The sequence below is a fragment of the Schistocerca cancellata genome, chromosome 4 (assembly GCF_023864275.1).
Source record: "Schistocerca cancellata isolate TAMUIC-IGC-003103 chromosome 4, iqSchCanc2.1, whole genome shotgun sequence".
In the NCBI taxonomy this organism is placed as follows: domain Eukaryota; kingdom Metazoa; phylum Arthropoda; class Insecta; order Orthoptera; family Acrididae; genus Schistocerca; species Schistocerca cancellata.
In genome coordinates this window covers 580,966,646-581,088,541 of record NC_064629.1, presented here as the reverse complement: position 1 = coordinate 581,088,541, position 121,896 = coordinate 580,966,646, and the positions used below count along the sequence as shown (strand labels likewise).

The 121,896-nt window shown below is 39.5% G+C and overlaps 1 protein-coding gene across 1 annotated transcript; it reads left to right on the top strand.

The window, feature by feature from the left end:
- The first annotated feature begins 5,302 nt into the window (after positions 1-5,302).
- LOC126184594 (ATP-binding cassette sub-family D member) lies at positions 5,303-90,509 on the top strand. Its single transcript, XM_049927036.1, has 11 exons — positions 5,303-6,306; positions 12,109-12,347; positions 18,742-18,914; positions 24,669-24,843; positions 29,676-29,791; positions 53,034-53,211; positions 55,364-55,607; positions 73,503-73,733; positions 78,506-78,631; positions 89,383-89,533; positions 90,203-90,509. The coding sequence occupies exons 1-11, from the start codon at positions 5,723-5,725 to the stop codon at positions 90,239-90,241; spliced, it is 2,256 nt and encodes a 751-aa protein (XP_049782993.1). The 5' UTR covers positions 5,303-5,722; the 3' UTR covers positions 90,242-90,509.
- The last annotated feature ends 31,387 nt before the right edge of the window (positions 90,510-121,896 follow it).

Below are 121,896 nucleotides of genomic sequence, written 5' to 3'. Positions count from 1 at the left end.
ACAGTAATGTACTGATGCACGAAAATCAAATGCAGGTCCAAAAACACCTTTCACTCATTCTTCCATAAAGAAGTCCACGGAAGAAAACACGGAACTTGATGCATGTGATCCACGTCTTCTTGCATATGAGTGGGAGGAGTATTGTGATCACTCTCACTCATACCTTCATACTTATGCTGGTCCATATTATTCATTGCATCACACAATCAGTGGAGGAAAAAGGTATCAGTAGCCTTTGATGAATATCACGATTCATTGTATGGCAGGAAGGTAATGCTGCACATTACCTGAGTCCCTAGAAACTGTATGGTTGTCACAGGTCACCAGTGTGAGTTTTCCGACGTGGTGAGTAAGTGGAATAAGATGCGCATATTGATTCCACAAAATGTAACCACTTTATTAAACAGGAATAATCATATGACATGAGACACATTCACTAACACAAACAGTTCAAGATGAATCAGGCAAATACCCAGAATAATACTTAAGACATTACACTCATACAACGTTCTTAGGGCTCGATTTTGCTTGTCCATGTCGACATCTGCAGGTCAGTATCACTACATATGTTTGGATTGATTACAATACTAGTGCCATCTGCAAAAAGATCTGCTTGTTGTATTTTAGATGGAAGGTGGCAGACACTGTCTCCAGATTAACAGTTGTGGCAGTTTACAGGGCACCATCTGGTAATTTTAAAGTGTTTGTTAAACAATTAGATACTCTTTTGTTGTACTTAAGTAGAAAAAATAGGGGCATGGTAGTTGTTGGGGATTTTAACATAGATTTCTTGGTTAATTCTCCCTGCAAGGTGGAGTTTGAAAATCTCATGTGCACGTACAACCTTGTTCCCGTGGTTAGCTCGCCCACCAGAACCACAACCTCTTCCAGTACTCTCATTGATAACGTTTTTGTTGGTCAGAGTAAAGTCAACCATATTAATATTGAAATGGTTATAAATGGTCTGTCTGACTATGATGGACAACGAGTTACTTTCAACAGCTTGGGAATTCCTCTGAGTGACACCTCACTTAGATGGAAAACAGTAAGGAAAATAAGTGAGGAAGCTATTCAAACGTTCAGATCATGTCTTCAGCATACTGACAGGATACCTGTTTATCTAGCAGAAACTGCTAATTCAAAATACAATTTATTCACAAATGAGATAGCAGGTACCTTTGAAAGTGTATTTCCAAAAAAGTCATACAGAGTCCAACCTGCTAGGTCTGCAAAAAAACCATGGCTCACTAAGGGCATCATAGCTTCCTGTCAGAGAAAAAGACAACTCTACGTAGCATCAAAGACTTCTAACAACCCTGCTCAGCTAAAACATTATAAACTCTACTGTAAAATTCTTGCCAAAGTAATTAAAAACTCTAAAAGTATGTGTATAGCATCTGAAATTACTAATCCTGAAAATAAAATTAAAACAATCTGGAATGTGATAAAGAGAGAAACAGGGACTGTTAACTACACCAAAGACAAAAATATTGTTTTAACTGTTGACAACTCAGAGATAACTAATAGTGAGGAAATTGCTGAAATCTTTAACCAACATTTTTTAACTGTCCCAACACAGATAGGTTGCCATGGTGCTATAGATAAAGCTGCCTGTATAATGAAAAATAATTTTCCAGAACCTTTCAGTCAAATAAGTGTGCTTCCCATTACTGCCAATGAAATCAAAAAAATCATACAGTCTTTGAAAAGAAACATTCTGCTGGTATCGACGATATTTCAAGCAAGCTGTTGAAGGCTTGCTGTAGTGAAGTGACCGAAGTTTTGTCTCACATCTGCAACACATCCATGCAACAAGGAGTGTTTCCAGACAGAATGAAATACTCTGTTGTCAGGCCCCTGTACAAAGCAGGGGATGCTACAAATGTGTCAAACTATCGCCCTGTCTCTCTATTAACAACATTTTCAAAAATCCTAGAAAAAGCTCTGTACAACAGGATTGTGGCACACCTTGGTGACCTGAACATCATTAACAGTCAGCAGTTTGGTTTTCAAAAGGGAGTTTCAATAGATAACGCAATTTTCTCATTCACAAATGATGTCCTAGAGTCTATAAACAGCAAGAGGCTGCCAATTGGTGTCTTATGCGACCTATCAAAGGTAGATCACCAGATACTCCTCAAGAAGGCCTGTCATTATGGAATTACAGGACCTATAGGGAACTGGTTAAAATCGTACCTCGAAAATAGGAAGCAGAAGATTATTCTAGATGTTTCAGATAGTGTATCACAATATATAGTGGACTCTGAGTGGGGAATTGTGCAGCATGGAGTGCCACAAGGATCAGTGCTTGGGCCCTTGCTGTTCCTCATGTATGTTAATGACCTGCCTTTATCCATCAATAAGCAGTGTAAATTTACAATGTTCGCTGATGATACGAGCATCGTGGTGGATAATGTGTCAACTACTGACTTAGAATCCGAGGTCAATGACATCCTTAAAGAAGTTCTGGGTTGGTTTAGTATTAACTCCCTTTCAATAAACCTGAAAAAAAACCAATTTTATCCAGTTCCAGACAACCCACAAAAACCCAAAAGAAATAGTTATCACACAGAATGATCAGATGATAAAGCAAGTGTACTTATCAAAATTCCTAGGCGTATATGTGGACAGTAGGCTGAACTGGGAACATCACGTTCTACAAGCACTAAAACGGCTGACATCGGCAACATTTGCTTTACGAATTTTGTCACGCTTCAATGACATTACCATCTCAAAGTCAGCTTACTTTGGCTATTTTCATTCAGTCATGTGTTATGGCATCATCTTCTGGGGCAATACACCTGCCACAAAAAAAAATCCTCACAGCACAAAAAAGAGCAATAAGAACCATTTGTGGTGTACCCCCACGAACATCATGTCGAAATCTTTTTAAACGACTTGAAATACTGACAGAAACATCTCAGTACATATATTCACTGATGTGCTTCATAATAAATAACCCCCCCCCCCTGTATGAAACGAATTGCCTACATCATGAACATAACACCAGAAGAAAAGAGGATTTCCACTGTGAGTTAAAGAACTTGACACTTATTCAGAAAGGGGTAAAGTACGCTGGAACGAAAATTTTCAATTCCCTACCCAACAGCATCAAAAGTATAAGGAGTAGTACATCAGTATTTAAACGTAGCTTGAAAAATTATTTACTTGAGACCTCACTTTATTCACTAGAGGAATTCTTTCAGAGAAATAAGTAAAACCCAGATTGGAAAGATGTTTTTAAATTTTTTGACATTGTTTACTGTTAAACTAATGTAATAATGCCCTAATGTAAAAATTCCTGTTTTTCTCATTTCCATTTTTGGGTCACTTTTAAACCCAAAGTGGGAAGTTTTGATTACTGTTCAAGGTTAAAATAGATGCAATAATGCCCTAAATATGAAACTGCTATCTTCACATTTATGTTGACTAGTTTTTAAGCTAATAAGTATGACTTTTGTGCACTGTTATTAATACTATAATAATGTCTTTATTCTATGTATTTTATTATGTACATTGACACATTCCACATCTGAGTGACTTGCTCACATGTACAGATCTATGGAACAAGTATATAAATATATAATATAAATATACATATTTGGGAAACAATAGAGGACCTAAATGTGAGCCCTGTGGAACCTCCAAAGTGGTTTCTCCTCGATCAGAAGAATCTCCCTTTCTTATATTTATTGAATGCTCTAAGTACAACATTCTGTTTTCTTCTTGTTAGTATGGCATTTGTTAGCTACACCATCAATTCCATGAAAGCTTAATTTGTCTAGGAAAGTATTGTGAGTCACATAGTCAAATGCATTAGATATTATTTTGTTATCTAGTGCCTGTAGAATCTGGTGAGTGAACATACAAATCACATTATCAATGACCAACTCTTCTGATATCCGAACTGTGATTTACTGACATTATTCTTCCTCAGATAGGATACTGTCCCAGAGTACACGACCGTCTCAAAAATGTTGTAAAAGGATGTCAGTAATGAAACGTATCGGTAGTTATTGACGTATGTCCCACCACATTTTTTATAGAGGGGTTTACCAACGGCATATTTCACTCTGACTGCATTTCACAGTGGCTTGCAAAGTGTAGCTGTAGATGTAAAGCCCATATATGATGTGGTGAATGCTTCCAGAAAGCGCCCAGTTCAGTACCATCCACATTAAAGTCAGGCAAAGAAGATCGTTCACTCGAGAAAATTTCAATCATTCGTCTCCCGTCTCCGTCTAATAAACCTAATCTTGAAGATACAAGTTCGTAAATATGCTCCTGTCAGTGCGACATTTCATTTCATCTACTCAGACGAATGTTTGCAAAACTTTTATTCTAACTATAATGAATTATTACGCGCCTGTATGGAATCGAATCTCTGTTTTGAGAACGCCACCTGGTGAAGTTCAGAATGGGGGATATCGAACTTGTTCACGCAAGGGCAGCGTAGATTATCACGTGAGTGCGTTGTAGATTTGCCGAACTGAGTTGGTAGACGGCCGAGAAAAATACGTATTAAACAATAAAAATATGCTGTTTAACATTTAATGAATGAGTTTCTGGCAGAAATCTCACAATTTCAGTAACCCCTGCATAAGGTTAAGATGAAATTAGTACCGTAACACTGTAATGTTATTATGCCGACTTTCGGTTTGCCTTATACTTTTCAGTGAGTTGCAGAGTATGAATGTAGATGTTCATTCTAATTTACTAAGTTAATTGCAACCATTTTCCCTGTATCTCATCGAAAAACATTAACGCGCCCACAAGAAACAAATGAATAGCTGTGCTCGCGATATTGCGCGCTGCGTCGTAGAATGATTATGTTCATGTCAGTAAAAAAATTAGAAATTCCATTAGCCCTCTGACAGAGGTCTTTACGCATTGTTTCAATACCTTCCTTTTTGTCGTGATTAATTTGTCTAAGCATGCTTAGTACTTAAATGTTAGTAAGGGATTCGATTATTTTTTCAAAACTGGCATTTGCTTTAATAAGGAAGAAGCTATGTTAGCAAAAAAAGAAGCAAAGCGTTTTATTTAGTTATTAAAATATTAAGGAGCATATAACGAACTTTTCTAAGCACCTTTATTGCGTGCGACCTGATGGGTTTTAGGTGTGGAGCGTTTAACGTAACAGAAGTTGACAAAGTTGTGCAGTATTTTATTGTTGGTTTTTTAAGGAATGTTATTTTAAAAACATTTTATTTTCCTGTGCAGGAAAGGAGATTGTCATAATATTTTTTCTTCTGCTTTTTTTAACTTCGGTAATCCGTCGTGCGACACGCAAGGAGTTTCAGTTTTGACAACTGGTTATGTATTACGTCTGAACCAAGGACGGCCGAGATAGCAGAAGTCCGCATTTGTTACGATGGTTTATGTTGTTAATACATGTAATATTTCAGTCATGTGAAAGACATATTGGAAAATGTGAAGCAAATGTTGCGCTGGATCGTTTAATCGGAAGAAGACACCATTAATTAACGAGAACAGTGTATAAAACTGTACTTATGTCATTCAGTGTCTGTAAGCGGCCATTGTGAATTGTGACGTTTTGTTCGTAAATTGAACATTGACCGACTTGAACAATTGCTGCCTGATGAGAGATCTGGTTTATCATATCAGTATTAGTTTCTTCCCGTGGATGGGTTGCAGATATTCTAATTTCGTAGTTCGACAGGCTAGAAGGTGGTTGCTTCATTAGCGTCTGCTTCGAAAGATGCCTGTTGTTCTGTCGAAATACATTGATGCCACAGCTGTTCGATATAATGTTAAAAGAGAAAACGTTACCAGGAGCCTTGTTGCGTTGACCATTTTTGTGTATGGCTTAAGATTAGGTTATCCATACTTACAGTCGCTGTGTAAAATTAGAAGACATGGAACAGAACAGTGCGTTATCAATGGTAAGGATTCAGATGCTGTTGCACAGGCCAAGAAGGACGAGACGGCTGAAGACGATACATCAGCTGACAAGAAAAGGAAGGCCTCCAAGAGTAATGACAGACATCCATCAGTAAATCTTAAATTCCTTTTGCAATTACACAGACTTGTAAAATTAATGGTCCCAGGTATATGGACAGCTGAAACTGGATTGTTGGTTGTGCATTCGCTAGCTCTAGCAGCAAGGACTTTTTTGTCAATTTACGTGGCATCATTAGAGGGCCAGATTGTGAAATATATTGTCCGACGAGATGTGAGAAGCTTCGCGTTTATGCTATTGAAATGGCTGGGCGTTGCTGTTCCTGCAACATTCATAAATTCGATGATCCGCTATTTGGAAAGCAAACTTGCCTTGGCATTCAGGTATGATATACTTTGTCGTTGGTTGATTTAGTTTATATTCCATGCTTAGAGTTATGTTGTGTGGCTTTTGTGCCAGCTGACATATTATCAATGAAGAATGTGACAAAAGTATTCCATGTTAAAAAATTAGTTTAACGTGCTTGCAATGTTTAAAGGTTCAGTTTGAATTTTAACTCCTGCCTTGTAACCAGATTGCTGCAGTAACTATAGTACTTGCCTAGCCCTTTGTATAAGGCTTCCCCCCATAATTGATTTTGGAGCTTTTTGCTTGGTTTGTTGTAGAAAATCTATACACCAATTTAAATTTTTTTGTGCTTGAAATGGAAAATTTTCATTTAAGACAGGTATACTATTCAACATACTTGGCACTCAAGGCTGATGGGGAACATTTATTTTTTTGTGGCACACAACTTTCTTCTTCTACTTCTTCTTCTTCTTTTTTTTTTTAAGCAAGCATTAATTCTGTGTGAAGTGCAAAGTTTTGCTTGGTATCCTGCTCTTCTTTAGAGGTAATTAAATTTGTATTTGCAAGCAATAATTTGTGAAAACCCCATGTACTGGAAAATGTGTAAAACAGAATTAGTCCCATGAATGGCTCACAGTAGGCCTACATTCTCACTGAAATGTCTGTTGTCTTTGCAAAATATTTTGAGTCCAAGCATAGCAAAAAATTGCACATTTATGGGCATGTACATTATTCATTTGTAATGATCTCCTACTACCTAACTGTAAACATACTGACTGATAAGCACACCCTTTCATATTCTAGGGGTTCATTGCAATGCTGTCATAGTTTTGGTAATTGTCTTCCTGATGATTATATGCATTATCACCACAGTATCCTGCATCTATTGCATTAGCAGCAAGATGTTTGACAGTATTTGTTTCAAAACTTTTAAAATACTGTAATTATTTGGTGAGATGCCCCAGATAATTATCAGGGAATAACCATTGAGACATCTGTAATATTTATATTTGTTACATGAAGGAAAGCAATATTCTGCCAATATTGTGTGGCAGATTAAAATAACCTGAAAGACCAGTTTAGTTCTCAAGTAAACACAAGTAACAATCAATACTAAAACAGCTTTTGGTGGTTAACAAAGCTTTGATAGAGTTTGCTTTACCTGTGGAAAACACATTTAATGAATATGTGGTCTAGTACCTCTTCTCAGTTAAACTACTTAGCACAGAAACCAACACAATAGAAATAGAAGGCCCGAGGGATTTAGGTGGATGGAACAGAGCTGGAAGAAGTATAATTCACTAGATTCTTAGGAATAAGCGTGATTAATCAGCTAGGGTGGAAGCAGCATACTAATGCTGTCTGTAGGAAACTTAGTTGCATCACATTCATTATGAAGCAGCTACCACAACATGCAGATAGAAGCTTCTGTGCTGAGTATTACTGTAGACTGTTTGAACAATACCTACAAAATAATAATAATAATAATAATAATAATAATATATATTTCAGAGAGTATTGCAAATGCTAGTGTACACACCCACAACACTTGGGCTAAGAATGAGGTACAAAGCCTACCACATTGACTGACAATCCTTGAAAAAGACCTTAGCACTTGTGATATCAAGTTACGTAGTAGTCCACCCAAAAATGTACATGATAGTATAAATGATGCCAACTTCCCAAAGAAACACAACAACTATCTGACGTAAAAGCAGTTTTGCAGTGTTAAACAGTACCTTTCTACTAAAATTTACTTATCTTGCACACAAAAGACAACGGTCTCAGTTTTGAGTCCCAATCTGGTGCACAGTTTTAACTTACCTTTAAGTTTCATCTATATTGTTCTTTATAATCATTGGTGTTCGAAAGTGCAATCAAAATGCTTGCTCCTTAGGAAAAATGTCGTACTAAATGTTTGACGTGTGCTGTATGACACATTTCCTTGCTGTACACAATGCAGTCTTACAGAATCCAATAAAATTTGATTCAGTTCAGGAGAAAGAGCAGTGGCTGCAGTAGGTTGGACATATTGTAGCTGCAAATGAACTGTACACTTATTACATTTGGATTGTAAATGGAAGCAGCTGGTAATATAAAATTGTTCGTGTAGTTGAAAGCTGTCGAGTTTGAACCACAAATAATCTGTATGTTAAGTTGTAACTGTCTTGGTGAGTTCATTTACATGTTAGAGGCCCTATCAGATAAGCTGGTGCGAAGTTCTAAGAAACACCTGATATGGTGATCACCTTACTTTACTACAAACAAAAGGGACTAAAACATTGGTAATGCTGTGGAATTTTGAGTTTGCTTGTACATAGATTACCATAATAGTGCTGGGATGCTTAAAATGAGGAAGGCTAAAATCAGACATCTATTTTTTTGGAAATGGGAAAAACCAAATATCTCTCTTGAAGTTGTTTCATTCTGAACACAAAGAAATTGCCATATGTGAAAGTAACTTCATTTGTACAACAAGGATATGTTACTGTTCACAGTATGTGTAAATGACCTGGTGAATACTTTGGAAGCTCCATTAGGCTGTTTATTAATTAAGTTGTTGTGTATGGGGAAGTTTTAAGACTGCAAAATTGTAATGAAATGCACAAAGACCTTACGAGTACCCACACTTGGTGCAGGGACTGACAGTTGTCCCTCATCATAAACAAATGTAACATATGGTGAATCAGTTGGCAGGAAGACCCATTATTATTCAGTTTCACATTTATCAATGAAACGTTTGCAGTAGTGAAATATCTAGGAGTATGTTTTTATTTGAAGTGGAATGCCCTCATAAGAAAGGGAAAGGAAGATGAAGGAATAATTCAAAAGCTAAGATCGCTTAAATACTGTTATCCAGTAAACAGTATTTAAGCGATCTTGGCTTTTGAATTATTTCTACAACAGAGTGATCGCCCCACTGTGCACTGTGTGTTCACTGCAACGAAGATGAAGGACTGACATTTATTGTGGGAATGCTAAGGCAATATAATTCCCACAGAAAGAGGTAGCTTTTAAAATACTTATTGGTTCAAATATTGAGCAAAGTTCTTTAATCTGGGATCATCACCAGGTACTCTTAGTGCAGCAGATAATGATCCAAAGAAGAGCAATACATTTTGTCATTCAGCATGCATAAGAGCGGCATGGGAAGGAAAAAACAAAACATCCGTGGCCAGGTCCCTGAAAACCACGTGATGAGAACCAGCTGCCATGTGATTTGCTGTGATGTCGTGTCATGTGGATGAAGTTTGGAGGGGCACAGGATCAGCACACCACTCTCCCAGTCATTGTCAGCTTTCAGACCATGGAGCCACTATTTCTCACTCAATTAGAGCCTCACTAGGCAACATGAGCCTGAGTGCACTCCATTCCAGTCCTCCCGCCAATGAAAAATTCCTGACAGTATCAGGAAATGATCCCGGATCCTCCACACGAGGGTCAGACATGCTGACCATCTGACTACAGATATGGACCTCAGAGAGGTTTACTGTTTACATTTTGAGAACCTGTTTTTCAAGGAAAAGTCAGGCAACGTATTACTCCCACTATATATATGTCTTGACAACTTGCCATTATAGTAAAGCCAGGAAAAATTACGAACTCATTGTACCTGCTCAATCTTAATGTATGGAACAGGAAAAAGGGGGGTGGGGAAGAATGATCGTGGTATCCTGTTTCAATTAAACCCCACCATTCACGCCATAAGAGAGCTTGTTGCATTTGTAGGTGTAGGCCCTATATATACTAGCTGATCAAAAGTATCCAGACACCTGTTAGTGGACTTTAATATGGAGTGTTTCCTCTGTTTGCCTTTATGACGACTTGAACACTACTGGAAACACTCCCAATGAGGTGTCTGAAAGTATGCGGAGGAATGGCAGCCCAATCTTCCTCAAAAGATAAAACCGAAGGAGGTAGTGATGTTGAAGCTGTAGTCTGGAGTAAACTGTAAATTCCAACTCATCCACAAGGTGTTCCATTGGGTTCAGGTCAGAACTCTGGGCAAGCCAGTCTATTTCAGGAATGGTATTCTCTGCAGACCATTACCTCACACATGTAGCTTCCTGACAGGATTAATTGTCATGCTGATACAATCATCATCTCTAAACTGCTCCTCTATACTGTACTCAGTACACAATGCTATACAAAACCTGTTCATATCCTTCTGCATTTAGCATTTTCTTAAGCACAAAAGGGGTCCACACCCTAACCACGAAAAACACCTCTGTATCGTAACACCTCTTCCTCCGTACTTCACTGATGGCACTGCACATGATAACAGAAACATTCTCTAGGCATTTGTAGAAGCCAAACCCTTCCATCAGATTGCCACAGTGTACAGCATGATTAATCACTCCAAATCACTCATTTCCAGTTATCCACTGTCCAATGACAGTGCTCTTTACACGGCCTCAGGCATCGCTGATTACAGAAAAGAGTAGCTTATGGAACTGCCCTACCATTGTACCCCATTTTTTTTTAAACTCCCTATGCACAGTCATTGTCTAGCTGGATAGCTGGTAGCACTTTGGAACTCATGAGTGATTCCTTCCATTGCTTCAATGCTAATTTTTAAAACCACCCTCCACAATACTCAGTGGTCCCTGTCCGTCAGTGCATTAGGTCTGCCTGGTCTTTGTTAAGCTGTGGTTGTTCCTTCACATTTTGAGTTCACAATTGCAATCACCAACAGTCTATTTTAGCTCCTTTAGAAGGGTTGAAGTGTCCATGGTTGATTTGTTACTCAAGTGACATCTAATGACTAATCCACATTTGAGGTCACTGAGCTCTCCTGACCAACCCATTCTGCTGTTAGTGCTTCTCCACTAATAACGTAATACTCCCTGCATCCTTTTAAATTGGTGGAGCCACCTCTCATGTCATTAACTTGTCAATTCAGCATTACATGGGGTGTCTGAATACTACTGAACATATAGTGCAGATGTATGAGAGTGAGAAACATCTTATAGAAAAAGCTTTGCAGACACATTTTCAAGCTTCTACTGCTCAGAAATGCATAATTGTTCAGCTCTTTGATGTGTTCTCCCCAAAACATGTCACTAATAGGTCAGCAATGGCAACTGCAGTACATAAAAAAAATAATACGAGCTTTCAATAAATTATCTTTGATCATACATGTTTAATAAGTCTGCCAGTTACTGTAAACGTGATGTTGATGGCTGCCTTATTACTGTAGTGCAAACGATGACACTCGTAAGTGATAGTTGCTAGGTGTGGAATTCCTCCCATAAGTGCATTTTGTAATCATGGTACACCTGTAACCTCTTTTAATCCTTTTAAAAACATGCCATTAGCATGATCTTCCTCCATACTCCCTCATTTTAGACACTCTGCACCTGACCTCCCCAACCATTCTGTTGCATTTTTGCCTCTGCTCTCCTCCTACTCCCACTTCCCTGAACTCAGTTCTGCCTTCATAAAGTTCTCTCTGTTGCATGATTCACTTCATTGTTCTGTTCTCTCAGTCAGACAATATCTTCTGCTTTTATACTTTCCTTTGCACCTGCTCTCCCTCTCCACACTGTTCCCAACAAGAGTCTGTCATACTGTGTCGCCTACTTAAAAATGGAAATTATGAGCCATTGACATGTAGTGCTTTTTTAAAGTGTAACAGCTAATGAATTTTTAATGTTGGATATTACTTGTTCACTAAAGATGAATTGTAGGTCTAATTGAAACACCTTATCCGTTGGACTAAAAAAGAACTGCAATAAGCTTTGTAATTCATGTCCTGTGAATTGTTGTTGTTGTTATTGAAAGTAATGATTTCCTTGCATTATTGATCACCACAGAGATTATTCTTGCTGTTGCAGATCCCGGCTGGTTGAATATACATACCGTATGTACTTCAAAAATCAGACATACTACCGTACTGGCAACTTGGACTGTCGAATAGAAAATGCAGATCACCGCTTAACAGATGAAATTACAGCATTCACATCCTCAGTTGCACATCTGTACTCTCATATTACAAAACCTCTTTTTGATTGCCTTTTGATAGTAATGGCTTTAGCCAGAACAAGCAAGAAGATGGGAGCTGCTGTTATCCCAGGTACACTACCTTCGTATAAGATTTATTAGAATTAAGAAATACTTACTCCTGTACTTAATTTTTATTCACTGGTTTTGCTGTAGCTGTTATGTAATTTTATTTTGACATTTGTGTTGTAACTGAGCACGAGACGCTGCAGACTCATTTTTTCTGTTAAACATCCAATTTCATTAACCATGTCTTTCCATTCCGTAGTGTGTTTATGAGTGGGGAGATAAGTGCTAATGTAGTATAGTCGTTATGTACTCTTAGCCCAAATTTTGAAATTCATGAATCGATCTTTTGCACTAACTGAAGTTGACTGTAAGCTTTTTTGTAGAGAGAATACTGCAGTGAAAAGATTTCTGCAGTTGAAATGTGATTTTGCTGGTGTTGCCACTTATCCCTCCTTATATACACATTGCAAGCAAAAGATTTATCAGGTAAAATAGACAGGGACATAAAAATGGACACTCTAAACAATAAATATTTGGCTTGAGAATTTGAGTCTGAGGCCTAGAATGTGTTGATATCCCAGGAATTTGCCAAAATAAAGCCTGTTCTGTGACACAGGATAATGCCTACATGAATTACATATGGTTTATAAATTGTAGGATATAACATAACTAAGAAGAAAACTGCAAAGAAACTTGAAGAGATGATGTTATTGCTTTTATGCACAATAGTTTAAACATTCTGCCAGCACTCCCGTAAGTACATAATTAGTTTTTCAAGCAAATTTTATTATGAGTCTGAAAGTATGATCCCAAAACAAGAAATACTGACATCATTTGCTGACTGACATTATACAAATACTGAGAAATCTCTGTGACAGACATAGAGTATTTTAGACTTTTCTTACTTTCAATTCTTCACCTAACTTTGCTAAAACGCTGAGATAGTAAATTCTATTAATTGTAATTCTGTGATTGTAGCACACAATATAAACTTGTCATTTCTGCAACAAGTACAGTATCACTTTAGCAGCTGGTCTTTGTACCACTTGTATTTTGGGAGATTTCAGTGAAGTTGTGTTACCAGTATTTGTTAATTTCTTTCATTTTTTCTTGGCAATAAAGATTAACAAAGTTTACACAAACTACTGCCAGTGATCTGAGTAGGATGGAGAAAAAAGTTCCATTCAGCTCTCAGCAGCTTCACATTCCTTGTATTGTGCTGCTTCTGAAATTCTTTCAAAGAAATTGATGAACATTGGTGATATTGTTCACATCCACACTTTCTGACAGATTGGTGTGTTGTGAAAGGTGATACAAATGGTGTTATAACTAGTAACAATTACAGTTTTGAAACTTCCAGTGGTTATCCATGTATCTTGCAATACTGTTAGCTTTTTGTTCATCATTTTTGATTGCAAGTTTCTCTGACGTAGGAAAATTGGAAGAGTATGTTGTTACAGTTTTCATTTTAAGTGTCACCACATAAATTGGACTTTCCTCCAGCTGTCCTCTTGCTCTGTATTTGTTTTACTGATTTACCTTGAAAATGCACAGACCTGATGTCAACCATAAAACCATCATTTCTTCTACTATTATACATATAACATACTTAATACTGGCTCTGTGTATCTGTTCTATAAAAGATAGTGTTTTAGTGTGGGAAGAGAGTAGTTTTATACTGAACTAGAGTCAGGAAGTGTTCCAAAATGTCCTTTGATCTCATAATTTACAAATTATGTGAGAAAATGCTGAATTTACAGAAAGTCATATAAAATGTAGAGGTGACTGCTTAGGCCTTTAAAGCCATTGTTGGCCAGCAGGGGGATACACCCATTTAGTTCTTAACCCATGATCTATGTTGATGGAATGTTAAACCCTGAAAAATATTTGAAACTTCAGATTCTTTTTTGTAAGTTAGACAATTTAAACTTGTAAAAGTACCACATACATTGTTTACTGTGTTGTGAATGTGGTTAAGATAGAAATTATATCAACACAAGTAACTTACAAGTAGGTATCCTCAGAGCAGTGAAGCAACTTAGGAGGAGCTTGTGGGCTCTCAGCACCAAGGTTATCTGCATGAAGCAACGTGAATCACTTAATAAAAGCAGCTCTTCTAGTCCAGATTGTATATCAGTTACGTTCCTTTCAGAGTATGCTGGTGCAATGCTTAAAAATCATATACAACCTCTCACTCAATGAAAGATCCGCATTGTAAAGATTGGAAAGTTACATAGGTCAACCAATATTCAAGAAAGGCAATAGGAGTAATCCACTAAATTACAGCCCATATCTTTAATGTCGATATGCAGCAGGATTTTGGAACACCTCAAAGAGAATGGTCTGTTAATGCATAGTCAATAGGGATTTAGAAAAGATCATTCTTGTGAAACACAACTGGCTCTTTACTCACACAAAGTGTTGAGTGCAATTGACAAGAAAGCTCAAATTGATTCCATACTTATAGCTTTCCAGATGGCTGTTGACACCATAGCTCACAAGTGGTTTGTAATCAGATTGCATGCTTATGGAATATTGTCTCAGTTATGTGAGTGGATTCATGATATCCTGTCTGAAGGGTTACAGTTCGCAGTAATTGATGGTGGGATTTCTAGCGTTCCTCGAGGTGTGTTATAGGTCCTCTGCTGTTCCTTATCTATATAAACAATTTAGGATACAATCTGGGCAGCCATCTTAGGTGGTTTGCAGATGCTGCTGCTGTTTATCATCTAGTAAAGTTATCAGAAGCTCAAAAACAATTGCAAAACAATTTAGATATGGTATCTGGATGGTGCGAAAATTGGCAGTTGACCCTAAAGAATAGAAAGTGTGAGGTCATCCACATGAGTGCTAAAAGAAATCTGTTAAACTTCAATCGCATGATAAATCAATCAAATCTAAAGGCCATAAATTCAACTAAATACCTAGGAAGTACAATTATAAACAATTTACATTGGAAAGAACATATAGAAAATGTTGTGGGGAAGGCAAACCAAAGATTTTGTTTTATTGGCAGAACACTTAGAAGATGCAACAAATCTAATAAAGAGACTGCCAACACTGTGCTTATCCATCCTCTTTTGGAGCACTGCTGTGTGTTGTGTGATCCTTACCAGACAGGATTAACAGGTACATCGAGAAAATTCGAAGAAGAACAGCACTTTTTGTATTATTGAGAAGTAGGGAGAGAGTATCATGGACATGATACAGGATTTGGGGTGGAAATCATTAAAACAAGGCATTATTCACTGTTGCAGAAACTCCTCACAAAATTTCAATCACCAACTTTCTCTTCTGAATGTGAAAATATTTTGTTGATGCTGACCTACATAGGGAGAAACGATCATCATAGTAAAATAAGGGAAATCAGAGCTCACACAAAAGGTATAGGTGTTAGTTTTTTCCACTTGCTGTTCAAGAATGGAATAATAGAGAATTAGTGTGAAGGTGGGTGGATGAACTCTCTAATAGGCACTTGCATGTGATTTTCAGAGTAGCTATGTAGATGGAGATGAATATTTTGAGAAGGCTCCACAATCTGTTTAGTAAAAAATAAATAAATAAAAAAAAACCACACCACTTTCAGAGATTCTACAGCAAACTGGAAGAAGCAGAGAATGAAACCCCACTGGTAAAACTGGAGACAAGTGCTACAGAAGGAAATAGTCATGTCATTCACAAACACAAAAATATTTAACAGTGTCATCCATAATTACTTAAGCAATAGAAGTAAACAGTGGGAGTGCACATGCTTTCTAAGAGTGCCTCACCTTCAAGATGTGCAATAGATAGCTTTCCAACTGACAAGCAGAAATGCTTTTATCACAGACCTCTAATTGGCTAAAAGGAAAAAAGAAATATGTTTCTTCATAATATTTTTATTAATGGGATCCTCTAATAGATACTAAAATCCAAACAACTGAGTAAGGAATGATGAAGGGAAAACTGCACTGAAATTGATGTATCCACATTACTTACTGGCAGTCTCCCTGAGTTAAGTGTGGTGAGCTATTTAGTTTCAAAACATACTTACTGCGGAGTCCCCAAGTTAAGTGTGATAAGCTACTTAGTTTTGAAACATTGTAACTATGACTAAAAATGTAAATCTAACCAATTAATTATTGAACTGCAGTGTTGGACTGTAAGATACAAAGGAAAGAATTTTTTAACAAAATATTTTTCTTAAAATTATTTAATAAAGATTGCATGGTGAAGAAAATATGTGAATCCCAATTAACAGTTTTTAATTTTTTATAAAGGAAGGAAAACATTTACCAACAAGAACCATATCTGGAGATCATTGTAACTTTGCTTTATTTCCATATGTCTCGTTCCTATCGCTCGACTCATTGAGATGTCAGTCACAATGTTACTTCACTAAACATGTTTTACTATTTGTTTATATTAACAATTTGAAATGATTTGTTTATATTAACAATTTGAAATGACAGGTGCTACTCACCGGAAAAGTCCTTCATCGATTGTAGACAATGGAACATTCATACACTCATACAAGTACAACTGACACACACACACACACACACACACACACACACACACACACACACACACAGCTACTGTTGTCTCTGAGTGCTAAGGCCCAATTGTAACTGCATCTGAGGTGAACAGCTATTTTTTCTGGGGTGGGTAATGGGGTTTCAGAAGAGTGTGGGGCAGCAAGGGATGCAGGGTAGAGGTTGGGGAAGATGCCAGTGCTGCCTGTGGTAGCATGCAGGTATGTGCGGCATCGGGATGCTTTGCTGGTGTTGCAGCATCAGGATGCTTTGCTGGTGTGGGTTTGGGGGAGGGGGGGGGGGGGGGCACAACAGTGCAGAGAAGAGAGAAGTACAGAAGGTGAACGGATTATGTAGGTGAGCTGGTGGCACTGGTGTATGTAGGGCTATGGTAGGAGCAGTTTTTGAGACCAGGGTTACATGCAAGAAGGATATGTGGCAACTCTTGCTGCAACACAGCCTTCATTCCAGTAATGACCTTGGCCTCAGCCTTCACTAGTTCCTGTCCTCAACCTGCATCTGCCCTTTCCTGCTTCCACTAGCCCTACCTACACTTTCTATTATAGCAGTGAAGTTGGGTAGTCCTCTCTCCCCTGTATTTCTGTCTTCATCCCAGTAAAGCATCTCGATGCTATACCTAGTGGCCCATTATGCTGTCTCCTTCTTCATACATGCACTGCAAAATACCATATGGTGCATGGTGGAGGTTACTTTATACCTCTACTAGTCATTTCCTTTCCTGTCCCACTCGTGAATAGAATGAGGAAAAAATGTCTTTGTGAGACCTAATTTCTTTAATCTTATCTTCATGGGCATTATGTTGGCGACAGTAGAATAATTCTGCAGTCAGTTTCAGATGCTGATTCTCTAAATTTTCTCACTAGCGTTTTGGGAAAAGAACGTCATCCACCCTCTGGGGATCCCAATTTGAGTTCATGAAGCCTCTCTATAATACTCACATGTTGGTTGAACCTACTAGTAACAAGTCTAGTGGCTCGCCTCTGAATTGCTTACTCAAACAGTACTCAGCAGTGTGTTGCACTAGTGTTCTATTCACAGTCTCCTTTATAGATGAGTTACACTTCCCTAAAATTCTCCTAATAAACCAAAGTCAACCATTTGCCTTCCCTATTCCCAGCTGTATATGCTAATTCCATTTCAGACTGCTTTACAGTTTTACACTTAAATATTTAACTAATGAGAGTGTTTCAAGCAGGACACTACCAATGCTGTATTCAAACATTATGTTATTGTTTTTTGTATTCATCTGCATTAATTTATATTTTTCTACATTTAGAACAAGTTTACATTCATCACGCCAACTAGAAATTTTGTGCATGTCATCCCTGCACACTCTTACAGGCAGCTCTGGCAAGTTCCCCACCTTTACCCTGACATTACTCTCTCTTCTGTATCCCCATTACCCAGCCCAGCAAAGATTGCTGCTCATCCCAGATGCAGTTGCAGTTGGGCTTAAGTTCCCTGAAATGATAGTGACCATAGTTGTGTGCTTAAATTGAATGTGTGTGAATCTGTGTGTGTTTTGTTGCCTCTGTCTGATGAAGAACTTGGTCCGATAGCTGAATATCATGTAGCAGTCATTCTCATAGAGCCTGTCTGCCACTCAGTGCCTCCTTGCATAATTTGGTTATTCCATACAGGATTTTCCATTTTTTTCATTTCTTTATATTAGTTAAAGGTGGTTGGGAGAGCAGCGGTGTATTGGTTACAAAGCAGTTGAAGCATTTGCATATAACAGAATGTGACCATTCTTTCTATCAAAAGAGTATAAAAAAATAAAAATAATGGGTATTTAATAGAAAGGATAGAACATAAGTTAATACAACTAAAAATATTCACAGTATCTAAACAACAGATGTTAGCACAAATAATTTTACATAATATTCTTAAATCTTTCATACAAGTGTTACTGTTGAATTTCAGGTCCACTTCTGGCAGCTATTGTTATTGGGGTAACAGGTCAGATCCTAAAAATGGTGTCACCAAAATTTGGAAGTCTTGTTGCTGAGGAAGCAAACAGAAAAGGTTACCTTCGTTACATACATTCGAGAATTATAACAAATGCAGAAGAAATAGCATTTTATGGTGGTGAAAAGGTAAGTTTTTAAGGAATTACAATTGTATTTATGAAATGTTATGATTATGTGAACTAATTTATCTATGTATGAAATGTCATTTACATGATTTGTGTACAAATAAAGCCATATTTTATACAGACATCTTGTAGGAGAGTTGTAAACGTTTTAGTGTAGTGAATTTCCACTTTGTCCAGAGATGAATTGGAACATTACATGTTGATAACCATTAACGTATAGCTGTTATAGTTTTTTTAGAGTTCAAACTTAGCCTGTTGAGGAAACAAATATAAATAATTCTGTGACCAGAAAATTTGGTTGTCCTTAGAAACTAAGATATTTAGAAGTTAAAAATTGCTGTTTATTGGTAAGTAATTAAAATTTTAGAGACAATTGAGGAGCCCAATGGAAAAGGGGCACATGCCACCAGAGTATGCTGTGCCAGGAAATGGGAATTAAGGAAATACGATTTTGTATAGTAGTGTGAACTCCTGCTGTGATACCAACAGTTGTTACAGTAACTATATGGTGTTTTGCAAATACTATCAACTATTAGGCCACTTTATTACAAGTTAAAGTACAGAAAATGAAATCCTTGACATGTAGACACATTACATAGCACGTCATTAATAGTCAAACTCCTCATCAATGTTTTCCTGTTCAACTGTATTGTCACTACCATCACTTATCAATGACTGATAAAAACTTGAATATATTGGAGGCACAAAGTGCAGTAAGCTTTGAAGATCCTTGAATTTTGCTGCCTTATTTGACTTCTGTAAACTAACTCACATAGGTTTCTCAGTTTGATTGTGTGACTATTTTATAGGTACAGAATGTTCACTGCTCACTAATTTAAACAACATTGTGTTTATGATGTCTGCAGGCTTTTTGTCAACAATAACATTACGTTTGACGATACTGCTCATAATAGACGACAAAGACAGGAAATTGTCTTTCTTCATTTCAACCACAATGAATGGGTTCTTTTGCTTGCTCTTTCTTATAAGTTCAACCCATTTTGCTGGAGTGTACACAGTCCGTGTCTTTCCTTTCAGCATCTCAATAACTACAAAATCCCCGTCACATGGCAGGAACATGTGACCAGGGAGGAGAAATTTGTGCTCAACAACATCAACACATTTTTTATTTAGGAGATACAACCACAGGCTTAGGATAATATAGTTTTTATTTTGCCCAACACACGAATCAGAATAAATGATAAGCCTTCAATGACGTTCTTCCTTCAACATGTCTAAAGCCTTTAAAACACAGCTAGCTACTTCATCGGCCCCTCTAGATGCAACATTCTCAGACCAGACACACATCTCTGCTTTCTCATCACTACAACAGTGAATACAGAAATTATATGTCCAAAGTTGTCTCTTATAAAAAATCGTTTTTTTGGCAGTGCTTTTTGTAAGCCCATGCACAAAATGAGTGCATAACTGCCATCCTGTTTTGACTCATTTGAGTCACTTTTCAGAGCATTATATGTAGCTTCAGCTTTCTCAGGATGTAGTTTGATGTCTATGGATTCTGTGTTATTACGTGCCTTAGCAGAATCACAAATACGATATGTATCACTCGACAATATTGTATTCCATGTTGAAAATGGTTTCATACACATGTTGTTTCGCTGGCACTTCTTAAAAATACAGATGATCTTCACAGTACAAATGATACATTCCAGCAATCAAGTGAACAGAGGTTATGTAGGAGTCATTCGGATTCTGTGTTCTGCTACAATGTGATGTGTACCTGGAAAACATTTCAATGTGATTTGTAACCTTATTTTTTCTGTTGTTATCAATGGCATGAGGTCTGCTTGACTCTTCTATTCTGTCTAGGTGTATGTACAGATACATCTGTTGTAGATTCAAGACTCTCAAATGTTTAACAGAAATGGCATGAACAGCTAAAAATGCAGTCCTACACACTTCATTATATAATGGTAAGACAGAGATTTAGGAACCAGGTTTTAAATTGTAAGACATTTCCAGGGGCAGATGTGGACTCTGACCACAATCTATTGGTTATGACCTGTAGATTAAAACTGAAGAAACTGCAAAAAGGTGGGAATTTAAGGAGATGGGACCTGGATAAACTGAAAGAACCAGAGGTTGTACAGAGTTTCAGGGAGAGCATAAGGGAACAATTGACAGGAATGGGGGAAAGAAATACACTAGAAGAGGAATGGGTAGCTTTGAGGGATGAAGTAGTCAAGGCAGCAGAGGATCAAGTAGGTAAAAAGACGAGGGCTAGTAGAAATCCTTGGGTAACAGAAGAAATATTGAATTTAATTGATGAAAGGAGAAAATATAAAAATGCAGTAAATGAAGCAGGCAAAAAGGAATACAAACGTCTCAAAAATGAGATCGACAGGAAGTGCAAAATGGCTAAGCAGGCATGGCTAGAGGACAAATGCAAGGGTGTAGAGGCTTATCTCACTAGGGGTAAGATAGATACTGCCTACAGGAAAATTAAAGAGACCTTTGGAGATAAGAGAACCACTTGTATGAACATCAAGAGCTCAGATGGAAACACAGTTCTAAGCAAAGAAGGGAAAGCAGAAAGGTGGAAGGAGTATATAGAGGGTCTATACAAGGGCGATGTACTTGAGGACAATATTATGGAAATGGATGAGGGTGTAGATGAAGATGAAATGGGAGATACGATACTGCGTGAAGAGTTTGACAGAGCACTGAAAGACCTGAGTCGAAACAAGGCCCCCGGAGTAGACAACATTCCACTGGAACTTCTGACGGCCTTGGGAGAGCCAGTCCTGACAAAACTCTACCATCTGGTGAGCAAGATGTATGAGACAGGTGAAATACCCTCAGACTTCAAGAAGAATATAATAATTCCAATCCCAAAGAAAGCAGGTGTTGACAGATGTGAAAATTACCGAACAATCAGTTTAATAAGCCACAGCTGCAAAATACTAACACGAATTCTTTACAGACGAATGGAAAAACTAGTAGAAGCCGACCTCAGGGAAGATCAGTTTGGATTCCGTAGAAATACTGGAACACGTGAGGCAATACTGACCTTTCGACTTATCTTAGAAGAAAGATTAAGGAAAGGCAAACCTACGTTTCTAGCATTTGTAGACTTAGAGAAAGCTTTTGACAATGTTGACTGGAATACTCTCTTTCAAATTCTAAAGGTCGCAGGGGTAAAATACAGGGAGCGAAAGGCTATTTACAATTTGTGCAGAAACCAGATGGCAGTTATAAGAGTCGAGGGACATGAAAGGGAAGCAGCGGTGGGGAAGGGAGTAAGACAGGGTTGTAGCCTCTCCCCGATGTTATTCAATCTGTATATTGAGCAAGCAGTAAAGGAAACAAAAGAAAACTTCGGAGTAGGTATTAAAATCCATGGAGAAGAAATAAAAACTTTGAGGTTCGCAGATGACATTGTAATTCTGTCAGAGACAGCAAACGACCTGGAAGAGCAGTTGAACGGAATGGATGGTATCTTGAAGGGAGGATATAAGATGAACATCAACAAAAGCAAAATGAGGATAGTGGAATGTAGTCTAATTAAGTCGGGTGATGCTGAGGGAATTAGATTAGGAAATGAGACACTTGAAGTAGTAAAGGAGTTTTGCTATTTGGGGAGCAAAATAACTGATGATGGTCGAAGTAGAGAGGATATAAAATGTAGACTGGCAATGGCAAGGAAAGCGTTTCTGAAGAAGAAAAATTTGTTAACATCGAGTATGGATTTAAGTATCAGGAAGTCATTTCTGAAAGTATTTGTATGGAGTGTAGCCATGTATGGAAGTGAAACATGGACGGTAAATAGTTTGGACAAGAAGAGAATAGAAGCTTTCGAAATGTGGTGCTACAGAAGAATGCTGAAGATTAGATGGGTAGATCACATAACTAATGAGGAAGTATTGAATAGGATTGGGGAGAAGAGAAGTTTGTGGCACACCTTGACCAGAAGAAGGGATCGGTTGGTAGGACATGTTCTGAGGCATCAAGGGATCACCAATTTAGTATTGGAGGGCAGCGTGGAGGGTAAAAATCGTAGGGGGAGACCAAGAGATGAATACACTAAGCAGATTCTGAAGGATGTAGGTTGCAGTAGGTACTGGGAGATGAAGAAGCTTGCACAGGATAGAGTAGCATGGAGAGCTGCATCAAACCAGTCTCAGGACTGAAGACCACAACAACAACAACACACTTCAGCCTCAGTAACTGGTGTGTCACGAATAAAATACCTGCAAGAAACCTTCCTCTGGCTTACTGTTGGAACCTTCCTCTTCTTTGGATCCACTTTTTTGCACTTATTAGGCCACACTAATCCATATAAATAAGCATTTTGCTTATTATAACCTCCCAACCGATGAAACTCAATAAATATCGCCTCCTTCTGTTCTCCATTCAGAGTTGAGTATTTGCAGAAATTAATGTTACAGCATGGATCACTGGCACTATGAAACACTTTCTCGGGCACAATCTTATTTTTTTGGGATTTATATTTTTTACCATTGTTTCTTAACCTCTTCCTTTCATTATCTTTCCACTCATTTTCTTTGCGAATTCCTTTTTTTTACATGTACTGTTGCATTTCTTCATGAGTAACATTAATAGCAACACCTATTGCTGCCATCTTGGAAACATATGAACAACATTTGAGAAACGCTTTCTGCTTGGCTTTCCAAAACCAAGTCAACCAATGAGACGAATCAACTCATGATATGCAGAGATACTATTGGCATGGGCCTCTTTTGCACTGGGAATGTGTTAGTCCTTAATAACAGCAAATATAATATGCTCTCTTTAAAGGAACAGGCATATGCCACTGTGTTGGAAGTTCCCTCCTACAATACTAGATGGCATCGGCTGTCTTCCTGTACCAAAATCACAAAATCACTGCGCAGGTGGCATGTGCCCCTTTTCCACTGGGCCCCTCAATTTGCAAAGCATTTATTGTTAGCTTTTTGGGATGAGGAGCAATAAACAGAGGGAGAGACATAATGTACTTGTTAGTGTAATTAATGTCTGTATAGAAGTAACATACTATGTCTGTACTAACTGAAATGCTACACATCATATCTAGAAATCACAATTATGATTAATGGATCATGCAGCTAAATAACTATGAGAAGTATATAAATGGGATCAGCTGATTAATATTGTAAATGTCACATTAAATGCTTGTTTTTCTTGTGGTCTTTATGTTCCATTGAAGAATATGGTAGATGTGAGCACCTTATATTGCTTTTTTTTAACTCATTTGATTATTTTTTGAAAACATATAATAATTAGCCAAAATGTACGAAAATACTTAGGATAGTACTGAATAGCTATTTCTCTTATCACCTGTCAGCTGATAATGCACCCCCCCCCCCCTCCCCCTGGCTTATCCTGTTTTATTTAATGGATAGTTAGTCCATTAAAATGATGATGCTTTCCGTATTTGACAAGGATTGGCAAAATAAACAATTGTGGCTGTTCAAAATTTCATCAGTCATGCACGTGGAATGCTTTAGGAAAACTGTGAGAACTTATAAAGACTGGGGCATTTACTTCATATTCTAACTTTGCCACCTCAGAATATGGTCAAGACATTATGTTATTTATATATAGGTGATGCTACACATCATGATGATACAACTTTATAGAGCAAGACTTCTCTCTCTCTCTCTCTCTCTCTCTCTCTCTCTCTCTGTGTGTGTGTGTGTGTGTGTGTGTGTGTGTGTGTGTTATTATTTTCAAAATAATAATGCAATGTAATCAAAAAACTAATTCTTAATTTTAGGTTGAGTTGCACCATCTACAAAAAGCTTTTGCATCTTTGAAGAAACAAATGAATGTTATATTCTCTCAGCGTCTGTGGTATATTATGTTGGAGCAGTTTCTGATGAAATATGTGTGGAGTGGTACTGGAATGATCATGGTTTCTCTGCCAATATTAACAGGATCAAAGAAGGAGGGTAAGGGATCGTTTGAAATTATTTGTGTATTCATGGATAATTTTGTAGACTGAAAGCATCTGCAGTGAAAAATTGCACAAATCTTTTTGTTGTATTCATAATCCGTGCAAAATATAAATCTTGCACGAAAGGAACCTAAATTTACAATTTACATACAGTTACTTTTTCACATCTATTGCTTTTGTTAATTGACACTGTTATGAAAAGGATAGATTGCTACGCACATATAGTGTGCTCAAAAACTACAAAATCGCGTTTACTGTGTCCCTCTAGATTGTTTGGATTTGGAGATGACTTGCGTAGTGTGTTAGTAAATATCAGAGAGTAAAATGACAATTTAAGAAGTAGAGTATTATAAAATCTTGTAGTATATTACAAAAAAAACTAAAAAATCAGGAACATCAAATGACATCTAACATGAAACAAATTCAAACAAAAAATCAGAACTAGTAGAGAAATTTTATTTTTCTGGCACTGAAACAATTCTGAGTAATGTGATCCAGTGACTGCTCCCTCCCTGGGAAAAACTGCATTTGCAGATGTTTATTTATTTATTTTTTCTTGTCTTTACAGATGTCATAATGTTACTGAAAAGAATGTGCCAAACATCAAAGTACTCAATTCAAAGTATAAAACTCCAGTTAAAATTAAAAACAGATATCTAGTGATCAAATACCATAATTTTTTGGAGCATACTGATGCACTGAGTTAAGGTATTAAAATGTGTGCACACTTACTCAGTCATCCTCTCTGTTATTTTTGTAATAAGTTAGAGGAAAGAAAGTTTCCATTTTCTGATGGACTTAAATGTACTTTGGTAACATCAGTCTACGGAAACTATTTCCCAAAAGGATTTAAATGGACTGTTTGTGATTAGGTGTATGATCACATTATACAAAAAAGGCTTGCTGGAATTTGTTAAAATTCTCAATGGAGAAAGCAAGATTCAAGATTATTAATGAATGTTATTGTAATCTAAGTGATACAAGTTTTCCAATAAGAATTTTCTGCAAAGGTTTGAAAGTACTTGACAGTGTAAAATAGAAATTGCTACTCTAGAAATTTATGTACAACAACAGGAAACCCAGTCAGTGAAACAATATCTGCAGTTGATGTAATTCTAAATATGTATTTTACCATACCTTTTGCTAATGAAGGTTAATATGAGTATGTAGTCCCTCAAGATTTGATGTTGTTGTTGTTGTGGTCTTCAGTCCTGAGACTGGTTTGATGCAGCTCTCCATGCTACTCTATCCTGTGCAAGCTTCTTCACCTCCCAGTACCAACTGCAACCTACATCCTTCTGAATCTGCTTGGTGTATTCATCTCTTGGTCTTCCTCTATGATTTTTACCCTCCACGCTGCCCTCCAATACTAAATTGGTGATCCCTTGATGCCTCAGAACATGTCCTACCAACCGATCCCTTCTTCTAGTCAAGTTGTGCCCCAAACTTCTCTGCTCCCCAATCCTATTCAACACCTCCTCATTAGTTATGAGATCTACCCATCTATTGATATTTGAACCATTTTTAAATATGTATTTTCATTGAGGTTTTTTTTTATTTTAAAAAATCTGTATCAGCCAAATTAGAAATACAAAATGAGTATAAGGAAGACAGTAACAGAGTGGTTCACAATAAATTGTTTCAATCTGATGGATGCACCTCTTCTTCCATGGTTTGCGAGGTATTAAGTTGCTTTTAGAATCTGCCTCAACCTTCTGTGCATGGTAGATTTAATTGTACCATATGAAGACTGGTGTTGATGATGAAACATGGATGAACTAATTTTATACAGCAGCACAATGACAACCTGAATGTATCTTTTTGATGATGCTTCTCAAACAAGAGTGGAGAGAATAGTGAGTTTTGGTGAAAGACTTAAATGCCCTTGATTTGCTGCAAGTGAGCATGCCGCCACAGTCACTCTGAAAGAAGATAGGATAGAGACAGACTGATAGACAGAGGTATACATTTCTGACATATGAGTTATGTGGATTCTTGTTCTGCAGCAACAGTTTGCCTGCTCACTGCATTGGCCACCACAGACATTCATGGAGAAGTCCCAATCCCACATAATGGTGCATCTCCTTGATACCAGAGACCCATCTAACGTCTTTCTGTCCCCAACAGTGGAGGAAACCATCCATGGGCATCTTTAGCCGTTCTAGAGGTGTGCTTATGTGGTTATGAAGTGTACAAAACCAATCTTCTCAAGGAGACCCTGCAATTAATATTTTGAGAGGATGCAACAGTGACTGAAACTCGTAACAACTTCTCATTCTTTTAACTTATTCAGACTCTGTCTATAATGTGCCACCTTTCTGCGATTTCTTCAGTCTCTTTCACATATGCAGCCTATTTTCATTATTTTTAAACCAAGTGTTAGCAATGATTAAATTGTGCTCAGTGCAAAATTGTGCCAGGTGGCTTCCCTTTTGATTCCTCATCTGCCCCTCTGTGTTTCCCTGCAATTTTTCCTTCTTGTCCTTTCTCTGCTATCGAATTCCAGTCCCCCAACACTATTAAATTTTTGTCTCCCAGAACTATCTCAATAATTCCGCCTATCTCATCATACAGTCTCTCAATTTCTTCATCATGTGTAAAACTAGTAGGTGTATAAACTTGTACTGCTGTGGTGGGCATTAGCTTCATGTCTATCTTGGCTACTGTAATGCATACACTGTGCTGTTCATAGTAGAGTACCCACATTCCTGTTTTTTATTCATTATTAGATCTACTCCTGCATTATCCACATTTGATTTTGCATTGATAACCCTATACCAATCTGACCAGAAGTTCTGTTATTGCTGCCACCACATTTCGCTATTATATCCAACTTCAAGCTATTCATTTCCCTTTTTAAATTCTCTAACCACCTTACTCAATTAATGGATCAAACATGCTACACTCCAACCCGTAGAATGCTGTTTTTTTTTCTCCTGATGACAACATCGTCCTGAGTAACCACCACCTGGACATGCAAATGGGGGACTATTTTGCCTTTGGAATATTTTATTCAAGAGGATGCATCATCATTAAGCCATACAATAAATAGACTTGCATACCCTCGGGGGAATGTAATGACTGGAGTTTCCCCTTGCTTTCAGCCATGTGCAGTACCAATATAGCAACACCATGTTGGCTAACATTACCAGGCCAAATCAGTCTATCATCCACATCCTCAGAAACCACTTGTTTGTCTGGCCTCTCCAGTCTCTCCGCAGATGCCCCTCTCCCCCCACTCCCCTCCCCTATCTGTATCATAGTGACACACAACCTGGGGAGGGGGGGGGGGGGGGTTGTTAATTGTCAAGGAAAACTGACTTAACATTTTTCTGAAGCTACAGTTCTGGATTGCTGGGAAATACAGAGAGTTTATGATTTATAGAAAAATTGTTGTAGAACATGGTTTATGAATTTTCTCTCATACAGTCAACAGTAGCATCTGCACACAAATTTTATATATAGTGTTAACTGCAACTCACCTTTAATGTTTCCCTAAGGTATTTCTGATATTGGGATTGATTATGATCATATTTTCGATGTATGGCAACATATTGGACACTACCTTTCAAGAAATCTTCATTTGACTCACATATTTGATAGAACATTGTGTAATTACATTCATCAGTTGATTTAATGGTAGTATGGAGGCATGAGAAAATTTTAAGCTAAGAAACATGACCTCTACATGTCCAGTATAGTTGTCTAGACTTCGCTGAAAAAGGGTGAAAATCAGTACACACATTTGGCAGATTTTAAAGGGGAAGGGGGCTTAATTAGCCCAAACAAAAGTGACAATACTGATTTATAAAATGTGTTCCAAAAATAAACTGTAATCTCACCTCGTTGGTGTAAGTCTGAAGCTATGCAGGCTAGTCTTGCAAGCCGTTATGAAAACCACATGGAAGATTGGAAGACATCACTACTTGAATACAAAACTAGTGATTTTTGTTGCTTTTCATTTTGATATATGAATACCCTTGTGTATACCTTACTCAGATGCATGCAGGGGAACCAGAGTGGGATAGTCTTCAGCGAAAAATTCTGAAAAATGCCCTTTGAGTGCCTGGATTTGCTTTGATGTTACAGATTTTGGAATTAGTTTTACCTATGAGCAAGTGAACAGAAAATTTTCTTCTCTTGACTGATTCCACATATGACTGAGACTTTTCCCCTTGATATAATTTTGCATTTGTATTAGTTGGCAACTTTTCACACAAGTTTTTATGATAATTTTCTTTTCAGTTAACTTCTACTCATCTTTTATGACTTAATTTTAACTAAGAGCACAGTGCCCATTGTTTCCTTAACAGCATTATAATGTTCATATGAAACCATAGAAGATTTTTCCAACAGTTCACTACCTTTCTCAGTACATACTTGTTGAGTGTGTGTCAGATACTACTCTTCAATTTGAGCCAAACATCCTGTATAGTTTCTCAATGTTAAGAGCTAATTGCACAGGCATTTTTGATTGCAGTTTTTTTAACATATGAGAGAGTGTACAGTTTTCTCTCTTTCAAGATTGTCAGGAGACTTATCTCACCATTGCTGTTTCTAAAGATTGAGTGTAGAAGGATAACTCCTGCCAACTATGAATGAATTTTAAAATGTGCACACTTTTACAATGCTTTATTTAGTAAAAAAATAATTTATTTTGGTTTCAGTACTTAAGTTTACATGACATTGAATGACAGAAATTATGATTGTGGTTGTGGTACAAGTGGTAGTGGTGGTGGTGGTGGTACTACTGTTGTTGTTTTTAAAAATAATATAAATTACCCCTATTGTTATGCTCATGTGGTATTTTGAATCCCTGTCTTACAGGTCAGAACAGTTCTCCAGATGGGGGAGTTAGTGAGAGAACTCAGTATTTTACGACTGCAAGGAATTTGCTTGGTTCTGGAGCAGATGCTGTTGAAAGACTCATGTCATCATACAAGGTATGTATTTTTGTGTTATTTGTTTGCTGCCATGTGTTCTAACTTCTAATATTGTTCTGGTCTTCAATCCAAAGGATGGTTTGATGCACCTCACACTCGTTTATCCTGTGTAAGCCACTTCATCTCTGCATAAGTACTGCAACCTACATACACTTGAACCAGCTTACTGTACTCAAGCCTTGGTGTGCCTCTGCAGTTTTTATCCCCCACCCTTTCCTCCATTATTAAACTGACTATTCCTCTATGCACTGGGATGTGTCCAATCAACCAATCCGGTCTTTTAACCAAGATTTGCCATATACTTTAATTCTCCCCAATTTGATGAAATGTTTCTTCATTAGTTAACCAATTGACCCATCTAATATTCATCATTCTTCTGCAACACCATATTTCAAGAGCAACGTCTACTCTTTGTTTGTCTGTACTATTTTTTTCACTTATTTTGCTGCCAAAATAGCAGAACATGTCTACTTTTAGTGCTTCATTTCCTAATCTATTTATTTCAGCATTGTCTGATTTAATTTGAATACATTCCATTACTCTTGTTTTGCTTTTGTTGATATTTGTGTTATAACCTCTTTTCAACACACTGTTTGCTATTTCTGACAAAACTGCAAAGTCATCAATAAATGTCAAAGTTTTTATTCCTTTAATTCCCTTTCCAAATTTCTCATTGGTTTCCTTCACTGTTTGCTCACTGTACATATTGAATAGCATAAGGGAGTGGTGACAATCTTGTCTCACTTCATTCTCAGCCACTGCTCTCCTTAAATATCCTTCGACACTTAAAAACAGTACAAGTTGTAAAAAAACCCTTTGTTTCCTGTATTTTATCCTTCCTACCTCCAGAATTTCAGCACTGGTGTTCCAGTCAACATTGTCAAAACTTTCTGTAAATCCACAAATGGTCTCAACATAACTGTACCTCTCTTCAGCCTTTCTTCTAAGATAAGGCATAGGGTTAGTATTGCCGTGCATGGAATCCATACTGATCTTTCCCAAGGTTGGCTTCTACCAGCTTTTCCATTCTTCTGTCAATAATTTGTGTCAGTATTTTGCATCCCTGGCTTGTTAGGCCGACAGTTTATTAACATTCACACTTGTCAAATGTGCTTTCTGTGGAATAGGAATTCTTCTTGAAACCTGAGGGTATTTCATCTATCTCTCATATCTTAAATACAAGATAGAACCATTTTCTCGTGTCATGTTCTCACAAGAATCTCAACAATTCGGAAAAGGATCTGAATAATTCTGAGGAAACATCATGTGTACTCCAGGGGACTCGTGCTCATTTACATCTTTCAGTGATCTCTCAAATTCTTCTCACAGTATCACATCTCCCTCATCTACTTCCTCTTCTCTTTCTATAGAACTGTATTTGAATTCATTTCCCTTGTATAACTTTTCTACATATTCCTCCCATCTTTCCATTTTCTATTCTTTGCTTAATACTAGCTGGCCATCTCGGCTAATACTCATTTTCTCTGAAAATCACTTTAATTTTCTTATAGTTGGCATCTCTTTTTTCCAGTTGTCCTGAGTGCTTCTTCAATCTATCATTTCTCCTTTAGCCATTCCTGCTTTGTCTTTTGCAGATTCTGTCAATCTAATTTTTTTAGGTTCATTCTTTATTCTGTTCTTTTTAAATTCTGTATCTCTTGTGTCATCCAAGGATCTCTACTGGACCATGTCGTTTTGCCTAATTGATTCTGCGCTTCCATCACTATTTCATCCCACAAAACTACCTGTTCGTTTTCTTTTGCCTTTTCCCTTTGTCAGTCAGTTTTTATCAATAATTCACCAGCTTCTTATACCATATCCTTTTAAATAGGCTGGAGATCTGCCTTGGCAGGCAGATGTTTATTGAATGCAAGAACTGTGATGAGAGTTGAGCACCAGCACACATACAACCCCACTGAATAGATTCGATAGCCAGTGTTCTAATTTAACAAAGACCATAATGAGACGATACAGCTACATGTTTGGCAGTAGTAACATAGGTCTATACCAAGAGTGAAGTGAAGAGAAGAAATGGTTTGGCAACCTTTGTGTCACAACCATGGCTAATGGCACAATCTGCATCACTCATTCACAAGATTGTCAGATGTGGTGTACGTGGTTCAGCAGTGCCACCTGAACGTTTGCAGCTTTCAGTGATTCCTTTGTGTCATCATGATCAATACCATCATATATTACACCCTGTCTCACTGGAATAGGCGCATAAGGGTGGTAGTTTTCATGTTTGTGTCATCTCTATAGCATTGGAGGGTGGATGACTGAAGCCAATGTTTGTGTGCTTATTGTGGAAAATCTGATGGCACAGTCTGATGATGCTTTGAATCCATTTTGTCAGGGTCATCTGAATTTGCACTGGCAAGTCAGGGTGGGTTGCTGGCGGGCTGTGTCAGGCATTTCATGGTGATTGGCTGTGTGCCTCCTTATCACAATGGCAGTAGGCCACTGAAAACTACCATTCTTGGTGATGAACATATACATGAAACTGCCATGCCTAGCCTCCATCATGGCAGCATAACGGAGAGACCATACCCAGACTAAGACACTTGTGCAAATATATGTACAAGACAGGCGAATAAAGAAGTAAGAGCAGAGTCATGGGTTGCTTATCATACAGTGATTCTGCAGGGCTTCTGTTATTCATGATTATGTACTCTAGGAGGACAGCATAAATGATGATTTTCACCATGCACCCTAGGGATCCATTTGCCAGTTACTGTGTTGGTGGCAGGGACTGAAACCAAATGGTAGATGCTGCTCTAAACATGGAATGAATTGTCCAGGTGCAACAGCACATGAACCAGTGATGGATCCCTAAGCGTAGCATGTCTGTTTACATGTGAAGTGATGGTGAAACCTTCCAATATAGTTTAAAGGTACTTTTCCAGATTAAAACAGATGATTGTCTGCTCATTGAATTTTGAATCCAAGTCCATTGTTAGGTGTGAGAGTATGTTACTATTGTCATGTTGTCATGTCACTTTGTGATGTATTTTGTGATAGTACGAAGTCAAAATATTCATCCAGATTACTTTTGTACCACGGCCTTCAAATTGTATCATAGACACACTGAACTGTTTGCTTTCCTTACTAAAACTAACAGTGTAGCACAATTGCTTTGTGCTTCCAGACTGTGATGTTCCAGTTTGAGATTAGGTTTAACCATGAAAGGGTTTGGCTGAGCATGAGAGATCCTGGTAGTTGCTGCAGGATTGTAGCATGATGTGCGCCTGAAGCCTGATACAGCCAAAAGCTGGTAAAAAGTATCGGTGAGAGAGAATCTCATGTCAGGGCTTTACTTCAAGAGATGAAAGGAGGATATGCTCTGGAAATTTGTTTGTTGATAATATCTGTGAGGTAGTTGTAGGTGAGGGAAGACTTGGTGAAGTTGCTGGTGTAAGTGTTGAGGGATTCTGTAATGGAACAGATGTGTTTGCCAAGGATGTCTAGGCCACAGGGAAGGGAGTGTTTGTTGTGCCAGGGGTGGCAGCTGCCTAAGTGCACTTGTATTTGCTTTTTGTCAGTTTTTATGGGCTGAGGTTTGGAGGTAAGCCTCACAAATGCAAAGTGAAAGCACTATAGAGTGCCGATATTTTATTTTATTTATTTTTTATTTTTTTTATTTTTATTTTTTTAAGAAAGTGAGTGTTGAACCTTATGAGTATGCTTTGTTAATACAAGTTGTTGCACAAAGCGTATTGGACTTGGGTCGAAACTAGATATTCTGACAGATTGGCATATGATATCACTGCAACAGCTACACTGTTGCAACACAAATAATTGATCAGGTGCAGCTGAGTTAAATTAGGACACCAGCCAATGCTAATGCAAGGGGCTGTATAAATGGGCCAGTCTGAAGTTGACTGAACATTATTAAAACCAGAGCTGAAATATCACCAGTTCAGCAAGATGGCAAAGCCATTGCAGCATTGGTGGCACAGTTACTTCACATCCGACCCACAGACTCCTTGGGCTTATGTGATCAAAACCAATGCTGTAGCAAAACAAGTATGGGCCAAGACTATATAAACACACATCATTTTAAGTCAAATGTGTCATAGTCTGCCAGCCACCAGTCATGAGGGGAGACCTACACCTGTCCACAAGTCTACATGGCACAGTCACCTTCTCCAGGCTCTGCCAATGCTAGCTGCAGCACTGTTGCTGGTGTCAAGTCTGATGCTGTGGAATTAACACCCTCTAAATGATGGGCCACCTGGAGACCAACTTGAGCAGTTGCCGGTCTCATACTCTGGGGATTTTGAGCTCAAGCCTGGAGCCATGCGGCTGTTCCATTGCCAACACCTGTGCAGCAGACTCGTTGCTGCCTGTCTCTGCTCGAATCAGCAGCCACCATTGCTGCTGGGAGCCAGCCCATCCACCCTTGGGCCCCAACATGATTCTGTGCACTATAGCCTGGGCTGTCGAGCTGTCTTTAGTCTGCATTACAAGCTGTCGTGAGCTGCTGCAGTCGGCATCCTTACAGAATCACTGGTGTCATCACCAGTTGTTGCCTAACAGTGCAAGCTGTCAAGCTACCTGGCACCAGCTGCTACTCCTTGCAGCTGTGCACAGCTTATGTTCTGAGGGGGGTTGACTTGTCTGAGTATCATCACAATTTTTGTAGTTGGTGAACAATAAATAACTGTTTTAGCAAGGATGTTTAATGACTACACATTGGACAAGTACTAGGCATCCACTCACTACTCTACTGATACTGGATGGTGGACTGTTGGTATCATGACCTCTATCTACCCTGTTTCTGCACCCACCATAGAGGCCTATCACTGCGGCCCTTATAAGCGGTGAGAGAAGTGGTAACTGGCATCCTCAGCGGGATCCAGGACCACATCTCCGGTCATAGTCTGCAGTTCAGTAGTATGGATTTGGTGAGAGTGTTCTTAATGAAACAAGAGAAATGCACCAACTTTTCACAGTTTAAAGGGAATTGTAAAGAATATTGCTTGTGGCCAGTGAGATGCCAGTATTGTAATTTAGCAGGTCATGAATTACTGTGTATGCAGACAGTGTCAGCCAACAGTGCTCAGTGTCTCAATGAGTTATGATCCACTGTAAGAATTAGTGTCATTGTCTTGTACCTCTGCAAGACTGTTTGTGGTAGATGTACTTAAAGTATATTGTGTTGTTAGAAAGAGGTTGCAGAAATGCCATAAGCATGAGCACGACGACACAGGAAGCAGTCAAATTTTTGACGAAACAGTTGCCTGAACCAGTGGAGAAGCTTGCTGCATTACAAAGATGGGTAGAAACATTAGTGACAGATAGTGAGCATAGACAACAGTGGAGGCAAAAGCTTCAATCCTATTACAGCTAGTTTAGTGGTTCCTTTTTGAAATGAACCAGCTGAGAATGTGTCAGGTTCTGTTGACAGTCTGGAAGCTGCCACTAGTGTGGGTAAGTTGTGATTGGTAGGCAAGACATGTACCATGATAGGTTAAATAAAGCTTGTACATTTGAACAACAAAAATATGGATTTGTATCAGCATTATTGCAAACATAATAGTGCTAGATCTTTCAGGGAACAAATTAACAGGATGTCTCAGAAACAAAATGAGTCGGTGGAGGCATCCTGTAATAGAATTAGGAAAATTGATGTACATGCCTCGGAGTTGACACAGAGTGAAGAGATGGAGAAAATAGAAAATCAAAAGGCTTCAGCTGTTGCCATTAAGGTTGCCACACATATCGAGGAAATGTACATAACAACTCAGGAGCAAGATAAGCTGAGTGTTTTTTCGAGGTAAAATGCGACAGGTATGGATGTACGGGCAACATTCAGAACCAATGCTGCCAACAACAATATTATAAATGTGGGGTGGTGAGGCATCAAGTGCGAGACTGTCAGAATAGGAAGAGAAGTGAACGGCATCATGGTAAGCACTCAATCGCTGGGACCACAATTAACGCTGACAGGTACTGTGAGACTCTGAAAAAACTCAAACGGGCAATTCAGAATTGGAGAAGAGGAATGTTGAGCAAGAGTGTACATATTCTCCATGAAAACGCTCACCCACACATTGCTCGGCAAACCATTGCTCTCCTGCAACAGTTTCAGTGGAGCATAATCACCCACCCACCCACCCTATAGTCCTGACTTTGTGCCCAGTGATTGTCACCTGTTCCATAGGTTAAAAGAACATTTGGCCAGAAAGCGATTCATCTCCGATGATGAGGTGAAAGAAGAGGTTCATAACTTTCTGAACAGCATGGCAGTGAGATGGTATGACATGGGCATACAAAAACTGCCACAGCATCTACAAAAATGCATCAACAGAAATGGTGATTATCTCGAAAAATAGCTAAATGTTCAAGCTGTAAACTGATGTAAACCATTGTAGAAGTAAACAGGTCTATGTACTTATAAAAAATTGGAGACATTACTTTTGGGATTACCCTCGTACCTAACTTAAATTGGACTTTGGACAACTTAGGTCAATGTAAATATAACTCCATGATGGACTTGAAGAGTGGGTGTCACCAATTTGAAGTCATTCCAGAAAGCCATCCAAAGACCACATTTCCTGTTCCATGGGGTTAGTACAGTGTTTACAGATGTCATTTGGGCTTAAGAATGCACCACAACATCGCAGAGGTTATTGGATGTATTGTTAAGGGGATTAAAACCACGGCAATGTATGGTCTATTTAAATGGTGATATTGTGTTTTCTAAAGACCTAGAGGAGCATGTGCAACAACTGGAGTAAGTGTTTAAGGGTTGCATTTAGCATGTTTATTCAATTTCTTCATGCAGAAGGGGAGCATTCATCGCAAATTTTTCATAGGATGGAAGAATTGTATGGAGAGCAGTGTCTTGCATGGTGTACAATATTCCAGTGGTGAGATGGGCATGTAAACATCAAGGGCATGCCACACCATGGGCAAGCACACATTGTCACCACCAGTCTATGAATTCAGCTGTGGAGGAGCTCATACATTCCATACAAATCATTGGGTCACTACATATTACATTGCTGTTGAACTGTCAATCAGCAAAGGAACTGTGCATCACATAATCCTTAAGAACCTTTGTTACAGAGAAGTTTGTGCACAGTGGATGCCTGAAAATCATTCAGAGAATCAGAAGATGGTGAGAATAGATGTTTGTCTGATCCACCCGTTAAGGTACTTGGGGCAAGGAACAGATTTTATTGCTCAGATTGTGTAATATGATGATATGTAGTGTTACCACTTTGACCCCACCTCCAACCGGATGAACATGAAGTGGTGGCATCCAGAACCCCTGCTTCAAAAAAAGCCCAGTCTCCCCAAAGGCTAAAAATGTAATGGCCAGTTTCTTTTACGATGAAGAAGGACCTCTGCTCATTGACTGGCTACCACAGGTTGCAACAGTTAATGCTGAGCACTATTGCAGCACACTGCTGAGGCTCAAACAGCCCATCAAGAACAAATTCAGGGGCAACCTCTTGAATAGGATGGTGTTTCCTTAAGACAACACTAGGCCACATGAGGCCAAGAAGATCCTCAAGCTCCTTCAAAAATTAAATGGAAGATCCTGGAGCATCTTCCCATGCAACTCACATATCTTCAACACCTTAACAGTCTCTGAAAGGTCAGAGCTTCAGCTATGATGAGGCAGTGCAGGACACTGTGGAAAACTGGATCTGTCAGCAGAAATGGACCATGTGGTGTTAAAGTGGTTATTAGGACTGGAAAATTCTTCAAGTACTTTAACCTCTTAGCATTAAAGTTGGATGAATTCGGTTACGAAGTAGTATACATACTCAGCAGGAAACATAGCAATGTCGATGGCTTGAGCAGAAAGATTGTGGTCCCATGAGCACTTGGCAGAAGCCTTACCAAGTGGAAAGCAGTGCAGACTGCAGATGCAGACTGGCAATTATTTACAATACAGCTGCGTGAAGTACAGGTCATACATTGTGATAGCTGCAGCTTTGAAGGACAAAGTGCCGAGGGGAGCCCATGAACACATATTAGCAGGTCATAAAGGGCAAAGGACAACTGACTGTCAGTTAGCTAAAGCAACATTAGCTGAGCTGGATTACAAGGAGGAAGGATGTCGACCAGTAGTTGAAGAATGGTATACCTTGCACATAGTGTGCTGATCTGTCATCAGTGATTACCACTACAAAGATTACCATAGGCATCCAAGCCATTCAGAATAGTAGAAATGGACATTTTGGATGCAGTCAGCCTAACACTGGTGGGTAATAGCTACATGCTAAGCATCATGGACCACTTTTCACTTTATGTTCCAATGGCTGCAGTCCCAAATCAACAAGTGAGTACAGTGGCACATGCCATGATAAACAATTGGTTATTAAAGTTTGGCATTCCCAACACAGTAATTATAGATCAGGGCACCAACATTATGCCTGAGTTGACTAAGCAGCTATGTCATCAATTGCAGATTCGGAAGCTCAGAACTAGTGCTTTCCACCCTCAATCAAACAGAAGAATGCAACACATACATCATACTTTCAGCAAGTTTAGGTTGTTATGTGAACAGCCATCAAAATAATTGGTATGTTTACATACCTTACACCATAGCTGCATATAATTCTAAAATACATAGCAGCATAGTACTCTCATCAGACGAGGTCGTATATGGTGGAAAGATGTCATCGCCTTTTGAAGTGATTAAAGCCTAAAATCGGGAAAAACGAGGAGTCAATGAAGAAATTTGCAAAGATGTTATGGGATGTTTGAAAATGGGTGAAAAAAAGCAAATATGAAAATGCTCTAACGTCAAGAGCAAGTGGGACAACATGGTGGTAAATTTCGAGAATATAGAATTGGTCAGTGAGACATGCTGGCAAATCCCTCCACACCCAAAGGCAAAGAAAAAAAATCTCCTACTCGGTACCAAGGGCCATATCAAGTCATATAAATGACATCACCCATGAATGTGAAGTTGCAGTTACCAAGGAGAACTTCCATTCTTCATGTAGGTTGTGTGAAGATATGTAACTGTGGACACTTTTCTACAAGTGCTAATCTCAGTACCAGCAAAAGACATTATGGCTAAGAAGGAAAGAAAGAAAATGGGAATTGATGTGCAGGATGTATGAGATTTGTTCAAAAAATTCCAGAATATTCTTAATTTTGCGGCAATGATGTGTCAGAGCAAAATGCAGTTTGCATCCCTGGACACACCTATGTTTAATGTAACTGCCAGGAGTTTCATTGTTGTTTGTCTGTTAGTTATTGTTCAATGCTGTATTGAGTAGAATGTTGTGTTGCACTGTTTGCAAATTTAGAGATGCAGAGTTAGAGGAGTAATGCTTCTGCATTAAGTTTTGCATGAAACTTAAGAAAACCAAATAATACAGGAAGACTATGGTGATAAGTGCTTAAGCCGTCCTTGGTGTTACAAATGGTTCACACAGTTTAAAAATGGCTGAATGGAAGTGAAAGATGGCCCTCATTCAGGACGCCCTTTGATATCTACTGACAACGCACATGTCAGGGACATCAGTGAAATTGTGCATGCCAATCAAAGACTGGCTGTCAGAGAGATTGCAGAAGAATGTAAAATTTCAGTTGGATCATGTCATGAAATCTTGACACAGCATGTTGGAATATATTGTGTTGCCACTAAGTTCATGCCATGGCTCATGAGTCAAGACCAAAAGGCCTTCACCTTGCAATCTGTGAAGAGCTTTTGGATTATACAAATGAGGACAAGATGCTTCGTAAGAGAATCATAACTGGTGATGAGACCTGAGGTCTACAGTTATGATGTTGAGACCAAGGTTCAGTCTTCACAGTGGGTCGGGAAAGGTTCTCCGAGACCAAAAAAAAAAACATTTTGTTAGGTCAGGTCAGATGTCAGACCCATGCAGATAGTTTTTTTTTTTTTTTACTTTCAAGGATTAGTTCATCATTAATTCATGCCGCAGGGACAAACTGTTAATCGATGGTACTATTAGGATGTGTTACAACACCTGCAAGAAAATGTGAGAAGGAAACAGCCTGAAATGTGGTGAGAGAATTTATGGCTCTTGCATCACGATAACGCACCCACACATTCATCTCTGTTTGTGCATGACTATTACATAAAAAACAAAATCACTGTGCTGCCTCATACTCCATACTCTCCAGACCTGGCCCCTGTGGACTTTTTTTTTATTTCTAAAATTGAAAACCTTATTGAAAGGATGAAGATTTATGACAATAGATGAGCTAAAAGAAAATTTGTAGAGGCGTAACAAGAGTCATTCCAGAAGTGGAAACAGTGTTGGGAGCAGTGTATCAATTGTGGAGACCGTGCACAATAAATAAGAGGTAAAAAAAGAGAAATTTAGTGGATAAAGTTCCGGAATTTTTTGAACAGACTTCATATGCAGAGAGCCTTATGCACTCAGATCACCCCAAATGGACTTCAGCAGGATGGGGTGCATGAAGACGACTATGGGAACAATTAATAGGGATTTGGAAAAGGTACAGGCTTGACTGAACTCACTGGATGAGAGGATAGCTGGAACAAGGTTGTTGCAGTCCCTGGCAGACGCCCTATTGATGCAAGGGTGGAGGTGACAACACTGCAGGAGGCAGTACATCATGCGTATTTGGGCAGTTAAGTCCAATGCTGCTACCTCCACCACAGTTCTTCACTAGAATATGTAGAGTGCTGCAAAAATTGATGGCAGAACTACAGCACATAACTGAATCAACAGAATGAAGGTTGTCATTATTTTATCATATGCCAACAGTTGATATTAATACGGATAGAGCTAGGCTTCATGTGTTGACTCAGTTTTCAGTAGCAAGTGTGGATGCACATTACCAGTGACTCACAATTCATCCCTACCCAGTGATGTGGGAAGCCATGGGCAAATTTTCACAGGTGAAAATGCAGGAGGTGGTGTTAATCTTGAAGGAGGAGGGTAACTATGTATTGATGTCAGCATATGAGCTACACTTGTGCCAGAGAGGGAGAATTATAATGTATTCAGTTAAGATGGTTGAGGCCAACTACAAACCTATGAAATGCAGTTATTCTTAGGTAAAAGGAATGCAGCAGGATGTCTGAGGGAAGCACTGACACCAAACACACACTTTCAGAGGAGTTTACTCCAGAGGTAGTGACAGTAAACTGTTATGAATGGAGAAGGCCCAAAGGAATGACAGGCTGGATTTATGAGATACTGGAATATTAGTCATTGGTATGAACTTTGACATAGAAGGTGTGGCATTTCATCTTCTGGTCACCGTCACTGGAACAACTTTAATGAATCTGACATAGTCTTGATTGTAATGGACAGGGAAGCCATGAAATGTGTTACCAACTCAGACCCCTTCAAATGACACCCTAAAACCAGACCGTTTCATTCGTTGGATGAGCTTATAGCACCACAGCAGTCATTCTTCCTGTCCTCCACATGTGAATGGAATGGGAAGAAACCCTAATAACTGGTATAATGGGATGTGCTGTCTGTGGTACAAGAAATTATTCAGATGGTTAAAGGAGATGAAAATTTAATTGTGATGGAGAACTGAAACTTGGTAGCAGGAAAAGGAAGAGAAGGAAAAATAGTTGGTGGATATGGACTGGGAGAAAGGAATGAGAAACGAAGCTGCCTGGTAGTGTTTTGCACAAAGCATAATTTAATCATCACTAAAACTTGGGTTAAGAATCATAAAAGAAGGTTGTATACGTGAAAGAGACTTGGAGACACCTGAAGGTTTCAGAGTGATTATATAATGGTTAGACAGAGGTTTAGGAACCAGATTTTAAATTGTAAGACATTCTCAGCAGTAGATGTGGACTCTGACCACAATTGATTGGTAATGAACTGTAGATTAAAACTGAAGAAGCTGGGAAAAAGTAGACGCTTAAGGAGATGGCACCTGGATAAGTTAAAAGAACCAGAGATTGTTGAGAGCTTCAGAGAGAGCATCAGGCAATGGTTGACTAGAACAGGGGAAGGAATACAGTGGAAGATGGATTGGCAGCCTCAAGAGATGAAATAGTGAAGGCAGCGAAAGATCAAATAGGTAAAAAGACAAAGTCTTGACCTTCTGTCATGCACTTCATGGTGGTTTGCAGAGTATAGATGTAGAAGTATATATAGATGAGTGTCGAATTACCACTGACATGTACAATAATACTGCAGTGAGCAAAGCCACAACATTATGACTACAAGTATCTCAGTTTCTGGTAATGGAGTGGTTCTGGTTTTGCTTGTGAGACCTGTGTCTACATTAGGTGGAAAACCGTGGACACCAATGAACTCCCAGTGCAGTACCTACCAGTGGATTGGGTAAACTGTAGCATGTAATGACTAGTTAAGCAAGAATGAAAAGCTGTGTGGTAAACAAGCAGAATTGTGAAGCATAAGGAGTTGAACAAGATTGTTTACTGTGAAAATGCTTGCTGAGGAATCTGTCAAAATGGGAGAATTCAATAGTATTATTTACTAGTCTGTAAGTGATAATTCAGTGGGATTATAGTCCACTGAACTAAACCTAGAAAAATGATGTTTAGAATTAAGAATACAGCTGATGAACATTGTGGTTTAAGCTGAGCCAAAGTAAGAGGAAAACTAAGTGTACTGTTTACAATTGTCAACTTGTAAATGTATGTCAAGATTCCATAGAATTACCATGGACAGAAATACAGAGGTCAGATTTCTCTGAAGGAAGGAGGCATGTTGTGCTGCAAATACACTGAAGCGCCAAAGAAACTAGTATAGGCATGCATATTCAAGTACAGAGATACGCAAACAGGCAGAACACAGCGCTGCAGTCGGCAATGCCTGTATAAGACAACAAGTGTCTGGTGCAGTTGTTAGATCAGTTACTGCTGCTACAGTGGCAGATTGTCAAGATTTAAGTGAGTTTGAACGTGGTGTTATACTCTGCGCATGAGTGATGGGATACAGCCGAAGTGGGTTTTTTCCCATACGACCATTTCACGAGTGTACCGTGAATATCAGGAATCAAGTGAAACATCAAATCTCTGACATCGCTGCAGCCAGAAAAAGATCCTTCAAGAATGGGACCAACGACTACTGAAGAGAATCGTTCAACATGATAGAAGTGCAACCCTTCCACTAATTTCTGCAGATTTCAGTGCTGGGCATTCAACAAGTGTCAGCATACGAACCATTCAATGAAACACCATTGATATGGGCTTTCAGAGCTGAAGGCCTACTCGTGTACCCTTGATGATGTACAACTCAAAGCTTTACGCCTTGCCTGGGCCCGTCAACACCAACACTGGACTATTGATGACTGAAAACATGTTGCCTGGTTGGATGAGTCTCATTTCAAATTGCATCAAGCTGGTGGACGTCTACGGGTATGGAGACAACCTCATGAATCCATGGACCCTGCATGTCAGCAGGGGACTGTTCAAGCTCATGGATGCTCTGTAATGGTGTGGGGCGTGTGCAGTTGGAGCGATACGGGACCCCTGATATGTCTAGATACAACTGTGATAAGCAACACATATGTAAGCATCCTGTCTGATCACCTGCATCCATTCACGTCCATTGTGCATTCCGATGGACTTGGGCAATTCCAGCAGGACAATGTGACACCCCATACATCCAGAATTGCTACAGAGTGGCTCCTGGAATACTCTTCTGAGTTTAAATACTTCCACTGGCCACCAGATTTCCCAGACATGAACATTACTGAGCATATTTGGGATGTCTTGCAACATGCTGTTCAGAAGAGATCTCCACCACCTCATACTCTTACAGATTTATGGACAGCCAGCACTACTTCAGACATTAATCAAATCCATTCCACATTTTGCTGCGGCACTTCTGCATATTGGTGGGGGCCATACATGATATTAGGAGGTGTACCAGTTTCTTTGACTCTTCAGTGTAATGGAATGAGAACAGCTGAATAAAATTAGGACACCTGCCACAGCTAATGCAAGAGGCAGCATAAGCAGGTCAGACTAGACCTGACCGAACATTATTACATGGGGACTGTTTGCTAATACAACTGGAACTGTTGTTATAATACTGGACAGTTACTACATTGCCAGGCACAGCTGAGGGGCCAGAGTTGAAATTTCATCAACTCAGCAACAAAGCAGACCCATTGTAGTATTGGTGGCCGAATCACTTCACATCTGAGCCTGTACTGAAACCAGTGCTGTAACAAAACACGGATGTGCCAAGACCATATAAATACTTGTCACTTTTAGCCAAAGGAATTGCAGGCTGCCAACCACCATTCCCGAGGGGAGACCAATATCACTACACAAGTCTATGAGTCTACATGGCTCTACCAGTTGCCTTCTCTAGACCCTGCTGCTGGTACCAAGTCAGAAGCTGTGGAATTAATGCCGTCCAACTGGCAGGCCATCTGGGGACCTACTTCAGCTGTTGCCGGCCTCCTACCCTAGAGGTTTAGATCTTGAACACAGGCCTGTGCAGCAGTTCATCTGGTATCACCTGTGCAGGCAAACTTGTTACTGCCTGCCTTGCTCTTTGCACAGCCATTGTTGTTGCTGGGAGCCATCCCATCCACCTTGGGGTCACAACGTGGTTCTGCGCACTATGTCCTGTGTTACCTGGCAATCTCTAATCTCCATTATGAGCTGCCGCTTGTTGCTGGTAGCCAGTCCATCCACCCTGGGGCCACAACGCAATCCTGCGCACTGTGTCCTCTGCTGCCTGGCAATCTCTAGTCAGCATTCAGAGGTGCTGTGTGCTGCTGCAGTCGATGTCCTCGCAGAACTTCTGTCCTATCATCACCAGTGGCCACACAACACTGCAAGGTGTCTGGCTGCCTGCTGATAGCTGCACCTGCACCTCCTCGCAGATCATTGACAGCCTATGTATCGGGGGAGTTGATTCTCCAAGTATCATCATGATTGTTGTAGTTGTTTAACAATACATCATGAATGTTGTAGCAGGTTTTGAAGAAAGCACATTGGATCACTACCAGGCATCCATTCTCCAGTTCACTACCCTGCCCAGGATGGTGAACTATTGATGTCCTGACCTTTAACTACCCCATTCTACCAGCTCCATAGAGGTCCACCACCACGGCCTCTGTGAAGTTCTTATACTTGAAGAAAGGAATAGAAGAAAGTAACAACATGTCATGGCATCATGCTGTATAACAGAAATGCATAGTTTTGTATTTATCCTTATAAACTAGACCACAGTGCCACAGAGGCAGGCAGAAAATCAACAGATCACAGCAGACAGACTAGCTAACACCCTGGTCAGATGTGGAAATAGAAACAGTAAAAATTAACAATGTGGGTATTAACAGACAGTCGTCAACAGGAACAAACTGAGAGTGCATACTGTGTTGGCAACTGTAGAAAACTTACTTACTGACAGGATATTGAAAATTATGAATGTTATTCACAACAGTTCCTGAAGACAAACATTTCAGATATGTTCAGCATATTCTGTTTAGATGAAGGACAAATTAATTTCTAATCTTTTTCAGAAGCGTGGATTTTGAGTAGTTAGTCTTAAATATTTGCTGATGAAACAAAACATTATGCCCACCGTGAGACTGAATGCCACCTGGTGGTATTATGAGCACATGGCGTGGTAAGGAAAGTACATAAGTGGAGCAGAGAAAAATATGGACTCATTCTAACGACGATGAAGAATGCAAATGTAGATACCTGCTTATATATGTGACTTTGACAAAGGGCACATTGAAACTTCCTGGCAGATTAAAACTGTGTGCCCGACCGAGACTCGAACTCAGGACCTTTGCCTTTCGCGGGCAAGTGCTTTACCACCTGAGCTACCGAAGCATGACTCACGCCCAGTACTCACAGCTTTACTTCTGCCAGTATCTCGTCTCCTACCTTCCAAACTTTACAGAAGCTCTCCTGCGAACCTTGCAGAATGCCCGCAAAAGGCATCTACATCTACATCTACATCTACATCCATACTCCGCAAGCCACCTGACGGTGTGTGGCGGAGGGTACCTTCAGTACCTCTATCGGTTCTCCCTTCTATTCCAGTCTCGTATTGTTCGTGGAAAGAAGGATTGTCGGTATGCCTCTGTGTGGGCTCTAATCTCTCTGATTTTATCCTCATGGTCTCTTCGCGAGATATACGTAGGAGGGAGCAATATACTGCTTGACTCTTCGGTGAAGGTATGTTCTCGAAACTTTGACAAAAGCCCGTACCGAGCTACTGAGCGTCTCTCCTGCAGAGTCTTCCACTGGAGTTTATCTATCATCTCCGTAACGCTTTCGTGATTACTAAATGATCCTGTAACGAAGCGCGCTGCTCTCCGTTGGATCTTCTCTATGTCTTGTATCAACCCTATCTGGTACGGATCCCACACTGCTGAGCAGTATTCAAGCAGTGGGCGAACAAGCGTACTGTAACCTACTTCCTTTGTTTTCGGATTGCATTTCCTTAGGATTCTTCCAATGAATCTCAGTCTGGCATCTGCTTTACCGACAATCAACATTATATGATCATTCCATTTTAAATCACTCCTAATGCGTACTCCCAGATAATTTATGGTATTAACTGCTTCCAGTTGCTGACCTGCTATTTTGTAGCTAAATGATAAAGGATCTATCTTTCTGTGTATTCGCAGCACATTACACTTGTCTACATTGAGATTCAGTTGCCATTCCCTGCACCATGCGTCAATTCGCTGCAGATCCTCCTGCATTTCAGTACAATTTTCCATTGTTACAACCTCTCGATACACCACAGCATCATCTGCAAAAAGCCTCAGTGAACTTCCGATGTCATCCACCAGGTCATTTATGTATATTGTGAATAGCAACGGTCCTATGACACTCCCCTGCGGCACACCTGAAATTACTCTTACTTCGGAAGACTTCTCTCCATTGAGAATAACATGCTGCGTCCTGTTATCTAGGAACTCCTCAATCCAATCACACAATTGGTCTGATAGTCCATATGCTCTTACTTTGTTCAATAATCGACTGTGGGGAACTGTATCGAACGCCTTGCGGAAGTCAAGAAACACGGCATCTACCTGTGAACCTGTGTCTATGGCCCTCTGAGTCTCGTGGACGAATAGCGCGAGCTGCGTTTCACATGACCGTCTTTTTCGAAACCCATGCTGATTCTTACAGAGTAGATTTCTAGTCTCCAGAAAAGTCATTATACTCGAACACAAAGGTCCCGAGTTCGAGTCTTGGTCGGGCACACAGTTTTAATCTGCCAGGAAGTTTCATATCAGCGCACACTCCGCTGCAGAGTGAAAATCTCATTCTGGAAACACCCCCCAGGCTGTGGCTAAGCCATGTCTCCACAGTATCCTTTCTTTCAGGAGTGCTAGTTCTGCAAGATTCGCAGGAGAGCTTCTGTAAAGTTTGGAAGGTAGGAGACGAGATACTGGCAGAAGTAAAGCTGTGAGTACTGAGCATGGGTCGTGCTTCGGTAGCTCAGATGGTAGAGCACTTGCTCGCGAAAGGCAAAGGTCCCGAGTTCGAGTCTCGGTCAGGCACACAGTTTTAATCTGCCAGAAAGTTTCATATGAGCGCACACTCTGCTGCAGAGTGACAATCTCATTCTGGAAACACCCCCCAGGCTGTGGCTAAGCCATGTCTCCGCAGTATCCTTTCTTTCAGGAGTGCTAGTTCTGCAAGATTCGCAGGAGAGCTTCTGTAAAGTTTGGAAGGTAGGAGACGAGATACTGGCAGAAGTAAAGCTGTGAGTACCGGGCGTGAGTCATGCTTCGGTAGCTCAGATGGTAGAGCACTTGCCCGCGAAAGGCAAAGGTCCCGAGTTCGAGTCTCGGTCGGGCACACAGTTTTAATCTGCCAGGAAGTTTCACATCAGCGCACACTCTGCTGCAGAGTGAAAATCTCATTCTGGAAAGGGCACATTGTTTGGTATGGCAGCGAGAATCTCGGAAATGCTAAAACTTGTGGGCTGTTCTTGTGCTATTTTTGTTAGAATTGTGGAAAGTGGTTGAAGGACAGTGAAACTTCAAGTAGGTGACAGGGTGTTGGACATCCATGCATCATCAGAGGTTCACCTGTTTGCCCGCTCTGTAAAACAGGATAGGCAGTGATCTGTTACAGATCTGATGACAAAACAATGCAGTTGCAGGCACAACTGTTCCAGAGCACACTTTTCAGTTCAGATTTTTGAACATGGGGTTCTGCAGCAGATGACCTTCATGTGTTCCGATGTTGATCCAATAGCATCATCAATTACGATTGCAGTGTGCATGGGTTCATCAAGGTTGGACCGCAGATTAATGGAAATGTCACCTGGTGAGATGAATCACATTTCTTGTTACACTATGTCTATAGCTGGGTCGGTATACGCCACCATCTAGATGAACGACTGCTCGAAACATGCACCACACCATAGATGCAGGTTGGTGGAGGCAGTATTGTGCTATGACACACACACACACACACACACACACACACACACACACACCTTTGCTTTCATGGGATACACAGTAGTAATCAAAGACACAATGACAAATGTGGACTACATGAACATTATTACAGACCACCTGCATCTTCTCAAGCTTGATGTCTTCCTTGATGATAATGGCATGCTCTAGCAGGATAACTGTTCATGTCGCATGGCCAAAATTGTGCTACAATGGTCTGAAGACCATGGTAGTGAACTTACATGGACATCTTGGCCACCAAATTCATATGATATGAACCTGATGGAACAAGTCTTGGACATTATCAGGTGCCAGATCCTTGCTCACTAGCCTTGGCTCATAATATATGGGAACTGTGTGACCTGTGCATAGGTATATGTTGCCATATACTTCCAGAAATTTACAAAGGACTTGTCAGATCCATGCCATGCAGAACTGCTGCTGCATTGTTTTCCAAATGTGCGCCAACACTCTACTAAGTATGTGGCCATACTGTTTTGGCTCATCAGTGTGTGGTTTCTCACAACTAGTCACAAAAGACTAAATTTTGCATACATGTTTATCACATATGACTTGTTAGATGTAAGGAAGACTGCATTTGCTATGCACTGGGTTAGGAACTTAAGGACACTGAAATAGAGGTTCTGAGCATACCATTAGCTCTAGTTGTAGAACTTGGATTGTTTCAGAAAGTAGGAATTCCTGTTTATTACCTAGATCAAAGGGAACAATTAAAAACTTAGTGCAGTGTGCTTAAAGATGAATGTTGTTAAGGAGACGTGCTCATTAACATGCCTTTGAAAAATCACCTTGTGGTAGGGCTTACATGGGCTTCTTTCCTGAATTTCTTAGAATGGCCACACATACTAAATTATGTATATTGTTACATGTGTTAAAAGTTAAACCATATTATAGTGGCATATAAATGGCAGGCAGCTTTTGAGCATACATGTTCATGCACATCAAGTATGTAATGCAGTAATTTTTCGACATAGTCTCACATTAGATCAGCGGATTTTGTTCAGAATTCTTTCAGTGAGTAGATTGCACCCTTGAAGTGTGATTCTGAAAGGTCTGCAAAATACCTGTTTGTAGCCATGATAATGTCTTCATTTTACATGAAGTGTTTTCCTATCACAAATTACTTTACATGTGGAAGTAAATGAAGGCCAGTGTGTGCCATATTGGATAGTCAAAATGTCTCAGATTTCTTATTAACAAAACTCATTTGTGGGCAGATACCTTGTCCTGATAACGCTTTTTTTCCTGTATAATCCTGGACACACTGTCCATATATATGTTTATTTTCATTTATTTGGCCCAAAAGGATTATGTTGCATTCACCAGTTATTGTTTTACCCTAAGCAAAGTAAACAGTTAGAAGATTCACTTTTGCAATAAAAAATGAGCTCAGTTTTTCTCATGGATGAAACTGGTTTTGCCTTTTTTGATGCAAGGGCAGTCTTCCAGCCACTGATTTGTTACTGTTTCATTTCTGGCATGATGTGTATCTTATTGATTATTAAAAAAAAAAAAAAATCAGGACACACAGCCAGGTGCATTCTTTCTGAATGGGTACAAACATTGCTGAGGAATTAGATACTATATTTGATTTTGATCAACATCGAACAAATGTGGCAGTAGCCTTGCAACAAGCTTTCTCACAGTTTATTGTTCACATAAATTCTTCTATATTTTTCCTTCTAATGTGCCAGAGGTGTTAGCTTTTCATACACCAGTAATTACTAATCGTCCAATACCATATGTGTACTTTCTCATTATTTTCATATGTAGTTTAAATTTTGAGACATCCTGCTCATGGATTTCTTCAGTTGAAATATGGCCATGTTTGAATTCAGGTGTCCTTTTTTTAACTACAGAGAAGACTCATTACAAACCAGCATGAACCAACTTTGGATGAATGTCCATTAGTGATAATCTGTGCAAAATAAGTGATACTGCAGCATTCCAGTTTGTTAATTTTAATTAGCACACAACATGACTACTTTGAAACCCAAATAATTGAAACTGTTTTACAAACTGAGTTCATTTGATAGGTACCAACACAACCAAAATTTCATTGTTGTCAACAACATGCCAAGAACTTTTTATTTTTCACTTGCAGTGCTCATCTCCACAAGTATGTATTTAATGTTCAGAAGATTGATGTGAGATATGGAGTATCCCTCGTGTGTGTGTGTGTGTGTGTGTGTGTGTGTGTGTGTGTGAGGGAGAGGGAGAGGGAGAGGGAGAGGGAGAGAGGAGGGGGGGTGGAGAGGGAGGGAGAGGGCGGGGGAGTCTGGAGTTAAAGATAGCAAAACACATCCATACCTTGGATTAAAAGTGACTCCGCTGAACTTCCTAACCTCATTAAAACTTTTAAACAACACTAACAGTGTTATTTTTCAATATAAACTCATTGTACCAACAACTCCACAATTCCTGTAGGTGCAAATATAATTTCAGAACTACATTTGAAAACAATAATAGTAATAATAATATAGAATTGTTGCCCTAAAACAAGTGATTTGTAGGAAGTTTCCAGCAACAATTGAAACAACTACTATGGCAGCAAAAGCAGCAAAGAGTCATATATTATCAATGAATGATACCATGACACACTACGTCTTACACCTACATCCACGTAGATACTCTGCAAGCCACCGTATGGTGCATGGTGGAGGGTTTTCTTAGTGGGAGAAAGTTGTAGACAAAAATAATAAAGGTGAAACATTAAAAAACTCTCCTGGACTCATCCCAAAGACACAGAAAGACAAAACATTAAATAGGTTTAACTGTTCAGTAGAATGTATCAAAGCAATTGTCACAGCAGTCAGTGTGTTGTAACTGTTGTAAAGTGTCTTTTTTTGTGGATTGTAAGTCAGCTAAGCAAAAGATGTTTGATGGGATCAAGTTTTGGCAGGGTTGCCCCTGTATGCTTCTGCAGAAGTGCAGTCAGCTTACTTGGACACAATGTTGTGATGAAGAACCAATGTTTCAGCAACTGCACATGATTTTCCTTCAGTTTTTACTCAACTTTGTGAGACAACTTGGCACATACTTTATGCACCTGCTATTTTGTCATTATGATTTCATGCACAGTAGATTTTATGTCTTGGCATGATACTGATTTTGTATATTGTCAGCAATGTATATGCTGTATTTGTGATATGTAACATGTTGGAACAATGCTGGATCTGAACACACATCAAGATATCTGCCATCTCGGGCAGTGTGCTGCCAATTGTGGATGGCAAGAAGCTTGTGGCAAATTAATGGCTTGAGCTGGTTCATGAGTCATGCCCAGACAGTACACTGCCCTCAAGAGGTAGTTATTAAAGTTCAAGTCCTGGAATGGCACTCAGTTTTAACTTGTCACTGATTGTCAGTATAAGATTGAGTGAGTGTGTACAAAGTTCAATATAGTGTATTTTACTGTCTCATTCTTAGTAACAACTAATTCTCACTGAGTTTTCTGCACCAGTGAGCTACGCTTTACTTGGAAATAATGTGTCAGTGAACAGGCATGCAGGACACATTAAAATGAAGTATACATTTTCTATCTTCTTTGTCGGATTTCATCTTTAGGCTGGTGCCAATGTTATTAAAGAATAACAACATAAACATATTTTTGTCTCAATTTGTAAATTATTTAGTTATGAAATAATCAGCTGTCTACTTGTATGACTGGCAGTTACCAAATTGTGGTAAGCAGTATACTCAAAAACCCAACTCCTCCCCTCAGTTTTGTGATGTAACCCATTTTCAGTGCCCATTTTAGCTATAAAACTGTACTCAACAAATTAGCATTATATTAACTAAAGGGTAATACAGTCGCTGAAGCCTTTTCATTGCTAGTATTCCATCTATCTTTATGATAAATTTCTGAATGTCTGTTAAGAGACAAACATGAAATTAGTCATTGAAAAATTTGTTCCAGAAAATTCAGCAGAAAGTGAAGGGACTCACAATAACCCAACTTAGTATGAAAATATAGCAGGTCTTATGCTGAAAAAGTTAATATAGTCAAGCAGTTCTGTGCACTCCTCATGATTGTCTCCTCTTCCTGTTTTTGATTGCTCTCCCTTCTTTTGATACTATGTTTCGCTTAATACCTATATCATAAACCAACCGCAGTGTTTCAAAATCACAGAGTATTGTTTGGTTATGAGTTTGTCTACTATAAAACACTAGCAAACCTTTACCTAACTCGGTGAGTGCTCCCTGTAAGCCTTCCATGACTTATTGCTATATTGCACCCAGAATACCAAAATTACTAATCATTTAAAATAGTACCAAAAATAAATCATACTGAATCCTAACATGTTCTGTTATGCTGTGCAAAATCAAATTCCTGATTATCATGCAAATAGTGTTGCAGGCAGTAGTTGCCTAAACAGGAAATAACTTGAAGCTCTTCATTATATTTCTCTTTAATGATAGTCAGATTCTGCATCTACCTTCTGAACCAAGACTTTTATGTGGATGTACACGTGGTGTGGGTGTGGGAGTGCGTGTGACTGTGGCTGCATGTGCGTGCATGGGTGAGCACATGCAAATCACTGCTTTTTTTGTTGAGTTTGAGACACACAAAACTGATAATTTCCTTAATAGGTGAAGACTTAGGGAAGATTTGAATGTGTATCTAGTAAGCTGTGTGAATGATCTTCAGAGCCAAAGGCAGTAGAGGAGCATTCACAGCCAAACAGCCAAACAGAGGAAGCTCTAAAATCTGGCATTGTCAGTGCTAATCTATTGTCTTATATTTGCAGTTTTTCCAAAAAAAGAAAAAAATAAAGAAAAGAAAAGAGGACTTAACTTTTCTTTTCTTACAGTCCAATTTTTTTATCTGAATGTCTAATAATTTCAATTTTATTGACAGGAGATTGTAGAACTTGCTGGTTACACATCTCGTGTGGGAGACATGCTTGATGTATTTGAAGATGTAAGCAAAGGAAAGTACCTTCGGGGAGTTGTTGCAGGTGCTGATACAAAGAATCAAAAAACTGATGATAAAATGTTTCACCTGGAATTTAAGAATGGACAAGCTGTTGTAAAAGGTAATTAATTACAAAAAAATCTTTATTGCTTCTGTGAGAGATCTAATGTATTTACCATGAACCCCTGAAGTACTGATTAAAAGTACCTCTATACTTTGCATCTGCAGTCTGGCTCAGTTTTTTTTAGACTCAACAGTAATAATTGTTTAAGCAAGTTTATTGTGAATCATAAGAAGACAAATGAAGTTTACCAAAATTTTACTTACAAACTGTGTTACTACAGTGTGACAATATTTGCATGATGAACGAATATTTCAGCAGGCCTGATTTTGTTTCACAATTTTGTCAGTGGAAGCTATCAGCTTCAATTACAATATGTGGTAGTGTGTTTGATGTAGTCTCATTGTCCTGCTAGATATTAAGTTGGATAATTTGAATTTTAATTTATAATTAAGTGTCTTATTGGCATATCTAAGCCACTGTGAAAAGATATGCCAAAACACGTGTCTTTGACTGGATGTGAGACAGCCAGGTTAACAAATTGTGGTCATTAAATACAGGGTGGTTATAATTAAACTTTCGCTACTTGAGAGAACCCTCATGGAAAACAAGTGATCATAGGACAGTAAATAATGAATAAATCATAGAAAGAAAAACATTTTAATTTCCACATAAGAGGGTAATGTATTAATAATTGCATGCCATGGTTATGTTCCCTGTTACAAATGTTGCACAGTGTGTCGACCATCTGAATCTACAACACCTTGGAAGTGTTTACAAATATCATTTCGTAGTCATTCACAGCACTTTTCAAATGGTGGACAGTGGAATGTTCAGCTGTTGTGATACAGCTCATGCACTGTTTGAAGATTGCACATTGCATCTAGCATTCTCAACCATGGCAACAGTAAGTTCTTCAACAATTTGTGGCACAATTGGCTGTTGGCCTCTCTGAGGACCAATTCCCAAAATTGCCAGTTGATTTGAACTTCCAGATCATGTTCTTCAACTTTGGAATGCAAAGAGGACCTCTCTGTATTCATTTAATGTATTTTACTCATGAAGAGCAGCAGCACTGTTGATGTTGTTTTGATAAAACAGCTTTTTGAGTAAAGCCCTCCTCACCTTGGCCAGACCCATGTTGATTGTCAGCACTGTAATGCACACTGATGTTTCAGCCCTGTGCTGCCATATCAGTACAGGCACCTCCTGGTAAGTTATAACACCAACACTAATAACAATGGGAATCCTGCAGCACAAAGTCTGAACATAATTCCTATAAAGTTGGGTACCCATACGTAAATAGTTTTCCATCTACAATGAATAAAGTAGCAAAAGTTTAATTATAACCAACCTGTATTTTGTCATATATTCTTATTTGGAAATTGGTCTTTGAAATTTTGAAACCAATGTATCCTTTATAATGAAGTAGAGTGAGATATTGACAAAAATTATCCACTTTACTTGGTTAAAAGAAATGATTAGTGCAGGAAGATGGAGACAGTAACGTCAGGCAGAATTTAATGTCATCAAAACCAGTAACTGTCTGAGGGAGAAGGCAGTCAGTCACATGGTATGAAACAGATGGGAGGTAAGAGGAGTTTATTATAACACATTATCAACAGCAGAATCATTGTAGAAGAAGCACTTGCTTAGTTGGACATTGCTTGGCCATGGCACTGGTAAAGTGACCTTCCCAGCATCAGCACAAAAGGATTTCATGAAATGATAATCATGTAAAAAAAGAAAAGAAAAAGAAAAGAAAAAAAACTAAATGAATAGACAGACTGGGATTTGAAGCTGATTCTTCAGTTATTTATCACTGTCCCTTCATACTGAGTTGTGTATTTTGCTGTGCTGCCATGTGACTCTCTCCTCTTCTGTGGCATGCTGTTAACTGCTTAGGTACTTAATTAGACCTATCTCTTATTTGTTCACTTACCCTCTCTTTTTACCCCTTCAGTGGTCTGTGATTTTTGTCCTTAAGTGATCACATACTCTTAAAGCCATTTCTGCTTTGGTTTAGTGTATAGTGTCTTCAGCCTTAAGCTGTTTACCCCATATCACAAAAGAGTTGTGTGATTTGGAAGCTTTCTAGCTTAAATTGCTATCAGGAAACTTTTGTATGTTTGAACTAGTTACTGGCTGCCTCTCATTTTCTGCAAACATGTGTGTTTACAAATAAAAGAAATTCTGATGTATTTACTTTCAGGAGTTATCCATGAAACAAGGGATAATACTATCAGTTTATTGAATGTACCCATTGTGACTCCAAACTGTGATGTGGTGTGCAGTAGATTAACATTGAAGGTGGAACCAGGAATGCATCTCCTAATAACAGGACCAAATGGCTGTGGCAAGTCATCTTTATTCAGAATACTGAGTGGCTTATGGCCTGTTTATGATGGGGAACTTCACAAACCACCTACATCTGATATGTTTTACATACCACAGAGGTACAGTAAATTTGAATGTTTCTCAGAAATAATGGAAACAATGTACCAATGAAATTTGCATGTAGGCAATTGTTTAACATGGCAAATTGCAATGTTACTGAGGTATGGAATAAAAAAATTGTATGTAACACATTCCTTTTGTGGGAAATGGAAGTCATATCCCTTCAGTATATGAATTATTTACAGAAATGTATAAGTGTTCAGGACTCAGTTAATTGTTGTTAACAACAATGTAGGAAAAGATAGATTGCTACTTACCATAAAGAAGACATGTTAAGTTGCAGACAGGCACAATTAAAAAGACACTTACACAAAGCTTTCGGCCACAGCTTTCTTCAGAAAAAGAGAAACACACACCATTCATACACACAAGCAAGCACACGTCACACACGCCTGACCACCATCTCTGGCAGCTTGTGCCAGAATGCAGTTATCTCATGGGATGGAAGCAGCAATCTGGAGGGGCCAGGGAAGGGAAAGGGACAGTAGTGTATGGCTGGGGGGAGAAAGGAACACTGCGTGGTGGAGTGTGCAGTGACTAAAATGCCAACAAGCGCAGCATTAGGAGGTTGTGGAACAGGAAAGTGGGGAAAAAACAATGTGGGGAAAGATAGGCAGGTGCATTGGTAGAGAGAGCAAACAAAGAGGGTTGGAGACGAGACTGGGGAGAAGATGATAGGACAGAGGGGGCGGAAACTGTTGGGTGGACATTGTGGGGACAGTGTGTTATCTTAGGTTCATTGATGATACCTTCATGATCTGGACTTTGGGTCAAGACACTGTATCTTCATTCCTTCACAACCTCAACACCTCTTCTCCCATCCATTTCACCTGGTCCTCCCATGCTCAGTGTACCACCTTCCTAGATGTTGACTTCTGTTATAATGTCAAGTTGAACACATATATTTCGGAACGACACAACACATATAAGTCACAGAGTAAGTTGACAAGTAAGACATGTGTACATGTTAGCATTCGAATGAGCACTGAGTCCCAGTCTGGCGGCCGCTGCTCGGCTGGCCACTTAGGTGGCGCTGCTGTTGGATGGCTGGCAGACAGCGCCGCACATAGAGGACGCGCGTAATTGCGCGGCAGCACTTTGAGTGATCGGCGAGTTACAACAACCTCCTCCTCTCTGATGGCTCCTTCCACACTTCTGTCCACATTAAACTCACCAGCCACCAACACTACCTGCATTTTGACAGCTGTCATCCCTCACACACCAAAAAATCCCTCTATACAGTCTAGCCGCCCAGGAATGTTGTATCTGCAGTGAAAAGAACTGCCTTGCCCGGTATGCTGAGGGTCTGACCAAGACCTTTACAGACAGGCACTATCCCCAGACCTAGTCCACAAACAGATCGTGCCATTCCCCCTCATAGTCCCAGTCCTCCCACCGTCCCCAAGAACCAGCCTCAACATTCACTGCTCTCATAATTTTCCCAGCCTCACCCGTCAGTAACATACTGTCTCCATACCCTCCACCCTGCAGTTTCCACCCCTCCGTCCTGTCACCTCCTCGTCATTCTCATCTCCGGCCTCTTTGTTTGCCACCTTCTGCCAATGCACCCACCCATGTTTCCCTGCTCCTCTCCTCTTTTTCCCCACCTCCCTGCCCCACAAACTCCTGATGCTGCACCTGTTGGCATTCTAGTCCCTTCACACTCCGCCAGACATTGTCCCTCTCTCCCACCCCTCATACACTACTGTCCCTTCCCCTTCCCCGCCCCCTCCAGATTGCTGCTTCCATCCATGAGACAGCTGCATTCTGGCCCGAGCTGCTGTAGTTGGGGGTCATGGGTGCATGAGGTGTGCTTGCTTCTGTGTATGAGTGTGTGTTTCTCTTTTTGCTGGTGAAGGCTGTGGCTGAAAGATTTGTGTGTCTTTTAATTGTGCCTGTCTGCAACTTAATTTGTTTTCTTTATGGTAAGTAGCAATCTACTTTTTACTATATTTTTGATATTCCTACCTGGAGTTTCCATTGTTCAACAATTATTTAAGTTGGGGAGCCAAATGTATCGTTGTACGTGTAGTTTTTAATTGATACCAGAACAGAAAAAAATAGTCTGTGACCACTCACAATTCCTATTAAAATCAAACATAAAGATGTACAAAGCTGGCTCACTGAATTATTTTTATAAATTTTTAAGACAACTTGCAATCATGATGTATTAAAATGACTGTTCGGTAGTGTAGCACATTATTGTATATAGAAAAATTAGTTTTAATGCAATATAAAATACACGTGGAAGCTATAATGCCCCCCCATGTTCCACAAGACTTGGCACATCTATCGTAGTGTTCTTTATCACTTGACGACAGTTTAGGTGCGGATTGTTATTAAATACCAATAGTAGATTGCACATTACACTGAGCATATGTAAAAGAGCTTAATGATGAATGAAAAGATAATTACCAGTCTAGTTCACATATTTAAATTTGAAGCATATTATTTATTGGGGGCAGTGCATATATATACTATGTGATCAATGGTATCCGGACACCTGGCTGAAAATGACTTACAAGTTCATTATGCTCTCCATCCGTAATGCTGGAATTCAGTGTGGTGTTGGCCCACCCTTAGCCTTGATGACAGCTTCCACTCTTGGAGGCATATGTTCAATCAGGTGCTGGAAGGTTTCTTGGGGAGTTGCAGCCCATTCTTCACGGAAAGCTGCACTGAGCAGAGGTATCGATGTCAGTCTGTGAGGCCTGGCACCAAGTCGGCATTCCAAAACATCCAAAGGTGTTCTATAGGATTCAGGTTAGGACTCTGTACAGGCCAGTCCCTTACAGCGATGTTATTGTCTTGTAACCACTCTGCTAGGGGCTGTGCACTATGAACAGTGCTCGATCATGTTGAAAGTTGCAGTCATCATCCCTGAATTGATCTTCAACAGCGGGAAGCAAGAAGGTGCTTAAAACATCAGTGTAGACCTGTGCTGTGATAGTGCCACGCAAAACAACAAGGGGTGCAAGCCCCTCCATGAAAAACACAGCCACACCATAACACCACCACCTGCGAATTTTACTGTTGGCACTACACACGCTGGCAGATGACGTTCACCGGGCATTTGCAATACCCACACCCTGCCATCGAACTGCCACATTGTGTACTGTGATTTTTCACTCCACACAGGGTTTTTCCACTGTTCAATTGTCCAGTGTTTACGCTCCTTACACCAAGCGAGGCATCGTTTGGCATTTACTGGCTTGTGTGGCTTATGAGCAGCCGCTCGACCATGAAATCCAATTTTTCTCCCCTCTTGCCTAACTGTCGTAGTGCTTGCACTGGATCCTAATGCAGTTTGGAATTCCTGTGTGATGGTCTGGATAGATGTCGGCCTATTACACATTACAGCCCTCTTCAACTGTTGGCGGTCTCTGTCAGTCAACAGTTGAGGTCGGCCTGGATATGTCCCTTCATATTTCCACTTCTCTGTCACATTGGAAACAGTGGACCTAGGGGTGTTTAGGAGTGTGGAAATCTCACATACAGACGTATGACACAAGTGACACCCAATCACCTGACCATGTTCAAAGCCCGTGAGTACTGCGGAGTGCCCCATTCTGCTCTCTCACAGTCTCTAACGACTACTGAGGTCGCTGATATGGAGTGCCTGGCAGTATGTGGCGATACAGTGCACCTAATATGAAAAGCACTAGTAATTAACACCACTAGAGGCTGCCGACAAGGAGGAGTTTTGTCCCCTCTATTGTGGAATCTAGTGGTGAACGAACTCATTGTGAAATTAAATTCCAGACAATGCTTCTGCCAAGGATACGCAGATGATCTTGTCATAGTAATACTTGGCAAATTTACTGATACACTTATAAATATGGCACAAGGAAATTTGGACATTGTGCAAAATTGGTGCATTAAACAGGATTTGAGGGTTAATCCTAAAAAGACTGTTGTGGTGCCATTTACGAAGAGACATATTCAACTTTCAAGTTGAAATCTAAAGCTCTTCAATGAAACTCTACCTATGAAGGGGATAGTGAAGGGGATAGTGAAATATCTAGGGGTAACCCTAGATGAGAAGGTAACATGGACCCCTCACATTAAGAGTATCTGCTCCAAGGCAAAAAGTACTCTAGTGAGTACTAGAAGGGCTTGTGGCAAAAACTGGGGCCTAAGCCCCAGGAGTATGCACTGGATATACACCACAGTGGTCAGACATAGGATTTCCTACTGGGCCATAGTGTGGTGGAAGAAAATAGAACAGTGGGTTGCAGCTAAAGAGCTTGCTAAGGTGCAGAAATTGGTGTGCTTAGCCATAACAGGCGGAATTAGCAGTGCACCAACTGCTGGAATGGAAGCCATGCTGGATCTGCCTCCACTACACCTTTGAGTCACAGTCTTAAAACTGGCAAAAACTGGGTCTCATTTGGATATCTAGAATCACACACTAATATAGTGAGTGAGGTAAATATAGGAATGGCTGGGGAAATGCCTGCCGACTATATAATAACTCCCAACTGCTTCGACAAGCCTTACAGTATAATAATTGGAAGCAGGGATCAGTGGTAAAAAACAGTTCAACACCATACAGGGGACATCTTTTGGTTCACTGATGGATCGAAAATAGACCAAGGCGTTGGGGCAGGGGTGTATGGGGTTCAGCCAAGACTGGAGGGCATCATCTCTCTAGGAAAACTGGCCTCTGTATTTCAAGCTGAAATTACTGTAATCAGGGCATGTGTGGAGGAGAATATGCATAGGTGCTACAAGGACCATAACATCTACATCTATTCAGACAGCCAGGCAGCTCTGAAATCATTGGCAGCTCCTGCAACAAGATCTATGATTGTTGCAGAATGCTACAGGGCTCTGGTGGAGCTAGGGGAAAGCAATAGTGTAAACCTAGTGTGGGTCCCAGGCCACCCAGGGATCTGTGACAATGAACAAGCCAACAGATTGGCTAGGATGGGGGCAACCTGTCCTGACAGTCACCAAGGCTATGATTAAATTAGAGCTACAGAACTGGCTTAGGAAACAGCACATAGGATATTGGACCAAGGTCCATAAATAAAAACATGGTAAGGTAATGATCCCAAGCCATGTTTTAAAAGTTCTGTAATCCTGGCATTGAACAGGAAAGAGATCAAACTCATGACTGGCCATGGGAATTTCAAAGAACACCTACACACAATGGGTATAACGGAAGAAGACCCTAAATGTAGGATCTGTGATGAGGGTGAAGAAACTGCATCACACCTAATCTTCGAATGCATGGCATTGGAGAGTAAAAGATACAGAATCTTTGGGACAACTAGACCTGCAGAAATTGTGTCTAACCAAAAACTGGTAGAGGGACTCCTTGAACTATTTAAGTGCACTGGTTGGCTTTACTAGATAGGCAGGGAGCAATACTGCACAATAAACTTAGTTTCGGTGCGGGTAGTGGCGGGTTAGACCTATGCTGTTTTAGCTTCCCTGTTAAAATCAAATCAATGTGAAAAACGTATGTTTTGGGGGGTGTCCGGATACTTTTGATCACATAGTGTAAGAGACCATCTTTGACAATGTTATGAACTTACAGAGGGCTGAGAAGATTTTAATTCAATGTGCAGTTGAACATGGAAGAACACCTTGTGATAAGAAACTAAAGTGTTTAAGGACTGAAAAGAGAAAGAGGGAGGGGAGCTTGGAGGAGGGGTCTATATGATGCCTCTTTCCTCATGCACTACTGCATATGCATATGAACAAAAATGCATGCACAAAAATTTGTGGATTGAACATACTGTACTCAAACACACTATTGTGTCCACATGTTTGCTATTTGTTCAAGCAGTCTGCTATGCATCCATTTCATTTGTGTATTTGTGATGAAAAGAAACAAAAAAGAAAACACAAAGGCAGCTATGGATGAAATAACTGCTTCTTTTCTAATTTCCTACTCTGAGATTTATCATTACAATAATATGATTGTCAAGTATTAAATAAAAAGTATCCACTCAAGGCACCTATCAAACTTTTGTTCAAATAATTTTTAGATGTGGTGTTCCATATGACTTCTTTTTGTCTGTAATCATCTATAAATGTTAGCATGCTTTCTTTGTCCTAACAGACATTATTGCACATAAATTGCCTTAAAGCATAACCTCAATACACTACACAATGAAGCACATATGGGCCTCAGTTGCCTGTCGTCTGCTAAACAGTGCAAGAGATTCCCATCTAACATGGGAAGCAATGCACTTTGATTTTTGCCCCCCAATTTGAAGAAATTACGCATGCACAAATAAATGAGTGTGTGTGCTGTTGCACATGTGCAAAGTTGAACAGAAAAAAGACATCATGTGGAGGCACCTAGAGAGAGAGAGAATATGCTTGTTCTGTGGATCACTGTGAAACTACGTGACAAACTTGCTAAACTGCACAAGTCTTCCATGCTATTGTCATTCTACAGAAAATCCTGAGCACAATGCTAATTTTTATAATGTAATTCTCTGACTGATCAGCAAAAACATTCAATACTACATTAACATTTCCATGGATACACGACAAAAACAGTTTTAGTTATATATAGTGGCTAATTAGCTGTTGAAAGAGCATCAATCAAAATTCAGAGCTAACATTAAACTTGGATGCCTCTCTAATTTGGTGCAGTTTTGCATGTACTAAGTTTCCCCTTCTTCACCACACCAATAAATTAGCAAGACTGAGTTGCACCTTAAATTATGACATGTCTTTGTTCACATTCAGATACATATTCAGTTGTTCCTTTTTGATTTATGTGGAGTGGTCCATCTAACATGAACACTGTAAAATTTCTGCCACTGTTGCAGATAGTGAAATACACTTTAAATGGGTGTGTGTTAATGTTCAAGTATTTTGCTACCTGGTTAACCCTCAAAATGTGTTTCATTTACTGGATATGGAAGCAACAATATTTTTTTAATGGAACTATGTGTTTAAAGACTGAAAGAGTGCAAAATTTGGTGGATGCTGTGGTAATCATCAGACTGAAGTCTGTAAAGACAGCACTTATTCAGCTCTACTTCCTTGGTAAATATAATGTAACTGGTCTGAAACTGCACTGTGCCATATATGTGTAATCAGTGTAGAAATTTTAGTGTGTCCACATTAGATACACAGTCCTGTATATCAAGTTAAAACAGATAAAAATGTAGTTGAAGATATAACCATTGTCGGGAATATAAATCCTAATGTCATTTCAGTAGAAGTTGGGAAGGAAAAATTCTTGAATACAATAACAGTAGATGCACTCACACTATTCACTGTAACTCGCAATCTGCATGCAGGATTGTGAGGAGGAGGGGGGGGTTGTGGTCGATGAGTACCATCGTATTTGTTAATCTAGGTTGAATCTGTTGACCATGGGGTGACTGTTGACCCGTACTGTCATTTCACGAGTACAAGGGGCATCCACAAAGACACTGTCAGAATGGATGTCTCGAGACACAATACTCGTAGTGCAGCAGCTGAGTACCACCCTACTTCCAAGAAACTGTAGTGCTCACTGGGATAGAACCTGGCGTGACAGTACATCGTGCAGTGGTGTGCCTGGATCAGTAGACCAATTTAGATGAAGATGCATGACAGTTGCAGTGATATTGCAGTTGTGGCTCTGTCGGTGGAGACATAAATGCAAAAGAATTCTTGGCAACTTCCAATACAGTAAAATCATTGACAGCTGTGTTAGTGTACCTTAGAGTGATGCAATGCAGTGTTGACACACTTTTACTCCTTAACTCATAAACACAGTTACACCAGTCAACTGACCATCTTTACAACACTACATACACACCTAATGCTACTATATTTAAATACATATGTAGTTTACTGCACTACCTTCAGCTCACTGATACAGTTGGATGGCCCTCTTACTGTAGCTGACCTTGCACATACACCAAAATAAATTCTGTTAAAGCCATCCTTTCGGCTTCCAGCATGTAATGGATTATTTCACCAGTATCCATCTAACATTCAATGAGGATCCTTTATGACTGCAAGTGGTCTTGGATGAGGTTTTACCCAGAATGCATTGTGTCTTCTTTTGATGACAGCTCCAGCCTTATTAGATGAAAAAACAAATAAATATAAAATATCTTCTTTCACATTCCATGCAAATCAGACAGCTTTATCAGTGTATTTAGTATCTTGCAAAGTGCATATTTTCTTCTTTACTCCAATGACACTCCTTTCCTTCAAACCAACTTCAGGAATCTTCTCCTTCAGATCACTGTCAGCCATAATCAGCTGCAACTGCATAATTTGCTTCTGCTTCACTCTTCTTTGCTACTTGCATTTTAAATATCACTTCGTCCCCATTTATGTCATATTGCACCTGCAAATTATTACCACAGAAGTTGACCAGAGTTTCTCAGTTGTTTAACTGCTCCATGTCCATGTCCAAGACAAAGCATATACACAACTGTGGAACCACAAAACACACTATTATCATATTCTCAGTACTGCAAGCTCAATCTTAATCTTTCCAAATGCATATGCAGTGCATATTCCACATATAGGAAACATAGGTAGCTTCAGTATATCCTTCAGTTTTTTCTGAAATTGGAATGAAATAGTACTTATTTGTCTCGCTGTTGAGCAGTGTATCTTGTTTTCAGGCTATTAATTTTGCATCAATTATTGGTAATAAAATTTATTTTGTAATTGATTCCATTTCCAGTACCAATACATTTTCCTCTTATTCCATTGCCAGTTTATGCTACTATTTGTAATTGTGATGACGCATTGTTCTACACTATTTCTGGCTGATTCTCATTGAAAACTTATTTTTGTGGGCGTCTTTGTACTCATTCACTTCTCCACATTGTACCCAGTGCTCCTCTTACACTGTTGTGGTAATAATTTTTTGCGTAAATACTGCTTGCAAACCTTCATTATCAAAAATTCCTTGCCCAATGTTCCTAATTATTATGGCTATCTTTCCTGTGCTTGAGACCTGGTGTCTCTGTTTTATTCAGTAATGCACACTTTCACAGTTTCTCTTTGAGGAATTTGTTTCATTTTGTTATGTTGTAACTACAATCAGGTCCAAATCTGAAAGCGGAGTCATATTATGAACACCAATGTATGACCAGAACATAACTGAATTCCTGGACCAAAAGTGTCTGTATTTATACAAACATAAAATATTCCAGAATCTAAATAGCGAATGTTCCAGAAATGATGAAACCCAGAGCACATCAGCCAGTTACTCTACACTGCATGCAGCACAGCTCGCAACAATATCGTTGCAAGATGTAATTTTGAAATGAGTCCTTTACAAGACTATCAAGGTATACATTTTTATTCCAATATATTTTCACATAATCCACCAGTATTCCATTGTATCTGGAATACAATGGATGGGTTCAACTATGTTTATTTTTTTGGCTCATATTGTTTCTTCAATGTTTATCCTATAGATAACCTAAGACAAAATGAGTTTCATCTTTTCATTCCATGTGACAGGAGATGCATGTATGAATTTCTTCATGAAGCCTATTAGATGCTCATTAGTCAACAAATTAAATGACCGGAACTGATGTGTGCCCTGCTCAAACAATTATAAACTTGCCTTCCAACTGAGGAAGCTGCCAGTTCTCTTTTATGCTCTTCAGTGCACATCATTCAAAAGATCCTTCCCTACTAGCTTTACAAAAATGGATCATTTTGGGCATTTTGTTTGCCAAATCTACAGATCTTGCCCAGTTCATTGCATTTGGTTGGTAGCTGCCATTTGATATCATTGACTAGACCTGTAAAGTTTTCCCCAGCAAGCTTCACACGTTCTCCCTACTTCCCCTGTGGCAGTTTTCCATTCTGCTCAAATACATACCTCTCTCCTGTACATTACCAGTGGTTGATTCCCCTGGAGTTGCTTTGATGTCTTCAAGTTTAACATCTATCTGTTTCGTCCCATGTGACAGCCCATCAATAGTTTTCTGCAGTTCTTGTTCCTGATGTAACTCTTGTTTCTTTAATCCCACTAATCTGTGCAGCTTGCAGTTTGATACTAAGTTCCTCCTTAAGGTTTCCACTTATTATTTTTTTCCTACTGCCAATTAATAGCAGAATCTTTCTTCTACCATCTCTGTAGTCCTAAAAACATCTCTAGTCCATGGCAGTCTCTACTTATATTCACTTCACAAATTGTGTAAGCATACCCTTAACAACATAGTAACTTGTGAAATTAGGTACGGCTCTGCTTCACTACACACTTACTGTACATATCAATCACATGTTGCTACCACATATCACTATGACAAAACTTTGGCTCCTGATGTTCAGCTCCAATCAGCAATAAGCCAAATGCGAGATCCCAAGATGGTTGTCAATAAATCACACAAATTTCAGTGAAGTAGGTATGAATTGGTATGCATTGCTTTAAGCAACACAGTAACGTCCATGAAACTGGAAACAGATCTCACATCATAATTGTAGTGAACAGAGCCTCTGTGTCCTAGTTGGGGCAACCCTGTTTATATTGTTCATGTGCTGCCAACTGGACATTCTCAAAAGTATCAGCTGATGCTGTCTCCAGGTGCTAGTCAACTTGCATTCTGCAGATGTTAAAACATTGTTCTTTAAATTTGATACGTTATTTTGAACATTAAAATGTAAAGTACAAATTAATGGCATCTCAATCTCAAATGGAACTAGTCTGTCACCTCACAAGCTGGTTGATGGTCATGCCCACATAAAATACTGAACAGTGGTTGCAGAAAAGGTGGTATATGACATAGCTATTTATCAGGTGTCAGTGCCTCTTGTGGGTAGGTTACATTAGCAACAGGATTCTTGCACTGGGATCTTTTAGGTTGATATGACCCTTATGGCAGTGGCGTAACAGCAGGAATGGCATATGGGTGGACCAGAACATCGAAAAGGTTGGGCAAGCTGCCAAATACCATTGTGGAAGGAGTAAGAGTCATTTGGCGACAATATTTCTTGTTCTATGGCCCATCACAAGGAGTTTGAAGGCCTGGCAGAGGATGGGATATACGCAGATTTAATTTTTATTGTGTAATTGAATATTCTTCTACATCAAGTTGACAGGTTTGGTTGGAGTGTCAAAAGCATAGGAACATAGGTAGCAGTCATCCACCGCTGTAGTAGCCCTTGGGCGGCCTAAGCGAGGCATGTCATCGACAGTTCCTGTCCCTTTGTATCTCCTCCATCGCTTTGGTTCACTCCGAGATGGCTGAACACTTCCCTTGTTGAGAGCCCTTCCTGGCTCAAAGTAACAATGTGGATGCAATCGAACCATGGTATTGACCGTCTAGGCAGGGTTGAACTACAGCCAACACGAGCCGTGTACCTCCTTCCTGGTGGAATGACTGGAACTGATCGGCTGTTGGACCTCATCTGTCTTGTAGTCGCTGCTTATGCATGGTTGTTTACACCTTTGGGCGGGTTTAGTGACATCTCTGAACAGTCAAAGGGACTGTGTCTGTGATACAATATCCACAGTCAACGTCTGTCTTCAGGAGTTCTGGGAACTGGGGTGATGCAAATCTTTTTTTGGTGTGTGTATATCCCTCAAAGGAAAAATAGATAAAGATAAGAATATAGGTGGTAGATCTAGAACTGACAGGAGGTTGGGAAATGTAGTATTGAATGATACCTAGATCATAGGCATTTGCTATTATGTATAGGGAGATACTCTGAAGGTAGTGGAGTAGCCACTGTGGACAGGTGGTGATTGAATTAATTGCTGTATTTAAAATAGGAAGCAAACGTGTTAAATACTTTTAGCTCATAAATTTCTATGCAAGTTTGAAAAATTTTGCAGTAGAGAGCTTCTTCTTCTTCTTCTTCTTCTTCTCCCTTCTTCTCACGGAATTACAACTCTGTGTTGTTTTTAGCCTCCATTGTGCCCTCTCCAGTGCAGATATCTGCCATCCTTGGACTCTGAGAGATTTTATAACTTCTTCCACATCATCTATCCATCATTTTCATGGTCTTCCTCACTGTTTTCTTCCATTTGGCCTCCATTCAAAAATCTTTTTAGTTGTTCTTCCAGTATCCATCCTGAGGACATGTCCAAGCCAGGCTATTCTTCTACTGCTTATAATTCTTACAATGTCAACTCCTTGTATGAGGTGGTCCAGCTCAGCATTCGTCCTAGATCTCCAGAAACCATTATTATCCTGAACTGCCTCATAGATCTTGCACCACACACTTCATTCAAATATCTTGAGCTGCTGCTCATCATTACTCGTAAGCGTCCATGTTTCGCATCTGTAAGTTACAATTGGTCTGATCGTGACCTTATATGGTTACAGCTTCAGCTGCCTGTTTAATAACCTAGTGGCCAACAATTTCTTAAACGTGTGGGAGCATCTATTTCCACTTACGATCTGCAGTTTTATTTCAGTTGACGTGGAATTTGTGCTGTTTAATATTAGAGTCCAAATAATCAAAGTTCTGCACATGTTCAAAATTGAAACCGGCTGCTGAAAGTCTATCTAAGTTATTATTTTCCTTCTTAGTGAAATTCATGTACTTAGCCTCTGTTTCATTTATAGAAAGCCCTCTAGGTTCTGTGGCTTCTTTCAGCACAGCCACTGTGGACAGGTGGTGATTGAATTAATTGCTGTCTTTATAATAGGAAGCAAACATATTAAATACTTTTAGCTCATAAATTTCTATGCCTGTTTGAAAAATTTTGCAGTAGAGAGGTACTATTTTTAAATTATGTTTTTAAATGATGATTTAAGTAGATGACAAGCATGTGTAGTAGACAGGATCAACAACTCCTACCCTGGATATAAATAATATTTGATTCTATGTGCAATACCTTGTGAAGAAGACAGTTTTAAAACTGTCAAAACCATGTTCAAGGTTTACAAATGTGTATTTTGCATCTGGTTGGCTGTTATTTTCAGTCTATTGAAGTTCAGTTCATTTCATTAGTGGAAAAGCACTTTTACACATGCATGTGATTCCCAATTTACTGAAACTAGAGCAGCTATTTTAAACTACTGTGTGAATTGTTCACAAGGAAAATTCTTGTAGATTTCCAAATTTTAGGCAGTTCAAAACCTCCCCTCCTCATACGATTACACTGAAAGTCAGTGAGCTGCAACTGAATTTCAGGAGGTACGTTTTTAATATCTGCCACAAAAGGAGTTTTAAAAATATTAAAATCAAATTCAAACCTATTTAAGTCACAAAATTTGCTGTCAAAGTTTTCACTTAGAGCCTGTATCACTGTAACAAAAATTCATCAAAATGTTCATTAGGTGTCTCTTTTATTATACTTTTTTCAGTTACAATTAGTCTAATATGTGGAAAGGGTATGCACACATGAACTTCCTGAAAATTGTGTTACACAGAACAACGATTTTCTCTTGAAACCCAAAATGGTGTCAAGTACTTTGGTTGTTAGTTTATGTTTGCCCTGTGAAGTTGTGTTCAAGCCATTCAGGTGCTTGGTCAAGTCAATCATAGGGGGCAGGATGAGATACCTGCTGAGAGTCATAAAAGTCTGTTGTCCTTGAATAAGTTCAAAAATGTTTGAAAACAACACTTTACTCTGCTGGTGTTCTTCACAAAAATAAGGCACATTGCCATATTCACATTTGAGTTCTGCCATGAAAGATATGAACTACTCATGCCCCAAACCATGTGATATATTAACTTTCTTTACAGCTATGTCAATGATGCCATTTATTTTGGCACATTTATCCAGCAGATTAACACTGTAAGAACACAGGGTATTGGTGGGATTTCCTACTGGATACCAACTTTTTTCAACTCTTTTTTTTTTTTTCCCCATGAAAGCAGTGACACTGGACTTATGACCAATCATTCCAGCAGCTCCATCCACTGTGATTAACAAATGAGTTTCCCAACAAAAGTCGTTTTTTGGTTATGTTTTCTAGGACCAATTTAAGGAATTCTTCTATCTATTTGAAATCAGCTCAACAACTCTCACAAACACGGCAAGATGAGGCACATCAGTTACATTGGTGCTTTCATCCTAACACAAAAAATAGACAACGATATATTTATTCCCTGTCAGTGAGCTATGCTTCCACATTGTTAACAATTTCTTCAATACATGTGCAAACCGTTCACCTTGAAATAGGAACTGTTTTTAAAATTCTCTGCCACTGAAAGGACATGCTGCTTTTGCTATTTTAAGAGCTATGTGATAGCTCAGCCTCATTGCAGCATCATTATGAATTGCATGGTTTTCGTTCAGTACATACATTACAGTAGGACAGATTGATACTCCTTAAATAGGAGGCATATTTAAAAGTAGACTGTTGGATATTACTAAGCTGTCATACTAACTCCTTTCATCTGATGTACGCGCGCACACACACACACACACACACACACACACACACACACTGTTGACTCCAGACACTAAAATAAGTTGTGCCACAGTGCCTCTCTCTTTCTCTCTCTCACTGTGTGTGTGTGTGCGTGTGTGTGTGTGTGTGTGTGTGTGTGTGTGTGTGTGTGTCATAGCACAATACTGCCTCCACCAACATGCATCTATGCGCACGCACGCATCTAATGAAGGACTTAGTTGTAATTCTATCCTGGATTTTTCCATCATATGGGTACTTGTTTGCCTCTGTTCTGTGTTTTCATTTCTTCAGTATTTGAATTGATGACTAATTTCTCACAAAATAGTCAGTCATGTTTCTTCACATTAAACTTTGTCAATATTGATAATTTTATATTATGAAGAAAAAAAAAAGAAAAATAAAGAAAAGGGAGAACATGCTGAGAGTCACTTTGTATTTCGATAGAAAGGTAATTTTGTTCGCACTGTGGACTGAAGCATATGGATTCATTTGATGTTTGTTTTGAAGACCTTAACTCCTGCTAGGCCATTTTTTTTCTCACTACAAGTAATTCTGTCTTATTACCACAAATGAATCCTTAACATAGACAATCCTACCATACTCAATGAAACTTCAGTTGATTATAAATCATATATACAGGATTGTTACAATGAGTAACTTGTCAGAGCTGAGGAATGTTTGTGTACCCAGTGTATCTGTAGCTTTACCAAGATCGAGTGCTGTGTGTAATCGTGAAAATGAACCTAAAATTTGCCAATAGGTGTTATGCAAGTATACACAGTTACATCATGCGGTATGTATAATAACAAAAATAACTGCAATAAAGATCAAAGTGTATGCAATAAGAACACTGACACAAAGAAAATATAGGAAAGTATATAGGAAAAAGTTTGAAATTGCCAAATTAGGCCATAAAGAATTGGTGGGTAATGTTTAATGCAAAAGGAGCACACTATTTTGTAATATAACCTGTTGTGAGAAAATTACAATAAATGGTTACTAATTTATTATACATGTCAGTATATAAAACTAAATAACTAAAAAACAGTGAGGAAAGAAGACTACCCTGATGTTGATAGAGTGCCATCTCCTTTGACATAAAGGCAGAAAAAGCCACTGTTGGACATGAAAGGGGCACTAGATGGTGGTAGATGACAGTGAAGCTCATGGTCTTTGAGTCAGAGTTGTCACAGCATGTCTGCTGTGCTGGTTTGCCAATAATAATTAAAGTAGTTCATCAAAAATACTAAAGAAATAATACTGATTAAACTCTCTCTGCCTGTTCAATACACAATCCGGAGCTCTCTTCCTATGGCTGTAAACTTCTAACTCTTCCAGGAAATATAATTTCCTTAGTTTGGGCACATCAAACAGCACCATCATTTCCTGTGTAATATCTTGCATTGCACATCCTTCCTTACCAATGTGCACACCGAAGGTTGTCTCTTTTTTGGGTGTATGTTTGTTCTCTAAGGTCATTTTGAGGAAATGGCCTATTTGGTCAATAAAATAGCAGTCATAGTCATTAGAATTTATCCTATGTACTCCCAGCTTATTAAACTTATCCCATTTGGGGCCTATTCAGTGATGTAGAAGAGTTTTTAACATATTCATTGCCTGAAAACCAATCCTTATATCTGTCTTATGAAAATATTTATTCAATCTTATGTGAAATTGGACTGTTATAGGCCATGGCTGTAAAACTAGTTTTTGTTTTACAATTGCTATCGTTACTAGGCAAGGCATTATTATTATTATTATTATTATTATTATTATTATTATTATTATATGTTCATTTTTTTCTGTTTTCTATTTTTTTTCTTGTTCTCAGATCTTAAGATGGTTGCTTAATGAACTGAAACAAGTCATCAAATTTCTATGCTTATTATGTATGCTATCTAGACAGTTAAACAAAAAATAATTTGTAACAAATTTTTGTCTTCGTTATCCCCACCAACCTGACTATTCAATCCCTATCTTTAGTTTTTGATTACACTATTCATTTCTCTTCCTATTATTACATTTCTTACTTCTTACTAGATTCTTATCTCTGAACTGAAGCTGGCATGATACTTGCCACTGCTCTATCTTAGACCTCCTCCTCAATATGACATTACGCTCCCCTTCACTTTCATTTACATCACCTCTTTTACTCAAAGCAGATGGGTTCCTCTCTCCAGGGTCTGAGTAACCTACCTTTCCTTTGATCTTCCCCAACGTATCTTTCCCTCTTCACCAAGAAGGGAACTGTAGGTTCCAAAAGTTAGGATGGGGTGTATTTTTGTACAAGTCTTATCAGCAGCACTGATATTTTGTCTCCTGAGTATAATTACTGCCAGCAGTTCTTTCTCATGATTGTATAATTTTATCAAGTGAATATTTCTTGTGATACAATTATGTTTTAATTAGACCAATAAGTACTCTTAACAGCTTTTGTTAGAATTCATGCTGCTCCACATTTTCAGCTGAGTGTTTGCCATTTTCTGAATGCCTTGTTACCAGAATGCTGATTTATCTATGTTGTTGGTCTTCATGTACTAACTATAGTCAGGCCACTTAAATTTTCAGAATTAACACAGAGTTATGGAAATTAGTGATGTTGCTGAGTATCACTTAATGTTACCGTAGGACAGTAAGAATCAACCCATTTCTAATCTTGAGTAAATTCTGGGAAATACCTGAGAAACAGTCTTATATCATTTCACATTTTTATTGTTTTTGTTTACAATTTCAATAAAAAATCATTCAACTTTGATTTTGTTGTGTTATGTGAATAATAATACCATGACCTGTATTTCAGTGTCCCACTGTGCAACTCCTCATAGGATGACAGAACTATATTGATTGGCTTCAGAACCTGGGGCCAGTGGTTAGGTTGTATTAAAAGTTATCTCAAGATAAAATTGTCTTGAAGAACCATTTTATTTTATTATGTCCACTAACCTGAAGTGTCTTTCATTGTAATTAGTGTTCACTTGTAATTCTGGAATAACACTGCATCATCTTTCAACAGAATACCAGTAGATAAATTTGTAGTGCAAAAGTTTCAGAAGACAACATTTGTTCTCACTGGCAGATGCTTAAATGCAGTTTCCTAAAAGTGTACCATAATTACAAAGAACTATGTAATTCATTTTTTTCTGAGTAAGGCACAGTTTTATCAGATAGCTGCACCATCCGATCATAGTTTCCTGCACATAATGTATTTAGACGAAGGAATTTAATAGTAGAAGCCTCTGTACTCAAGATTTTCTAATGCCACCAGCAGCTGAATAATCCTTGGCATACATATTACTCATTTTCAGCTGAAAAGACACACTATGTATTCATCCACGCTAATAAGAATGAGTACTTAAGCTGCACACAAGTTTTTGATTGGACAATGTTTAGACAATTAAAATTTAAATGCCATCCCTTATTCGAGTCCCAGTCCAGCACACAGTTTTCATCTGCCAGGAAGTATCAAGATATGAATTGCTTATAATTATGATCACATCAGTATGATGGTGTCATTCCATTGATGTGATATATTGTTCTGACATTATTTTGTGTGTACTATTATTTTAATTCTGTACATGATTTTTTCAGACCATATATGTCCATTGGTTCATTGGCTGACCAAGTCATTTACCCCCATACTGAAAAGGACATGAGAGACCGTGGGTTTACTGTGAAACATCTACAAAAATGCTTGGAGCTTGTTCATCTGGACTACATTGTAGAACGAGAAGGTGGCTGGCATGTTGTACTCGACTGGAAAGATGTTCTTTCTGGGGGTGAAAAGCAACGTATGGCAATGGCAAGACTTTTCTATCACAAGTAAGTTTTGACAGAGCTCATATTGGTTATAGGGATTAAGTGGTGATTACTATATAAAGGGAATGCAGTGCCTGGCCCTTGCCCATTTCCTGAACTCCACAGTTGAAGTTTTGTCACTGTCTTCTTCATAGCTGAATTGCACCACACTACTTTTTGTAATTTAACAACTTCCCCATCTTGCTCTCTTTAATTCAACCCAACTACAGGTGAGATGGAATGGTTTGCTTATAGAAAAATATGCTGGTGGATATTTGATGGCCCGTGTCTAATTTACTACTAAATAAAATGGGGAAAAACTGTAATGAAATGTAAACTTTGAATGGCACTGTACACAATAGGGAAACTTAAGATATAACAATAATTCTGGATAGTGTCATCAGTCGGATGTTTATGCTCCATTCTTCCGTCCTTTCTTCCGTCTAATTCCGCATAGTGCACGATGACAGCTTTTTGTACTGTGGCATCGGAAGACATACTTCCACTATATAAAATCTGTTTATTCCAGATTAGAGAGAGACATGTTTCTCCTTCCAAGGTTAAAAAATGAATATGTTTACTATATTTTGCACTCATCAATATATGACTTAAAGAACCCAGTTGCAGAGTATATACCAACCACTTTTACCAAATTCTTTTGATGCAATGCAATAGGTTAATTAATGTTGAACCAGTGTTGAAGATGTACAAAGAAAACACACAAACTGAAAAACAGTCAAAATTCTAATTTTAGAAATGTATCTTACATTTCTTTATGTATTTAAAAATATTTGTTACAGCATGTGATACAAAATCCAACAGTAACTGACACTGCTTACCGTTAACGCACCTGCTGCTCGACTACCAAACCTCTGTGCTTAATAAAATTATACCCCTCACCCAACTCCCATACTTCTCATTTCCCAACCCACCCTTCCTGTTTCATCCCTGTTGTCATTCCTACTCCTCCTCCTATCTCTTCTGAGGCCATCCCATCACTCTACACTGCTTTTCTCTCAGTGTACTCACTTGCCCTTTCTCACCATAGGCATGCTCCTTGTCCTCCCCCCTCCCTTCCTCAGCTTCTGATCAGCCCATTTATTTGAGGTTGCTTTGCCACACTCCCCTCCCTTTCTCAATAGCCTTCAACTCACCCCCTCACCTCTTCCAGACTGTATAGTTCAATAATCCTCTCCCTCCCCCCCACAGTTTCCCACTTACTTGACCATTTCATCACTACCTCTCCATAGACCTGTTGCATTACCCCCCCCCCCCCCCGTCTCTCTCTCTCTCTCTCTCTCTCTCTCTCTCTCTCTCTCTCTCTCTCTCTCTCTCTCTCCCCACCCCTCTCTCCCCCTCTCCCTCTCCAACCGAGTGAGGTGCCGCAATGGCTAGCACACTGGACTGGCATTCAGGAGGATAATGGTTCAATCCCATGTCCAGCCATCCTGATTTAGGTTTTCTGTGATTTCCCTAAATTGCTCCTGTGAAAGGGCATGGCCAGCTTCCTTCCCTCTCCTTCCCTAATCCGATGAGACCGATGACCTCACTGTCTGGTCCACTCCCCCAAACAACCCTACCCTCTCTCTCTCTCTCTCTCTCTCTCTCTCTCTCTCTCTCTCTCTCCCCCCCCCCCCCCCCCCCCACACACACACACACACACACCCCTTCTCTCTGTAGTTCCATCCCACACTGATGAGCCACAACATTATGATCACTTACCACCTCAAAACTCAATGCTGCCTGTTGGCATTAAGAACATGTGACACATTAAGGAAACTGTATAAGTGGAGCAGAGACAAATGGGGAATCATTCTATTGACAATATGAGCTGCTGACGGGAAATCCACTTACATAAGTGACATTTCTCAGAAACGATGAAGCTAGTCAGCTGTTTGTGTACTACTTTTTGGAGCACCTATGCAAAGTGGTTGAAGGATGGTGAAACCCCAAGCAGGCAATAACATATTGGTCATCCATGCCTCATCACAAAACGTCCAGGTTGGAGGGTTGCGGGACAGGCAGCAATCTGTGGCAGTGTGCAAGGTGAGCATGCATAATACACACCAAATTGATTTATTTCCTTACACTTTGCTCATGAGTAGCTCGTGAAGTTTTTCCTAATCTGCAGCAGGGCCTGTGTTCACTGTCACCAGATATTAGCCGAATCCCAGCCACTTCACACTCTGTTCACGCGATATATGAACTTACACTGTCAAGGTGACACCGTGGCTGCGCATCACTGATGCTGTCAGACAAGGAATTGTGCAGGATGAAACCAGTTGTGGGAATGGACTCAATCACTTGGGGCCCTGTGGCAAGCTGAGGAGCATGGACGAGTGAAGTTTGGTCACTCTCTTGTCAGCCAGCTCTCGGAACATTCAGATTTCCTTCTGTTCCTCTCTGACCATGAGGCCCCCAGCTTCTATGAAGGACTTCAGACTTCATTTCTGTATCCCTTAAGGACAAACAATAAACCATACCATGATTCAGTTTTAATCATAAACTGTGACTTTTCTAATTTCGTACCTTGCAACTATTTCGTATACGCAGGATGCCCATCTGCTCCTGATGTACATCATATCAGCCAAACCTTTATGCATTTGCACATTAGATTTAATGACAGAGTACAGTTCTTGTGCTGGCGCAAGTGTTTCATAGCACACCATTCAGTGCTCTGGAGTAGACAATTCCTGTGTGTTCCCATGTTGAACCAACAACATTGTCAGTTAAGATATATGGGATGGGATCAATAGGAATGGGCTATGGCTCAGGGCTCAGTGGAAATGTGTTACCTGATTGGATGAATCACGTTTCTAGTTACATCACATCTATAGTCATGTCTGGATATGCCATCTTCTCAGTGAACAGCTGCTTCAAACATAAGCTGTGCAGCAGATAGGCCACTAGGGGCAGTATTATACTATGAGAGACATTCATCTGGGCTGCAACCTGTGGTAATAATCTAATACACAATGACAGCTTGTAATTTACTGACCTGTTACATATGCCTCTGTCTCATCAAATTTCTCCTTTAATCTTCCATCTGTGATTATCGACTGTGACAAAATGTTATTAAAGAATGTACTCAACACCAAAGAATTTGCTTTTCATTCTCATCACATTTATCAGCACCAAGTTTATTTTCATTGATCAGCCTTTTAGAACTTACGTGCATTGATTAACACAAATCAGTAAGCTACACCAATTAAAGAAATTTTGAAAAGTTCACAAGTGGCAGTGATAAAAACTAGATACTGAATAAAGATTGTTCACTTGTTGACTACCAGGTGTAAACTTACTCATAGTAATTATACACTTTAATTTTCCAACCACAACTTGGAACTGTACATGCTGAATACTAATGGCAGACTCAGTAAAATGAATAACATAGTGCCTAAACTGTTTGAATGCTTCCCACCACTGACTATAGCTTGTGCGAGATGTCTATTTATACGCACATGTATTGCAGAAATTATGAATTGGTAAAATGCAATGCTGTTACATTTCATGTATAACCATAAAAGACAGAAAAAAAGATACAAAGAAAAAGTAGGAAGTGATGTAAATTTGTTTCGTCAAAAGCTGTACAATTAGGAAATGGCAAACTAATAGGTACTATTTTATGTAAGGGAAGTTTTTATAAGCATGGGGTTTCCTGATGTTCAAAAATTTTTGAGGAGGTGAAATTTTCTAGTTTGAGTAATTAAAAAACTAACGTGTTATTTAATTAAGAGTTTCAATTTTTGGAAACAGAAAAACCAGAGCTGCAAAACTAAGGCAGTGAATTTGAGAAAGAATATCTTTTTAGAGTGGAATGTTCTGGAAAACAAAATTTTGAATGTAAGTAACTTTTGAAATAAGTGAAAAGTTTGAAACAAATAGGAGAGTGCGGGCTTTTAAATAAGCTATGTTAATATAAAAACAAACAATATTTAGCCGTATTGAATTCTGATGTGCCCATGGTTTGCATGTACTGCAAATTATGAATATTTTTTTTAATAGAATATTTTCATATGAAAAAAATATATTCATGGTGTGAGCTGGCTGTAAATTATATTGTGAATAATAAAATTTATTAAAATACTCCACAAATAAGACTTTGACAATTTAGTGTACACATGGTATATGCATTATGTGTATAATGAGAAAGAGAGGTGGGAAAACAGTTTGTTTATTTAAGGTATTGAATTGTAGCAAGTGGAGTTATCTCACTTTGCAAAATCTCAAGCTCTGGATTACATGAACATTATTATGGACCATGTGCATCCCTTCATACTTGATGTCTCCTCCATCAGTGATGATATCTTCCAGTAAGATTATTGTCAATGTCATAAGGCCAGAATCATGCTTCAATGATTTGAGGAACCAGATAGCAGACTCACATTGACATCATGACAACGAAATTTTCCTGATCTGAACACAATATAACACCGCTGGAACACTATCAGGCACCAGGTGTGCACCTAAAAACCACCAGTCCATAATTTATGAGAATTTTGTGACCTGTGTGTAGAATCTGGTGCCACATACCTCTGGAAATCCACTAGTGACTTGCCAAATCCACACCATGCAGAGTCACTGCTGTATTGTGTTACAAACATACACACACATGCTCTTAAGCAGGTGATCTTAATTTTCTGGCTCATCAGTATATACTGTTTCTCATCTGCTTAAAAATGCATTTATATATATATTTATTTATTTATTTATTCTGATCGTCAGTAAAATTTTTTATTGTTCACTTTCAGTTTACAGTATCCAATAATTGTGTTTTATGTGGTCCTTTCTTTCAGACCTAAATTTGCCCTATTAGATGAATGCACAAGTGCTGTGAGTATTGATGTTGAAAGTGATATATATCAAGCTGTAAAAGATGCAGGAATTACATTGCTGACTATTACGCACAGGCCATCTTTGTGGTAAGTACTGGACATACTTATAAAAACAGAAGTAGTGTACTTTCTCTTTTTTAAAACAGTCATACTACATACATTACCTATCTAATACAAGCAGCTAACAAAGCACTATTCCCAGCTTGTAGCTATCATTGTAGGTACAGCACAGCACTTAAGCAACTCTGTGTGAGCTGTCACTGTACAGAAAACAATTGAGTACATATTCAAACATTTTCATTCGTTGTAAATGACCATTTTTTCTTATTAAATATTAAATTTAGAAACCATAATAATGGAAATATGAAACAAGTCAGTTATGTAATGGTGTCTCTCGATGACCCAAAAGTTTGGTGAAGACTGAATATTGGAACATCAACCACCTCAAATTTGCACACAAGTCTTATGCATCAATAGTAAATACCATGTGAAACAGTGACTGAACAACCTCTAAATAAAAAGTAAGAAAAAATCAAACAATGGAAAATCCAGGAGGGAATAATGACAATATTATGAAAAGGATAGATGCTACTCACCATATAGCGAAGATGTTGAGTCACAAATAGGTACAACAAAAAGATGGTCAAACAAATAAGCTTTTGGTCCAGAAGACCTTCATCCAAATTAGACAACACACACACACACACACACACACACACACACACACACACACACACACACACATGTATGGCCACAGTCTCTGGCTGCCAACGCCAGACTTGTGTTGTTTGCATATCCGAGGTGGTTGATGCTCCCATATCCAGGTCTGACCTTGGTGTCCAGTGTCCAAACTGTGTGTGTGTGTGTGTGTGTGTGTGTGTGTGTGTCATTCAGATGAAGGCTTTCTGACCAAAAGCTTATTTGTTTGACCATCATTTTGTTGTGCCTATCTCTGTCTCAACATCTCCGTTATATGGTGAGTAACAGTAACAGGGTTTTCCCTAAAATCTGAGTGAACAGTATGGTGTTTCCATATATAATAGTTTCCCTGTTTATTTATTGCAGTTGTGTTTCCTTGACCCTCAAAAATGGTTTAAAATCAAAACACAAATTTCTTTGAAATACAACTGTGGAGTATCTTCAAAATACTCTGTGACTTTTCTGGTCCACATTGATGTTGCTCAAAGACAAGTTGTCTTATTTTGGTCAGACTGCAAGAGCTGCTTCAATGTTGTCATCAGTTCTGTTTGACAGGCTCATCAGATAAGAAAGAGTTGATATGACACTATTAAAATTTATATAAAAATATGTTTTATATTTTATTATTATTTTTTAGTTGAATAAACTTGGAAAGATCTGAGCAAAGTGACAAGCATGGACAGAAAGTGTAAAAAAAAAAAAAAACTAGGCTTGACTGAACAGATAAGTCTCATGGCTATTTTTACTGCATGTTCAAGCCTAAGTCACTCTACGAGGTCTGTTGAAAAAATTCCAGAACATTCATAATTTTGTGCCAATGGTGTGTTGGAGAAAAATATTTTTAGCATACCTGCATCCACTGGTGTTTAATGTGTAACTGTCAGAAGTTTCATTGTTGTATAACTGTTAGTTATTGTTCAGTGGTGTATTGAGTAGAACATTGTGTCGCACAGTTAGCAAATTTTGAGATGGCAGAGTTAGAGGAGCAATGCTTCTGCATTAAATGTTGTGTGAAACTTAATAAAATGTTTACAGTTGCACACCAAATGATGCAGGAAGCCTATTGTGATGAGTGCTTAAGCTGTCCTTGGTGTTATGAATGGTGCACAGATTAAAAATGGACGGACGGAAGTTAAAAGATGACCCTTGTTCAGGACACCCTTAAACATCTACTGACAACACTCATGTCAGGAAAATCAATGAAATTGTGCATGCCAATCAAAGACTGACTGTCCAAGAGATTGCAGAAGAATGTAACATTTCAGTTGGATGAATTCCTAACACAGCATCTTGGAATGCATCGTGTTGCCACAAGTCTGTTCCATGGATCATGAGTCAAGTTCAGAAAGACCTTCACCTCGCAGTCTGTAAAGAGCTTTTGGATCGCACAAGTGAGAACAAAATGTTCCTTAAGAGAATCATAACTGGTAATGAGATGTGGGTGTACAGTTATGATGTTGAGACCAAGGTTCAGTCTTCACAATGGGTGGGGAAAGGTTTTCCAAGACAAAAAAAAAAAAGTTTTCATGGCTCTTACATCATGATAACACACCCACACATTCGTCCCTGATGGTGCATGACTACTGCACAAAAAATGGAATCATTGTGCTGCCTCATCCCCCATGCTGTCCAGACCTGGCCCCAGCGGACTGATTTTTATTTTCAAAATTGAATACCCCATTGAAAAAATGAAGATTTCCAATGAAAGATGAGACAAAAGAAAATTCGCACACAGTGCTTCACGCAATCCAACAAGAGGCATACCTAGAGTGGTTCCAGAAGTGGAAACGGTGTTGGGAGTGGTGTACCAATTATGGAGGAGAGTATTTTGAAGGAAACCATGCACAATAACTAAAAGTAAGCATAGAAAAAATATGTGGACAAAATTGCGGAATTTTTTGAATAGGCTTCATATCAGGTATCACTTCAGTGGTGTCACCATCACTAAAGACTTCATTGTAACTTGCATCGCCAATTGGGGTGGGGAGTGCAAGAATTTTAAAAGTCTTTGTTGTATGTGTTATATGAATATGTTAAGTAAATTCACTAATTATAGAGAAAATGTCCAGTATGGAAGCAGAGAAAAAATATTAAATGAAGCTTTGATTCAATATCACATCAAGACCTTCTAAAGAAAATAATTCATATTCATTATTGATTCAGATTCGAACTGGATAGAAAAATTTGTGTGAGGTCTCATGCAGCACATTATCCTGGATAGAGAGTTGTGTAAAGACAAGTAATATTTGGAATGGCCCAGGGGAGTGTAATAGAATCATTGCTGTTCATGGACAGTCTTGAGGTTCTCACAGATAATGCAGTTATCTATAAGCAAATTGTATTCAGTAAACATTGCAATAATACCCAGTCAGGTCTCAACAAAATATAAGCCCAGGGCAGGAACACTTCATGAAACATATCCTATGACTACCAAATTAATGAATGATTTAATTACATAGTTAAAAAATCTACTCACCAAGCAGCGACAGAACACACACCTAAAAGACGGTTGTAATTGGCAAGCTTTCGGAGCCAGTGGCTCCTTCTTCAAGCAGAAGGGTTGAAGGGGAAGACCTCTCCAATCCTTTTTCTTCACCCCTCTTCCTTCCCCTTCAACACTTCTGCCTGAAGAAGGAGCCACTGGCTTTGAAAGCTTGCCAATTACAACTGTATTTTATGTTTGTGTTCTGCTGCCACTTGTTGAGTAGATTTTTTATCTATGAAATTAAATAATTTTGTCAATAATTGATTGTTTTCATTATTAAATTAATGAATGAGTCACATGTCATGTCATACACATATTTTGGGTAACAATATGTAGAGATATAGAAGTGGAAAGATGAGTTGTAGGTAAAGCAAGTGCAGGCTATGACTCATTGGTAGGATACTGGGAAATTGCAATTGGTCTACAAAAAGAGTTTGTATACAAACCACTTGTACAACCTGTACTGGAATACTGCTTAAGTGTATGAAATCTATATCATCTGGAACTTACAGGAGACATCAGATGTATAGAGAAATAGCAATGCATATGGTCAAAAGCTTGTTTGTCTGGCAAGAAAGTGTAAAAGAAATGTTGGGAAATCATAACTTGCACAAACTTGAAAAAATATTACACCTTGTGACAATCTGCCTAGTAAACTTAGAGAAACATTTTTCATGGTGTAATCTTTTAATATTATTCAGCCCCCATGTATCTTTCTCATGGAAATTATGCAAATAAAATTAATCAAATAACAGCTTTCACTTTGGTTCAGTCTTTCTATTTTTACAGAATTTTTTTGTATCTCACCAGTGCTTTTGGTCTTCTGAGCCACTGTCACCCTACATTGCAAGTACTCACAAAGTGTTTTTCCGTGCTGTTGTGTGAGACATCAAAATTCAAATTGTTCTTACTGGTAAATTTCTGATTGTGTGCCTTATCAGCAGTCTTATGCTCTTCCCCCAAATATATGATGGGACATCTTTAGAGTTGACTACTTCTTTGCATTGTTTTATGCAAGTGATGAATAAATCTGATTGCAACAACCAACCAACTCACCCACCATCAACCCAATTATCCATATTTCTTCTTATTTTAACTTCTTCAAGACAACTCATCTTTCATTGTTAAAGCTGTTTGTGCCAGACTGATTTCCGTAAAAGTTGGGGTACCAAGATGGAATCGTTGGCTTCAAGTAGAAGACAGAGGGGCTGAATGTTTAAAATATTACCACAAAGTTTCATTTTAATTGACAACTGGTGCCCATGCTGTACCTATACTACAATCAGACAAACTGCTGTACTAACATTTCAAAGACCATTCTCTAGCTGACAGATGTCCTCTATGTTGTCATGTCAGATCTTTTAAAGATAGATTTATGAACATCAAAATTCAAATTGTTCTTACTGGTAAATTTCTGATTGTGTGCCTTATCATCAGTCTTATGCTCTTCCCCCAAAAATATGATGGGACATTTTAGAGTTGACTACTTCTTTGCATTGTTTTATGCAAGATTTAGAGACATCAAAAGACTAATGAGGTTGAATGCATTTACACTACATATGTACTCTGTGAGCACTATATATTATATAGCAGAAGGTGCACATTGTACCAATATAAATTTGCCACCATCACTCTTAATTTTCAGATGGTGCATAAGAATAATTGTCAGTATGTCTCCTTATAAACTCAAATTTATCTAATTTTACAACCATAAGATGTATGTGAGAGGAAGTAATATGTTTCTTTATTTGCCTTGGAACATTTACTCTTGATACTCTTAAGTCTTTATGTTATACTGTATATTACATTTTTCTGCAGTTTCTCCTGCTAAAGATGTCAGTCACCTCTGCCACTCTCTCATGCTGACTAAATAAACCCCAGATTAATCACACAACTTGTCTTCAAAATCTCTCTCTCTCTCTCTCTCTCTCTCTCTCTCTCTCTCTCTCTCTCTCTCTCTCTCATCTTTTTTCTGTTTCTGTAGTTACATTAAAATTTTGTGACACTGATGGTCTATGGCATGTATATCTTTGTTGGTGATAAATGACGAGAGAAACCTTCAAAACTTTGTACAACTAAATTAATTTGTCATGCACTGATTTTACAATCAACGCCTTAAATCTGAAACAATCCAGAGGTGTATGACAACTTCTGTGCGGGGTAGGGTTGTGGCGGTGTGCCGGGGCAAGGGAGTAGGCCACTGGTAGCTTAGATAATTGGCATCAAAGTGAAAACATTTTATTAACACTCATGGGCTCATAATGTCTTAGTGGAGGCAGCAACCATGCCTCCTCACAGCGCGTAGCGAGCTGACAGCTACCGAGCCATGACGTTGGCACCCAGGAATGTTGTCTCCAGAAGCTCACACAGTGATGTGCATCACAGTTAGTAGGACACTGCCACTTGCTGGTGGAGCCAGCAGCACTGAAGTTTGCTAGGTTGTGTGCAGGGGAAGCCAGCGCATCCACCTAGTAGTGGATCCCACCCCTGCAAGTGGCACATGTGGTGCCTAGTCGCCTGCACCAGCATGGAAGGGTGAATGGCTGTACTGCCCTGGTCTTGGTTTGCTGCCCTCCAAGGCAGGAGTCAACCTGCCAGTGGAGAAGAATCAAGTCCAAGAAAAAGATTTGACACTAGCAGAAGGGGTAGTGCTGAAGGTCCAAGCTTGTAGCAGCTGTGTACTGTCCCATATTGCCCAGTCACCTGGCATGGTCCAGTCGTCCCCACAGGCACTGCTGGACTACTCTCCCCTCAGCTAAAATTAATGGGTATTTATACTGGTTTGTGACTCAGTTGTCGCAATGCACTGTTTCGAGTCATGCTCAGAACAACAAACCCGAGGCCTGGTGGTGTGGGAACAGCTTCGCTCATCCTGCAAGAGCTCCATTTGACCGCTGCATTGCATTATTGTGGTGCCTGGTCTAGTCCACCTGCATCTGGCAGGCCGACATTTTAGTGCTCACTTGTGGCCTTCAACTGTTTGTTTCTGCAGTAATGAGCAAATCTGGAATACCCCCAAGTCTCTACACCTAACCTGTCTGCAACAGAAGCCAGTATACAATTTTTTCTTCTTAAGTGCTACACAGCATGAATTCCACAAGATTCAGAGGCTATGATTTGCCCTGCTATGTTAAGTTCATTAGATCCTTACTTGCAATTACAAGAGAAATGTCATTTTTATACTAATTAACAATTCATCAGTTCTCACAAGGATATACAACTAGTATCTCTTGACAGTTCTCCATATACTGCTTCACATCATCTGCCTTCAAAGGTCCTTATGATTTCTTAAATACTACAAAGTACATTTTTTGACATTACTTGCATTGTAATGTCCACACGTACAACAGTTAACTCCTCCATTTTCAACTTACAAACTGAGAATGATACAACAGAACTCTTTCTCTCTCCCTAAATTATCCTTGACAAATCTCCTTTAACAATACATGGTCTGGTTCCATTAAACTTTTATACTCAGACTCTTCTTTTCTAGCTGGTGGTTTTTCAACTCATTGTTTAGGAACATCACCCAAGACTGTGTCATTGTGACAAATTCCATTTATGGTTTACTAGAAAACATATTCCCAAACCTATCCTTGTACATGAATCACATATGATACTACCATTCACATTACATTCAACAGGTAGGGTCATTTAGCTCTCACTGTAGTGCTAATCGCAGACTGAATTCTTCCTGAAATGCTTGGCTTTCTGGTACCCCTGCTCACCCAAATCAACTTCCTGGTGCCTTGTGGCACGATATCATATGAATTAAGCCTTAGTGATTTTGTTAGCAGTTTAACCAGCTTGCCCCTTAAGGTGGTCAACCTTGTGACAGCTTCCCATAGCTGGAATTTAGTCCCTCTAAGTTTCCCTCTGTGTCACCAAAGGTTAAATTATGGCATGACATCCAGGCAGAAAGTTTACTCTGAGGCATGCCTTGTGCCCTTCATCTACATTACACTTGTCACACACTTCAGATTGCACGTTGGTTGTCAACAGCTCGCAGTGAACGTCAGCTATTACTATTACATTCTGAACCTCTGATGTACTCTCCTCAACAATCTGCTTTGTTGGTTTGATTACTCACTTTACAAATCTCCTCTTCCTTTTCCTACACTTACCCTACTTTTGAGGGAATGTATGTGTCTGTTTGAATTTTCTCATTATGAGGGTATTGAAGGTTGATCTGTTTTAATTGTTAATAACCATTCAAAAGCCAAGACTGCATAAAATATTTCTTTATTCAAGACAGCTGGTTTCAACAGTCTTCGCTGTCATCTTCAGATCTTAAACATTTTTTGTGATAAAATATGTTTATTTTACACTGAACCTCATGCACAAGGTGTCAAGTGATAACACTCAGCACATTAGCACATTGTAAACATGTGTCATCGCTAAAATATTTAAAAATACACAGCACCATGTTAAAAAGCCATGTCCATATACATATTGTTCACAGATGCTGGTTACAGGATACAAATACAGTACGCAATATTATATTTGTATCATGTAACAAGCATCTGTTAACAATATGTATATGGACATGGCTTTTTGACAAGGTGCTGTGTATTTTTAAATATTTTAGTGATGACAAATGTTTATAATGTGCTGAGTTTTATCCACTTGACATCTTGCACATGAGGTTCTTTGCGAAATGAACCTGTTTTACTACAAAAAATGTTTAAGACCTGAAGATGACTGCTAAGACTGTTGAAACTGGTTGTCTTGAATAAAAGAAAAATACTTTATGCAGTCTTGGCTTTTGAATGGTTTTTAACAATATGTGTAAGTACTGTTTTTCCACACCTGCAACATAGCTAGTAACGTGAGCAGCTTCTTGTGCAATCCATGTAATATCTACAGTAACATCATTGCCTGCAGCTCCACTCTGCATGAAACAGAAATCAGTGCCAAATCATAAGCTCTCAGTGATTTGCTCAGCACTAGTATTCTCTTCATTAATTATCTTCTTCATTAATCATCTTAATTTTCCCACTCAAAAGATTGTTCTGCCAATCATAAAGTTTCATCCTGCTGTTGAGAGGGTTGACAGGCTTAACTACATCAACGATAATTGGACAATGGGAACAGGTAAACTAGATACAAGCCTGTTCCTCACCTTTTAACTTTCTCTTTCCCTTATCTCCATCCTCTCCAAAATCTTCCCTATTCCTCACATCCTGAGGCCCGTTCTAACCCACCAGTCATTGCATCTTCTCTGCACCCCTCTACATACTCCAGAGAACTGCTAAATGCTATTTCCTTCTCTCTAGCCCGAAGTGTTTCCAATCCCTTAGACAACTTTGCATGCTTCATTTTCACCTTATCTATTTCGGCTGCACAATTTTTAACACCACCTCTGTGGTAGCCCCATTCCCAGTGGTACTGATCATGGCATTCTTTACCAATCACAGAAATACAAATGGCAAAATCACATAAGCATATTACTACTCCAACACTCCTCATATTTTACATGCTTACATATGAAGCCATATTTCTTGCTCAACACCACTGCCCTTATCAACACACATTTCCACACTTCTCAGACTCTGCCACTATGAAAACTCTATTTAATAAATACAGCACAGCAAAACAAAATCAAATCATGAGGAGGACACTTAATTGTAACAAAATCATAATACTTCATACCGCACCTTAAACATGTGTAACAATTCAGGATGGGAAGAATAGTTAACACCTTACATACTCCTAGACAATGAGCCATGCCTTTGCTCATGACACCACATATTGTAAAATTAATATTCTTATTTACACACCCACAGAACATTGGGCTTACCTATACGATTACACACTTGGCACATGACCCATTGAATCACCATGGTTCTCATGGTAAACAAACAAACAAAAAAGCTTCACTCACTCCACCATATGTTGATGAAACTGCAATCGTGCCACAGTTGAGTCTTCTTTTTTATCCATAGATGGTGGTTGTAGACACTGTCTATCCCTCTTCTGTCACCGATTGAGGTTGGTGTGTCATGAAGGGCCCACTGAAGGCATTAACTGAAGCGGTCCAGGTGTGCAGGACCACTTCTGTACAGAGGAGGATCATGGTGGTATGCCAGGGTGAGGGAGCAGACTACTGGTAGCTCAGTAAAACAACATCAAAACATTTCAATAAAACTCATGTGACCATGCTCCTATCTTCTTGGTGGAGGCAATGGCCATGCCCCTTCACAGCACATATAAAGGATGGTGTGTGGTGGCAGCAAGCTCATGGCTACAGAAACTTACACAGCAGTGTGCACCCCAGTAGGGGCACTGCCACTTGCGGATGGAGCCAGTGGTGCTGAACACTGTCGGGTTACTGGCAGGGAAAGCCAGCCACCTGTGGTGGATCTTGCCCCTGAGAGTGATAGTGAGTGGTGCCTAGGCACCTGCTCCAACATGGAATGGTATATGGCTATGCTGTCATGGTCTGATTCTACTGCCCTCCAGGGCAGGAGTCTGACTGGTGCTGGAGTGGGCCAGGAGGCAACCCACCAGTGGAGAAGTACCAAGTCCAAGAAGGAAGACTTGGCACTAGCAGAAGGTGTGTTGGAGGTGGTCTGAATTTATAGCAGCTATGTGTTGTCTCATATTGCCCAGTCATCTGGTGTGGCCCTCTCATTCCCATAAGCACTGATGGCCTGACCTCCCCTCGACTAAAATTAATGGTTATTTACACTGGTTCACAGTCCACTTGTTTTGCCAACATGTTTTTTCCAGTCATGCTCAAGACAACAAATATGAAGGCTGGTGGTGTTATAAACAGACTCATTGCTGCAACCAGCATGCTGACACTTTTGCGCTCACCAGCTGCCTTCAGTTGCTGTGGCTGGTCTGCTAGTTTCTACAGTAATGCCCAAAAAAATAGTGGTGGTGCTACAAAACTGTTCCTCCTACTTCCATTAGGGAATTAAGCAATGCTTTGCCTTGTGCATGAATATAGTGATGCCTCAATACAGTTTTTCCATAATTGTTGCAAATTGTTCTGTAAGAAGTTGGCTTTTCTATTGTTTTAGTGACTACTCAGTTAACCACCAAATTGTTCAACAAGATGTAAACTTGAGTGCAATCAGTAAATAAAATTTTGGTCTCTGCTGTGAGGGAGCAGTGGTCAGATGTGATAATGGTTTCTTAGGCCAGGCCACCACACAGTAAGATGATAAATAATGTTACAAAAATGTTACCTCAATTTGCAGTCATCAGATCTTTAAATGTAATAAGACCTAGTAACTTTGCCACCGTTGCTGTCAGCAATGACACAGTTGAGCCATTTATTTAGTTAAAAATGTTGAAGTTACATAGACACATCAAAACTTGCTGCATTCAGGTTATTATTATTATTATATTTTACAGAATTGCTTCTGCCATCCATTTATGCATCAGTTGCTTCCTACACACTATGACCAAAGTCAGGATGGCAGAACCAGCCAACATGTGGCCCATTTTACACCTGTCTTCTCGGAGCTTTTTCCTGTTGAATCACTTATGGCATCACTGCACAGTTCACTAAATTTACTTCACATTTCATTTTGCTGGCTCTCTTTGTCAGTAGTATCCTTGTTGCTATATTATGCAATAAAATTATCTGTCTGCAGCAACCACATCATTCCTTTTTTAAATTATTTTTGCATTTTCATTTCAGGAAGTTCCACACGCATTTGCTGCAGTTTGATGGAGAAGGTGGATGGAAATTAGAATCATTAGATTCCAATGTACGGCTTACTCTTAAGGAAGAGAAACAAAAGCTTGAAGCTCAACTTGCTGGTGTACCTGATGCTCAAAGGAGGTTAAAGGTTAGTCTCATACACAGTGTTCTGATATGAAAGTTATGTTGATAAATTGAAATGCATTCAGTTGCTTGAAAGTTTGGGTTCTCTTTATTTGTGTGTAGTGGTCAAATGTCTGCAAATATTGAGTATTACAAGAGTTGGTTTACTAGAAATGGTTATAAGAAAGAATGATAACTACTGAGGTCATATTTGAATTCATGCTGCCATCAGTCACCAGTATTAATCATAAACATGCAGCAACATAAAACATGGCAGTGTAATGAAAACAACTGGACTACCTGGAGCATTCCAATTGGTCAGAATAGTTGGGTACTCTGTTAGGCGTGTCTCATGGTGTGGTCGAATTTTATTTTTTGATTGTGGCTTGGTGGTTGAGTATCTGATTACATATCTAACAATTTGGGGTTTGTTCTCAGTTCTAAAGATTTTTCTGTCTCATATTTCACTTCTGGCAGTGTGAAAAAGTCATAACTGAGCTGGCTATTATGACTTCTAATTTGTCTCTTGCAAAATGTGTTCAGTGTATTGATATGAAAACCATAAAGTAAAAATTTACCCTACTTTTTACATCATTTTTTGAGTACATGACAAAAAATATTATTATTCCTTTATGATATTCACACCAGTTTGTTTTTTATGGTTTTGTTTACCTTACTTTTTTTTACTTCCCAGGAACTATGTGAAGTGCTTGGAGAGAGTATGGAGTCATAAATCAGCTTCAGAAGCTGATAGAAGCAGACATGTGATATATGAGACTTCTGTTAAATTTTAGAATGTCTTAAGGAATACAATTAATGAACGTGCCAAATTGTGGATCACCCATGTTGAAAAGTTTGCGTGTCAATGGGATGAGTGGGTACACATCTTCTTTGAGTTTGAAATGTGATAAAGAAACTGTATTAATACATGCAAGAGTTCCTTGTTTATATATTTGTTCAGGTTTTTGTACTGTTACACAAAAAATAAAAAAAATAATTTTGTTACAGAGTATTCTTACTATAAGTACACCATTCTTCTTTAGGATTAACTACTGCAAATGTAAATCAAAGAGACCTCACAAATGTTCAGAAGTATAGCATAATTACAGTTTATATTACAAACTGAGGCCTAAAGGGCCCTAAATGAAAATATATGCTTGTTAATGAAGAGCATTCAGTGAAGAGGAAAACAAGTAGTCTGATGAGGCATTATTCAAAGCAGGCATTACCTTAGCATGCAGTGAGATGTAGGAATCAGAATCTGCAGATGCTAATCACCAGTATGACACGTGGTAAACACCACTTCCCTCTCCCCCACACCTTTTTGCAACTACACAGACCCCAGAAAAAAATGTGATAGGCTTTCAGTGAGACTAGTGATTCATGATCATCCACACTACACCACAAGTCCAATTGGTCCTAGTTCTGTGATATTTAGTGACAGTTGAAATTTATGGCAGGTTGAACCCATATTTGCTGCTTATTGTGAGCAGTCATCTCGATCATTAGGTTATTTATCTGGGCTGTCTGTGATATGTACTGGAGTAAAATAAATGGATTGATTAATGGAAAATAAGGTAACCCTCACTTAAGGGACCAAAATGTAATAAAATAAATAAAAAATGATAAGTATGTGGAAACATTTATGTATATTATTGTCATCACTCACAGAACAATACAAATATAATCTCAAGGTTAATTTGACTGCGCACAATTCAGTAACTGCACAAGTGGGGTTGAGGGTTGTTGCGAGTAAGATGAACCAAAGACTGTGTTTTGTTAGCAGATCATGTAGAAGATGCAACAAATCCACTAAAGGGATTGCCTACACTGTGCTTGTCTGTCCTCTGCTAGAGTGTTGTGGCGCGGTAAGGAATCCGTAACAGACAGGATTGATGGAGGACATCTAAAATGTTCAGTGAAGGGCAGCTCATTTTGTACTTTCGTGAAATAGGGAGAGTGTCATGGATATAATACATGGGTTGGGGTGGCATTCATTAAAACAAAGGTATTTTTTGTTGTGATGAGATCTTTTCATAAAATTTTGGTCACCAACTTTCTCCTCTGAATGTGAAAATATTCTGTTGATGCACACCTACATAGGGAGAAATGATCATCACAATAAAATGAGAGAAATCAGAGTTCGCACAAAAAAAATTAATTGTTCATTTTTTTCTGAGCACTTTTCAAGAGTGGAACGGTATTAAAATAATGTGAAAATGGTTTGATCAACCCTCTGCTAGGTACTTAAGTATGTACTGCAGAGTAATCATGTAGATGTAGATGAATCAAGCCCCACAGTTGTTGGCCATTAGTTAGTAACCTCAGCTTTGAAGCAGAGGAAGTGTAATTGCCTGGAATAAATTAAGATTTTACATTTAAAGTGTACTTATCAATGAAACAGCTCACCTCCACCCACACAGTTGCTCAGAGCAAAGCATGTACTTTCAGTAGTATTGAAAAAAAGATTATATTTATTTTTTGTTCCAGTAAATCCATAGTGAGGAGATCATCCCAAGATGTAGAACATGTCAGAAAAACAAGAATACACTATAAATATTTAGAAAGAAAAAGAAATATGCTAATGTACTTTCCACAGATCACAAGTGAAATAGTCCTAATGGATGTGGAGAAAGTCAGAAAATCTTAAACATATTTTCATTTGAAAGGTAATAATTAATCTGTCAGAAAACATGCAAATGTGCAGTGCACTAAGTTGCATATGATCGTTCTTACAATGGAGTTAGCACAAGTTGCAACTGCAGCTGAGCTGGGGTTTGTATGAATATGTTTGAGGCACTAATTACAAAAGCTTATAAAATACATGCCATCACCAACTACACTATAAGTTAATGAAGATGCAATATTCTGCTCACAGTGGACCATATATATCATGACTTTAGTAACTCTAGCCATCGTAAACAGTGTTCCTCTAGCTAATGTAGTTATTTGCAGTGTATGATTTGATCAACACACACCATGCTGTACCAAAGGTCAACTGCTGAAGTGTCCACTCCAGGGAACCAGACAGGCATTATGCATAAGAGCAAGAAAACTAGTATAATAGTGACCCTGTCTTTGTTGCATCAATCTCGGCAGTTAATCTGCCCATTTGTGGTGTTACCAATTACGTAGCACATCATGTTACTCTTGCTGTCAATGTAATCATGTGATAATGAATCGTGCAAATGTAGCGAGCACAATTGTTAGCCAAGATGATTCACAGAAATTACAGCAAAGGAGAGAAATGCAGCTGCATTCATAATCAGTGTGATAGATGAAACAGTCACAACCAATGGTAATAATATAAATCACAAAAATACGATAGACTATATTGAAGAATATGAATAAGCAGAAAACAACTTGCCTGATTGTCAAACACTTATGGATGATCCAGAACCTGACAGTAATGAAGAGTTTTTATGAAATGATGGAAGCCAGTCGTCTGCTTATCTGCCAAGCTGGCTGAAGAAGTGGGTTTTATGAATATGTTTGAGATGCTGATTACAAAAATTTATAAAATACATGCCATCGCCAATTACACAATGGCAAAGGAGATAATTGCATTCCAGGATTATGAGAAAACTAAAAGGTGATTAAAGGTTTCTTAAAATAACTGTAACCAGTCACCTTTTGTTTTGTTCTTCAATTTACTGATTTTGAACCGCCTAGCAACTCATCATCAGACGGTACATATTTATTGATTGTCAGCAGCAGTGTGGGAGTCATGTAGCTGCAGCAAGGTCTATAAACAAACATGTAAGCACTGAGTGAGGCAAGAATTAGTCACATTATGAGATTGATTTTGTTGCAATACTTACAGTTAACAATATCCGTTGGTTGGTTGTTGGTGCACATAGTGTTCTGGAAAACACAATGAATGTTTTCTAGTGATGTTAATTTTACTGCACTTCACACCCTTAGCCACAGTTAACATGTTCCACATGCCTTACAAAACTTGAATAAACCAAGGAGTGCAGCTAAAGTTATGTCAAAGAGTCTGTGTTAAGGCAGTGTGTCTCTATGTTCAGTTCTCATAATACACACTGTCAACACTAAGTATATATCTATTTCAGTACTGCAAAAATAATATATAGTTATATGGCAAAATTGACATGTGCTATTTATAAAAAATGTATTGAACAATGTGTTTGGAAAATATTACATCTGCCTATTTTAGCACTGACATTTCGTTTAAGATTTCATTTATCTTTTGTATAACTAACATTGATCAGCACGTGTGAAATAAACAATGAACATGACAGCATTACTTTTTATTTATTTATTGTGTGTGTGTGTGTGTGTGTGTGTGTGTGTGTGTGTGTGTGTGTACTAGAAGGGGAGGGAGGGAGAGAGAACAGAGTAGGTGTGTCAATGTGGAAAACCAGTGAGGGTGGGGGGTGGGAGTCACAGCTACTCAGCACTCTCTCTCTCTCCCTCCCTCCCTCCCTCCCTCCCTCTCTCTCTCTCTCTCTCTCTCTCTCTCTCTCTCTCTCTCTCTCTCTCTCCCTCTCCCTCTCTCTCTCTTTCCCTCTCCCTCTCTCTCTCCCCCCCTCCCTCTCCCTCCCTCCCTCCCTCCTCCTCCCCCTCTCCCCCCTTTCCAATGTACTCATGCCCCCCCCCCCCACACACACACATATTATTAAAGAATAAATAAAAAGTAATGCTGTAATGTTTATTGTTTATTTCTTAAGTGTTGATCAGTGCTGGTTAAACAAAAGATAAATGAAATCTCAAACGAAATTTCAGTGCTAAAATTGTAGATGTAACATCTTCCAAACTCATTGTTCAATACGTTTTATAAATAGCACATGTCAATTTTGCCCTATAACTACATCTTATCTTTGCAATAATGAAACAGATACATACTTAGTGTCAACAGTGTGTATTGCAAGAACTAAACAAAGAGACACTCTCCCTTAACACAGACTCTTTGCCATAACTTTAGCTGTACTCCTTGGTTGATTTAAGTTTTGTAAAGCATGTGTAATGTATTACCTGTGGCTAAGTGTGTGAAGTGCAGTAAAATTAACGTCACTGGAAAATATTCATTATGTTTTCCAGAATACTATGTGCACCAACAACCAACCAACGGATACTATTAACTGTAAGTAACACAGCAAAATTGATCTCATAATGTGAATAATTCTCACCGTAGTCAGTGCTTATATGTTTTGCTTACACATCTTGCCACCGTTGCATGACTCCCACACTGCTGCAGAAGAACAAAACAAAAGGCTACTGGTTGCAGTTATTTCAAGAAACTTTTATTCATCAGAGTCGCAGTGATCCTCATCCATACTGGATAAAAGTTTTAAAAGATTAATCTTCAGTGCAGTACAGAAGCAATATCGTATGGTGCAAGACGTACCTCATCCATGATAATTATGTTATGTAGAGAAAGGAGAGGAAGGCCAGCACTCAAAACTTCATGTGCTTGATGGTTCTGTAGCTGAAAAATTCAGGTTGGTGAGAACTGTCAAATATTGTGTGCATGTTTGTAATGTACATGTAAATCTCTTATATGCAAACCAAAACTATGTTGCAGGATTGTGATCACTACTTGTGCTAACTCTCTTGTTAGGCTGTCGCAGCCATACATCATCAAATAGAAAAATCATTCTAGAACAGTTATTTACAATGCTCACACATTACTGCACTGAATTTGTTCTGAAGTCAAATCATAATAGGACTAGCAGTACTTCATGTTATTAGTAACATATACACATCATATGATTCTACTAAGAAATTCAGCAATGGAGTAGAAGGAGTTGACCACCAATAAATCGTATAGGCTCCTCTTAAACTGAACTTTATTATTAGGTAAATTTTTTTATGGCTGCTGGTAAGTTATTGAAAATGTGTGTTCCTGAGTAATGGACATCTTTCTGGACCCAAGTAAGTGACTTTGAATCTTTGTGAAGACTATTCTTATTTCTAGTATTGGTTACATGAACTGAGATGTTGGTTTGAAAAAGAGATGTATTTTTAACGACAAATTTCATTAAGGAATAAATATATTTGGAATCAATAGTCAGTATTCCTTGTTCTCTAAACATACCTCTGCTGACATTTCTTCATTTCACACAGCAAATAATTCTTATTACACATTTTTGGAACTGGAGAACTTCAGCTGGGCTTGATGAATTACACCAAAAATGATTCTGTATGACATTATGGAATGAAAGGAAGCATATTATGCTAACTTTTTTTTATTTTTATCTCACCTGTATCTGACAACATTCACACTCCAAATCGAGATTTCTTTGTGCGCTTCAGGAGTTCTGTTGTATGCCCCTTCCAGTTGAATTTATTATCAAGCTGTAATCCCAAGATTTTAACACTGTCAACTTCTAACTGTATGCCTCATATTTTAGGTATATACTGGGGAGCACCACATTTAATTAGTACCTAGTTGAATGATGCCTGATAGTGATAACTTAATACATGTCTCTTTCTTAGTGACAGCCTTTTTTTCCTATTGGAGATACAGAGTTTTAATCATTTTGCAGTATTTCCTGTTGCAGTATTTCCTGTTGCACCGTACTATTCTAATTTACTTAAAAGGATATTGTTACTTACGCAGTCGAATGACTTTGACAGATAACAAAATATAACAGTAGCTTTTAACATATTGGGTAGTGAATTAAGTTCTTTTTTACTGTTTGTGCAGATAGCCTTTAGAAATGTGAACTGCGTCTTTGACAATATATTATTTGTAGTTGGATGGTTAAGAAACTATCTGCACAAAGGTGTGCTAAAAAGCAATGTCTCCAGATTTCTTGTGTGAAAACTTTTAAAGCGTTTTAAATGATACAAGTGCTATTAACATTCTTCATCTTTATTTTTCATTTCTATGTATTTGCTGCTATCTGACAACAGAGAGCTCCAAATTGTAGCATGTGATGTGGTGCTATGTAACATAATTATGTCAATGCATGAGAAACAGTGTGATGCAATTGAGTTTTGAATTTGAAGAGTTTGTCCACATATGGACCACCCTCTTCTTCAGCATGACAATGCTATGCCACACACAAACACTGTGACATCTACAATAATCCAATACCTTTGGTTCATTGTCATTGATCATCCTCCATACAGTTCCAACTTGGCCCCATGTGATTTTCCTCTGTTTCCAAAAGTTAAAGAACACTTTCAAGGGTTTCACTTTGATATTGATGAGGTGGGGCAAGCAGAAGTGAGGTTGTGGCTCCATCAAGAAAGTCAGACATTCTACAGTGATGGTATCAGTAAACAGGTCTGTCATTGGGAGAAATGTGTTCATTGCCAGGATGACTGTGTAGAGAAATAAATATGTAGACATGAAGAACAAAGATCTAGAATGTTAATAACATATGTTTTATTGAAAAACCCTTAACACTTTTCACATTAAAAATTTGGAGGCATTACTTTTCAGTGAACGCTTGTATATTACCTTATCTAAAATATTTGCAAATGGTGGCAAAAGTGAAACTGGACAGAAATTTAATGATATTTCTTTATCTCCTTTCTTAAACAAAGGCTTAACTTAAGCATATTTCAATGATTCAGGAAACGTTCCGCTCATAAATGTGTGGTTACGCGGATAACTTAATACACTACTGGCTATTAAAATTGCTACACCACGAAGATGACATGCTACAGACGTGAAATTTAGCCAACAGGAAGAAGATGCTGTGATATGCAAATGATTAGCTTTTCAGAGCATTCACACAAGGTTGGGGCCGGTGGCGACACCTACAACGTGCTGACATGAAGAAAGTTTCCAACCGATTTCTCATACACAAACGGCAGTCGACCGGCGTTGCCTGGTGAAACGTTGTTGTGATGCCTCGTGTAAGGAGGAGAAATGCATACCATCACGTTTCCGACTTTGATAAAGGTCAGATTGTAGCCTATCGCGATTGCGGTTTATCGTATCGCGACATTGCTGCTCATGTTGGTCGAGAGATCCAATGACTGTTAGCAGAATAAGGAATTGGTGGGTTCAAGAGGGTAATACGGAATGCCGTGCTGGATCCCAACGGCCTCATATCACTAGCAGTCGAGATGACAGGCATCTTATCTGCATGGCAGTAACGGATCGTGCATCCACGTCTTGATCCCTGAGTCAACAGATGGGGACGTTTACAAGACAACAACCATCTGCACGAACAGTTCAACGACGTTTGTAGCGGCATGGACTATCAGCTCAGAGACCATGGCTGCGGTTACCCCTGACGCTGCATCACAGACAGGAGCACCTGCGATGGTGTACTCAATGATGAACCTGGGTGCGCGGATGAATCCAGGTTCTGTTTACAGCATCATGATGGTAACATCCGTGTTTGGTGACATCGTGGTGAACGCACATTGGAAGCGTGTATTTGTCATCGCCATACTGGCGTATCACCCGGTGTGATGGTATGGGGTGCTATTGGTTACACATCTCGGTCACCTCCTGTTCGCATTGATGGCAATGCGTTACATTTCAGATGTGTTTTGACCCGTGGCTCTACCCTTCATTCAATCCCTGCGAAACCCTGCATTTCAGCAGGATAATGCACGACCGCATGTTGCAGGTCCTGTACGGGCCTTTCTGGATACAGAAAATGTTCGACTGCTGCCCTGGCCATCACATTCTCCAGATCTCTAACCAATTGAAAAGTCTGGTCAATGGTGGCCGAGCAACTGGCTTGTCACAATATGTCAGTCACTACTCTTGATGAACTGTGGTAACGTGTTGAAGCTGCATGGGCAGCTGTACCTATACAGGCCATCCAAGCTCTGTTTGACTTGGAGTAGTCAAGGCCGTTATTATGGCCAGAGGTGATTGTTCTGGGTACTGATTTCTCAGGATATATGCACCCAAATTGCATGAAAATGTTATCACATATCAGTTCTAGTATAATATATTTGTCCAATGAATACCCGTTTATCATCTGCATTTCTTCTTGGTGTAGCAATTTTAATGGCCAGTAGTGTATTTTACTAAACTCAGAAGTACATTCTTTAAATAATTTTGATGATATATTTTTCATTATTAAGGATTTTATGGTGGACATTACTTCTGCTAAAAATGAACCATAACTCCTATATCAAACCTTAAGACGAGTTTAACAGAATGACCTGAGAATTAATCTGTCTACTAAAGTCACAAAGTATAAAATAAAAAACCTCACAACAGTTTCCATTTTCTTGTGCAGGACAATAATAACTACACTGAAGTGCCAAAGAAACTGCTATAGGCATGCGTATTCAAATACAAAGATATGTAAATAGGCAGAACATGGACCTGCAATCAGAAATGCGTATATAAGACAACAAGTGTCGGGCACAGTTGTTAGATCTGTTACTGCTGCTAAAATAGCAAGGTTATCAGGATTGAAGTGAGTTTTAATGTGGTGTTTGTAACGGAACATATTAAAGGCTTTACTGTACCGAAGTATGCAATACCCTCCAAATTCAACCAGTTTAACGAGTATTTATGATTATAGAAAAGTTATTGTGTATGTTAACAATGATTGCATAACATGTCTGCATAAACAGTCAACCCATTAAATAATACTGAATAACTGACCCACACAAAAGTTTATGTCACTTGATCACTGATACAGCAAATGTTATCATGTAAAAACACTAAGTTCATCTTAAATAATTAATATGAAGTACGAAAAATAGTGGCCAACTTAGGTATTTTGGATCTTCTTAAATAAAAATCACCCAGTGAAACCTATTTATTCACTAGGAGCGTTTTCACTCAGTATTCACGAAATCAATCCTATTTTAGACGAAAACCAATGTAATTCTTAATAATTCATGTTATTTACTTATTTATGCAAATTAGAGAAGTCAATTGACAAACTTCTAAAAAACGGCCTTTTTGTAACAAAGAATTATTCTGTCAAGTCAACAAATCTGTCTGTCATTTTAATAACATGTTAAATTATGTCACTCGATGCAAATTAATAACTTTTCTGCACAAATTATGATAACAGATGTACATGTGACTTGTAAACTATATCTCTTTTTAGTAGTTCTTTGACAATGTTCTAAATACAAGCAGCAAGAACGGTCGGGAAGCAGTCGGAATGTCACTTTGGTAAAGTGTGTTTGTGTGTTATTGTTTGAGGTGGATAAACAATGCAAAGAACATGTAACGGAAATACTACTTTGTGTTGTGTCATGGTCTTTGGTGGACAATGGAATTAAGATGGCCACCAGAGTAATAAATATTTGAAGTTTACATATTTGCTGGTTTCGCTCGTTCTTTATCATCAAAAGCATATAAAAAACACGGGACCTCATGTTTTTAACCCTAGACAACCAGATTTAGAGCCTGCATCAGCATCGAGACACAGCAGCGATCCAGCAAGTAGCAGCGATTACCACAACACAATGCATTTTAATGGCGCCAACCTAACATCAAGTGCTAACAAGCTCCGTAAATGGGAGTGAAATAGTGCGATTATAGCAATTAGCTATATCTATGACCAGGCGACCATTACATGTTATAGTTGGTGCACAAAAGATGGGACACAGCATCTCTGAGGTAGCAATGAGGGGGGCGGGGGGGGGGGGGGGGGGATTTTCCCGTACAACCATTTCATGAGTGTACCATGAGTATCAGGAATCCGGTAAAACATATCACTGACATTGCTGTGGCCGGATAAAGATCCTGCAAGAACGGGACCAACGAGGTCTGAAGCGAATCTTTCAATGTGACAGAAGAGCAAACCTTCTGCAGATTGTTGCAGATTTCAATGCTGAGCCATCAACAAGTGTCAACGTGCAAACCATTCAATGAAACAACATTGATATGGGTTTTCGGAGCCAAAGGCCCACTCGTGTACCCTTGATGACTGCACAACTCAAAGCTTTACTCCTCGCCTGAGTTCATCAACACCATCATCCGACTGTTGATGACTAGAAGTATGTTGCCTGATCAGACGAGTCTCATTTGAAATTATATTGAGCAGATGACATGTTGGGTATGGAGACAACCTCATGAATCTGTGGAGCCTGCATGTCAGCAGGGGACTGTTGAAGCTGGCGGAGGCTCTGTAATGGTGTGGGGCGTCTGTAGTTGGAGTGATGTGGAACCCCTGATATGTCTAGATACAACTCTGACAGGTGACATGTACATAAGCATTCTGTTTCATCACCTGCATCCATTCATGTCCATTGTGGATTCCGATGGACTTGGGCAATTCCAGCAGGACAATGTGACACCCCACACATCCTGAATTGTTACAGAGTGGCTCCAGGAACACACTTCTGAGTTTAAACACTTCTGGTGGTCAGCAAACTCCCCAGATATGAATATTATGGAGCATATCTGGGATGCTTTGCAATGTACTGTTCAGAAGAGATCTCCACACCCCCTCGTACTCTTATGGAGTCAAGTCCATGCCACATTGTGTTGGGCATTTCTGCATGCTCGCGGGGGCCCTTCACAGTATTAGTCAGGTGTATTGGTTTCTTTGTCTCTTCAGTGTATAACAAAGGTATTACAAATTTCTCCAGTTTCTGTTCTGTCAAATAGTCACCACATTATTCATGAAAAATATAAGTGTATGTAAGTTAGCTCCACAAGGATAGATATGATACTTATGTTTTACTTACAGTTGCAATAATTCTCAGATAAATGGGGTAAGAAGGATTAAAGAAACCAAAGCATCAGGATAGAGAGGAAAATCCTGGCTCTCCTTGAGAAGGGTCCCTTTCTAGCCAACATCATTAAGTATACACAGCAGGCTAATGTCATCCAGTACTCCATGACTTTCTGAAGATCCACAAGAACTGAGTCACCCTTACCCCAATGTAATACTGGAGCACCTACTTATTTTACATCTTTTCTGGGTTTCCTCACAGTCAATTGCACACATCATATCTGAAAGACTTCATACATTGCTTGAGGACACTCAGAATATCACGATTAGATCTCTTAGTTACAAGGACTGTTTGGAGTTCATTTTCAGCAAGTTGGAGGAGGACGTCATATTATTGCTGTTCAAATATGTGCTTACATTAATGTACTTTGAATAAGTAGACCGACCTGCCATGGGAGGCCATCTTGTCTCCCATGATGGCCAAATATTTTATGAAGGACTTTGAAGAGAAAGCACTACATCCAATAGCCTTAAAACATTCCTGCTATTCGTGATACATGGATGGCTTGTTTGTCATATGGCCTCATAAAAGTGGAAATGCTATAGTTCTTCAGCATTTAAATTTGCTTCCCCCAAATATTCACTTTACAATGGAGGTGTGAAGAAATGTTTTCAAAATGCTGAGATATAGCACATAACTAGCCCACGTCTCCTCTTACCCTTCCTCAGTCTTTCTCTTCTTCTCTCCCCTCTTTCTGTCCATCTCCTCCACTTTCTCTTTCTGCTCATCACCTCCTCATCTCCCTATCTGTCCATCTCATTCTCCCACCACTCTATAGATTCCCCTCCCCCTATTATTGACCATCACTTCCTCTACCTTTTCCCTCTGTCCATCTCCTCCTCCCTCTCCCTCTCTATAGTTATATCTCTTCTTGTCACTTCTCTCCCTTTTACATACATCACTCTCCGTATCCATCCTCTCGTGGCTGCTGTCTCCATCTCCTCCTCCATCCATCTCGACTTTCCCAGGCATGCCCACCTGCATGTGTAGCCCTTGAAAAAGTGGTTGATGAAACAGGCTGGTACTAATCCCACAACATGCATCTTGTGCAGCATAGTCTATACGATAAGAGCTTGGAACCCATGATGTGTAGGCTATTGTGCAAAGCAGGCCGACATTACAACATGCCTGTTGTGCTGGGCAGCCTATACGGCAGGGATTTAATTATATCCATGTTTGTATCTCTGTAAATATTAGAGCTAGAGCATTATAAACACCCTATGTTGGTCGTCTCAGAGCAAGGAGTTTGCCAGATTTGGTCCATGTCAGCCCAAGGGCCTGGGATGAGCTCTTACAAATACATACATACGCTCTGTTCTGTATATACAGGGTGAGTCACATAAGACATAACACCCCTTTGATTTCGTGATTGGTTACACATGTCGAAACATTAGAGCATTGAGGGGCACATATGTTTTTGTTTGGTTAATGTTTTTAGTGTTGATGTCAACTGAGATATTGAACTAAGTACTTTTTTTTAAATTTTTTTTATGCAACTGTATACTTTTTATTACAGCATTTGATAGCTCTTGAGAAGACATTTACAGTGATATATCGTTTGTTAATATTGACACTGAAACCAGTCATAAATAAATAAATAAAATCAAGATATGTCTTAGAATTTGAGAGCTCAGTGGCCAGAAACGGCGTCTGTGATGCAAACACTGCCAAGCAGGCATCACTGTCCAGTCTGTGTAGTTGTATAGCATTAGGTAGGCCTGCGCTATGAGCACCCCTTGAACCAACTTATGACTTAGATGCAGGTTCACCGTGTATCCTCCCAGATTTACATGAGCTGATAGAGAGAAATCAACTGTTCATTCTTTAAAAATAAATTGGTCTCATTCACTGCAAAAAGCAACTACTATGTTAAATATCTAAATGTTGACCTATCTTTTCCTGTGACCACATATACACTGCAAAATAAATATTCTACTTAATGAAACGCCGTATCATGCTCAACATAAGCATGTAATGACAGTGTTACCAGCTATGTACGACACACACTGTCTGCTTATTTGAGATTGCTGTGCAATTTCATACACATGTAAATGAAATAAACAGTTTACTAACAATGATTTGGAACCACCAAAACCACATTACATAAATTTTGTCTTCCAAAAACATAACTTTATCCTTTATTTACACATGTGTTCAAGCCATTGACCATGGACTGAAAGACACATTTGCAGTCACTGTTCGAAAGAATGATGTACAGATGTCATTAGAGTGGATTGTACAGTAGAGCATGCACTAACAATTTGATGACACATATCTTCTGGTGTACTAGGGGCTTCATCATAGACTGCATCATTGAGTGCTCCAGACAGAAACAAATCAAGAGAAGTCAAATCAGGAGACTTTACAGGCCATTTGATAACAGAATTTCATCCAGCCAAGCATTCAGGAAAGTTCTCATTCAGTAGCTGTGTTGCAACATAGGATGAGTGAGATGAACAACTGTCATGTTGCAGGTATATATGCTGTCGAATATCCAGTGCTACCTATTCTAGAAGAACCAGTAGAGTGTTTTTTTTCAGAAATAGTGTATATGAATGTCCATTTAGAATGCCTGAGATGAAGTAAGGTCCCACAATGTACACTGGTGTCAAAATTAATGCAGAAAACAAAAATTTTTCAAGGTTTAACTTATTTTTCAACAACACAGTATAAACAGGCAATAGAAAAGTAGAAACAATGTAATGAATGCATAACATAAACAACTGCAACATGCGCAACTGTAAACAAAAAGTCCTTCATTTTTTTTTTCCAACTTAATTGATTTGCACACACATTCCAACAACTGATTAATATGCTCAGTATGGAGTGTGACCACCTATGGCAGCAATACAGGTCTGACAATGACAGGGCATGCTGTGAATGATGACATAAATCTCATGTTGAAGCAGTAATGCCCATTGTTCCTGCAGAGCTGCTCGTAAGTCTTGAAGAGTGGTTGGTGGTTGCAAACCACGTCCCTAGAGCTTCCTAGACATGGTCAGTGGGTTTCAGATTGAAAGAGAATGCAGGCCACACCATCCGTGCAATATCTTCTATCTCCAAGAAAGCATTAGCCACATGAGCTCTCTGAGGTCCTACATTATGATCCATCAGTACGAAGTCTGGGCCCACAGCACCTAGCAACAACCGCACATGAGGTCCCAGGATCTTGTCACAATACTGACTGCAGTAATACTTGCCAATTCACCCATACAGTTTCAAGAAGAAGTGTTCGAGTGGTCAACATAATCCCTGTCCACACCATTAGGGATCTTCCTCATTATTGGTTACTTTTCACAATGTTTGGATCTCAAAACTGTGTTCCTCATTCCTTCCAGATGAGAATCCATCAACAATCACTCTCCAGATGAAATTGGGACTCATCTGAGAAAAGAACATTGGATCACTGTTCGACTGTCCAGGTGCCATGTTGACGACTCCACTCTAAACTTTTCCTTCTGAAAAGATGCGTCAGAGTTACATGTACAGCAGGTCTCAGATAATAAAAGTCACTCCGTCGAAGCCTTCTGTACACCATTTGCCTCAATGAATGCCTATGAATGACATGTATTCTTCTCTGCAACACAGCTTGATACATTACTTCCGGTGAATGCTGCAAGGTCAGATGCCACAGCCATGCAGTTCTAAGGGGTACTGTCCTGCGTTTACAGCCAAATAACAGACCTCTTTTTGTGATGTCACACGTGGTCGGTCTTGCCATTGTCTTTGGGATACAGTCTTGGTCCCTACAAACTACATCTACATCTACATACACACCCCGCAATCCACCATATGGTGTGTGGTGGCGGGTACCTCGTACCACAACTAGAATCTTCTCTCCATGTTCCACTCCCAAACAGAACGAGGGAAAAATGACTGCCTATATGCCTCTGTACGAGCCCTAATCTCTCTTATCTTATCTTCGTGGTCTTTCTGCAAAATATAAGTTGGCAGCAGTAAAATTGTACTGCAGTCAGCCTCAAATGCTGGTTCTCTAAATTTACTCAGTAGCAATTCATGAAGAGAACACCTCCTTTCCTCCAAAGACTCCCACCCGAGTTCCTGAAGCATTCCCGTAACACTCATGTGATGATCAAACCTACCAGTAACAAATCTAGCAGCCCGCCTCTGAATTGCTTCTATGTACTCCCTCAATCTGACCTGATCGCTCGAGCAGTACTCAAGAATAGGTCATATTAGTGTTTCATAAGCGGTATCCTTTACAGATGAACCACATCTTCCCAAAATTCTACCAATGAACCAAAGATGACTATCCGCCTTCCTCACAACTGCCATTACATGCTTGTCCCACTTCATATCGCTCTGCAATGTTACGCCCAAATATTTAATTGACGTGACTGTGCCAAGCACTACACTACTAATGGAGTATTCAAACATTACAGGATTATTTTTCCTATTCATCTCCATTAATTTACATTTATCTATATTTAGAGTTAGCTGCCATTCTTTACACAAATCACAAATCCTGTCCAAGTCATCCTGTATCCTCCTACAGTCACTCAACGACGACACCTTCCCGTACACCACAGCATCATCAGCAAACAGCCGCATATTGCTATCCACCCTATCCAAAAGATCATTTATGTAGATAGAAAACAACAGTGGACCTACCACACTTCCCTGGGGCACTCCAGATGATACCCTCACCTCCGATGAACACTCACCATCGAGGACAACGTACTGGGTTCTATTACTTAAGAAGTCTTCGAGCCACTCACATATTTGGGAACCAATCCCATATGCTCGTACCTTAGTTAGGAGTCTGCAGTGGGGCACCGAGTCAAATGCTTTCCGGAAGTCAAGGAATATGGCATCCGTCTGATACCCTTCATCCATGGTTCACAAGATATCACGTGAAAAAAGGGCGAGTTGCGTTTCGCAGGAGCGATGCTTTCTAAAGCCGTGCTGATGCATGGACAGCAGCTTCTCTGTCTCAAGGAAATTCATTATATTCGGACTGAGAATATGTTCGAGCATCCTGCAACAAACTGGTGTTAAGGATATTGGTCTGTAATTTTGAGGATCCATCCTTCTACCCTTCTTATATACAGGTGTCACCTGCACTTTTTTCCAGTCGCTCGGGACTTTACGTTGGGCAAGAGATTCGCAATAAATGCAAGCTAAGTAGGGAGCCAATGCAGTAGAGTACTCTCTGTAAAACTGAATTGGAATCCCATCAGGACCTGGCAATTTATTTATTTTCAACCCATTCAGCTGCTTCACAACCATAGGGATGTCTACCACTATGTCCTCCATACGGGAATCTGTACAAGACTCAAACAGCGGTATGCTTGTACGATCCTCCTGCGTGAAGGATTTCTCAAATGCTAAATTTAAAATTTCAGCTTTCGTTTTCCTGTCGTCTGTTGCCAGGCCAGACTGACCAGTGAGTGACTGGATGGAAGCCTTCGACCCACTTACCGATTTTATGTAAGACCAGAATTTCCTTGGGTTTTCAGCAAGATCTTTTGCTAAGGTATGACGGTGGTAGTGGTTGTATGCTTCGCGCATCGCTCTTTTTACAGCAGCACAAATCTCTACTAAGTTTTGCCTGTCCTCATTCTCCTGATCTTTCTTGTACCGCGAGTGCAACTGTCTTTGCTTCCTGAGCATTCACCGAATTGCGCTGTTAAACCACGGCGGGTCTTTTCCATCCGTAACCCACTTTTTTGGCACATACTTCTCCAATGCGTGATTTACAATGTGTTTAAAATTTGCCCATAATTCTTCCACGTCCATCGTACCAGAAGTAAATGAAGTCGATTCATTTACTAAGTGGGATGCTAACAACTGTCATCACACTTGAGAAACAACAGAACGATTCACATTGAGCCAGCAGTCCACATCAGCTTGTGACTGTCCTGCTTCCATTCTCCCTAGGCCGTCCAACGCAGAGGGTCTGGTAGGCATCTTCTCTGTGCCATGATGCACCGTCTGTAACTGTGTACACAGCGATTGTGGATATGGGACTACCCAGCAAGCACTACCCCATTTAATAGATGCCCTAACATCATCGTTGGCGCAGTTTTCCCTTACTGAATGCCACCTTCTGTGATCGTAAGGACATGTTTTGGCAGTTTGTATGATTATATCATTAGTGAGATGCAGGACAGGGAAATAGCAGTTTATTGCTTTAATTTTGGACACCAGTGTAACTTCCTATGATGCCACACCATAAGTTTACGCTCCATGGTCGTTGATGTTGCACCTGATGAAGCCAGTGTGGATTTTCGGCTGCCCAGTAGTGCATATTATACAAATTTACATTAGCGTGGTTAGTAAACATTGCTTCATCGGTAAAAAACACACGTTGGAAAAACAAAGGGTCGTCTCTCAGCTGCTGAAGGGCAAACCAATAAAATTCTGTACTCATCGAGTTCCTGATGTATTGATAGGTTATAGGGATCGAAATTATGTTGGTGCAAGATGCGAATGACACTTGTCTAGCTGATTCCACATTCCTTGGCAATATGTCTCATACCACTGTGCAGATTCATTAGCGTCATAGCCAGAACAGCTCCTTCGTGTTCTCTGTCAGTTGCCATCATGTTTCTTGTCTGCTTTTTGACATTCAAGCAGTCTGTCTGCACTAGCATCTTAGCATCTTAATAATTTGTGCAATTGCCTGGTGTGTCAGACACTGCCGGGCCGGATAGATAGCCCCATGCCACTGTATTGTTTTTATGGCATTTCTTTTACATTCACCATCTAAATGTAGTATATCCAACTTCTCCACATTTGTGTACATGTCTGCACACTACAAATATTGAAGCAGAAATGAGCGGCCTGCAGTACAGACAAGTCAACACAAAAACGTGTTGACATTGTCAAGCAGTGTTGCACAAGAGTGCTGCTTGGCAGTCTTTGCATCACTGGTGCCAATTCCAGCCACTGTGCTCTCAAATTCTAGGACATTTCTTGATTTTTTTAATGATGGGTTTGAGCATCAACATTAACAAAAGCCATATCACTGTAATTGTCCTCTCTAGAAGTATTGAAAACAGCTATAAAAAGTATATGGTTCCATTTAAAAAAACCTACTTGATTCAGTATCTGCATTGATACCAGCACTAAAAATATTAATCAAATAAAACAAAATATGCCCCTCGACCCCCCCCCCCCTTCCCCATGAACCATGGACCTTGCTGTTGGTGGGGAGGCTTGCGTGCCTCAGCGATACAGATGGCCGTACCGTAGGTGCAACCACAATGGAGGGGTATCTGTTGAGAGGCCAGACAAACGAGTGGTTCCTGAAGAGGGGCAGCAGCCTTTTCAGTAGTTGCAGGGGCAACAGTCTGGATGATTGACTGATCTGGCCTTGTAACAATAACCAAAATGGCCTTGCTGTGCTGGTACTGCGAACAGCTGAAAGCAAGGGGAAACTACAGCCGTAATTTTTCCCGAGGGCATGCAGCTTTACTGTATGGTTTAACGATGATGGCGTCCTCTTGGGTAAAATATTCTGGAGGAAAATAGTCCCCTATTCGGATCTCCGGGCGGGGACTACTCAAGAGGACGTTGTTATCAGGAGAAAGAAAACTGGCGTTCTACGGATTGGAGTGTGGAATGTCAGATCCCTTATCCCAGGAGGAACAAGACTTTTGGTCAGGTGAATACAGGGTTATGAATACAAAATCAAATAGAAGGAATGCAGGAGTAGGTTTAATAATGAATAAAAAAATAGGCGTGGGGGTAAGCTACTACAAACAACATAGTGAACGCATTATTGTGGCCAAGATAGAAATGAAGCCCACACTTACTACAGTGGTACAAGTTTATATACCAACTAGCTCTGCAGATGATGAAGAAATTGATGAAATGTATGATGAAATAAAAGAAATTATTCAGATAGTGAAGGGAGACAAAAGTTTAATAGTCATGGGTGACTGGAATTCGAGTGTAGGAAAAGGGAGAGAAGGAAACATAGTAGGTGAATAGGGATTGGGGCTAAGAAATGAAAGAGAAAACCGTCTGGTAGAATTTTGCATGGAGCATAACTTAATCATAGCTAACGCTTGGTTCAAGAATCATAAAAGAGGGTTGTATACATGGAAGAATCCCGGAGATACTAAAAGGTATCAGATAGATTATATAATGGTAAGACAGAGATTTAGGAACCAGGGGCAGATGTGGACTCTGACCACAATCTATTGGTTATGAACTGCAGATTAAAATTGAAGAAACTGCAAAAAGGTGGGAATTTAAGGAGATGGGACATGGATAAACTGAAAGAACCAGAGGTTGTACAGAGTTTCAGGGAGAGCGTAAGTGAACAATTGACAGGAATGGGGGAAAGAAATACAGTAGAAGAAGAATGGGTAGCTTTGAGGAATGAAATAGTGAAGGCAGCAGAGGATCAATTAGGTAAAAAGACGAGGGCTAGCAGGAATCCTTGGGTAACAGAAGAAATATTGAATTTAATTGATGAAAGGAGAAAATATAAAAATGCAGTAAATGAAGCAGGCAAAAAGGAATACAAACGTTCAAAAATGAGATCGACAGGAAGTGCAAAATGGCTAAGCAGGGATGGCTAGAGGACAAATGTAAGGATGTAGAGGCTTACCTCACTAGGGATAAGATAGATACTGCCTACAGGTAAATTAAAGAGACCTTTGGAGAAAAGAGAACCACTTGTATGAATATCAAGACCTCAGATGGAAACCCAGTTCTAAGCAAAGAAGGGAAAGCAGAAAGTTGGAAGGAGTATATAGAGGGTCTATACAAGGGTGATGTACTTGAGGACAATATTATAGAAATGGAAGAGAATGTAGATGAAGATGAAATGGGAGATCCGATACTGCGTGAAGAGTTTGACAGAGCACTGAAAGACCTGAGTCGAAACAAGGCCTCGGCAGTAGACAACATTCCATTAGAACTACTGACAGCCTTGGGAGAGCCAGTCCTGACAAAACTCTACCATCTGGTGAGCAAAATGTATGAGACAGGCGAAATACCCTCAGACTTCAAGAAGAATATAATAATTCCAATCCCAAAGAAAGCAGGTGTTGACAGATGTGAAAATTACCAAATTATCAGTTTAATAAGTCACAGCTTCAAAATACTAACACGAATTCTTTACAGCCGAATGGAAGAACTGGTAGAAGCCGACATCGGGGAAGATCAGTTTGGATTCCGTAGAAATATTGGAACACGTGAGGCAATATTGACCCTACGACTTATCTTAGAAGAAAGATTAAGGAAAGGCAAACCTACGTTTCTAGCATTTATAGACTTAGGGAAAGCTTTTGACAATGTTGACTGGAATACTCTCTTACAAATTCTAAAGGTAAAATACAGGGAGCGAAAGGCTATTTACAATTTGTACAGAAACCAGATGGCAGTTATAAGAGTCGAGGGGCATAAAAGGGAAGCAGTGGTTGGGAAGGGAGTGAGACAGGGTTGTAGCCTCTCCCCAATGTTATTCAATCTGAATATTGAGCGAGCAGTAAAGGAAACAAAAGAAAAATTCGGAGTAGGTATTAAAATCCATGGAGAAGAAATAAAAACTTGAGGTTCGCCGATGACATTGTAATTCTGTCAGAGACAGCAAAGGACTTGAAAGAGCAGTTGAACGGAATGGACAGTGTCTTGAAAGAAGGATATATGATGAACATCAACAAAAGCAAAACGAGGATAATGGAATGTAGTCGAATGCTGAGGGAATCAGATTAGGAAATGAGACACTTAAAGTAGTAAAGGAGTTTTCCTATTTGGGGAGCAAAATAACTGATGATGGTCGAAGTAGAGAAGATAAAAATGTAGACTGGCAATGGGAAGGAAAGCGTTTCTGAAAAAGAGAAATTTGTTAACATCGAGTATAGATTTAAGTGTCAGGAAGTCATTTCTGAAAGTATTTGTATGGAGTGTAGCCATGTATGGAAGTGAAACATGGACAATAAATAGTTCAGACAGGAGGAGAATAGAAGCTTTCGAAATGTGGTGCTACAGAAGAATGCTGAAGATTAGATGGGTAGATCACATAACTGATGAGGAAGTATTGAATAGAATTGGGGAGAAGAGGAGTTTGTGGCACAATTTGACGAGAAGAAGGGACCGGTTGGTAGGACAAGTTCTGAGGCATCAAGGGATGACAAATTTAGCATTGGAGGGCAGCGTGGAGGGTAAAAATCGTAGAGGGAGACCAAGAGATGAATACACAAAGCAGATTCAGAAGGATGTAGGTTGAAGTAGGTACTGGGAGATGAAGAAACTTGCACAGGATAGGGTTGCATGGAGAGCTACATCAAACCAGTCTCAAGACTGAAGACCACAACAACAACAACATGCTCCTCGATGCTCTAACGTTTGCGAAAGCTGCATCTTTATATGTGTAACCATTCACGAAATAAAAGGGGTATCACATCTTATGTGACTCACCCTTTATACTAGCCTCTTCCCCGAGGCTTCACCTGCGTACATGTATATCACATATAATGTGCACATCTCTTGGACTGTCTCCTCCTCCCCACTCTCTGCCCATCACCTCCTTGCCTCCCTATTGGGCCATCTGCTCATCCCGCCTCTCATCCCATCTCCTCCTCCCTTCTCTCTTTCTGTTGATCTCCTCTACCCCCATTATCTCTGTTATCTCCTCGTCCCCCTCCCTCTTTGTCTTTACATCTCCTCCTGTGCCCTCTCTCCCTACCCATCTCTTCCTGACACCTCTCTTCCCACACATCTCCTTCTGCCCCCCTCTCTGACTAACTATCCCTTCCTGCCCCACTCTCTCTTTCCTTCGATCTCCTCCTCAATCCAGCCCATCTGCACATGTGGGCCCTACAAAAGAGGTTGTTAAAGCAGGCTGACAATACTCCTACACAACACGTCTGCTGTGCTGGGCGGCGTACACGTCAGGGACTTGAAAACCATTTCTTGTCCACGATGTGTAGACTGCCCTGCAAAGAAGGTTGATATTATTCTCACACAACACACCCTGTATGACAGGGGCCTTAAAAACACCAGTAAAGCTAGAGTGTTATAAACCTCCCTGTGTTGATCCCCTTGAGGCAATGAGTTTGCGTGTTAGATTTTCTCCACTACAGTCCACAACCTGGGAAGAGTTCTTACACATACATACATCTCCTCCCCCACCCCCTCTCTCTCTCTCTTACACCTCTGCCCCCCCCTCCCCCCTCCTCCCGAGGCACATCCATCCCTACATGTAGACCTTGGAAAAGAGATCAATAAAGCAGGCTGGTACTATTCCCACAACAAGTGTCTCATGCCAAGAGCTTTGAATCCATGACATGTATTCTTCTCTGCAACACAGCTTGATGCATTACTTCCGGTGAATGCTGCGAGGTCAGATGCCAGGTAGGGGCTTACAAAAATGTTTGTATCTCTGCATGTGCGTGCGTGTGTGTGTGTGTGTGTGTGTGTGTGTGTGTGTGTGTGTGTTTCTCTACAGCAAGGTATAAGTGCCCCTAAAAATGTTTAAAAAAATTATTTTGTGGATAAAACAGCTAATAATGTTATCACACAATTAGGAGTGAAGCTACAAAATGATACACACTCACTCACTCACTCACTCTCACCTCACTTGTGTTAACCGACACAATCACTTTGCCTCAGATGCCGTAATATGATGGAGAAAGGGTGAAAGGTGCTATACCTGGGATCAAAACATAATTAAAATGACAGAGGAAGTAAAATAATGGCACAGGGAAGTGTGACTGGCTGACCACGTACAAAAAAAGAATGTGTGAGCCAGTGGCCCTGTTAACATATAAAGAAAATCTTCCTAAAATTTTATGAAACAAGTTGGACATGGCACAAAACTAAAAACTCCCACCACACATATTTGAATTCTACTTAAAATAGAGGGCAGATGTCGGCAAGTCTGCCACTGCCGTCTGGTCTGAAAATAAAACACAGTTTAATAAAATGTGGCACACTGTGATCTGTACACCACAAGCACCAAACATTGGAGGATCATCTCAATTCATGCACCATAAGGCTGTGACCTATGTGAAGATGAGTAAGGAGAACATCATTTTGCCTGTATGGCTACAAGAAGGTACAATACAGCCATGATGTGGGCTTTACTAGACGCAGCCTATTGTCTGTCACTTCCAGCCACTCCTCCTCCATTGTTGCATGCCTCTGTGCAGTGAGTCAATAGCATGCATGAGGATGGCACACTGAACTAACTGAGGATCTTAACACACCTTCTTGGCTGCTGTATCTGCCCTCACATTCGCTGTAATACTCATGTACTGTGGCAGCCAGCAAAACGACACCACTTTGCCTTTGTAGTCTGAGGAGGGCATCCTGAATATTCTTGACTACTTTATCTGCAGGGTACAAGTATTGTAGAGAGTGAAGGGCACTCAGGAAATCGACACAAAGAAGGAATTTAGCACTTATAACAATCCCACCTGCTCCAGTGCCCACAAGATTACATATAATTCTGTACAGAATACAGTAAACTTTGGAGGCAAATGAACAAGAGGACATGATTGTTTTTATGCAGATAAGTGTGTGTGTGTGTGTGTGTGTGTGTGTGTGTGTGTGTGTGTGTGTGTGTGTCCATTTTAATCATTCTTGTCATATTTTTAATTTACCTGACTTGCATATGAGGGACTCCCTTCTCCTTTTAAAGACTCTATGAGCTTTCTGGGTCTCATTTTCGACTTCAAACTGTTGTGGTTACCACACCCAAAGACTCCAAAGGCAAGGGCCCAGAAAATCTTAAAGTGTCTTAACCAAAGGTCATGGGCAGCAGTTTTATAGGGCTTTTGTGTGATTGCAGCTAGACTAATTCCATTTCACCAGCATACCACACCACTGCTCGTACTGCTTCTTTAGCAATCATCCATGGGCAATGAGGCCATCTAGGATCTGCATGAAATGTGAAGTGGTGTCACTTGGTGTAGAGCAAGTTCAGCCCCAGACCCATATTTAGTGCAGTACATGAGTGGTTGCACTCCTGCATATGTTTTTAATATGTTGTTTTAGGACATTTTAATTAAGCCTCACAACTCTCTAGCAGTATTTATAGACGGATCTAATCACACACACACACACACACACACACACACACACACACACACACACACATCTGCAGAAAACTGAAAACCCATCTTTGCAGCCCATTCCTCAAACCTCTGCACTGTGGAGGAGGAACAGAAAGCTGCAAAATCGTCCACAAATAAGGAACATTATACAACACTCCTTACCGTTGGTGTGATACTGTTTATGGCTATGGCAAAGAAGGTAACACTTAAAACACTGCCCTGAGGAACACCATTCTCTTGCTCAAAACAATCTGATAACATGTGACCAACTCTAGAATCTAAACAAAGCGCTTGGGCAGGAAGGATTGTACTAAGATCAGGAGGTGGTCACAGAAGCCCCATTTGTGCAGCTGTCCTAGAATACTTTTGTATGAGATTGTGCACCATCTCAAATGAGCTTGATGTCAATGGAACATTAAATCCATTCTTGCTCCTCCTTTGATGTCAAAGAATATACCGAGACAGTGAAGTTTATGTAGGAAAGCGTGCTGAATTGCCACTTCTAGCAGTATAAGATTATCAACAGTCGCCTCCTGAGTCCACAGTGTGAGCAGATAATGAGTTGCCTGGTCTCTAACATCCAGTCTAGATTACATTTAAGTATTTTTTGCAGGGTCTTTCCTATGCAGCTCATTAAGGCAACGCTCCAGTAACTATTGGGACACATTTCGTCCTTTCTTGGTTTGAGGAGAGGTGTCGAGGAGGATTTTCTTTGACACTGCTGGCAAATGTCGAAGCATGCTGTACCGCATTTGCTCATCACTGCGTGCAGTATCATGAGCCTCAGGCAGTCAAGAATCCGGCTCCCATACAAAGAAAGGGCAGTTGTAAGACTCAGAATCGTTGGATCTGAAGTCCACCTGGCCCCTCTCTACACTCACATGATAGCAGCAGAACGCTGGATCCTGGCTGGCATGGACAATAGTCATTGCAGAACACTCTGCCATCTGGGTGATGTTTCTGGGTGTTCTTTGGAGACACTCTTGTTTCAGCAATGTTCCTATTGGTAAACAACTATGTTTACCAGAAATCCACCTGACAGCTTCCCATACTGTTGTAGAACAAGTGGAAGGGTTGATAGAATCCTAGGACGCTTACCATGAACTTTTCTTGCTCTCGTTGATGAGGCATCAAGTCTTGGCCCTTGCCACTCAAAAGGCTGCAAGGTTTTCTGCCGTTGGGTGGCCATTAAAACTGTCAGCTGCATGCTTAACCCAGATTACCAAATGGCACTCAATAGTCCACCAAGGGACAGGTGGCCTCCAAAAATTACCTGTGGATTATGGAGATGTCAGCGGCATGGTGAACCACTCATGTGATGTGGTCCATCCAGTTCTGGATGCCGTCCTGGAATTCAAGCACAACCAGATCGCTGAACAGTGTCCAATCAGCTCTGCTGATCATCCTTCATGGCTGTGTCCTTTCAGGGAGAGCTCCATCCAGTAGTTGAATCCAGAGATGGAAGTGGTCACTGGAATGAGGACATCAGTGACTTCCCACTGAATGGATTCTGCAAGGGCTGGAAAGCATGAAGAGAGGTCGATGGCTGAGAATGACCCAGTAGCAGTACAGAAATGAGTAGGTGTGCCTGTGATGAGGAAGCACAGCTTGTGAGATGTCATAAGACTCTCCAAAACACGACCCTGAGAGCAAGTAGAAGTCGAGCCCCACAATACATGATGGGCACTGAAGTCTCCCAGAAGGAGAAATGGTCAAGAGAGTTGTTCTGAAGAACCATTAGAGCCTCAGAATCTACGCATTTTGCAGAGGAAAATACAGGAAGCAAACAGTGATCCTGTGACACACATGAATTTCAACTGCAACTGCTTGCATATCAGCAGCCAGGGGGGAGAGCAGAAGAGAGGTGCGCCTTACTGACAAACAAAGCGACACCTCCCTTGATTCTTGACCCCAGTCAGGTGATCCTTGTGGTGGAGGGTGTAGGGACACAAGATGCTTCAAAATACGTTTCCTGCAAACACAAGTACAGAAGGCATTTCTGTGCTAGGAGTTTTAGTTCTTCCAGATGTGTCCTGAACCCATTAATGTTCCGCTGTAGTATGGGAGCCATCTATCATGGGGGTAGCACTGTCACTCTATCTTTCCACCAGAGAAGGAAACCCCTAATGGGTGGGGGCTCAGTCTTGGGGCGAGATGGGTGCCCCAGGCAGATATCAATGTCCATCAGCTCTGAAGAAGAATCATGAGAGACGTCAGAGCAGATGATGTCAACAATGTTGAACTGTTTACTTTCCGACTCCATCAATAGTTGATACTTTGCCTTTGATTTTTTGGCCTGGATGAGCTTCCAAGCCGCAACCGCAGCTATGGTAGTGGCAGCACTGGATGGTTAACCAGACTGAACATTTGCATGAGCAGGGAGCCCTGCAATGTTGGCAACAACAGCCTTTTCTAATGTTCTGGTGAGAGGTATGGGCTTCGAAATAACCATAGCAGCACAAGTGCATTGACAAATGCAGGTACTAGTGCCACCAGTAGCAATCTCCGTTTGTGTAGCAGCACCAGTTTTCTGAAGTGACTGTCAAACTTCAGAAATGACGTAGTGAACATGGGGAGGGGGGCTGCATAGCTCTATAGATATTTTTAGCCTCGCCACATGACATTTGCTTTGTTGTTTTAATCTCCTGTATCTTCCTTTCTTCAAATGAGACATTTCAGTCCCCACTCTAGACAGGGTGATCCAAGAGCAATTTACACACTTTGGAGCAGGTGAACAGCTGACTCGTTTGTGGGTGGCCTTACCACATTTACCACAAGTGGCTTCTCCTTCACAATCAAGAATAGTGTGCACAAAGTTCTGGCATTTGAAACAGCGCATTGGGTTGGAGACATAAGGCCAGATGCTGAGGCAAAGAAAACCTGCCTTGACATTTTCTCAAAGTTTTATGCTGTTGAAAGTCAGTGTATACAATTCTGATTTGATCAGATCGCCATCCACCCTTTTCATGATGTTTTGACATCAACATTCCTTCTTGGGTCCACTCAGTTTTCAGTTCTTCTTTGGGAATATCCACCGGATTTCTGCAAGTCACAACACCGTTGCTGTAGTTCAAGATGCTGTGTAGTTCAGTTTCGATTACATACTCCCTGAGCCACTGAGTTTCCTGGAGATTCTTTACTTGTTGAGAATTAGATGTTTCTACCAACAGCATCCCATTTCGCAAGTGTTTGACAGATTTTAAAGTTCCAGCAGTAATCTCTAAACCTGTTTGGATGTAGAGAGGTGAAACTTTCTCAAAGCTGCCCTCTTTCTGTTTAACTATTAGGAACACATTCTGACCACAATCATGGATTTTGTTACTATAAACTGAAAAATTCTGTGTAACCCCAGAGTTTAGAGGACTAGCTACATGAGCTCTTTTGTTAGATTAGGTGTTGGTACCTAACAGCAGCCCACCCATTCCGTTGGGAGGAGGGGGTAGTCCATGAGCAACTAAGGACAATGATTGCCTCAGACAGAGCCCCACTTCCCTGAGTAGGCCTTATACAACTGAGTTTCCTTGGAGGTTGCCTACTAATGACTGTTCCACCTCAACAGCCAAGCATCTCATCGGCGTGCAGCACACCTTGAGATTGAGGGATTGTTTATAGATGTTTTTTCCATCCTAGTGATCGAGCCAAGATCCAAGTTCCTTGTGGCACACGACGTTCCACTGCTGCACCGTATAGTAGTCACTGAAGGATTATAAGAGCTTACAGCGACAGAGGACTGGGGGCGCTCACCAGTTGCCAGTTCAGGAACCCTGGGGTCACCAAGCCTATACCCAGCAAACAAGTGCTGAACCCCTGAGGGCTCTATCTCCAAAAATATTAGAGATAGAATGTTACAAACTGCCCTTATGTTGGTTCCCTTGGGTCAGGACTTTGAGTGCCAGATTTGGCTCACATTAGTCCAGGTGCCTGGGAGGAGGTTTTACAAGCCCATACATACGCTCAGCTTTATACTAGATTTTTTCCCTGTGGCTTTGCCTGCGTACATGTATGTCATACGTAGTGCGCACATCTCTTGGTCCATCTCCTCCTCCCCTTCCTATCTGTGCATCTCTTCCTCCCACCTCACACATCTTCTCTTCCCTCCCTTCTTTCTGCCCAACTCCTTCTCCTCCTCTGCCTCTCTGTCCATCTCTCCTCCTTCTTCTCTGTCTTTATGTCTCCTCCTGCCTCCTCTCCCTACCTATCCCCTCCTACTTCCCCCGTCCCCCTAGGCATACCCTCCTGCCCCCCCCCTCTTTCTCCATCTTTACCTCCATCCATCTCACCTCCTCCCAGGCATACCCATCTGCATGTGTAGCCCCCACAAAAGAAGTCCATAAACCAGGCTGGTACGTCCTCACAACACGTCTCTACAGCAGCACAGGCCGTATGCCAAGGGCTTTTAAACCCTTTTTTTACATGATGTGTAGGATGCTACACAAAGCAGGCCAATGAAGGAAGCTAATATAATACTACTCCAACACAACATGCCTCTTGTGCTGGGGAGCATACTCGTCGGGGTCTGGGTAATAGTCTGGTGATGTTAGCACCCGACTTTCGAGAAATATGTATATATAAATATATATATTCAGACACCTTGAATAGTTCTACGGAATTTCGCAAAGAAAACAGTAATACTTGGCAAAATTTTAATCTTGTAGAGAAACTATCAATTTGCGAAAGTATAAAAATTGTGGTCACAGTTCTGGATAACTCCCTAAGAGTTCTGCTGGAAACCTTAATGAAATTTTTGTGCAGGTAATAGTTTCTGAAATAAATGAAATGAAATAATGAGGGGCCCTTTTTCACAACCGAAAATGTATGAAATTGCACTAGAGTTCTGATGATAGTTCAGATCACAGTTCTGGACAACACCCCAAGAGTTTTATCGAAAAACTTATTGTAATTTCTTGTGAAGATATTCGTTTATAACTACAATAATGTGGGACCTACTTCACTGACATATAGCTTTTCAATCGGAAGCTGAGCTTCGCTGTCCTACATCTACATCTATACTCTGCAAACCACCGTGAGGTGCATGGCAGATGGTAAAACCCATTGTACTTGTTATTAGGATTACTTCCTGTCAGTACATTGTGTCGACTGTCGTAATGTATCCGAGTGCTGACAACCTCAGCCTTTTTTTTTTTGCCTACTTAATGCGTTGTATTACAGCAACTTTAACTTAATTTGGTATTATTTGCTACAATTGTGACCGGATTTGAAGACAGCTGTCTCTATAACGTACTATCACGAACTCCTGTACTTCAGATTTCGATATATACTGGGATTTTCCAGTATTCCCAAATTTGCGAAAAAAATAGTCATTCTGAATGGCGCTCCAAGAGTTCTACAGGAAACCCTAATGACGTTTTTTTTTTTTTTTTTTTTTGTGCAGATAATAGTTTGAGGTAAATGCAATAATGAGAGACCCATGTCCACAGTCGTGTGAAGCTGGCAATTGACTTTCGAGAAATATACATTTTTTCAAAGTTCTTGGTAGATATTCCATAGTTCTAGGGTTCTCTGTACATATTAGTTCTGTAGAATTTTACAAAAGAAATTTATAATCACAATTCTGAATAGCTGAACAGCTGTGAAGTTGGCAATCTATTTTCGAGAAATACGGCATAGATTTTTCTCAGAATTATTTATATATATGGTATAGTTCTAGTGTTTTCTGCACAAATTTTCAATAGTTCTGTAGAATTTCGCGAAACAAAAATTATAATCACATTTATGAAAAGTTGACTAGCTACAGAAAAAGATTGTTAGAATAATAAAGCATGCTAAGTATAGAGACTCCTGTAGACCAATATTTAAAAATCTCAATATACTGCCTCTTCCTTGCTTATATATGTATGAAATATTAAATTTCACAAAAGGAAGTATTTTAAAAGATGGAAATATCTTCAAGTATAACTGTGATTACCACCCTCATGATACTAGGCAGAAGCATTACTTGCATGTCAATACAGTAACTACAAACATTTGTAAGAGAGGAGTGTATCAATCATAATGCTGTACAATCACATGCCATCCTATTTGAAACAGATGCAAAATTTACAAAAGTTTAAAGTGAAACTGAAAGAGTACCTGCTTGACCACTGCTTCTACTCTGTTTCCTAGTTTTTAGAGTACCAGAAAAGTGTAGTGTAACTGCTCAAATATTCTTAATAAGTCTATCATTTTATTTCATTATACTAAATTTGTCACCAATATTCAACATGTATTGAATAATTTTTAATTATTTATCCTTTCAAAATAACAATGTGTATGATGATGTATATACTGCACCAACCTGACTTGTCCTACATCGTTTGTGCAAAATATGTACCTAAACCCGATTTACAGGGCCAATAAAGAAATACAAATACAATATGGAGCTGGCACCCGATTTTCGAGAAATACCAGTATACATCTTTTTTTCAGATTTCTTGGTAGATATGCTATAGTTCTAGGGTTCCCTGTACTAAATTTGAATAGCTCTGCAGAATTTCGCAAATAAAACACCAGTAATCGGAAAATTTTAATGTTGTAAAAAAATTATCAATTTGCGAAAGTAAAATTGTGGCTACGATTCCGGATAGCTCCCCAAAAGTTCTACAGAAAACCTTAATGAGAGTTTTTGCGCAGGTAATAGTTTATGAAATAAATGAAATAATGGTCAACCCATTTTCACTACCAAAAATGTACTAAATTGCACTAGAGTTCTGATGACAGTTCTGATCACAGTTCTGGATTACACACCAAGAGTTTTATCGAAAAACTTAATGTAATTACTTGTGAAGATAATCGTTTATAATTGCCCTAGATGTGACTGGTACATGTAGGTACAAGTCTGCACACATGGTGTCTACTGTCGTTATGTATCCGCATGCGGACAACCTCAGCAATCTAATGGTAGTTGCCATTTCTTAGTCTACTTTTTGCTCTGTATTGCAACAATGTTAATTTGATATTCTTTGCTGAAATTAAGTACTGGATTTGTAGATACCTCTATAATGTGCCTTCACGAACTCCTGTTCCTTCAGTGTTTGATACATACAAATTTATGACATATCGGTACTCGATTTTTTTCATGGAGCATTCAGAAGTGTCATACAATTCAAGCAGGTTTTGTCCTTCATGCGTTCGTGACCATGGTTGGAAAAAGGAGATGGAGATAAGATTTTGTTCAATTAGCGTTGAAACTAGAGAATTGCTGACTCAAGCTTTTAAATCAATTGATTTACTTCAGTTCAAAAGATACATGCTTATTGGAGCACCAGTGATCAATAGCCAGAAATCATCTCTTCGATGACAGGTGAGTGCCATTGTGCTACAGTGGCCAGATAGGGTCATTTGGTGAAGATAACAATGGGCCACATTTTTTGATGCGAAGAGTGAGAGAATGAGAGAAACTCGGTGAGAGATGGAGTACAGAGAACTTCGAACTTGAGATATATACCTAATTGCCTAAATATGAGTATGTCTGTGGACCTAATTAACATTTTTAAATGATTTAATTAATGTATCTAAGCAACATCTCTTACACCACAGGAACCTTACATACCATTAATTTGATTCTTTTTATCGGGGATCTTGTTTTGCCTTTAATAAATGTCATGGATGAAAAGGTGTGTATTCATCTGTATGTTGTTTCAAAGAGACATAGGCCTATACAACCGTGTGCAAATGTTGTTTGTTCTACAAAATGTTCATT

Bases quoted from the DNA above. Each gene is read 5' to 3' on its own strand.
- LOC126184594 (XM_049927036.1), top strand. From the start codon at position 5,723: ATGCCTGTTGTTCTGTCGAAATACATTGATGCCACAGCTGTTCGATAT. The intron at 18,915-24,668 runs GTAAGTTTTTAA...TCTTAATTTTAG, and splicing joins CATTTTATGGTGGTGAAAAG to GTTGAGTTGCACCATCTACA. The intron at 89,534-90,202 runs GTTAGTCTCATA...TTTACTTCCCAG, and splicing joins ATGCTCAAAGGAGGTTAAAG to GAACTATGTGAAGTGCTTGG.